Raw genomic sequence first — 142,584 nt, 5'->3', positions numbered from 1 at the left:
ACAGCAGCCTGGAGAAGCACTCACCTGGCAGGAGGTGGGCCCACATCTGTAAACTCAGCAGCTGGTAGGCAGAGGAAAGAGGGTTATGAGATTGAGGCCATTCTCAACTACACAGTACTACACACCAAAGCCTTGTTTCAGTTAAAGAAAAGAATGAATGAACCTGTGTGTTCCGTCTCTATCCTCACAATTTATGCATGCTCTTAGTGATCCTTATTAATCATCCTGTTCTGGGTATGAAGGTAGATTAGTTAAAAGATGGCTGATAATTTTAAAATGGGTCTCTAGATTAACTTGGCTTCTAGTTAAGGTGAAATGGCTTGAAAAAAAATTAGGCCAAAGAAAGAAATGGCCTGGCCATAAGCTAAAATTCTGAAAATTTTGGTGATGGCAAGTTGTAAGAAATGGTTTCAGGTCCTCTCCTCTGAGTTGCAATAGGGCAAATGCCTCTATTGTGGGGGGGAAATCTGGCCTCTCTTAGTACATCCCTATACTTTTGGATCTTTTAAAAATTGTTCATTAAACTTAATTACTGCCAACTTCATTAATGCGTGCAATATATCATGAATGTGTTCACCCTGTTACCATCTCTTTCCCCTCCCACTCTATAGAGCCCAGTGAATGCCTCTCCTACTCACGTCTATTATTTTTTATGTGGGTCTTGTACATGTAGCAGGAGCTGCTGAGTATTCATGAGCACACCAGCTACATTTTCTAGAAGGAAGTGTAGTAGGGGACCCTCTCCATTCTTAACCTTTAAACTGTCTCTTTCCCCATTTCCTATCACGGTCCCTGGGTCTTGGAGGGGGCAGTATAGATGTCCTGATTAGGGCTGAGGACTCTACAGTCAGTCATTCATTCTTAGCATTTTTGCCTAGCGACGGGTCTCTGTATTAACTATTGCAGACTGCAAAAAGAGTCGATAACAGCAGTAGCCTACAGGGATAAATATAAATATTTAGACGGCAGTTAGGCTAATGTCTTAGTCAGGGTCTCTATTGCAGCAATGAAACACCATGACTACAAAGCAAGTTGGGGAGGAAAGGGTTTATTTGGCTTACACTTCAGCATTGCTCTTCATCACTGAAGGAAGTCAGGACAGACACTCCAACAGGGCAGGATACAGGAAGCAGAAGCTGATGCAGAGGCCATGGAAGGGAGCTGTTTACTAGCTTGCTCTATGTGGTTTGCTCAACCTACCTTCTTATAAAACCAAGAACCCGCAGCCCAGGGATGGCACCATTCATGGATCACTAAATGAGAAAATTCCTTCCAGCTGATCTCAAGGAGACATTTCCTCAACTGAGGCTCCTTCCTCTGATGACTCTATATAGCTTGTGTCAAGTTGACACGCAAAACCACCCAGTACAGCTGCGCATCTATTTAGCTTCAATTACTCTGTAGGGCCTGTGACATCCTACCCAGAGACTTTTTCTCAGGTTTACAGTACCAGGTATATGTTTCTTCCCACGAAGCAGGCCACATGGAAGGAAGCAGGACACCTGATAAAAAAAAGTGGTTACCCCAGAAACGGTGGTGCCCCTTGTGCACCAGTGGGAACATAGTACCTGGAAGTAACCTGAGCACGGCAGTCCTCAGGATCCATAGCTGGGGGGACCATCGGCATCTTTCCTAGTCCATCGGCCTGCAGGGAGGATATTCCCGTCTCAGCTGTGACTTGATTTACCCGCGTGCTCTCCCCCAGCTGTGTCATCTTCAGCAGCAGGGTCCTACCTCTTACCCTTTGGCGGGTAATTATGTCCCTATAACTTCAGTATGTGTGGCTAACATAACTTTATTCTAGTTTTTATTTGTCCTTTCTTAAGCATGGGAAAACATGAAAATGAACTCTTTTTAACCTATAGTGAAAAAGAATTTTTAATATTTCTGTCGACAGCTTTTTTTTTTTTTTGCTTTGGTTTTTGTTTTTTGAGTGAAGGTCTGGGAAAGGCTTTGGAGGAATTCAATTGAATGTACACCCAAATATGGAAAATTAGTGTTTTCTGTGATTTTTTTGAACTATTCCACCCTCTTGTCCTAAACAAAAGGAACTCAGCCAAATTACAAAATGGCTAAAGAATAAGCAATTTTTTTTCCTGCTGCATCTGGCAAAATCTTACTTAATTTTCTTCTTTTGGGTCAGGAGACTTGCCAGCATAAAACAGTTATATTCGCACTGTGAAACTCGTGTCCTCTGGCACAGGCAGCTTGTGAATTACAGACACTGAAGGGAGCCCTTGGGTAAGGCATGTCTCCACTGTGAAAGCTCACTAGTTCAAAGCTACTCCGGGCTAGTTCTCAGCTTGACTGTTATTCTTAATATGGTTTCCTACTTTGCATGTCTTCTATGGAGTCTCAAGAGTGCCAAAACAGAAATGACTCAAATCTAGAAGGAAAATAGGCTCTCCTGACCAATTCTGATTTGCCGCCATTGCATTCGGAAGGTTTTCAGATGCTAACTGCAAACACTTGCATCCCGAATTCCTTGCATCTTTCATCGTTTTTTAATGGGAGAAGAATCTGGTTTGGGTTTCTTTACTCTTTGACGGCTAACTTGCATCCAGGAGATGGAAATGGGAACCTTTATTTTCTAACTGAAGGGAGCACTGCCGTTCCAGGAGACATTACACAGCCCACTCTCCAGCGATGCCAAGAGAGAAACATCAGCCTCCGTTTGGTCCTGCAACCAACCAGAGCAGCAAATCATCTCCGAGGCTGGCTTTACTTGAAAACCGCTCGGGACCACAGACTTGTGAGGCAAGATGTGGTCTGAGCCAATGTTATGACCCTCAATCAAATGAAGAAAGCGTTTTCATTTAACCCATTTCCAGACTTCGACATTATGTCTGCATCTTTATTGTTGTCATCAAAGCAAAGCCTTCTATGTTTTAGCGTAAGATGGCCCTGTGCATGGGCTTGGGGAAGAATGAGTGTGAAGTTTCCACTTCCGTTTTCTTGGTAGGCAGGCTTTAGTTGGCCTCCGAAAGCATCTTTGATTAGCCACCCTGGGCTACACGAAATTGATCTAGTCTAAAAGAGAAGCAGAGCCAAGTGGTGACGGCTCACACCTTTAATCCCAGTATTTGGGAGTCCCACGACTTTAATCCCAACACTAAGAAAGTATGGCTGGGTGGAGAGAGGAATATAAGGTGGGAGGAAACAGGAGCTCATTATAGACTGAGGAGGCAGTCCGAGGATAGAATCATCCCTTTGGTCTGAAAATATTTTTTTCCCACATTTTTCTTTTTCAAAGCAGTGATTATATTTTTTAAACTAAGATTTTATGTTTTCATAGTCCAGGGTTTCCATATTTGTTATTATCGCTTACTATGAAGGTATAGCAAACACCTGGCTCTCTTTCCACATCACATAGACAATGAATCACCTGTACCATTCTTCCTTGATTTGGCTTTATCTGTGTTATCTCTTAACAACATGTCGGGTTATTAAGGTTAACAACAGCCTTACTGGCGAGTACCGTGGCGGCCTGCGCGAAAATTTTGAGTTGCGTTCCTCTAGGCTATAAGACCTTAGTTCAGAAGACAGTAGAATCTCTCGACGATACATTTGCTTATTCACCATGAGGTTAGCAAAGCCTAAAGGGGCTATTTCTCGAAGCTCAAACCAAGGCAAAACCTACGAGACCAAGCGTAAGACAGGCCGCCAGCGGCAGAAATGGGGGATGACCATTCGACTCGACTCCGGCTTAAGTCGGCGGAGAAGGAACGTGGATGAGAAGCCCTACAAATGTAGTAGATGTTCGAAGAGTTTCGGTCAGAGCTCCACTCTTTTTCAGCACCAGAAGATCCATACAGGGAAGAAGTCCCATAAATGTGCTGATTGTGGGAAGCGTTTCTTCCAGAGCTCGAACCTCATTCAGCACCGGCGGATCCACACTGGGGAAAAGCCCTATAAGTGTGATGAGTGTGGAGAGAGGTTTAAGCAGAGCTCCAATCTCATTCAGCACCAGAGGGTTCACACTGGAGAGAAGCCCTACTGCTGTGACGAGTGTGGCCGCTGCTTCAGCCAGAGCTCGCACCTCATTCAGCACCAGAGAACCCACACCGGGGAGAAGCCCTACCAGTGCGAGGAGTGTGACAAGTGCTTCAGCCAGAGCTCGCACCTCATTCAGCACCAGAGAACCCACACCGGGGAGAAGCCCTACCAGTGCGAGGAGTGTGGCCGCTGCTTCAGCCAGAGCTCGCACCTGCGGCAGCACATGAAGGTGCACAAAGACAAGAAGCCACGCAAGAGGGGCAAGAACGCCAAGGCCAAAGCTCACCCGGTGTCCTGGAAAGCTGGTAAAGGGAGGAAGGCAGTGGCCGGGCTCCGCCAGGTGAAGGGTACTGCTTCGGGCCTTTTTAAAAAGAAAAAGTGAAAGACAGGCAAATATGCTCTCTTAAGAGCGAGGCTGCTTTATAGTAGAGCTCTTAGATTTCAGATCTAAGAACTGCAATGTCATAGACTGTGCTTTGAATATCTCTGACTGTCTGAAACAGATGTTTGTCCACAAGTTTGTCCAGAACACTGAAGCCCTGTTAGAATTTACCTGTTTTACTTCATAGCACTGTTTAAGACTTACATACGTCCGTCTTCCATCAGAACAATACCAAACTGCATTCCCGATCAGCCTTGAGTTTGAAGTTTTGTTTATTGAATGCTAATTTTTTTTTGATTTTTATAATATCAGTTCTTCCTGTATTAATGACAGTTATCCTTAAAAATAAAGAATGAGCTATTTTTGCATAAAAAAAACAACAGCCTTACTTTTCTGTTCATGTCTCTCTTACAGAAGGTGCAAAACTCTTAACCATCTCCCAAAGAGGCCCAACATAGTGCAGATACTTACGCATGGATCTATCCACACCCACGCAGCTTTCCCTCCCTTATTCCTCTAAGCATCTGCATGACAGTGTGGGGTCAGCCCATGTCAACTGTACTCATAGCTAGTAACACCCTATATATACAATCATGTTTTCTTTTTAAATCTTTGTTTCTACTCTAGCTAGCACTGTGTGTGTGTGTGTGTGTGTGTGTGTGTGTGTGTGTGTGTGTGTGTTCTAGGCAGCATCCTAAGATAACTTTCGGGGATAGCTTTTCTAATTTGTTTCCAAACTTTCTTCCAGGTACTTAAATCAGCTCTTGGATGTCACCTGTTATTTCTTGGGGAGTCACTCCTGGATGCACCCTGTGACTCTTTGATTTGCTTTCGCTGGCCTTCTTGGGTTTCTTTTAGACCTCTTCTGACTAGATCAAGCTTGGTAATTTCTGTCTTCCTCTGTTGACCAGCTCCTTTATTTTGTTGGAACTTAGTCTCTGATAACTTCCCAACCAAAGCCATGTAGATGATAACTATTTGGGAAATGGATATTTTAAAATGTCTTGGGCTGTAAGTATAGCTCAATGTTTGAGTGCTTATCTAGTCGTAAAAGGCCTGTGATCCGATCCCAAGTAATATGCGTGCACACACACACACACACACACACACACACACATTATCCTTGCACTTACAGTGTAAGAGTCAAAGTTATGTTTTAAGTTTTAATTACTTATGCTTAAAAGATCCATAAAACAAACAAACAAAATGCCTCTACCCAGTAAGGTCCTTGCCAAAGGACAGATACTTCCCAAGATGCTGGACACTGTTGTTCAAAAAGATAAGAAGTCGCGTGTTTTCAGTTCCTTAAACAAGTTTGGTTGACCCAACTGCACCACCTGTACTTGGTCACCTGGAAGCCAGAAGTACGTGACCTTCGAGTTTTGCCTTTATAAGCACCTAACCAGCCTAGCTTGTGGCCATTTTCTGGGAACCCCAGAATGCACCTGGCCAGAGTCTACCATCCTGGCCAGTATTTAATTAAAGCTTGCTTCAAACTTGGCTCAAAGTCATGGTAGCGATCTTAGTGACCAGTGGGATTAATAACAGCTGTTTAACAGTTTAGCCTCTTTAGAATTGGCAGTTTAAATGATTTTCCCTCGGAGCTTTTGAAGTTTTAAAAATATCCCCCTAATTGTGTTTTACCAATAGAAGTTAGCTTGGTGGAAATAAAATTACAATGTAAAACAAATGTTTCTGAAATGCATTTTTGCAAATAGAGATTGTTACCTCGATAAAATAATACACAAAATACAATACTGTAAGCAAATTTGTATTTCTAAATATGAGCAACAGAACAAAACTTGATTTTAAAATGTATGTTTCCCATCTCCATAAGTATTTTTGTTTGATGTCAACTTCTACCAAATAATTTGTTTTCTACATGAGAAAAAAAAAATCTCACTATTTCCCCTCATCCCATTGATGGAAAGTAAAGTAGAAATAAACTCACATCTCCCAGTCTTCCTTGAAGACTTACTTAAGAGCGTCTGTTAAGCGAGCACTCTGGACACCAACGCTACCCTGGCATTCTGCAGGGAGACATCTTGAATGAGAGAAGGGAGTCTAAAGCCCGCATTTTGTGCACTGTAAGTGAAAATGGATGGCTTTTGCTTTTGCACATGTTGAGCTGTGCAGCTTCAGCTGATGTTGATTTAAAGCACACTTTATTCTTTGCACGTGGAGGAACGTGTATTACTCTACCAGGAAGGAATGACAATGCATGCCATTCCATCAGAAAACTGTCTGATGAAGGGACAGCTGGGAAGATCTGGCAGGCCTCAAATTTGGCAAAGCCCTTGTTGGCAAATTAAATATGGCAACTCAAATATTTCCTCTTCAGGCAAACCTGTCTAGTGCTATAGCTGAATTTTAAGACATAATTATTTTTGTTTGTGAGTGTTTTGCCTGTGTTGTGGTGGTTTGAAAGAAAATGGCCCCCAAAGGGAGTGGCCCTGATAGGAGGTGTAGCCTTTTGGGAGTAGGTGTGGCCTTGTTGGAGGAAGTGTGCTACTGTGGAGGCAGGCTTTGAGGTCTCATATATGCTCAAGCCACGCTGCGTGAGACAGACTACTTCCTGCTGCCTGCACAAAATGTAGAACGCTCAGCTGCCTCTGCAGCCATGTCCCACCATGAATGATCATGGATTAAACCTCTGAACTGTAAGACGCTCAACTAAATGTTTTCCTTTTTAAGAGTTGTTGTGGTAATGGGGCCTCTTCAGAGCAATAGGAACCCTAAGACAGTGTTCTGCCTGTATGTGTGTATGTATGTGTACCACAAGTATGTCTGGTGACCATGGAAGCCAGAGGGGGTACTGGATCCCCTGGAACTGGAGTTACAGACAGTTGTGAACTGCTATGGGAATGTGTGGATCAAACCCAGGTCCTCCGCAAGAGCAGCAAATTATGTTAATAGTATATGTTGATTTATCTCTGTGATATGGTTTGATCATTATTAATTTTCTAGGAATAACCACTTTACGGAAGAGTGTAAAATAAATACAGCAAATACGTTTGCTGCAATTGGGATTTTAAAATTATTTGATGAAATAATCGAGAGAATGTCTTCAACTTATTCTCTGGTGGCCACTGTTTTTTTTTTAAAGTTATTTAGGTGTGGCTGTATATATATATATATATATATATATATATATATATGTATGTATATGTATATATATATATATATATATATAAAATTTTAAGTGGGACATTGTGCTAACACAGTGCAGTGATCATTGATCTTACCTCAGCTAGCCTTCCTGTATCAGGAGGGAGACATTCCCTGCTCTACAAGTATCATCAGTTAAAAATAAATCTGTCTTTTATCCAAATCCATAGTCCTAATCAATAGTTAGCTGATTAGACTTGCTGACCTCAAAGGAATTTGCTATGAACAATATTTGCTGGAGGCTCAATGAAAATCAATATCCACCAACACACAAAAAGAAAGTGGACATACAAAATTCATAACACCAACAAAAACTGTAGCATGATAGTGCTAACGGCACACTTTAGAATTATAACACATCTAAAGACAAAAGCAAACTTTTGCTGCTGAACTGCTATGTCAGAGTGAATGGATACTTCTCCACCAATCTCATAAAAAAAGTAAACATACACTCCCATCCGGAATGTAACCAAGAGCTATGCAGTAGACTGTAATCCTGGGGGCATCTGTGGAACCCCACTGCTGTGGTTTCAATGAAATTGACCCCCATAGGCTCATGTATGGTCCCCAGTTGTTGAGTTGTCAGGGAAAGATGAGGAGGGTGATCTTGTTGCAGTGGATGTGGCCTGTTTGAAGGAGGTGTGGCTTTTTTTGGAGAAGGAAGTGTGTCACTAGGGGTGGGCTTTAGGATTTCAAAAGTCTACACCAGGCCCAGTGTCTGTCTCTCTCCCTCTACCTGCTGCCTGTGGATCAGGTTGTAGCTCTCAGCTGCAACTCCAGCACCAAGTCTGTCTATGTCTCCACGCTTCCTGCCACGACAGCAGACGACCCCTCTGAAACTATAAGCAAAACCCCAGTTAAGTGCTTTCTTTGATAAGAGTTGTCTTGGTCATGGTGTCTCTTCACAGCAATGAACAGTGACTTAGACACCCACTGACCAACAACTCTGAAGGAGGTGACCCCTACCTGGCCCTGAGTCTGTTATTTGATAGCGTCTAATGACTGAGAAAGGCATTGTCCTTCAGTTATAGAGTAACTCCATTTAAACTCCTTCTTGAGCATGTCTATGTTTATATTTTAGGAAGCTTCTACAGTAGTGTTTCTGTATGACTTCTTCAAAGATCCTTAGTGTTAGATCTCCCTCTTCATACCCATTCCTGTTCTCTGCCCTCCATCCCTCGGCCCATTATCACCACCCCCCATTCTGTTATTCCCCTTTCCCCCTCCACACTGGTTGTGCTCTGCCCTCTCTATCTTGAAATCCCTCCAATGGCCCTTTACTAGTTTCTGTATGACTTTCACAGATACGCCCCCTTAAATATGCATGTCTAAGTATTCAAAGTTAGCATCAATATATGAGACTGTATGTGGCATTTTTCTGAGTCTGTGTTACCTCACTCAGAATGCCAATTTCCAGAATGAAAATTTCCATTTGCCTGAAATTTTTACTATCATTGCTCTTCGTTTCCCTCCAGAACTTGATGGCAAGCTCCCATTGATAGAGATACTGCAACCTGAGACATAGGACATGGAGAAATCAAGCTGGTACTGACCTGGAAGCTTCATCCCTATTGGCTAGCTTTAAGAGTGTTGGAAGGGTCTATGCATTCTATTGGGAGAGAGTTATCAACCATCTTATCCATCTGTAAATCCCATGAGCTATAATAATGATTGGCCTGGCAAGATACACCCACTGGTGCAATAGTGATATAAATGTTATGGGAGTAACCAGTCACTTCCTGGTTAGATTTAAATCCAACTCTAAAAAATGGAACTCATGCCTGGTATTAGCAATTGTGCCAAATACAAGAATGCCTCCTGCTAGAGGGGAGCATGTTTGGTGGCATTCTCTTCAGAGCTGTTGAAGGTGACTTCTATGTCATGCTAACAAGTCACAAGAGATCTGAAGGGCTAAGAAAAGGATGAATATCACGTGATTTTACCAGATGTGAGACAGAGGAACAATTCTAGAATTCAAATAACTGAGAAAGCAACTGTGGCGTGGCTGCAGCTCAGATTTGATGATACGCGATACATCTCATAACAGGGCCAACGAGGGTGATAGCGGACATTTACTGAAAGCGGAGTTGAAGAACTCTGGAATGGAGATGCAAAATTTTTAGTTCCAATACAAATATTTACACATCTTAAGAATAGGCCATGCTTTAAACAAGGCACAAAGAGATCAATAGAAAGGGATCCGTTTCAAAGAATAGAAACAGATGGAAAATATTAAAATTATATGGAATTTATAATCATTCTGTTATAACAAAGATTATTTATAAACAATTTAAAAAGAAATACCTATAGCAAAGCAGCTAATCAAGGAATTAATTTATGCTGGATTGAGAAAGTACATCTGATATGAAATGCTATCAGAACAAATATTTCGTCTGAAGCTGGTTCTGTGCTTCTAAATTGTTTATAACCATATTTTCTGCAGCTTTTTGCCTTGGATATCATATTGAAATCATATTCCAAGAAAATAAATATTAAAAATATTTAAGACTTCTTAGATGATAAATTAAAATCATTTAGTCAGAATGACTCTTAGTATACATATCAAGATATAACTGCACTGGGCAGCGGTGGCATACGCCTTTAATCCCAGCACTCGGGAGGCAGAGGTAGGCAGATCTTTGTGAGTTCAAGGCCAACCTGGTCTACAGGAGCTAGTTCCAGGAGAAGCTCCAAAGCTACAGAGAAACCCTGTCTCGAAAAACCAAAAATAAAAAATTATATATATATATATGCATTGCTATAGAGTCAATATTTTAATATATTCTAAATAATTATGTCTATTTAATATGTATAATGTTTGTTATTACTTACAAGAATATAAATAGGGGTAGTCTATCATAATACACTTGTGATTATAAATATTTCCAAGATATAGTCCCTCTATATCTCTTTTTGTGGTAAGAAGTATGCCAAAACTGCCAAAATTAATATGACACAAAAAGGAAACTATTGTGAGCTGAAGTTTATTTAGCATGAAAGCAATGGAGAGTTGAGCTCACCCACTGAAAGCAGCGCACCAAGAAACAGTGACAGAATCCCTATTTTAGCAAGTATGGCTGTGTTTGAGGTCCTTAATAAAAGTCATTCAATGGTTGGTAACTAATATCAGCATGGCATTCATGAATAATTTTGGTATAGGTTTCACCTCCTGGATGGATGCATGTCAACTCTTTCAACTTTTGACCTCCAGGTCTTTCTGAAGTGCTATCAGAGAGCTCTATACCTGAGCTTCACAGCGTGTCTTCTTCCTGATTCACTGAGTCAGGATCTGTAGCGATGCTCTCTGGTTACATCAGGGATCTGTTGCAGAATGGCCCTAGAGTGACCTGCATTTGCCGTGGAACACTTCATAATCTGCTGCTAATGTTTCATGAACAATAGAATCTAACTTTTAGCTGGTATGGCCACGTTTAGGGTTGAGAGTAGAGGCCATTCAATGGTTAGGCTGTGGTGGATCCGAATCTGAATTTGGGCCCGGTGACTCAGCCCTGCTTCTGAGCTGATGATGCTTTGTTATCTGTCCTCTGGTGCCACGCTGGCGTGCAGCCAGCACGTATGTGCCAAGAATTGTGCTAATCACCTCAAGGTGCATCTAGACATTTAGCTCTGACCCTAGTGCTTTGCAGCCAACCCAGATATTACAGAAGAGACAATGGTGGTCAGTTAAGAGCCGGTCAAGTTTCCCACACCGACGTCCACAGCCTCTTTGCTGCAACCGTGCGAGAAGGTTCTCTCAAGTCTTGGCAGCAGAATTCTGCTGAGGCTCCAGTTTTACCTTAAGGATATTTTGATTTTTGTTGATAACTGCCATTTTTTGTTAATTAATTGACATCTTGGGAAGCGATGAGTCAAGTTGGTGGCCTCTTGTTAAGAAGAAATAGAAATCTATATCTTTCCTTTTTTTTCTTTGAGTGAATTTCATGTCTACCTTTCGTCATTATTCTTCTCTCAATAAACAGGGTGGCCATAGACTATGAGAACAGAGATCATATTTCACTATGTAATAATACAGCATAATGTCCATCTGTCTCTGAGTATTTGTTGCCAGAATTGTATTGATATTCTACTCTGTGTTTATATCTTGGCTTGTCAGGCTAATCAGCAGATGTTTTTGCAGTAAATAGTAAAGACATAAAATCTAGGGCGTCTTTGCATTGGGTACTCAGAAATCTTAAAAACATGTAGCCATTCACCAGAATGATTTTCTTGGCAGTCCTGGGGAGCAAACCAATAGACTCCTGCATGCTAAGCAAGCAGGCTATCACTGTGCTCCAACCCCAACCCAACAGTAAAACTTTGTTTGTGAATCTGCTTAAAGAAAATGTATCATTTGAAGATCAGAGTCTGTTTTAGAATGTTAGTCTTAAAACTTATCTGCACAAAAAAATAAATAATTCATGTATCTAATAATGAAATTGACTATATAAAGTATGATACATCCATAATTCAAGTCTTGAGATGTGTACTATAAAATCTTGATTGACATGAGAATTAATTACTTCCTAACCTTATTTGGCAAACAAATGTTTATTGATACCAACAGTATGTGTTTCAATTAATAAATAGATTTCAATAACAATAATAAGTGAGTTGCTGGGGATGAGGCTCAGTAGCAGACTCTCTTTGGTACTTTCCCCACAGGATCAGGTCTAGTTTCTCATCCCCGGTAGGCTGTGCTCTCTGGCTTGTTTCTAATGCATACTATCTATCATGGGAGTGATGCTTGCAGTATACTTCAAAGAGTAGGTAACGCACACCACACACACACACACACATGAGACAGCCCTTTCTTCCTCCCTTTTTTTTCTCCATCACAATACAATCCTTGGGGTTGTGACATATAAGCTGTCACCTGAGAGCGTGGCTCACCAGGAGCTTCTTTGCTGGAGGTGCATGAAGAAAAACTATATAGAAAGCAAAAAAAGAATGCAGGATCCCAGTTGCTTCAGTCCCAGCTGTTGGATGCCCTAGCCCAGACACCAGGCGCATGGCCAGGGAGCTCAAATATTGTCGCAGTAAGTCTTTCGGCCATGCTACATGAGGCTAAGTGAACCGAATGTAAGCTGTCCCCATCAAGAGCTGCTCAAATTGCAGATTCGTGGACAAAATCAAGTTTGCTTTTAAAGCCGTCAAGTTTTAATGTGATTTCTTATGCAGACTTAGGTAAATACAGCAAATCTTTACCAAATAGACAGGTCGCAAACCATATAGACATGTATATAATCTCTTTGTTGTTTGCACATGATGCTGTTATAAGTGCATAAAGTAGAAACATGTCAGCAGAATTCCTTTAGGCTGGGGAACCATGAGGACGTGGGTTATCACTGTGCTGTGTGGACCACCTGCATCTGTGATACATTCATTATGCCTATAATCAGAGAAGTAAGCGTAGATATTGCTAAATAGGTCAATAGGGAAGGATGAATCACTTCTGAGAATGGTAATAAAGACTTCATTCTAATCAGCTGTTTCCATGGTGACACATATAACCCATCTTGCTCCTGAAATACACATATTAAATATAATTTGAGCCTTCTGTGACTCTGCTCTCTGGTTCATACCCACTGCATTCTCAGCCTAGGAAATAAGACTTGAGGAGGAGAGAACCATGGCTTCAGGTAATTTAATTCATCAGAACTGTTATTAATTAAACCTATTTTCACCAACATTAATTATATTCTTAGAAAATTTGGGATGTATCTGATTATTTATAATCAATTTTTGTCACATACATCACAGAAAAATACATATACACTTTGTCTGCAATGAAACACCAGGACCAAAAAACAAGTTGGGGAGAAAAGGGTTTATTGCTGTTCATCACTGAAGGAAGTCAGAACAGGAACTCAAACAGGGCAGGATCCTGGAGGCAGGAGCTGATACAGAGGCCATGGAGGGGTGCTGCTTACTGGCTTGCTCTCCCTGGCTTGCTCAGCCTGCTTTCTTATGGAACCCTTTACCACCTACCATAGGCTGGGCCCTCTCTCAGAGATCACCAGTTGAGAAAATGCCTTATAGCTGGATCTCAAGGAAGCATTTCACCAACTGAGGCTCCTTGCTCTGATGACTCTAGCTTGTGAGAAGTTGGCACACAAAACCAGCCAGTACACACACATGTGCATATATAATGTCTTATTTATGCCAGCATAAAATGTGGCCTCTTGTTCACTTCATGCCAGAAGATTATTAGTGTTCTCTGCACACACTGCAGATGTTCATTTTGCATAACGCAAGGTAAGATTATGAAAAGAAAATGGGTTTTGTGCTTTGATTATGTAGACTGGCTGGTAACATTTGCTTTATACATCTGCATTAATGAAGACAGCCAAACAAGCTGGGAAAGTTGATTGTGGTGAACAGAATGAACATTTTCCTGCTCGGGGACAGGAGCACAATTGGTTAGATTTGATCTAGAAACATCAGACAGCTCTTGCAGTAACTTATGCAGGTGATTTACATAATTATCACTGCCCATGTACAGGAGCAAAGCAGAACCAAACGAGTTAAGACTTGCACAATTTATCTTTGGTATCAGAAGCCTGGAATAAATCCATTTCAATGTTTTGGGAACTGTGAACTTGTTTCCCAGCCTAGCTATAAATAGCTTGAATCCAAGCTGCAAAATGTCCTTGGGCTCGCTGACCAGCTCTGCCACCCTGGTGCTATTGCCGCAAAGATTTCTCCTCCTTTTATTTCCTTATATTGTAAAAATGTCAGCGGCCGTGTGACATCACGTGCCCTGAGCAGGGCAGCATCGATTTAACTAAGTTAGTGATTGCCATGTGCCAGACTCTAAGTGCTTAGCTTATATGAACTCCCACTGAAGCCTCATGAGAGCCTTATAAGGTTGGGGTTTCCATTATCCCCACTTTACAAATAAAGAACCAAGAAAAGAATGCAGTGACTGAAATCCTCCACTGCGCATGTGTCAAAGCCAGTTGGAAGTTGCCAGTATGGAAATAACAAACAAGTGGCTACCTTCGGAGCCTTGTCATGGAGCGAAATCTGTGCTGAACACTTGATGCCCATTAAGGAAAATGACCTGAAACTCAGAAATAAGGAAAAGTGGTGAGTGCCTGCCTCGACGGAGAAGCATCTGGAAGCTCTACCCGAGGGCCATCCAGTTCCTTATGAAGGTTATTAATGTTTGGTTTCTAATTATTATGGATCTAGGGCCAGATCCTATGAACCATGGTGCTAACTTGTAGCAGACAAATACATTTCTAGTAATATTTGGAAGGTAGAGTATAAACAAATTCTAAAATGATCATCACGCATGTTAAGTTTTATTGCTTCAGAGGACATTACCCACCCTTATAAATACTTTTGATTTTTATTCTTTGCTTTTCTTTCATTTGCTCTGCGTGTCAGCCCCTTTACTCTTCCTTTAACTGGCATTGCCCTCAGAATAGGTTCCCATAGACCTAGATGAGGACTGGATCTTTTAAATAACTCCACGGTGATTCTTATACTCAGAAATCGCTTAGGTAAAATCTCAAAGGCTAGGGTTGTAGTCCTTCATACTGGGGACAAATTTCTGGGCAAATCTAAATGTAAATTCAAAAACCTCTCATTTGGGAGGGGAGCAGAGAAAAATATATAGCTCAATAAAAACAATTTTTAAAAAGCCTCTCATTTTTTTAAGAGTCCAGGTGTAGTTAGATGAAAGAATATTTGTCCAAGATATTTAAGGCACTCTGGGTTTAATCTCTAGCACTATGGAAAAATAAAACAAAATAAAAAGATAAAATAAGAATGTTTGCCTTTGATTCCACCACTCAGGAGGCAGAGGCAGGCAGATCTCCATGAGTTCAAGGCCAGCCTGGTCTAAATAGAGAGTTCCAGGATAGCCAGAGCTGTATAGTGATACTCTGTTGCAAGAAGGAGGAGGAAGAGGAAGAGAAAGAAAAGAGGAGGTAGCAAGAATTCTTCTGAAGATAATAGGAATAAAATGTAAAGTTGTAATAAAAATACAATGATCCTGGCCAATGCACTATAAGAAAAGTAAGATACAGAAATCCCCCAAAGGAATCAATTTGGGGTCAAGATGAGATTATTTTTAGAAGGCAGCATTGGCTAATTTGTTCTAGGGCCTTGTGCATGATTCCCCAGCACTTCTGCACTGAGCTACATGGCTGTATACCAGCACCTGTTTGAACAGGTTCTTGCTATGGAACCCAAGGATGGGCTTAACTTATACCCCTCCTAGCTCCACCTCCCCAGGTCTGGCGCCACCACCCTGTTGTTGTTGTTGTTGTTTTAACTGTGACAAAGTCTTACTGTGTCACCTTGGCTGGCCTCCAACTTCCTATGTAGACTAGGCTGTTCTCAACCACACAGAGATCCACCTGTCTCTGGTCACTTTTGTTTTTTTATAAGTAGGTGGAGTTCTTACTTTTTGGGTTTATATGTAACTTAAATGTATTCTATGAATTAAATCCATCCCTGAATTTTAGAGCAACTTCTATGGATGCGTTTGTATCTTTGAAGGAATGTTCTTGCGGAAGCAGTTTGAGCTCTAACTTGGTCAGGTCTAAAGCGAATTTTGAAGAAAGTCAACTTTAGCATTTTTTTTTTCTGTAAGAATGGAGAAAACTAGGATACAAATTAAGGAAACCACATACTGTTAAAATCTTTTTTATGTCTTATTTTTTTATTTTATCAAATTTTTTAATTAAAAATTTCTGCCTCCTCCCCGCCTCCCTTTTCCCTCCCCCTCCCCCCACTTCCCTCATCCTCCCTCTCTAGTCCAAAGAGCAGTCAGGGTTCCCTGCCCTGTGGGTAATTCTAATGTAATGTTGGTCTTTCGTAGGAAGGAGTTATGCTCTTTTCATAATTCTGTTGCGCCAACTTTCCAGACTAATTCCCGTTAGAAGTGCTATTCATATTCTGGCAAGGTAAAAACCTTCGTTATTAATAACCTTAGTTATTACCTTGTGTCACAGTGTGGCACAGGTCTTTGTGAAGTGCAAAGCAGAATGACAAAATCTAGAGGCTACCTCGGTTAGCCTATTGAACTGTATGCTTTAAAAACGGTTAATATCATATTAAACAGATTTCGTTTTTACCGCCCTCTCTAGGACCAACATATGTGTTTTATGTTGTTAATTCTGCATCTACCACTGATGACCTTCCTGTCCCATTGCCATGCTCATTGCTTCCAAGAGGCTCAGTCCAGACCATTCAGTGCAGGCTGTTCAGTATTCACTGAATTTCCATTCCAATGCTGTTCTATATTTCTGCCTTTTATTCCTCTAATATCTCTATTCCTTTTGCTTAAAAATTCTAATCCTCACGCTCCTACCCTGGAACGTGCGAATCCTGTCAAGGCTGGACCCCTACAAGCCCTTCCTCCCCCTTAGTATGTCTACAGGTGAACTGGCTTTCCAGGGGCTGGACCTGACCAGGTGATTGACAGGCTCAGCTGGATTATCTCTTGAAGGAAGGAGACACTAGTAGGTAAAGCCTGGGGTGGCTTAGAATGTCATATTCCTTACGAGGGCCAGAGGTGAGACTTAAATTCTATTCTTTTGACTGGAGGGAAATTGTTTCTTTGAATGGATGTCAGCAAAACCCAGGGATGTCCTTCTTGCCATTTGGTAACTTAAAGTAATAGGAAAACTGGTGTTTACCTTTCTCGTGTTACCGGGGAAACAGGAGGAAGGGTGCAACGCCAAGCATAAGGAGAGAGCCTCCTCGATAGCCTTCAGGCTGCAAACCCCTGCAACAGATGTGCCCTCCCCAGCTGCAAATATAATTCAGAAAGGAAATTGACTTCTGATGGTATCATCTATTTCTGTCCAGCACCTGTTGTTTGTGGACTAGATTTTTTTTTTTAATATGGCATGCCCTCCAGTTCTACATGAGGGTTCAAGCAATTAGAAAGACCCAGAGGGGGGAAGTGGAGACAATGGCGGTTGTCGCAGACACCAGAGATACCCTCTTTTAGGAAATACAACTGGACTTGCCTATTGAGATGTCGGCTGATCGATTGGGACTGGTTGAGGTGATGTGGAATTACAAGAGGAAATCGACCTTGCTAGAAGCAGGGTGGCCTTTCATCAGAACTATGAAGGGCAGCAGGCTCTCTGTGGGAGAGGAGACTGCACCTACGCGCCAGGGACTTGGATCTTTAAAGAGCAGAAAAGGGAACTTTTAGGGTGGGAGACCCCGTCAGCAAGTCAGTTCCCCGAAAGGAAGGCGATTGGTCTGTTGATCTTATTAGAAGCTTCTTAGAACAACAGCCAAGGGTGTTATCAGTCAAGTCCACTTTCCTGGCCAGTTTCTCAGCCCACCTGAGGCTCGTAGTTCTTTAACCCTTCACCAAGAGTACCACTGTGGAGGGGTCATTAGCCCTTATCAGCGAGAAACTGACCAATAACTGTGTTCCTTCCGGTTTTCACGGCCCGCTTAGCTTCCCGGATGCTATGCGAGAGGGTGCTTCGGAGGGAAAGAGACAAGGATCTGCCTTAGTTTCATTTTAAGGGAAGGACTGAGTTGGTGCATTTTTGCACCGTTGAATGGATGAATGGAGGTTTGACGTCGACAAATGGATAGAAGCGTTGCTCTCTAGGGGAAAGAGTGGGACCTGGCAGTGAGGGAATGGGAAAAGCGGGTGGGTAGACGGCGGAAGCCAGCAAGCATCCCTAAGATGGGTATCCTAGGGTGGCAACTTCTTGTTGACAGAGCAACACTGTGGCAAAGGATGGTGGGAAAGAAAAGCCCAGCAAGGGATGAACACTAACACCGAGGAGAAGGGAAAGGGCCCTGCGTGCGTTATCAAGTTTGATGGTCACAATCTGTACCAAGTGGGGTCTGGCTACACATCCTCAATAAACCAATTAAAGGAACCAAACTAAAAAGTGGAAAGCCGAAAAAAAGATTTGTCCAACGAGATTCTCTCCCTCTCTCCCTTACCCCAGGTCTTACCATGTATCTCTTGCTGCCTAAAACTTGCTATGTAGATCAGGCTGGCCTTCCTCTGCCTCCTTCCTCTGCCTCCCAAGTGCTAAGACTAGAGGTATGTGCCACCATGCCTGGTAGGAAGACTGTAAGAAAATTAGAATGGTGGATTCTGTGGAGGTGGGCTTGGGCACATGCGTGAGATGCTGGCTACACTGTTCAGAGCCATAAGCTCAAAGCGCCAAACCCCTTGTGTTAAGTAGATGCAGCCTTTATTTTCTGAACTCTAGGGGCTTCTGATTGTATCCTTCTGTGGACTCTCCATGGGGTATCCACTGGGAGGAGAGGAGGAAGAGAGAGGAGAGAGATAAGGGATGGGGAAGGAGAGGACCCCAGGGAGGACTCTTCTCTTAGAAGGTCACCCGGTCAGGTTAGGGTGCTGCCCTGCTGTGGTAGTTTGAGTGAGAATGGCCCCATGGGTAAAAGCATTCCTCTGTCTTTGCTTCCTGACTCTGGACACAGCATGACTACCTGGCTCGTGCCTCTGCCACTATACCATAATCTCTGCCACGATGGTCAATATTCCTGTTGTTATAGTCCCGGGGAGGAAGTTACAGATCACAATGCATATAAAGCCAAATTAGAGTCTTTTATTAGCTGGCGACTGATATCTTGGCACCACGCTCAGGAGTACAGTGTTTATAAAGGCAAAAGCCAAAACAGCGTCACAGTCAGGTACAGGTCAGGGGATCAGGTAGCGTGTGTTTTGGCCATGCACTCAGCAGATATTGGTGGCCCATCTGGGCATGGCCAGGGTCCTGGGAAGTCCTGAAGGCATTGACTGTTTGGGAGTTAGAGGCAGATAAGTGGAGTCAGGGTAAGACATGAACGAGATGGTGTTACCTTGGCCACTTGACCCTAAGCCAGCGTAAACCATTCCTTCCCTAAGGTCCTTTTGTTGGACATTTTGTTGCTGCACTGAGACAAAACTAATATAGGATGTAGAATGAGGGGGGAAGAGTCATTCTTAAGCTGCAGCAGAGACAAGGAGACAAGAATAACAGAATTTGTTTCTCTACCCAGTTCCACCTGTAAGCATCGCTGTATAAATACTCTCAAATAACAACAGATACCTGTCTGACATATAATCATTGGACTGAAGAGATAATACAGAACAGTCAAGATGACTGTTTGGAATGCCAGTAGTAAAAATAAGAAGACTTTGGGGTTGGAGAGATGGCTCAGTGGTTTAGTGGTCTTGTTGCAGTGATCCCAGTTCGATTCCCAGCATGCACAGGCTGGCTCACAATCATCTATTACTCCAGTTCCAGAGGACCCAATACCCTCTTCTGCCTTCCTTGGACACCAGGTGTGCATACATATACTATGCAGGCAAAACCTTCATACACATAAAATGAAGTAAATATATATTATATAAAAATATATTTATTTAATCTATGTTATATACAAATAAATATATATTAAAATATTTTTAATAGAAAGGCTTGTGCATCTGAAATGCAGTTCCGGGGCACTTGAACTCAGACACGCCGAGTTACTCATAGGCGCTCGGAAAGGTCCAAGGCATTACTGTACACACCATGCACAATACAGCTCCCCAGCCCTGAGAGTGGTAACTGCTACCTGCCCCAGGAGTGGTCCATCTAACGCTTATCAGATTGGATGCTTTCACTAGTCGTCTCTCTACAGGACACTGTTTGTGTCGGCAGGAATAATTTGCATGTGGGCCACAGATTCATATCTATCGCTGAAGTCATAGAGCTGGCGCTGCGGACTGAGGGCCAGAAGAAGCCTTTGTCTGGTGCCTCTGTGTCAAGGGGTTGCTCTCAGGCTTTCAAAACCAGCCTCCTGAGATTTGACAACCTGAGATGCTGAAGTGTGACCTCCAGTTTAGAGTCTGCTTGTCACTTTCTGCTCTTTTTTAAAATACAACTTTGGATTCGTCGCCTAAGGATTCCCAAGCCACCTCTCATTTCACTTAAAGAGAGATTCACTCATCTGGGTGGGATCCTAGCCAAGCCTGATTGAGGTGAGTTTTGTTGTGGTTGCCCTAAGTGACCCGCGTAGCTTATGTGACATTCAAAGTATAACACCATCCAAGTGCAGATCTTGTAGAATGAGTAAGGAAAGCATATCTTTGTAACTCGGGCTAGAGGCTTCACTATCCTCAATAAATATTTTTCAAGGAGAAAGTGAAACCGTACCCCTGGCAGTCTAATTGTTTCTCCTTGGAGCAGCAGTCACATGACCTTGTCTTTCTTCCCCACCTGGTGGGTTCTGTTTGAGTAGGTGACATTTGCGAGCTTGTTTCTGCCTGGGCAGAGGGCACAGACCAGATGGCACATAATACCTGGATTCGGGTGTTTATCCCCGTCATTCATCTTAGTTAATTGTTAACTTTATACCTGATCCTTTGTTAACTAAACTACATGAACATGTGCTGTAAGTAAACATAACCGTAAGTCCGACCTTATAAATTGTGGTCAGTTTTATGGTTATATGGCTATGTGTGTATGGGGATATGGAGGGGGAAAGTGTGGAGAGGCGTATGGGGGACAGGTATGGGGATGTATATGGGGGTGTGTATGTTCATGTGTGTGTATACTAAAATTCAATGACCAATGGACAATAATTGCAACTCTTACCATCAGTAAAGTCACTGCGAACACTATAAACTTCTGTTGCCACCTTTAGGTCAATCCCTAAACCATGTGAGTCCGTCCCTGTTGAAACCCTAGCACACCCATGTTCTGCTGTCTCCACTTCCCGTCAAGCCTCTTCCCCCATCTACCATGACTCCCACCTGACTTTTTGGGCCTCTGCAGACATTACAAGTAAAAAAAAAAAAAAAACAAAGTTTTAAGTTTGAAGCCATAATCCACATCTGAGAAAGAATATGTGGTGTCTGACTTAATGAAGCGGTTACCTTCCTCTGTATGGTATTCTCCTGTTCCATTGTGTAGATGGACCACACTTGCACTATCTGTTCATCAGTCCATGTGCAGTCGATTGATTTCGTTTCCTAGCTCTGTGGATAGAGCAGCAGGGAACTCGGGTATGCAAAGGTCTGTGCAGCAGGACCCAGTTTTTTGACTATCTGCCCATGAGTGACATTGCTGAACCATACAATAGATCTATTTCTAGTTTTTCTGAGAAACTTCCAGACTGATTCCCATGGCTGAACTATTTTACACTCCCACCAACAACCTATAATAGTTCCATTTTTCATATCAGTTTATTGACATTTGTGTGTCTGATGATGACCATCACAACTGGGATAAGATGAAATCGCAGAGAAATTTTAATCTGCGTTTTCCTGATGGCTAAGGATGTTGAACAGTTATTTAAGAGTTAATCAGTCATTTATTTATATTTCTTCTTTTGAGAATGCTCTGTTCATGACCTACTTTTTAATTGGGTTGTTTATTTTCTTGATATTGAGTTCTTGGTGTTTTTGGTTGTGAGCCTAGCTTTTAATGGCTCAATCTTCTCTCCAAGTCCACTTTTTGAATTCTTTATATATTCTAGGCAGGAATCCTCTGTAAGAAGCATTGCAAAGATTTTTCTCCCACTTTGTGAACTGTTTCTTTATCTGGTTGACAGTTCCTCTGCTTTACATAGTATTTTAGTTTCATGAGGTCCTATTAGACAGCCCTCAATGAGTTGGTGGATTTGTAAAGATGGAAGTTAAGTGTAATGAGTACTGATTCTATACAATTTGTCAAAGCAGTAGAAAAGGCCAATAGAAAAATAGAAAGGCAAATAATAGATTTCAAAATAGTGAAAAATAATTATAAGAGGAGATGTTCAGTCTCTCTCATAATCTCAATGCAACTACTATCTGTGGTCCCTCAGTCAGCACTCCACTGCTCAGGTCATGGTCTGGCAAAATTTCAGGTCCCCCAGACCCCAGCTCTGCCATTGCCACCACATTTAGCTTTTACAATAAATCTTTATTGTTCTACTTATTGAAAAAGACTTAGGAGTCAGATGTTGGGGTGAAAACCAGCTAGCTCAGAAAGACCAAGAAGCAACCAGCTGATCTTCCTTTTTGTCTGGTCATCCAACAAGACAGAATCTCTCCAGCTGTCCCAAACCAAAAAGACCACAGGAAAAACTCCAAGTCCCTCCCTACCACTTCCTTTGTGTCTCTCTGTTTCCCAGGTTCGTCCGTACTCTCTAGGGCTAATTCTTATCAACTATGGCTCCACCCCCTGATCCAATGTTGATTTTATTAACAAAGAGTTGGGTTTTACAGTATAATCAAATACCCCACAACAACAAGATAGATAACTAGATAGATAGATAGATAGATAGATAGATGGATAGATAGATAGATAGATCTATCACTCCATAAGTTCTGTTCCTTTAGAAAACCCTGACTATCACACTGGGTCAGATTCTTTCTACTGGCACCAAGCATACAGCTGAGGTTTGCTACCCTTGACATAATTTATATATGTTCCATCTCTTGACCCTGAGTGTTCTTTCTAACTCCTTCCCTTTGAAGTTGGCTTTATCTCCCTTTCCAACTATCTTTCTGCTTCTGGTTAAGCTTGTAGATCCCCAAGTATTTGGCATCATGAAGGACTATGGGGCATTTAGTCTGCTTCCCAATCTTTGGGAAAAAGCAATGCTAAGCAGTAGCTGATAATTTATTTCCCTCGGTAAAAGCTCTTGGCAAATTTCCAGCAGGGGACTCATCTTACAATAGGATTTAGGAGTATCTTATCAAGTCTAGGCCCGGAAATGGGACACTCACTGGAAGAAAGGGCAGGGCAGAGATTTTTGCCTAGAAGCAATGGTTAACATCTGACGATTACTGAAAATTTTTTCTATGAATTTTCTAACATTTAGAGACAAAACATTTTCTTTTTCTTTTTCTCTCACAGTGAGATCCCTTCTAGCCATCATATGTCATTGTGGCAAAATCGGCCTCGCTTTAAGATCTCTTGTTTTGTTTGGGACTGGAAATTAGGACTTATTCTTTCAAGCCTTTGTAGTTTGGTATTTATGGGTTTCAAAGGAACTGGCAAATAACCAGAAACTTTTTTATATGACGTGAAAGTGGTTGTCATGTATTCCCCTCCTTATTCTGGGATGCTCCCCCCTTCTGTTTCAGAAAAGGGTCCCTGAAATTGTCTTTTGTGAGCTCCACTCTCTTTAGTCACAGAAAGGGACATCTCACACAGTTTGGACTGAAAAAAGAGCCTTATCCCTTGAATGACAAGCCTGGGGTGGAAGGGAGCATGCACTCAGCACCCAGGTGACCCTCAAAACATCAACATGAATCCTTGGCTGAAGCAAGTGAGGAGCATGGGACCATAATACCTGCTAATGGAAAGACTTAGAGAAGAGGGTTTTGAGTTCAATGCCAGCAGAGGCAACAGAACAAAACCCTACTCTCAAAACAAACAACAACAACGAAAGGAATTAAAACCAAACCCAAACCATCCATGCTTGGACTCTGGATCGGCAGGCACGTTTGAAGAATGAAGCTCCTAGCTGAATGGGGTTGCTGAATGGGAGTTGTGTGAATCTAGGCAGCTGCTTCCATCTCACTAGAAAGGAAACTAATTAAAAGGGCATTTAGCAGCATATGGGATCCCTAGGGCCGCTGCCACTGCTGCCCCAGGAATGTGAGCTCACCCGGGCAAGGTCGGAGCTCTTGTGTCAGTTCTGAGCCTGCTTGATAGCGCAGGCAGCTGGTGTGGAGCTCCTCTCCTGGGAGGGTGTGTGCTCCAGAAACTTCGGAGGTGACATGTTTCCTAGGTGCAGAGAGGGCTTCCAGATGCCACAGAACAAAACAATGATCACAGCCCTTACAACAGCCAGAGCCTTGGTTTCTGGGAGAACTGGTCTTCAGAAGCAAGCCTACACAGACATAGAAAAGCCAAACTGTAGCCCAAGTCACGTTATAGGACCTCTGAATCAACCGGGCTTTGGCCTTTGAACCCTAGCCTGTTTATATACGCCGATATGGTTTTCTTGGCTCACAGTCCCCAGTCCCCTTTGAGCTGACTGCCTGTCACTTGTCAACAAGAGAGTTCTACCTTCTTTGGAGCTGCCTTGCCAGTCCTGTGGAGACCTTCTTGCTACTTGCTTGGGGAATTTTTCCCAAATTTTCTTGGCCAGTGCCTTCTGAATACTCTAGAGGTATTGGTACAGACGTGCCTGGGGGAGGAGGGGAAACTGCTGTGCCCATCAGCCAGCCTTGCTGGTCAGCAACTTCTGCCTTGGCCTGTGTAGATCCCAGATTCTCTCCACTGTCGGCCCTTTGGCCTGCATTCCAAAGAACATCACCGTCAGCGATGTTCACACAGAGTTCACACAGGACATCCTCCATGCCAGCTGCAACGCCAAGATAGGCACTTGGTCTCTAAAATGTGTGACCCTGGACAGAGAACCGCAGGTCAGAATGCGGTTTTTAAGGGGTTGGTATGTGGGGTCAGATTAACCCATGATCAGCTTTCTGCTATAGGATGCATCGTGATAACTCATTATGTTCGGGAATGAACATTTTGGAGCTGATCCCTCATTTCAAAAATTTAGGGTAGTCCATAGCTTGTCCCCCTCCACCCAGATATCTCCGTCCTCCTCATTTCTTAGGGTCGCCTGGCTCTGCGGAGCAGGAGCTAGGTCTGGGTGTTTGGTAGTCTTGCTCACCTGCCTCCTAGTCTATGATGGCCCAGGGAACTGCAACGTTTAGGGCTTGTGTCCAGGAAAATAAATGAGATTCGGGGACCTAAGCAAGGAACGAATGAGAACTCTAATTTCTCAGAATCCAAAACTTGTTTCTTTTTCTTTTTTTTTCCTTTTTGGATATTTCGAGACAGGGTTTCTCCGTAGCTTTTTGGTTCCTGTCCTGGAACTAGCTCTTGTAGACCAGGCTGGCCTCGAACGCACAGAGATCCGCCTGCCTCTGCCTCCCGAGTGCTGGGATTAAAGGCGTGCACCACCACTGCCCGGCCACCACCTCCTGGAGACAATGGTTCTCTCTCATTTGGTGTCCTTAAGAAATGTAGTCTGAAGTCTCTGGAGCTTCTTGGGTTTGGAAGATGACCCCTTACACCTTATTTCCCTTTCCTAGGGAACACTAGTAAGTTCCAGGTTACCTAGAAGTGGCAAGGAGCATAAAGGGAAAGACCCGGGGCAGCCAGGTGAATGAAGAACCTAGTTTGGAGGTCGACCTTTGATCCCGGTAGCCCCCAAGGTGGCTGGACACTAACGCACCTGGAATGCCTGTGAACTGGTGACACATTGGTGGTCATTGCATCGTTGGGGTGCAAAAATGTACTGCATTGTGATCGCTGTCTTCAGAGGAACTGAGGCTGAACAATTTACATTCTGGCTGGCTGGCTTTGTGTTGTCAACTTGGCACAAGCTATAGTCATCAGAGAGGAAGGCGCCTCAGTTAAGTAGCAGCCTCCATGAGATCCAGCTGTGAGCCTACAGTGGGTGGAGCCATTCCTGAGTTGGTGGCCCCGGGTTCTATATGAAAGCAGGCTAAATAGGCCAGGGGAAGCAAGTCACTAAGCAGCACCCCCTCAATGGCCTCCGTGTCAGCTCCTGCCTCCAGGTTCCTGCTCTGCTTGAGTGTCTGTCCTAACTTCCTTCAGTGATGAACAGCCATGTTGAAGTGTAAACCAAATAAATCCTTCCCTCCCCAACTTGCGTTTTGGTCATGGTGTTTCATCGTAGCAATAGACACCCTGACTATGACAACCTCTAAGCCGTCTGGTATAAGGTGACAAATTTAGACTCTAGGTCTTCGTTTTGCTCTAGGATTTGAAGAGGAGCTACTGAGTAAATAGGAGAACTTTTCAAACAATGTGGCCAGCATTTAACTTCTCCTGGAGCTTCTGGACTCTGGGTTTTATTACCCTTTCTGAGCCTAGAGCCTAGAGACCCAAGAGGCTAATGGGCCTATGCTGATGAGCTTGTGGGATAGGAACTGAAAGCAGGCTTTAGAACGACCACGCAATTCAAAGTCTCTCTCTCCTTTCCCCATAAACAGATTATGCATTAGCTTGATTAGGAATGTGTAAATAAGTTGTTTCCTTCCCCTTATTTTCAACCCTTGCTCTGCAAAATCCATTTTTTTTTTTTTACTCTGACGGTGGAAGGAACTGATGTAACTGTTCTGTGTGGAAGACAATGAAGAGGCTCTGGGTCTTTGCCAAGTACACTTCTTGCCAGGGCCCCTTTCCTCTACTCAGTTTAATTATGAGTAATTGTTTGGGTTGTGATGGAAGAAATATTAGAGAATGGAAAGAAAGAACAGAGTTCAGAATATTGCTGCGACTGATTCATGCTTTGGCAAGAACCCTTAACTAGATTTTATGCTTAGGTCTTGGGACAGTAAACAGGGGAGCTTTGCCATATAAGCACATAAAGCTCGACTCAACAACCTATTTTGAAAAAGTAGAAGGATTTGAAAAATGTAGTACCAGCACTAGCCGTTGGGTAAATTCCACGTCAATCATGGGGGCCGAAGTTATTTTAAACTGGATGCTAGCTAAGACCACTTATATTTAGCTGGTGCGCCAAATTTTTTTTATGCCTTAGTTTTCATATATTAGATAATTCTTGCGTTTTACAGAAAAGCCCTGATTAGCTTTTACTATATATGCTCAGAGAAGGACGCGAAGCCAAGAGCGTGTGAATCTGTCGAGAAAGCTGGGGAAAGCGGACACGGTTTTCAGACAGGGGTCTGAACTGTGTCAACCACCAGAGTAAGCACAGGAAAGTCAGAAAGCAGGCTCCACAGGAAGGCTGACTTAGGAACTTTCTTTTATTCATTTTTGTTTACTTAGTTATTTACTTATTCGGCCAAAGAATTAAGCCTAGGGCCTTCCGAGTGTTAAGCGCTCTGCACTTGAACTGTGCCTTCAGCTCTTTGGTTTGTCTTTTCAGAACAGCCTCACTGAGCTGCCACAGCTGACCTTGGACTCATTCAGAGGCTCAGGCCGGGCTTGGGTCCGAGATCCCCCTTTCTCAGCCTCTGGAGTAGCTGCGCTCACAGGCCTGTACCATACAGACTGACTCTGTTTCTGAGTCTTAATTAATAAAGTAAGAGACAAATACAGAAAAACATTAAAAAAAATAATAAATAAATAAACCTAAAGGGGGCCAGAGAGATGGCTCAGTCGTTAAGAGCACTTGGTGCTCTTCCAGAGAACCCAGCTTCAATTTCCAGAACCCATGAGGCATCTTAGGTTTGTCTGTAACTACAGTTCCAGAGGATCCAGCGCCCTCTTCTGGCCTCTGCGGGTGCCAGGCATGCAAGTGCACAGACATACTTGCAAGCAAAACTCTCACGCACGCAATATTTTTTAAAAAGTTTAAACCCTTAAAATGGCTTACTACATCACTACCTGAAGATAACACCTGGGAGTTTTTAAGTTTACCTAAATTTTTATTACATAAGGCATTTATTTCTGAATAATAAACATTGTGAGCTGCTTTGCAATTAAAAGCACCTCCCAAGTATTCCCCTTGCTTCTAACTCCAGCGGAGCAGGTGTTAGTGGCTAATGTGATTACATTGGACAGTTGTGTGTTTGTGTAAATGTATATAGGGGCTAATTTGTGTTTGCTTGGATGTCATTACATCCTTGGCGAACCACCTGGTGGGGGAACCCTCTGGTGGGGATGGGTGGTGTTTAGTGACTTCAAATCTGAACGGCATCTCTGTGTTATAAACATATCCGTTCCCTCGGTCACAGCTTGGGAAAGGCTTTAGGGTTGTTTGCCTTTATGTTCGGTTGAGGATTTGTTTTATTTTATTTTGTTTGGCAGGTTCTGATGAAGCATAGGCTGGCCTAGAACTTGATATATAGCCAGGGATGACTTTGAACCTCTGATTCTTCCACCTCTGCCTCCCAAGTACTGGGATTATAGATGCCTTCTACTACACCTGGTATAGGTGGTGCTGGGGGATTTGAACCCAGGACTCGGTGCACTCTTAAAAAAAAGTACTCTAGCCGGGCGGTGGTGGCGCACGCCTTTAATCCCAGCACTCGGGAGGCAGAGGCAGGCGGATCTCTGTGAGTTCGAGACCAGCCTGGTCTACAAGAGCTAGTTCCAGGACAGGCTCCAAAGCCACAGAGAAACCCTGTCTCGAAAAACCAAAAAAAAAAAAAAAAAAAAAGTACTCTATCAACTGAGCCACATTCCCAGTCTAGGAATTATTTTTAATAGTAAAATTTGTAATCATATGTAACCACATACGTTTGTTTTTTTTTCTTTATATTTTTAATTAACTTTTATGCCCAGGGATGTCTTTGGGCCCTGCCTTAGTTAGGATTTTTATTGCTGTGAAGAGACACCGTGACCACAGCAACTCTTAGAAAGAAAACATTTAATTGGGGTGCCTTGCTTACAGTTTCAGCAATTCAGTCCATTATCATCATGACAAAGAACATGGTGGTTTGCAGGCAGATGTGGTGCTGGCTACATCTTGACCAGAAGACAGCAGGAAGTCGACTGAGACACTGGGCAGTGTCCTAAACACAAGGAAACCTCAAAGCCCACCCCCACAGTGACACGCTTCCTCCAGCAAGGCCCTATCCACTCCAACCAAGCTGCATCTCCTAATAGTGCCGCTGCCTCTGAGATTACGGAGTCAGCTAGGCTCAGTAATAACTGCTCAGTTACCAGTATCTGTACCAGGCCTGAATCCAGCCTGCCAGCCAGAGCAGGATATCAAGAAACAACGGTGCTGCTTTCACTAATAAAGAGGGCAGCAGTGCCGTTCTCACTGAGCCTAGCTTGTTTCCCAAGATGGACGAAAATGCTCTGTCAACCACGCTACAGACAGCGTCATCAGAAAGCACATTGGACTTATCCTGGGGAAACCACAGTGACCCATCTCTACCTTAAACGTCACCTGTGAAACCATTCTGGAAAATGAAACATCAGCGACCATCCACATCCTCCGGCTCAGCACTGCTAAGAATGGGAACAGGAAATGCCCCCAAACACCCCTAACAGCACATTAATGGCAGGAAGTGATCTTAAAGTTTAGCCCTCAAGAAATACAAACAACTTTCCCTTGCAGCTGAGGTAGATAATTCTGAAACAAAGGAAGTCTAAATGAATTTTAATAGAGTCAGGAGAAGAAAATGTGCTCTGTGTGTGTGTGTGTGTGTGTGTGTGTGTGTGTGTGTGTGTGTGTGCGCGCGCACACACATGCATTCACACATGATTTCCAGTCATACCAGTTGGAATTCTAACAAATAGCAAAGTGTTTACTGCCCTGTCTATCCAGAACTCCTGTCTTAACCAGTTTCCTTATAGCTATAGGTTAGTCTAGACAACACTTAAATTTTTATCTCCAGCAGTGAATGGGTCTATATATTTCATCATTCGTTAAAAAAAAAAAAACATTTTAAAACAGGCCATTTTAATACTTCATTTCTCCTCATCCAATTCTGATGTGCAAATATATGCAGATATTTAAGTTTAAATTTTTGTCTTGTCCATGAATCATATACGATAGTCAACAAATGAAGGAATGATTCTGAAGAATGTTTCTTTGAGAATAATTTATCTTAAATTTTAGAACCATTTTAAAAATACAAACTCTACCTCTCTCTCTCTCTCTCTCTCTTTCTCTCTCTCTCTTCCTCTCTCTCTGTCTGTCTCTTTGAATCAAGGGAGAGATCGTTGAGGTTTTTCTGTTTAAAGTGTTGAGACTAGCATGAACTAGAAATGTTTTATTTCACTGCGTAGTTATTTAACGAAAGCAGTGGTGTCCTAAATATCTGTGGGCATTTATGATAAACGCTTAAGCAAACCTCACTTCTAAGTTATAGTAAACTATGGGTATTTGCTGTCTTTGTTGTTTATCCACAGCATATTAATTTGTTGGCCAGATCAGCACGCTCCTTCGTGTCACACTCTCAGGGTCTTGGATGATTCTAGTCATGGCCATCGACTGTCACTGTCTCAAAAAAATCTTTGGAAGACACTATATTGTAAGGCAGATGTATCTCTATATAAACCGCCAACATGACCGCTCCATGATATGGGAAGGTGTCATTGTGGATATGAGAGAAAGAACAGCCAGAGGTATCTGGAAAAGTCCAGAGCAGAGAGAGAAAGAAGCAAATGGAACATGGCCAGAAGACTGGACATGGCTAGGGACATCTGTAAGAAAGGGGAGAAGAGCAGGGAATAGGAGAGAGATGGCGGGGGGCGGGGGGAGCGTGCAGTATGGATAGCAAGCGCTGGAGCAGTGACTAATGCAAACAGCTGGGTTATAAGAAGGGTGAGCAGTCGTGGGGAGAGAGCCCCATGCGCTGGAGGGACTTTTGGGTAGAGGAGGAAGTAAGAAGGGCTAGGATGCTAATTGGGGAGACAAACGTTCCTTTTGCTGGAGATAAGGAAAATGACTTCTTTCAGTATCCCGAGGAATGCTGGCTTTTATCTAACTGCTTGCTTTTAGCTAATCTTCCTTTAGTCCAGGCTGAGCTCATTTCTGGATATTTGGACTGCCGTTTTTAGTTTGGGGAATTGGAGTTTCCTTTGGGCCTGATAATCTCTCGCATTTGAGAGAAAGCAAGAACACCCATAGACTTCCTCTTGGGCCTCATTGCCCTGCTCTGGACCGTGAGTCTGAAACTAATTCGCGACCAAGATAATCAAACAACTGTGGTTCACTCCGCTAACCAGGGCTCTCAGTGGGAGCCACACGGGAAAGGCATAAGCATGCAAAACATACGGAAGTTCTACCAGCAATTAAGAAAGGGGTGCACAGGCAAGCACCATTAACATCCCTTTCTTAATTGCCAGGCATGGTGATACATGGCTGTAATCCTCACACTCGGGAGGCAGAGGCAGGCAGATTTCTATACATTTGAGGCCAGCCTGGTCTACATACAGAATTCCAAGGCTACATAGTGAGACTCTAAAAAGGCAGTGAGTGTATGTTGTGGGGAGCCAATCATGCTTAATTTGAAAAGATTGTATTTCTTTAGCTGGGTGGTGGCCGTGGCGGCAGCGATGGTGCATGCCTTTAATCCCAGCAGAGGCAGGCAGAGCTCAATGAGTTTGAGGCCACCTGGTCTATAGAGCAAGTTCTAGGATAAGCGCAACACAAGAAGCCATCTCAAAAAAAAAAAAAAAATCCAAAAACCAAACCAAAACAAAAAAAATTGTATTTCTTTGTTAAACAAATTAAGGTGAAGTTTATACACATATGCTTTGACTGTCACAAAGAACAATAAAGAATAAAAATACCATTAGGCCTGTTCTCTAAGCATATACACCGGTCCACTGGGACTAAATCCAGTTTAGAAGCTATTTCTTCCAACGCTGTTGGAAGTGCTTTGGCATTTTCTTACCATGAAACAATTTTCCACTCACAGAATGGTGAAAACCATTATCTGGAAAAAACTTACCTCTGTCCTTTTAAGAGGTGTTAGCACTGGGTTCTGAACAAATGCCATCCACGAAATTGCTCCCGCCACATACTCGGGTAGAGGATTCACCCTCTGTTTTCAATCTGACATAGGCATGGGGGTGGGTTCCTCAAGAAAAGAGAAATATGACTTCATATGACACCCTCCTTCTGCGGGCTCACCCCCGCTTGGGTGTACGTGGGGGATGTTTCTGTAATCTCATTCCTTATTCTCAGATTCTGAGAATTTACACGCGCTCAGCCAGACACTGGTCAGGTTTTCCTGATCTCGGATTTGGTCATCAAGGTTCCATGGTCTCTGCAGCTGATGGGGTTGGAAGTCCCAGGAGGAATGTGAGTACCACACAGGCTCTGCTGTGGCCATCCAAGAGTTTGCAGGTTGAGTCAGATTATCTCACCGTCTGGTCTTTTTGCATTTCCACCCTCCCTCCTGCTGGGTTTTCCCTATTTGTCTCTTGTCTGTCCTGTCCCTTCGATCAAAGGCAGGATCAGAAGGGAATGAGACAGGCTCACCAACACATGACATGCTGTGTGTGTGTGCGCACACACGCACACAGGACTGCACGCTTGGTGTGCTAGTCCTCCCTTTGAAAGCTGATGCAAAGGGTATGTATCTAATTATGATGTTTGAGTTTTCAGTAGATGCCCATAAGGTTTGCTGTTGTTGAATTCAGGGTTTTGTTTGATGGTTTTATTTTTCTTTTGCTGGGGATTAGAATTCATCCTGAGAGCATTCACAATCTTCTTTCTGGCCTCTACTCTGTGAGAGGGGATCTACTGAAAACTGAAAATGGAATTAGAGGAAGAGACTGCTAATCCCGAAGATGGGAGGAGAGAGACCACTGACCCCAATAATCAATGCCAATAAAAGCAAACAGTTAATTAAAGCAAACACAGGCTACATCCCTCTAAGGCAGGGTTCAAGAGGTCAGCAGCGGACATGTGCAAGATAAGGGTTTTTACAAAAAGCTCAAGGATGGGGGTTTACAAATATGGAGTTTGGGGACACATAGGCGGGGTCACAGAAGCAGAACATAAGATGCTCTTAACAACAGGAGGGCATAGTTATTACGAGCAAAGGTAAGGTTGCAAGGTGGGCCTAACAGCTTTTTGAAACAAAGGCATGATTGTCATCTCCTTGAAGAGGCAGTACAGAACCATTTGTAGTTAAGATTACAAGTGGAACAAAGGCCAGTCTTGGAGAAAGGGAGATTTAATCATAGACAGGAATGAGCCTAGTTTGCCTTTATTGAAAGATGGCTTTCAAGCCCAAGATGAAGGCAGGCTGGTTCGCCAGTAACAACTCAGATGACCTAAAGATCTAAAGGGGACTGGAAGACGGCATGGTAGTTAATAAGAGCATGTTTGCTCTTACAGAGGATCCAGACTTGGTTCCCAGAACGCACAGCCATCTGTAACTCCGAGGGATCTGGCAGTCTTTTCTGATCCCTGTGGACACTGGGCATGCATGTGTTACTACATACGTGTGGACAAAACATAAAACATACAAATCTAAAAAAAATACGCATAAAATAAAAGGCATGCCTCTAAACATTTTTTTTAAAAAACAAACAAGCTAAAACAAAAACTAGATGATGTAACAGTCAGGAGGCAAACCCACCAGATTAATGAATTATGAGAAGAGCTGGCTGCTGTGCTGAGACCCACAGTCTTACGTCCTAGGCAGTCTTCTGGCTTTAGGAAGCTAGAATATTAGGAATACATTTGAAATTAAGACTGTATGCATGTCTTATCTACAGCCCTGCATTTGGGAGGCAGAGGCAGGAGGATGGCAAGTTGGCCAGCTTGACCAGAGAGAGCCTGTCTTAAGAAAACAAGCAAACAAACAAATACACTAAAAACAAAAGAAAAAAATCAAGAAACAAGAAATTCAAGGGTAAATTTGCACCAGAAAATAAACTATGCTGTGCTTCAGGAAGTAAACTTAGCACTGGCTTAGAATCCAGGATTTACCAGGGGAGAAAGGAAACAACCCTAGCTCAGCCGAGGACTCCAGCGTATAAGTTTTTATCTGAGGAAAAGTGAACAAAAAATAAGGCTTATTTCTGATTAATTGTCTAGATCAAGCATAGACCTCACTTGAAGACTGATACTCAAAAAGACCAGGGAGAGACTGGTGGGGGGCACTCATTGCTTTTTCCCTGGTTAGTCTAATATCTGCTGATTTGGGAGTCTCAGGAGGCAGCTGCCTTGATTTTAGACACCTTGAGAACCGCGAAGCACAATTCTGGAGAAGCTGTGAGCTCTCAGTGTCCTCTGCTGGAGAAAAGACTTTACATAGCTCTATGAGGTTGAGGTTCCTCCAGAGTTCAGTTCACCAGTCTCGGGAACAAAAACAGAAATCAGAACACTTTCTTTTTTTTTTTTTTTTTTTTTTTTTTGGTTTTTCGAGACAGGGTTTCTCTGTGGTTTTGGAGCCTGTCCTGGAACTAGCTCTTGTAGACCAGGCTGGCCTCGAACTCACAGAAATCCGCCTGTCTCTGCCTCCCAAGTGCTGGGATTAAAGGCGTGCGCAACTACCGCCCGGCTCAGAACACTTTCTAGAAACTTCTATTACCCCCCTTTACAAGCCTCCAGAGGAAAAGAGACTATGTTCTCTGCATGAGGGAAGAGATCACCTCCATGTCTGAATACCTTCTTGCTGGGCTCTTTAGAAAAGATCACATCTAACAGACTGGGGAGAATCTGAACCGCTCCTGCTATGTTGTTTTTACTCAGAGGAAAGCAAACTGCACCCTGACGGCAGCCGCCGGGGGAAGCCAAGGGGACCAAGCTCTGCTGTGAGACCAGGCCAGGACTTGCGATGGGAAAGCCGCTGCTCAAAGCCCTGTTCGCCGGTGTCTGTGTCCTGCAGATGGCTGACCAAGGATGGAGATAAGTAGGATTTATGGGAGGGGTCTCCCCAAAAGGTCCGGCACACAGTCCTCTTTCTAGTCAAACAGAAAAACCTCATTTATCTGTTAACAGCATCCAGGAGAAAATGGCCCTTGAAGATGCTATCTGTGGAAAGTCTTTGTGTGCTGTAACAGAAGCTGTTTGTGTCGGTGGAGGTGAAGGAGCCATTGTGGCTTTGAATTCTCAGTCAGCCTTTGCTGTGAAGTTGCTGCCTAGGACTTCTCATTTACAGCACCTGACACTGCCGTAGCTGCCAGGACCCATTAGTACCGTCTGGATGGCTGCCTCTGCCAATTAGAAAGAATTTAGCATTAATGAGGGTCTGGACAACTAAACGGCTCCCCGTTGCTAACTCAAGAGACAACCGGGAGAGATGCATATGCCTTCAGAGATGTAGATATTTGTTTTTCCATTCTAGCGTAAGCACACCACATTCATTATGCTCATAATGCATTTATCTTGGCAGCCGACCTATTTACTGTTGCTGATTACGTCAACGCTCAGGTCTGCTGCCCAGTTCAAGCTCTGAGTCAGTCCAGGACGGTCCAGTTCAAATTATCTCCCCTCCCCCCAGAGTTACCTTCCAATTGCTCTCCCTGTTCTGAGTTGTCACTTAATAGCAACACAGACATTTCTGTGTTTCAGTCAGAGGTTGTCAGGGGCGTGGAGTGATTGTTTCAGGATGGGTGGGAGACTTTCCTGAAAGCATGTTGGATTGTCTTAATTGGACTTTTAGTAGGCAAGAATCGGGCCTTCTAAGCTTCAGGAAACACATTAGGATTGATCTGTCCCATAAAACATTGCCCCACCCCAAACGTCCTAAGGGAGTCCAAGCCAGGGAATGTTTCCAAATGTCTAACGCGCAGGCCTGGTTGGCCCCTCCTAGGAATTCCACATATTCCCCTCTGACAACAGACCTCCTGAGACATTCAGACATTCACAGAGTAATGTGGTTGTGCCACAGAGTAATGGGCAGCAAAACGGCTCCCACAGCAAATTACGGTACAAGCTAGAGTCGCTTGTATTAGAGAGGGAACTGTAAAGAAACTGCCAAAGTGGCTGCTCCATTAGAGAGGATTGTATTGTGAACAGGGAGAGAGCAGCCAGAGGCATCTGGGAGAGTAGCCTGAAAGAAACAGACTGGACCGGGCCAGAGCTAGCCAAGCAGAGAAAGGAGAGTTCCTGGAGTAGCGAGAACTAGCAAGAGGGAGAACAGTAGAGAATCCTAAGGAGGATGCCCGTGAGCTGGAGCATGCCTGGGAGCTTGAGGTAGAGGCAGGGGGTGAGAGGGGCCAGGATGCTAGTGTGGGGGCTTTGAAATATAGAACATGTGCTTGTAAGTAGGTACTGAGGGGGCATGGGCTTTGGGGAGCAGTCACAGGTTTATGTCAATGGAAAGTCCATGTCCCTCCTGCCAGAGGCAAGGGAAACGATTCCTTCTGGCAGATGGAAAAGCTGACTCGCAAATTCCTGCTGTGTTCTGGCTTTTATCTAACCAGATATCTTTCTATAGTCCAGCTTGAATTGGGCCAAAAGTGTCATTTCTGGATAGACGCACTATCCCTTTGGAGTCTGGGAAACTGGAGTTTCCTTTGGACCTGATACTGCCTGCCTGAGTTAAAAAACAAAACAAAACAAACAAACAAACAAAAAAACAACCTGGATTTAAGAGTCAGTCTCCTGTCTCCTAGTGGTATGACCTTTGCTGAATGGTTTAAGCTTAGTAATTCGTTTCCATGACAGCAAAAGGAAGCTGGTGTCTTAGTCACTGCTCTATTGCTGTGAAGAGACACCATGACCAACTCTTATAAAGGAAAACATTTAATCAGGCTGGCTTACAGTGTCAGAGGTTTAATTCATTTCAGCATGTCTGGAACCATGGTAGTGTGCAGGCAGACATGGTGCTGGAGAAGGAGCCGAGAGTTCTATGTCCAGATCCACAGGCAGCAGGAAGAGAGAGAGAGAGAGAGAGAGAGAGAGAGAGAGAGAGAGATCCACTGGGCCTGGCTGGGGTTTCTGAAACCCCAAAGCCCACCCTCAGTGACAGCCTTCCTCCAGCAAGTCCACACCTACTCCAACAAGGAAACACCCCTAATAATAACATTCTCTGGTGACCTGCGCACCTATGGGGGCCGTTCTTATTCAGGAAGCCTTACTCATTCTGACAATAGTGCTGTTCATCTGTCATGCCACATACAGGATGCAGGCTGCCCCCCTCCCAGTGCAATGCCAGCCTATGCTACATAGCTAGGCCCTCACTCAAGAAACTAAAGCCAAACCAGTCTGTCTCTACCAGCAAGGGGCACCCGGTGAGTTGTGGGCCAGATCACTTTGCAAATAAGGAAGCAGTGCACACACAATACCTGTCAGGTCAGCATGACTGCACACACAATACCTGTCAGGCCAGCATGGCTGCACACACAATACCTGTCAGGTCAGCATGACTGCACACACAATACCTGTCAGGCCAGCATGGCTACACACACAATACCTGTCAGGTCAACATGACTGCACACACAATACCTGTCATGTTAACATGGCTGCACACACAATACCTGTCAGGCCAGCATGGCTGCACACACAATACCTGTCAGGTCAACATGACTGCACACACAATACCTGTCAGGTCAGCATGGCTGCACACACAATACCTGTCAGGCCAGCATGGCTACACACACAATACCTGTCAGGTCAACATGACTGCACACACAATACCTGTCAGGTCAACATGACTGCACACACAATACCTGTCATGTTAACATGGCTGCACACACAATACCTGTCAGGTCAGCATGACTGCACACACAATACCTGTCAGGCCAGCATGGCTACACACACAATACCTGTCAGGTCAACATGACTGCACACACAATACCTGTCATGTTAACATGGCTGCGCACACAATACCTGTCAGGCCAGCATGGCTGCACACACAATACCTGTCAGGTCAACATGACTGCACACACAATACCTGTCATGTTAACATGGCTGCACACACAATACCTGTCAGGCCAGCATGGCCTGCTGCTCCTACTGTTGAGGATACTAGGGAAGAGGGGAGGCCAAAAATCCAGTCTCCAGAGAGTGAAAAAGCTGAGATTTGGTCTTTAAGTCACTCTCCTGAAGTTGATTTAGAAAGGGTACTTCTCACTCACGTCATGGCCATGGAGTGTGGCAAGACAGCAGGGACTAGAGAGTGAAACACTAAGGGTCCCATGTAAAAGTTGCCACTTTTCAGAGGAAGACTGGGTGCCCTTCCTCACCTGGGCTTCATCTGAGGAACAAAGCCTGTGTGAAAACAAGCCCAGAAACATACAAAGAGAAGGGTGGGACCACAAAGATCTTCCAGGGGACCCACATGGCCCAGTTCTCCTTGGCTCTGTTCCCTGCTCATTAGCCCACTCTCAAAAATGTGTTTTCTTTCTTAATAAAACATGAGGCTACACAGAGAAACCCTGTTTTGAAAACCCAAGTTAAGGGGGCTGGAGAGATGGCTCAGAGGTTCTGCTCTTCCAGAGGTTCTGAGTTCAATTCCCAGCAATCACATGGTGGCTTTTGCAACCATCTATAAAGATATCTGGTGCCCTCTTCTGGTTTATAGGCATGCATGCAGACAGAACATTGTACACTTAATAAATAAATGTTAATAATATAATTATATATAAATATAATAATTATATAAATTCTTGTATATTATATAATTATTATATAAATATAATAATAATCTTAATAAATCTTTTTTTTTCTTAAAAAAAGAAAAGAAATGCTAAATGAGAGTTGGGAATTGCAATTCATTTCTGTAATCTCAACATTCTAGAGCCTGAAACATGAAGACTGCTTTGAGTTTGGGGCTAGCTTTGAAACTAGCCTAGTGAGACTCTTTCTCAAACAGCAAAAATAAAAATAATAAGTTAAATGAAGATGGTTATGTTTTTCATTTATCTACAAATACATATCATTTTCATATACCAATATGTATTAACTAATTATGCTATTGGGGCCTCTCTAGTTTGACTGAATTTGCCATCAGGGATTCAGAGGTGGTGGATGGGTTTTAGAAATAAGCCGGGGAACAGTACCAGGAGTAAGTGCCCCTTATTGACCTGGAGACCTGGTTCATATCCGCTCAGGGACCAGGAAGGTAGGGTCAAAGGAAAAGGTTCCATCTGTCTGCAAACAATGCTTGGTACTCCGGTGGCTGGAAATGGAGCTATGCTTCCTTGCTGTCTTCGGTAACCTCAATTCTCACCTCAGAAGGGAAAGGAGAGTTGATTCTGGAGCCAAGTAGAGTGACCATGGCCCAGGAACACAGAAGTAAGCTACCCAAATTCCATGTTCCAATGTGGCAATGGTTTGATGACGTTTGGCTTTGTTTTTATGAGGTGGGATAATATTTTTTTTTTTTTTTTTTTTTAGTTTTTCGAGACAGGGTTTCTCTGTAGCTTTGGAGCCTGTCCTGGCACTCTTGTAGACCAGGCTGGCCTCGAACTCACAGAGATCCGCCTGCCTCTGCCTCCCGAGTGCTGGGATTAAAGGCGTGCACCACCACCGCCCGGCGGGATAATATTTTTAATTAGAATGATATTACAGCATTTCCCCATTCCCCGACCTCCCTCACTCCCTTTCAAATGCATGGCCTCTTTTATTATTATGTGAACACACGTACAAATATATAAATACAACCCGCTGAGTCCATTTAGTGTGTTTTGTGTGTCTATGATTTCAGGACTGACCACTTTGTATTAAATGACCCATTAGGGGGCTCATCCTTGGAATGATTAGTATGGCAAGATATCTCTAAAAGTGCAATTATCACAGTTATCTAAGTAGACTTAAGGCTCACCCAATAAGAGGGAAATTCATGCTTGATACTAGAAACCTAGCCAACTACCCAGGCAGGGCTCCTGGGGCCCTGGATCTTAGAAGAGCATCTACCTCTGCCACTTTAAACTTATCCTTGTTCCCACAGATAAGGGTAGGTACCACTCCTCTGAAGAAGCCTGTCTACAGTAAATGGAGACCATCACAGAAAATCACAACTGGACATAATGCAGAAACCAGCTGTTTGTGGGGAGCCAACCCCAATGGATACATCGACAACAGGGCCCCTGCACCTAAGTTTCAGAGAACATCCTGGAAAAGGGAGAAGAGAGACTGTAAGAGCCAGAGGACCAGGAAGTCCGCTGTGAGAGTGTGTCTCTTAGACACGACAAGGAAGTTACATCCATGGTGGCCTAAACAAGACCTGAACAAAGATGGTATCAAAAGACACACTAACTCAGAAGGTGGAGAACCTATGGGAACTCACCTCAGACAAAGAATTACGGGCTCATAATGACTGCCAAAAGAGGGAGAATTAGCCTCTCCCAGGGACAGGAACAGAACAAAGAAAGTCATAGCTCAAAGCACTTTTCCCCTACATTGGAGGACACCTTAGGCAGGTGGGTTAGAGCAAGCAGGGGAACCGGTGACAGCCTTTATGTGACCTGAGCATTCTCAGCCCTTTGGTTGGTTGGAAACCAGTGCTCTGCACATTCTCAAGGATTTGCCTGACATTCACGAAGATGTTAGACGGGGGTTCAGAAGAGAGCATTAATGCGTGGCTGGAAAGGGGCTAAAGATGTCCCAAGACAATTTAGCTCCGTACTTGCAAAATCCAAACTCTTCATGATTGCTGACTTAAATGACATCACTTTGCTATGTAATCACATAAGATATAAGCACAAAACCAAACCCTTAACACTATGATTTTAGTTGAACGGTGCCAGAAATAAGTGTTGTGGGACTTTGCTGCCCTCTAGTGGTTTATCTTCTCAACCACGGACACACGGCCTAGGGCTACTCTTTTTTTTTTTTTTTTTTTGAGACAGGGTTTCTTATAGCTTTGGAGCCTGTCCTTTTAAAGGGGTTTTGATGACCCACAGTGGGAGCTCCATAGAGAAGCAAACTCAGCTCTGGACTTCCAGGATTTGATGGAGTACTAGGGAATATTAACATATAGAGAGTTGATTTTAAGCATTCTTAATAAGGCTACTGGGTGAGTATATATTCATAAATTTGAAGTCACTCACTGCTAATTACATACTTTGCTTTCTTGGTGTTTAGGTTTTTGTTTGTTTGTTTTAGGGTTTTCCTTTAAGTTTTTTTTTTATATATATCTTATACACTAAGTCTCTGTCGGATGAATACCTCACAAAAAAAATCTCTCCAATTCTGTGGGCTGCCTCTTCACTCAATTTCCTTTGCTGTACAAAAGTGTTTGAGTCTCTTGGGGTGCCGCTTGTCGATTGTTAGGTCTCATTTCCTAGACAACTAGAGTTCTAGCCAGAAAATCTGTACCTATTTATATGTTGCAGTGCATCCTCTACTTTCCGACATGGTTTCTTATTATCGGGCTTTATGTTTGAGGTCCTTGATCCATTTAGAGTTGAGTTTTGAGCCGGGCGAGAGATCCTGTCTCATTCTTCTTCATCTTGAATTTCATTTTCCCCAGCACCATTTGTTAAAGATGCTGCCTTTTCTCCAATGTTTATTTTTAGCATCTTTGTCAAAAAAAATCAAGTGACTGAAGAATTCTATGGACTTAGGTTTGTGTCCTCAATTCTATTTCCTCCAATTCTGTTCTAGCGCCATGCTGTTTTTATGATTATGGCTCAGTGGTATAATCTGAAATAAGCTAAGATGATACCTCCTGTAGTATTCTTTTTGTTCAGAGTTGTTTTGGATATTCTTGGTCTTTTGTTCTTCCAAATACATTTTAATTTTCTTTCTGTGTGAAGAATGAAATTTTTGTTGTTGTTTGTTTGTTGCTTTTATGAGACAGGGTTTCTCTTTGTAGCCCTGACTGTCCTGGAACTCACTCTGTAGACCAGACTGACACTGAACTCACAGAGATCCTCCAGCCTCTGCCTCCCATGAGCTAGGATTAAAGACATGTGCCACCATGCCTGGTAGGGGGTTTTAAAGACAAAAGAAAGAGGAAAACTCAAACAAACAAAATTGGAAATGAATAAGGAACTATTAAAACACATGTCATTGAAACTCAGAAAATCCTAAGTTATAAACATCTACACTCCACTAAACCGGGAACTCTAAAAGAAATGGATTCATTTCTATACACATATACCAAAACAAAAAAGAACACTTAAAGTTGGGAGGGAGATATTGTGGGGAAGACCTTGGGAGCAGGAGAAGGAATAGGGAGTAGGTATGGTTAAGATATATTTTATACATGTGTGAAATTTTCAGAGAACAAATAAATAAGGACATAAAAGATTTTTTTAAAGAAAGCGAATGTGTTCATTTTGGAAATAAGGGTAATCTACAGTAACTAACTTCGGTGGTTGTGATAAGAAAGCACGACTCTAATCTGTCTCCAAGCAAGCCTTCACACCCAGTAAACACTGCAGAGGATCACTATGCAGGGCTGGAGGGACGCTCAGTGGTTAAGAGCATGTACTGCTCTTCCAGAGGACCTGCGTCGGTCTCCTATACCCTCCTCAGGCGGATTACAAATGCCCGGAACTCCTACTCCACGGAATCTGGCCTCTGAGGGCACCTGTGCGTGCGCGTGCGCGCACACACTGGAAATAAGTATTTTTTTAAAAGAAGGAATCACAGTGAGGGGAGGCCAGGAGAAATGATATCATATTGATAGTGTGCATGCCCTAGGACCAGAGTATGGGTCCCCAACACCCACATAAACGCTAGCTAATGTCAAAATTTGAGAGGTGAAGACAGGAGTTCCCCAGAGCAAACACGCTAGAGTAGCTGAGCCAGCGAGCTCTCCTGCTTGACAGGGCTCTTGTGAGGCCTGGTGGTTATGACACACAAACACAGTACAGGCAGCCTTGTGTGTTCACAAAGGGCCTGGAGTGCTGAAACCTACATGGCTTTGGACTCGACCTGGCAGGGTAGACGGGCATCAAGGGCGAGGGTGAATTATTGTAGGTGTCAGTCTTCATGCCTTCCACATAGATGACTTAAAATCACTTGCGTTATGAACCAATATATAGCAATATACAACCAGCATAAGACGGAACAATCTGACTTCCTCGAGGCCCATTTCTAGAGCAGTAGCCCCAGATTCCTGCATCCGTGTGACTCGTCTGCCCTCTGAGCACCCACAATTTAGATACAATTTGCTTTTCCAGTGTCAAAAACAACACTGATGACTGAAAAACTTGCTGTCATCTGTGCTTCATAGTTCAGTAAGTTACTCCAGGCTGCCACTATAGGGGCCACTGTTGGCGTGTCCGCTGAAGCTCCTCTCAACACCAGGGTGTGTAGACACAGTGGTGGTCGTCTGTCGTCTGTCATCTGAGCCCAGTGCAGTGGTGCACATCTGTAATCAGGAAACAAGGCAGGATAGGGAGTTAAAGGCCGGGCTAGGATACCTACAGGGAACCCGTCTCAGACGAAGAACGTTTGAAGTCAGTCCCGTACTGGAGGGAGGAATCATGCCCAGCACACTCAGCTGAGAAGGAAAGAACCCTGGCCGACAGATAAGACAGACAAACCTCATCAAGGAAGACGCTAGTTTGCAATTGCCGCTCGCAACCCCGCACATCTTACTTGCTGGAGGATGCGGCGTCTGCCCCCACCCCTACCCCTGCTTTCTGCTCCGTTCCCAGAACGCCTCTTTACTAGTTCTACCCCACATTTCTCTTCTTCTCAAGGCCAGGAAATACGGAAGGGGTCGGCAGAAGGAACTTCCGTATCCACACCCCACAGTGTTATTTTGAAAAATTAAATATTACTTTTAACTTCAATATCTATAGTTTTGCATTTGGATTGATAATATCTGATATAAGCAGTTATCGCGGGGCAAAATAAGTAGTTAGTATTGTGATGAATGCTGAAGTCAATTCATAGACTGATAAAAGCCATCCGTGCAGTGTCCTGAGCCTTCTGCACTCCATTACTATCTTGTGAGGTGTTAAGAGCCGCAAAGATGACGAGAATAGCAGCGAACTACTTTTTTAGGACAAAAATAGCACCTCGTTCCCATACCGGGAGTCGAACCCGGGCCGCCTGGGTGAAAACCAGGAATCCTAACCGCTAGACCATATGGGAGCTGCCGGCAGGTGTCTCTGCTTTGTCTACTATGATATCTACGTCAGCGGGGACGCTTGCCCAAACCCCACCCCCTAAGTTTTTCACCATCTTTACTTCCTGGGGATCCTCCGGCTGTCTCAGTCGTGTGACCAGGAGGATGGAACCTTCCTTCTCTGTGAGTGGAAATGGAGCGGAAGTCAGCAGCTAAACACTTTGCGGAGCTGTCTTCACCCTGTCCCAGCGGCAGCGGCAGGAGTGTCGCGCTTACCGGAGCCTGTCACACCCGGAGCCCAGCTGCGCAGTAAATACCTTTGTGGGCTCGACGTAGATTCAGTCCCGTGAACAGTGGCGTGATCAACGGTCCACGAGAGTCCCTCCCGCAGGAAGAATTTAGGGTCATTACGACTGTGTTCGGTCCTTTCTGCCTGCGGAGATGTCGCTTTATTGACAGTAGAATGTTAAGAAACTCATGGTGGATGCCTTTAATGCTTCCAAAACTCGGAAGGCAAAAAACTGGTTATAATCCTGTAAGGTCCCACCCCTCCTGGTTTACACACTGTGCCCTTCTCAAACGAAAAACTAAAGGGCTGTTCTCTTTAGTCTCAATAGTCCCAAGCATACAGGCACCAGGGAATCTGGAAGGGAAGTGCTCGCTTCTCTCACAGGCTTGTAATCTTAAGCTAGTCTTTTTGCTGCTTATCATCAAAAATTGGTAACAACCTGATGAAAAATTTTCAGATACTCAGCCAGAAAAACTTACAGCCTGAACTTTGATAGAAAAGCTGGGTGCACGATTCACTGAACAACTCAGCGAAACCACAGCAATTACAATTCCCTTATTATTGCATTAATACAATCCCAAATCCAAAAATCATATAGACTCAACTTTCCTTAAAGCTAATCCCAGCACTCGGGAGGCAGAGGCAGGCGGATCTCTGTGAGTTCAAGACCAGCCTGGTCTACAGAGCTAGTTCCAGGACAGGCTCCAAAGCCATAGTGAAACCCTGTCTCGAAAAACAAAAAACAAAAACAAAAACAAAACAAAAAAAAAAAACTGATTGAAGAGAGTCTGGAGGGATGGTTCAGTGGTTAAGAACAGTCCCTGGCGGCTCTTCAGGAGGCCCAGGGTTTCCCAGCACCCATGAGGCTGCTCAACCATCTGTAACTTACGTTTCGGGAGATCCATTCCCCTCTTCTTGGAGGGTATAAGGCAACCCACATGGTGCATAGGCTCACACGCAAAACACTCATAAATAAAATACAATCGACTAAGAAACCAAAGAGCTTGGTGACAGTTACTGTAGCTTTCACTTTCTTTATTCACGTTTTCTGTAGTTTTACATATTTTTACAATTAAGAAGTAGAAAAACAATATAAGCAAAATTGACAAATTGGGAAGAAATATTTACACCCCATAAACAGTGAACCTCCCTCCCCAACATCAAGTCTCCAGACACTGCTCAAGTTAGCTCAGTAGAAAAGTGCAGTTGGGTACAGTTCCAGATGGAGGAATACAAGTTCAGCAAGCAAAGAGGCTGGACTTCAATCCTATATAAACACGAGTGGGAAGGTCCCTTCAATTCCCCTGAAAGAATGTCAAAGTTTTTTGGTTCTTTTCCTTTCATAATAGAATACTTCCTCCTCCCTGACAGTCTACTCTGGTGTGTGTGGTGTGTGTGTGTGTGTATGTGTGTGCATTGTCCTATACTATTTTAAAGAAAAGGTCTGTTGCCCAGGCTAGTCTCTAACTGCAGGGCGTAAGTGATCCTCCTGCCTCAGCCTCTAGAGTTGCTGGGACTAGTAGTGGGCATGCACTACCATGCCCAGCCAGAGGTATTTCTATTGAATGACATTGTCCTGATCTGGCCTAAGTTCCCAGACTCCTTTTCTCCCATTACCATGCATGCAGTGTTCCCTTATCCCACTTGGCCCATGCGAGGTTATTCACTTGTTCCCTAACTTGCCCAAAGGGTGGGAGGCTCTATGAGAACGTGGACCTAGAAGTGGTTTCCTACAAGCCACTTTCAACACTGCTCCACTTGCCTCAGCAAACTTCAGAACTCAACTTCCTAATTCACAGAGCTGGAAACGACGCAGACTAAGGACATTTTGAGGAGGGGCATTAGCTAAGGCAGGGGTTATTATGAAAGAAAGAGTAAGGCAGGGCATCCAAGAAGACTATGCTCAGTGCCTCCGAAGTAGTTTCAGGTCAGGCAGGCCCAGGGTCCAACTCCTTCAGTCTTTTCTGGAGGCCCCGGAGCTGATCCCGACCCCAGGTGATTCGAGTCTGGAGGCTGGCTATATCTGCAGCCAGCTGAAGGCCTGGGGAGAGAAGAAGAATGTCACCACGGTCTGACACATGGACCCCGTCCCCAATCCCCCCAGGGACTGTGTGAGTCTCAGACAGCTCTGGCCTCTAGAGTCTAAACGTTCCAGGTGTGACATCACTTGACCCACACCCTCACCTCCTCAGCACCTCACCTGTGCTAAACCAGCATGCCCTCCAAAACAAAGACACTTCTCTGATCTACCATGCTGGCCAGGGATGAGGACCTCACAGACCACAAACCTCACGGCCCCATTTCCTCCATCCAGCAAACTCCACCACTGCTCTGAGCTGCTCTCTCTCCGCCCTCCCTTTGCACCTGATCCTGAACCACCCTCGATCCACCTCTAGGCTGCACCCCCCTCTGCTCTCTGTTACTTGACCTCACCCAGTAGGCCAGACAGTCCTGTCTTTATCCTCAGGGCAGCAGGATTCTCCCTAATCCTCTAGGAAATGCTTTCTCAGAATTCCTAGATTCTAAGATCCCCCGGTCTGTGAGCCCTACTCTCCAGTGTCTTCTTAGGTACTCCCTGGCCCTCAAATGATCTCACCTCAAGGTGTCTGTGCATCGTTGTCAACAGCCTGGAAAATTAAACATCAGCACTCTACACTTCCAAACCTCTCTCCAGTGCAGATGCAGGTGCTAAACCACAAGAACTAACACATAATCGCCTCTCAGCTTTCCCTCAGCGGCCGCCTGGAAGCCTGCCCACCACCACAGGTGAAACAGCTCTCGCCTCCCAACGTTCTGAGAGGACTCTTCTTTCCCTCACTCCTGCGTCTAAGCTGTTAGCAAACACTGGGAACTTCCATTCCCAAAACATGTTCCCACTGTTTACCCCACTTCCAAGGCCTCTACCTACAACCCGTGACTGGCCCATCCTGGCACCTGCTTCCACTCTTTGCTCTCCAGTCTGTCCCCACTCAGCATCCCAAGGATTCTTGTTACTCTGTTGGCCCTACTGACTCATCCTGATTCTGCACCCACCCATAGAACCTCACTAACTCTGGCTCCCTGGTCCCAGCTCCTGGTATTCCTGCTCTGCTGACTCCATCCCAGCCCTCTGGCCATCTCTGCCAGATACCCCACCCACCCACCCACCCACGTACCCAGGGCTTCTGCCCTAGTAACTAGACCAGTTGGGGCCTAGTTGGTCTCTTTAGCTAAAACATAGTTCCTCCAGATCCCTCACTAAGTTCTTCCCTCGTCTCCTCAGAGAGGCCCTTCCTTCATAAACCAGCTCCCCAGCCACTCCCTCCCACGTCACTTTTCTCATAACTTTCAGAGCCTGGAACTACAATAAAAGTCTATTTGTGTGCCAGGATAAATATTCCGTTTGATCCCTGCTGCTATTATATCCCTTAGCAGTTGACAAACATGAACCTAGAATGCTGAGAACAGCAGTGGGTGCTTTGGGGGAAAACCCCCAGCAGACATGCAACACAGTTTGCTAGTGAAAACCTGCAGAGTCCTCCCGCGGTGCTAGCATACAAGGGCTCCCTATTGATAGTGGGCTGGAATTCAATACATGACTACAAAGCCAAAAGGGTTCACTTACCATCCCGGAAGCTGGCCTGGGCTTGCCGAAGACTGTGAGGAACCAAAATCCCAAACCAGTTCAAGGGATCTTGAGGGACCACTGAGGCCCCTGACTCTTGGGTCTTAGTAGGGCCCTTGCGCCTACGCAGAGCTGAAGACAGAAAAGTTAGAGACCATACAATCCTCGTGACCACAAAGAACTCATTAATCTAGTTCATGGTTCTGGAAAATACTGAAAGTTTGAAAATTCTCCCAACAAATAGGGTGGTGGTGGGTACATCCTTAATCCCAGCACTCGGGAAGCAGAGGCAGGAGGATCGCTGTAAATTCAAGGCCAACCTGGTCTACAGAGTAAGTCCTAGGACAGCTAGGGTTCTTGAAAAACCAAAAAAAAAAAAAAAAAAAAAAAAAGAAAAGATAAAAGAACAAAGAAAAGAAATTTTCCCCCAACCTTTATGTGTGTCTGGGTTTGGAAACAGTACTAGCCTTCCCTTTGTAATCAGGTGACTTGTCTACTGACTCCAGAATAGAGGATTCTGTTTGCCGGTAACTGACCTTGCCCGTTTTCCCTAAACGTTCTGGAAGACCCTGAAATTCCCCATTCTTTGTCTCAGGAATGATTAACTAAGATTAGAGGTTTATTTCCAAGGAACACGTAGATACAGAGATGCACATTTTCCGTTCAGCTGATGAGACTTCCTCTGACTGCAAAATCTCTTTCACTATAAAACGTCCCATCCAGCAACTCCCTATCAAAGAATAAGGAAAAGCTCCTCAAACAGCCCAGTCTCCAGCTTAGACGCGCTCCATTAACCAGATCCCAAACTAAGTCATCTTAGTTCAGTGAGTCTGGGCTGACAGGAGGAAAGAGAACTCACATGCTTCGCGGGGCCCCAATTCCTCGGGGGTCTGGGAGTCAGCTTTGATCACCCTGAAGGTCTGGGGTCCATCCTGGGCCTCGCTGAAGGAGAAGGGAAGATGGATCTCTCTGGCCACGAAGGCCTACGTCCCGCCCACGCACACTCCATGGAGGGTGCCTCACCTGGCGCGCACGCGGACCTGAGGCTCCATACGCGAGGCATACTGCAGGGGCCCTACCGACTTGGCGCCCATGGCATAGCGAGCCTTGGCAAGCGAGAGCCAACCCTAGGGGAGGCAGGAGAGACTCGAGACTCGGTTTCCCCCCCTGTGCCCGCCGTCTGCCCCTCCCTCCATTCCCCGTGGTCCACCTCCTCCACCCGAGCGTTCAGCGCCGCCCGTTTCGCCTCTAGCTCCTCCAGGTCGCTGAGCAGCTGCAGGAACATCGAGTCCAGCTCCTCTCGCAGGGCCGAGACCTCCATGGCTCAGCCCCTCTCTGGGCACGGAGGAGCTAAGCCACCTCCTTCCGCCTAGTCACCGCCCACTTGCATAGCAGCCAATCGGCGTCTGAGATCCGCCTTTAGGGGGCGTTCCTAGTCGTGACCCGGAAGCCAAAGGCGACGATCTCCGGGTGGCCCGCCTCAACGGCTAAGGGGCTCCGGGAACCGGGACGCGGACTATTTCCCGAGTCAGACGGCTATGAAGAGTCGGGCCGTAAGCTTAGTTCCAGGAAGCCACCAGCCTAGTTTTCCGCTTCTTGTCTTCGCGAGCCGACTGTTTGATCGCTAAGTGAGGCCGCGGGCAGACTCGTCTTTCTGGGCTGTCTTAAAGCACGTGACATTCCGAATTCAGGAACTTGATTGGCTGCCTTGCGATGCCCTCCGCCGTTCGCCATCTTAACGTGGGGCACTCCGGACGACAGCCCATTCGAGTGAAGCCTCTAGGCCTTCCTGGTTGAGGGCGGAAGTGAGCGATGCGTGGTGCCGGCGGCGCCTAAAGATCAGAGACTCGTGTGGGAGCGGCGTTCATCATGGTAGGATGTTTGGAGTTCGGGATTTGTCTTAATGGTGGTGGTGGAGGGGGACTCGTGGAGGGCTGGGTTGGGGTCCTCGGTGGTCGGGAGTGGAAAGTGATCCCGTCTGTTCTCTAGCTCCGTCGGGAGGCTCGCCTGCGCCGGGAGTACCTGTACCGCAAAGCCCGGGAGGACGCGCAGCGGTCGGTTCAGGAGAAGAAAGAGCGAGTCAAGCGTGCTCTTGAAGGTGAGCCTTCCTCCCTATCCTGGCGGGGTACCAGTCCTTGATAGAGCATACTATGCACTGCTGTAAACGCGTTTGAACTTGGCGTATTTGTGTTAGTGTGGCCGAACATCTCTTCGTTCTTTGCCTGTTAGGTACGACCTCACTGGTTTCGGAAGGGTCGGTATGGCCATTTGTACTTGCAGTCTCGCATGTTTACAAGTTGGTTGTTACTTTCGCTTACAGAATATCTCGTTTTTCGAGTTAGGAGTTTAAAACTTTGCCTTGCTTTTATCCACGTTTCCATTTTTGTCCCATTAAATGAAATTCCTCTATCACAGAGCTTAATTAGAAATGTCATATTTATCCCTATTTCATTGGTTCTGTATCCAGGGAGGTTTAAGTCTCCTATCTATTGTTCATCACCCGTGGTACGTTTTATGACTATAAAGTATTTATGTGTTACGTAAAGCTTGCTTGAGTTAGGAAGCATAATGTCAGGGCCAGGATTGTACCTCAGTTGTTAGACTGCCTGCCTAACATGATAACAGCCTAACTAAACTGGGCCTAGTAGCCTATGCCTGTAATCCCAAACTGGGGACGCAGAGGGAGTGCTTTCTCCAACTGCATGAGGTCCAGATCAGCTTGGCCTGCATGAGCGTGGTGCTAAGTGTCTGTGACCCATCTTCAGAACTTAAAAAAAAAAAAAAAAAAAAAAAAACGAGGTGAAGAAAAGATGACTCAAGGGTTAAGAACAGTTACTGCTCTTACAGAGAACCCAAATTCATTTCCCAGTACCCACATGGAGTGGCTCACAACTGCCTATAACCCCAGCGCCAGGGGATCCAGTGTGTTCTGGCCTCAGCAGCCACCCTCACATGTGTTCATGTAAACTCAGACAGACACACAAACACAAAAATATAAAAGGGAAAATGATCGATATATTAACATTTATAGTAATCACTATATTAAATATTGCATTAAAAGAAACCATTTTGTTGTTTGATTTGGTTTTGCTGGGCGGTGGTGGTACACGCCTTTAATTCCAGCACTAGGGAGGCAGAGGCAGGTGGATCTCTGAGTTCAAGGCCTGCCTGGTCTACAGGAGCAAATTCTGGAACAGCCTTGGCTACACAAAGAAATCCTGTCTCAAAAAAAAAAAAAAAAGAAAGAAACCATTTTTTAATCTATTATTTGTGCTTACATTATACCTTTAGTTTTAAGTCTAAAGATTTTAGAGTATATGTGTTTGGCCGCTTTGTTTGGGTGAGAGTGCTCAGTGGATAGACATTCCTTCTTGTGAGTGACTGGGGAATTCTTTTCCTGTGGCAGATGGGGCCTGTTTGTAATTGGTAGCTGGAAGGATTGTTGTTGCTGTGGTCCTCCCCTCCATTCCACATGCTGGAGAGCAGAACTGGGCCTGGGGATGGGATGCTCAAATGTGTTTTATTTTCCAGAGTGTCACATCACAGCTTAGCCCCCGACTACCCCACTTTATCCCCAGAAGAAACATCTGACCCACAACCAGCATAGGCCACTCACCTTGAAGTATTCTGTGCATCAAGCCTAGCAGTGTTCTTTTTATACTGTTTTGCAGTTGTTTTTGGAACAAGGTCTTACTTTGTAGCCTTGGCTGACCTGTATTCACTGTGTAGACCAGGCTAGCCTCAAACTCACAGAGATCCATCTGCCTCTGTCTCCTAAGCCCTGGAATCAAAGGCATGAACCTCCACACCCAGCTTAGTGTCCTTGTGTGAAGACTTTGGGATCATGATTCTTTCTTCCTACATTAAGAACAGTCTTTTTTTGTTTGTTTGTTTTATAATGTTCCTCAGGACCAGGGTCCTGGACCTGCAAACAGAATGCCCATCGTTGAGTTACCAAAACTTCTTTAAATTTTTGTTATAAAAATAATACATAAAAATGAGCTCTGCAGGTGCCATAAGCTGACAATTAGGTAAGAAGTTGGTAACTAGTGTGGTGGCATACTTTGTAATTGCAACAGTTAAAAGCGAAAGCCGTGCACATCTCCAGAGCATTTCTCAAGTGAAGTAAGTAACATAACTGGTTTATTGCTTCTCTGCTCCTCTATTTCTGTATTGACTCCGTTAAGAAAGAAGTAGAGTGCTTTCCCATCAACTTTGTGCAGGCTAGTAAACCACAGTGTCTTATAAATTTATGGGCCCTGTTTGTGTCTCACTCAGCTCTCTGTCTTTTTCTTGCAGAAAACCAGCTGATTCCCTCTGACCTGCGCCGGGAGGCTCTAGCCTTACAGGGGTCCCTGGAGTTCGATGATGCTGGCGGCGAAGGTAGAACTGTGCTGTGCAGCCCTCTTCCACACTGAACCAACTTCTCTGCGGACTGGGCTCCTTGTCCTCTTCAGCCACACTGGGCAGTTTCCCACCTGATGGTTGGAAGTGTCCGGGTGTTTCTGTGCCCATCCCCTGCTCCCTCCTGTTCGCCTGTGTTGCGACATTGCAGGGCTCTCCCTAAATGGGGGCTTTTAGTTTTGTTTACAAAATGATGAACACAGTAGCTTTTGCTCTTTGCTCACTCCCCCTCACGGGAGTGTCTGCTGGGGCAGAGTGCTGTCCTTAGCTCACACCCCCTCATGGGAGCTAAGGACAGGGCTCTGCACCCTCATGTCTCGTCACAGCATTATTTAATAAGCAGGGAAGGAACCACAGAGATTATAGGTATTTGTTGTGAAGAAGGGAAGACTCCCACCTCTTGTTCTAGCAGTTCAGAACTGTGCCACCACAGACACTTCCTTGCTCAGCTGTGCTGGGTAACCAAGGGTAGCTGTCCTGGCCACTGGAGGTGCATTTCCATCCGTGAAGATTCTCTTGAGTAGACTCGGCATTTTCTTGTCTCTTGCTGTCCCGACAGGTGTGACCAGCCATGTAGATGATGAATATCGATGGGCTGGAGTTGAGGATCCTAAAATCATGATCACTACCTCCCGAGACCCCAGTTCTCGCCTGAAGATGTTTGCAAAGGTACTAGGGGGTGGGGAGTAGGGGATGCCCACGGTCAGTGGCCCCAATTCTAATTCGACATTGGTCTATGGCAGGAACTGAAACTGGTGTTCCCAGGTGCCCAGCGCATGAACCGCGGTCGGCATGAGGTTGGAGCGCTGGTGCGGGCTTGCAAAGCCAATGGGGTCACCGACCTGTTGGTTGTCCATGAGCACCGAGGCACACCTGGTAAGGCCTGCCACAGGGGAAGGGAGCTGGGGTTGTTCTCGTGGCAGAGTGTCTGACAGCCTGTACCCTACAGTGGGGCTCATTGTCAGCCATCTGCCCTTCGGTCCTACGGCGTACTTCACACTGTGCAATGTGGTTATGCGGCATGACATCCCTGACCTGGGCACCATGTCAGAGGCCAAGCCTCACCTCATCACTCACGGCTTCACCTCACGGTTGGGCAAGCGGGTAAGTACGGGAGCCTTGGGGTAGTGGTGGAGGTGGGGAGTAAGGATCAGGCCAGCCACTTGTGACTGTCCCTTCCTGTGCCCCAGGTGTCTGATATCCTTCGTTACCTGTTCCCTGTGCCCAAAGACGACAGCCATCGGGTCATCACCTTTGCAAACCAGGATGACTACATTTCCTTCCGGTGCGTCTCTGGGCTGCATCTGGGACCCCATGACCTTCGTAGCCTTTTGGCTGACCCACAGCCCTTCTGAGGCACGTCCCTATCTCTGCTTGCTCTCTCCCCAGGCACCATGTCTACAAGAAGACAGACCACCGCAATGTGGAGCTGACTGAGGTTGGGCCTCGGTTCGAGCTGAAGTGTGAGTTTGGAGCTTTAGTTTATGCCTGGGGGGTGGTTAAGGAGGGGCTTGGTTGTGCGTTGGATGACATCTTTTTCCCCTGACGCTAGTATACATGATTCGCCTGGGCACACTGGAGCAGGAGGCCACGGCAGACGTAGAGTGGCGCTGGCACCCCTATACCAACACTGCCCGCAAGAGGGTCTTCCTGAGCGCTGAGTGACCTGTGAGCTACTGGCCAGTCAGGATGCGGACTTGGACTTCTGGGACAGGGACTTGTCACAGACAGATTTACTAATCCCAAGTGGGGGCTGGAAGGATCCAAAATAAACCCTCTGTCGTCATGCTACCCAAGTGCCTCTCACTGGTCACAGTTGGCCTACTCTCTTGTCAGGCCAAATCTGAAAGATGAAGCCCACAGAGTGTCCATGAGTTGAAGACCTAATGACTGTGGAGTGTCCTCGGGCCTCGTTTTGTGTGGAATATAAACAGCCCCTCTGAGGCTGGGGGTGGTAGAGACTCCCCACTTGGAAATGAGTGATTGTGTTGGAAGTTGGGCCCTGTGATCAGTTTTCTAGGTGGTTTAGGGTTAGTCTTTTTCACCAGCAGCAAGCTGACCCCATTCCAGTGCCAGCCTAACTTGTCAGTTTAACAGGGTCCCTCTGCCAAGCAGGTGCATCCTCCCTCTTTCCCAGGAGACACGGTGACACCAACAACCTGCCTGCCCTTCCTCTAACTCTTGCAGATGGGCCTATCCAACAGCACACGGGGAGGTGCCTCAAGATTCTAAGTCTGTGCCCCGGTTTCTCCCAACTTACGCCTTCTCTGTACCCACATTTCTGTTCATGCCTGGGGACCCTGGGTTTATGTAGAGTGGTTGTCAAGACCCTGCAAATGCACTAGAGTTTACAAGGAGAGCTGCGATGCGATCCATCATGCAGTTAGGAGGAGACCTCTGAGGAAGCGCGTCAGGACAGCATAAGACATGTCTGCATGGAATCCCGAGAGCCGAATTAGTGTGAGGTAACAGAAACCATCTGAATGGCATGAGACCCAGTAGACGCGTAGGAGCCACGGAGGCCACTGTGTTGGAAAGTCTGGGATGAAACCACCATTACAGCTCATGGTCCAGTTCCTCTGCAAAGCCTTGGGGATTTTGCTTCTTTCTTGGAAGAATGAATCTTTGTGTGTGTGTGTGTGTGTTGTGTGTACTGTTGAAATTTTAAAACAAGTAAAATCAAAATTGTGTCCTGTGTTTATTTCTTATAGCTGCCATAGGAATTACTGGGACCAGGTAATTTAACAGAAATTGTTAGTTTTAGAGTCATGGTGCAAGGTCAGGGTGTTCACTCCCTCCTAAGTCTATATGTGTAGGGTGGGGATCTGTTGCTCTTTTGCTTGTGATGACTGCCAGCAACCCTGGGCATTCATTGTTGTCGACTCGAGCGCATCAGTGCCAGCCTTTGTCTTCCATGCTTCCTCTGCCTATCAAATTTCTTGAATGCTTCTCTTAGAAGGACCTTTGTCAGAGGGTTTACAGCCCATGATCTGGGATGATCTTATTTACACAGTTCTGAACTCAGTTATATTTGCAGAGACCCTTCTTTCTCTTTCCTTTTATTGAATTTTATTGAGCTCTATATTTTTCTCTGCCCCGCTCCCTGCCTCTCTCCTCCCCTTCAACCCTCTCCCATGGTCCGGAGATCTTGTCTTTTTCTACTTTCCATGTGGATTAGATCCATGTATTCTCTCTTAGTGTCCTCATTGTTGTCTAGGTTCTCTGAAATTGTGATTTGTAGGCTGTTTTTGTTGTTGCTTTTGCTTTATGTTTAAAAACCACTTGATAATTGTCATTCTGGGTCTGGGATTACCTCACTCAAAACGATATTTTCTAGCTCCATCCATTTGCCTGCAAAATTCAAGATGTTATTTTTTTCTGCTGTGTAGTACTTCATTGTGTAAATGTATCACATTTTCCTTATCCATTCTTCGGTCGAGGGGAGAGACCCTTCAAATGCACTCGCAGTTACAGTTTCTAAGGATTAGAATGTCTTTTTCTTTTTAAATTTTATGGGTAAAAGTGTTTTGCCTGCATACACGTCTGTTCACTTGCAGGTCTGGTGCCCGAGGAGGCCAGAAGAGGGTGTAGGATCCCCTAGGTCTGGAGTTAGACAGTTTTTAGCCATCATATGGATGCTGGAAATTGAACCTTGGTCTTAAAGAGCATCCTAGTATTCTTTTTCTCCTTTTGGTTTTTCAAGATGGTTTCTCTGTATGGTTCTTGGCTGTCCCAGAACTAGCTCTGTAGACCAGGCTGGCTTAGAATCTAGAGATCTACCTCCTTCTTCCTCCTGAGTGCTGGGATTGAAGGTGTGCACCACCACTGCAGCAGCAGCATCTAGTGTTCTTAAGCACTAAGCATGCTTGTATATGAGTTTGTTCTTTGTTGTAACTTTCTCCGCACTCTGTTCTGTGTGTTTGGTTTTTTAAATTATTTTGATATGACACACAGAGTTTCTTTTCTGGTCCTGCCCATTTGGTGTTCTGTGGGCCTCTTGTATCTCCTTGGGCATCACTTCATCTAGAGTTGGGAGATTTTTCTTCCATAATTTTATTGAAAATATTTCCTGTTCATTTGACATGCAATTCCTATTCTTGTATGCCTATAAATTTTGCCTTTTTGTGATGTCCCAAAGATCTTTAAAGTGGAGTGTTAGTTGATTGCAAAACACACATTTCCTTAAATACTAGTTTGGGGGTACCTGAAGGGCCACCAATTGCATTTTGTGTGCTAGTTAGTGTATTAGTTCCTGTGGGTGTGAGTGGAGAGAGAAAAACCACAGCGGCATTGGTAATTACTATTAGGTCACTGTAAAGTGGAGGAGGGGCTCGTGTAAAAGAAGCAATGGTGGGAACACAAGGGAGGTGAGACTTGGGAGATTGGGTTATAAATTTACTGTGGTGACCAGACTAGCTTTGAACTCTTCTGCCTTTGCCTCCCAAATGCTGAGTTGAAAGGTATGTTCTACCATGCCTGATCTGATTGTTCACTTATAAATAAAGTACCAGAGGAAGTGTGCTGAGGCCGGGTTAACATCAGATGGGAGCTACAGGTCAGTGATGCAGGTTTCTGACCAGATCCATCATTAAGAGGCCCCTGGTGCTGCCAGCAACATGTGTGAGCACTCGTCTGAGTACATTTCCTCCATGGGAATGGCAGGTAGGTGAGGTCGCCTTGGAGAGGTGACAGTCTAGGGGAAAAGTTAATATGTAGATTTTAAGGTTGTCAATTTCTGCATCAGCAAATGTCTCAGGTAAAAGTACTTACTGCCAACCCTGACAAGCTGAGTTCAGTCCCCAAGTCCCCATGAAGGAAGGGGAGAACCCAAACCCACAAGTTGTTCTCCCCACATATGCCTCCATGCACAAAAAAATAAATAAAAATATAATAAAGACTTTTGCAGGGCAGTGGTGGCGCATGCCATTAATCCCAGAACATGGGAGCAGAGGGAATTCCAGGGTAGCCATGGCTACACAGAGAAACCTTGTCTTAAAACTGAACAAATAAAAAGAATGTCATTTTAGTCTGATCGTTTGCTATTTCAAGACAGGGCTTCTTTGTGTAGCCCTGTCTATCCTGGAACTCACTCTAGACTAGGTTGACCTTGAACTCACAGAGATCCACCAGTCTCTGCCTCCTGAGTGCTGGGATTACAGGCGTGCACCAACACCACTGGAAAGATACCATTTTCAAATCTGGGAACAGCATTAATCTCATGGTCCTGGTAGCTCCAGTATCCTGGGATCTCTGCTACAATTTAGGCTTTACCTTCACAGCTTCATGCAGTGACCCCATACCTACCCTGCCACACATTGCCTGGCTTTATCTGTTCTTTGAAACCATCGATATGACTCCTTGAACCCCTCAATCTTGCATCTTTCATGGCTGAAAATCTAGGACCCACATAGATGGTGCTGTCAAGTTCTGCTGCTAAAATACAACATAGCCTGGTGTCCTTGGACCACAGCTACACCAAATTGGTGCTAGCCTGGGGAGACACTGTGATCCAGTGCTTTGACAGGTGCTTCTCAGTGGTGCTGATTGCTCTAACAGTACGGCTGCATCCTCATCACCAGCCTGACAGCTCCCCTGTCTTTGTCCACTGACTTTACATCCAGTTTCACCGCAGTTCTCAGGGCATGGCGGAATGAAGTCATTTTCGTAGACTAGCACACAGATGTAAGCCCTTTGGGCTCTACTGGCGGTTCTCAATTGCTTTTCCTGTCCACAGTTCTAAATTCCTTCCCTTCCTACAATCAAACAAGTTCCCATGATCTACAAACCACAGGGTCTGAAAGCAGTGGCCCCATTTCTCAGTCTCAGTTTATGTCAAAACACCCCGAGAAGTCTCTTGAGGAAGGAAGGATTAATTTTGGCTCTCAGTTCAAATACAATCCCTTGGGACAGGGAAGTTATGGCAGCAAGAACTTGAATTAACGTAGGAAGCATAGTGTGGGGAATGCTGCTTGTCAGCTAGCTTCCTTTTTATTCAGTGCAGAATTTTAAGCCCAGGGAATGGTGCCGCCTATTTTAGGATGGTTCTTGCCTCAGCTTAATCTATATTAATGCCTCACACACTTGGCTAGAGCAGTGCTTCTCAACCTTCCTAATGATGTGACCCTTTGATACAGTTCCTTATGTTGTAGTGACCCCCAACCATAAAGTTATTTTTGTTGCCACTTTATATATACTTTTATATAGCTGTAATTTTGCTGCTGTTTTGAATCGTAATATAAATATTGTTAGAGACAGAGGTTTGTCAAGGAGTTGCAACCCACAGGTTGAGGATGACTGGTCTAGAGGGCTCTCACTGGTCTAGAGATTTCTCAGGGGTGTGCCTGAAGGCTTACCTCATAGGTAGTTCTAGATCCTGTTAATAGTCAGCTGTACTACCACTATATAGCCTCCAGAGAGCGCTAAAGTGTAGTGTGGCGTTCTCTTTATGATGTGTACCTGTAGCCTCGAGATGCTGATGTTGTTCCAAGGAAGGAACCATTGATTCAGAATACCGAAACCTCTGAGGAGATTGGGGAACCCCAGAGGAGCTCTCCAGGAAGCCCTGGTACTGCTGGTCTCAAACTCCTGCTTGCAGATGGAGAGGGTTGTGCATTCTGTTTGCCGAAGGTCAAGCTTGCAGATGGCTAGGGTGTCAGCCTGTGGAGCCTGAGCGTTTTTAACAGTGAAGCAGTGAAGTGTGTGTGGGGGAAGGGTGTTTGACAATATCTTCTGTCCATTCGGTTTGTTGAATTTTTTTGGTTCAGTGGAAAAGAGAGCTTGAGAATAATTGGGTATTAGGGGTTATCATCAAGAATCTCCCCACAAGCCTCCTGAGTTAAAGCACTGTCTCCCAGGCTTTCCACTGTTGTTTCTTTTTCCCTTTGAAACAACAGTTCAGGCTGGGCCCCTCAGAGCACCCATCAACTCAATCCTCAGCTCTTGAGTGGCCAGTGGACCAAGGGCTCTGAGTGTTATAACTATATAAAGCATCAGATCCAGTTAGAGTCAAACATTCCTGCCCTCTTTGCCAGCAACCAGTCAGACCAGTTTTACCTAGACAGAGTTCTGCTCCAGTTTGCTTTTGGTTGCTGTGACAAGCACCGTGACCAAAAGCAGCTTGAGGAGGGAAGGGTTTACTTGGCTTACAAGTTACTATCGTTTACAATGGGTAGAACATGTTAATACTTTCTTATTGCACAAGGGCAGAGCCAGGGAACAGTTATAATCAGATCAAAGCAAACCCCAAGCCCAACATCATTGCTCAAATTTTGCAGCTCAGTGTTTGACAGTTGGCATTCATTCACACACAATCTTCTGAGCTCCAAAGGATGGGCAGCCTGTGATGCTGTGAATGAGAATGACTCCCAGTATTTAAATGTTTGATTCCCTTGGTGGACTGCTTAAGTGTTAGGAGGTGTAGCCTTGCTGAAGAAGGTGTGACAGTGGGTGGGCTTTGAGGTCTCAAAAGCCCTTACCAGGCCCAGTCTTGCTTTCTCTGTTTGCTGCTTATTGATATGTAAGCTCTCAGTTTTTGCTCCAGCACCATGCCTGTCGGCCTGCTGCCATATGCCCCGGCCATGATGGTCATGGATGCAATCCCTGAAGCAGTAAGCAATTCCCGAATTAAATGCTTTCTTTTATAAACTGCCTCTGTCATGGTGTCTCTTCACAGCAACAGAACAGTAAGACACAGTCCCACTCTCTGCCTCTGCTATCTGCAGCACACACAGCTTGTCTCGTAAGCTTAGGCTGGCTCTTCTCTGTTAATTGTCCTTGACTGATATCCAGTAGTCTCCAGTATGCTGGGGTCTTCGCTGCAGCTAGGAAGGCTGTGCCTTCACCAGTGGCTTCTCTTGACCTCCTCATGAACTCTGGCACTTTTACATGGGGCCAGACTTCAGCTTCTCTCCGTGACCCCTTCTGATTTTTCACTAAAACTGAGACTGTGCCTTTACCAGTGGCAGCTCTGCAGAGAGTCTGCCACTCAGCCACAGTACCAAATCTGCTGCGCTTGATGACCCCTTCATGCCTACAAACCAGTTCCATGTGGGAGGCTTTCATCCATTACCAAGTTCAGCTATCAGCTAGAGATGCATCCAGCCCAGACCACAGCTTCTGTATACTGACCCAGTGTCCACCTCAGTGATACTGGCCTCTTAATAATTGCCGCTGCACTCTCGGCATCCATCACCCCAGTAAAACAAAGAAGGCTTCACTTCCAGATTCTGGATTCAAATATACCACACAAATAGAACTGAGAAAGATTCTCAAACTTCCCTCAGAAACATTGTAAGCCATTGTTATCTTCTCTTCCAAGGTCCTACAGAACAGTTCGCTAACACTTAGTGGCTTTCCCAGTCCAAAGATCCAAAATCCTCCACAGTCCTCCCCCAAATCAACACTGTCAGGTTCAGCACAGCAAAAACCCACTCCTAGTATCAATTTCTGATCTAGTTTGTTTGCAGTAGCAGTTACAAACATCGTGACCAAAAGCACCTTGAGGCGTGTGCTGGCTAGTTTATCTCAGCCTGACACAAACCAAAGTCATTTGGGAAAACAAAACCTCAACTGATGAGTGCCCCCACCAGATTTGCCTGTGGCCTAAAGATTGATTGATGTGGGAGGATCCAAGCTCACCGTGCTCCTAGTACCAGCCCTGCGCTGGTGGTCCTGAGTGCTCTAGGAAGGCAGTTAAGCAAAGCCAGTAAGAACACGCCATGGCCTCTGCCTCAGTTCCTGCCTACCAGGTTCCTGCCTTGAGTTCCTGCTTTGACTTCATTTGATGATAAACTGTGATTTGGAAGGGTAGGTGAAATAAATCCTTTCCTCCCCTAGCTGTTTTTGGTCATGGTGATCATGGTAATAGAAACCCTATCTAAGGGAAGAAAGAGTTGATTTGACTTACAGATCACAGCCCATCACTGAGAGAACTCAAGTGGGAACCTGGGGGCAGGAACAGAGGCAGAGTCCCCTGAGGACTGCTGCATCGCTAGCTTGCTTTCTCCTTGTGCAGTCAGCTTTCTTCAAATAATATATATTTTTCTGCTAGTTTTCTTATATAGCCCAGGACCACCTACCTGCCTGGGGTAGCCCCACCCACAATGAACTGGACCCCCTACATCAGTTAGCAATTTAAAACAGTATGTCCGCATTCACGTCCACAAGCAACCTGACGTAATGGAGTTCAATGGAGGTTCCCTCTTCTCAGCTGTGTCAAGCTGACAGTCAAGATTAACCATCAAGATAGACAGAATCCCAAGAGAACAGACTCCCATCTGGATAGCCAGATAGAATTTTAGACAGACGAGAAGACAGACATCTAGACAGAGCAGTGGTCCCAAAGAAATAGAGCCCCCCTTCCTTGCCGACTAAAATTAATCCCAGCCAAGCAGAAGACAAAACATCCCCACCAATTAAGTTACCCCAGTGGAGACCCGTCACCCTCCCAGTCAGTATTCAGATGGACAGGCTTACTTAGTGGCCAAACTTGAGCCTATGGGAGAAACAAACTTTTTCTGCAGAAAGGATACCTCCTTCTGGAGAAATAGACTCCACTGGACCTCCCAGCTGGATTCTCATTCCCTGCTTGCACAGATCTCCAGATCCCAAAGCAGAGATTCTCCATGCACTGGTCAGCTTTCCTGTCCCCCTGTCCATTACCATAGCTGACCATTGACCTCTCAGTGCTGCCACTGCTCCTGGGTACCACCAGTATCCAGTGGCCACTGCCCATCAGTGATATCTACTGCTGCTCCATGGAGACCTTTCACGATCCCTTAGTGACACTCCTCCATTTGTTCTGGAGTCACCTGGCTTAGAATGACTGCCATTAGTCATCTCGGAGACTCAGACTTTGGTTTGTGTCAGGCTGAGATAAACTAGCCAGCACACGCCTCAAGGTGCTTTTGGTCACGATGTTTGTAACTGCTACTGCAAACACACTAGATCAGAAATTGATACTAGGAGTGGGTTTTTGCTGTGCTGAACCTGACAGTGTTGATTTGGGGGAGGACTGTGGAGGATTTTGGATCTTTGGACTGGGAAAGCCACTAAGTGTTATTTTCACGGAGTTCATAGACCTATGTACTGCCTGCCTGAGTCACCCGCCACCCATGTCTGTCCATCCAACAGACATCAGCAGTCCCACTGGCATTTACGGCTCACCTGCTTCCTTGGGAATCAATCCTCCAAGTCTCTGAGGCCCCTCAATTAATGAATTGACCTTCACCCTGCCCCAGGTGACACCAACCTCCAATCACTGTTGGTCACATAACTGCCCTCCAGTGAGCCCACAATTACTGTCCCTTCTCAGTGATCCCTGCTGACCCCCTTAGAACACACAAACATGAATAACTCACAATAGTCTAGATCCCCACTTTTTAAGGCTTAAAATAATTCCTCCGTAGCTCCGTACATATGCGATGTGCTTTGATCATATTCCTCCCACTGCCCTCTCTAATCCCCTTCCTCTTCCTGCAGACCCCCTTCGTGACAAGCCCTCTCCTACTTGCTTGTCCTTGGTGTGTATGTGCCCCACTGCAGTGAACTGGGGTTTTCTGAATAGGCATGGGTAGGGCGGGTTCACTTACTTGAGTGAGGGAAACTTACCAGTGGCTGCACTATTGAGGAATGTGACCCCCCCATGACTATTAACTGCCTATAGCTTCTTAGAGAGGGATGAGGCCTGCTGAGTCCCTCTCATTCATGATGGCACTTTGATAAGCCCAGAGTTATGGGTTCATGGGTGCAACCGCTACGCCATATCCAGAAGACAATGTTTCATGGCACCCCTCACCTTCTGGCTCTTATGTTCTTCCTGCCCCCATCCCCACCCTGCAACGTTCCCTGAGCCTTGGAGAGTGTGGTACAGATATCCCTTTTAGGACTGAACACCCAACAGCCACTCACCCTCAGCACGTTAAACAGTCTGATTTTACCCTCATCTCTCAATATTTAAGCTTAGGTCCAGCAAACTACAATATGCAAACCACAAAATAGAAAAAATGTAACGAAATTAAAGGATTGTTGCCAACACAGTGTATAAAATATTTTAAAAACTTTGGCTAGGCAGTGGTGGCACACACCTTTAATCCCAGCATTCAGGGGGCAGAGGCAGCAGATCTCTGTGAGTTTGAGGCCAGCCTGGTCTACAGAGCTAGTCCCAGGACAGCCAGGGCTACACAGAGGAACTCTGTCTTAAAAAAACAAAAACAAGAAAATTATCTTATGTATATGAGTATTACTTGCCTGTATATCTGTGCCATGTGCATGCCCGGTGCTTGTGGAGGCCAGAAGGGGGCATTGGGTCCCCAGAACTAGAGTTTCTGATGGTTGAGAGTCACCATGTGGGTGGTGGGAACTAAACCCAGGTCCTCTGGAAGAGCAACCAGTGCTCTTAACTGCCGAATAATTGTTCCAGCCTCTCTAAGTTTTTTTTTTAAATTACATTTATTTGTGTGTTTATGCACAAGGCTGTGCACGAGGAGGTCAGGCTAACTCATGGAAGTGTTGTTTTCTTTTTTTCTCCCACCATGAGTGTACCAGGAATGGAACTCAACTTCTTGACAGGCTTGGCAGCAAGGCCTTTAGCTTCTGAGCCATCTTATTGCCCGCTGCCCCCTTTCAATGAAAAAAAAAAATTGGATACAGCCATCCCCTCCCCCATTACCTGGCTGTTTTCATGTTGACAAAGTGAAAGTTCATAGGATAGAGGTCAAGTAATCAAGCCCAAACCAGTTCTTGTCTGGCTTTTCAAGATGCTCTCCATTCTTTCATGTAAACACTGTGATGACCACTAAGTTGACAGCCTGTTACCAACGACCCCATTGATCTTTCAGTGACTTAAAGCACTTCCAGTCCTCAGCCCTATCCTTCCACACTCAACCCCAAATGATTTCCTCTGAGCCCTCCCTCAGTAGAGGGCTGGCAACCCCTGAAATTCTTTGGTTACCCTGCAGGTGTTGCTAGCCCATCTACTGAAGCTTGTGTTTTGGCAGCCCCCTTTCTATTTTATTTTGTATGTACGTGGTGGTGGTGGTGGGGGGGGGATGTACCGTTCATCTGCCTCTGCCTCCTGAGTGCTGGGATTAAAGGCGTGCGCCACCACCGCTCAGTTTTCCCATGAACTCTTTTCCAGTACCTTAATTCTCTTCCTCTCAGAGAGGTGTGGGATTAATAGCCTTACATTAGGACTTGATCCTGGTATCCTCGCTTTTCCAGCAGATCCCAGAAAGAGAAACACTCTCAGGAATAGGCCTTTTCCAAAAGCACAGTGGCAGGACTGCCTTTCCCCGACCTCTTTCATATTCAGCTGTGGCACAGCTGTGGATGTCTGCGTGCTGCGTGCAGGCTGGGTGGCCTCGCTACCCTGGTGCAACCTTGGGAACCTGGCCTGAGACACTGAGGGCGCAGCCATCCACCGGGAAAGGGACGTGATGGTGAGTCCGGGCTAGGGACTGGTTCAAGCGGGTTCGAGCGTTCCACGAGAACTCAACTGCTGCTGCACCGCAGTCTAAGCAACTGAGGCGCCATCGGGGAACTGCGGGTCAGACAGCCACACGACGTCCAGTTCGACAGCACTAGCTGCCCGCGCCCGTGGGTGGGGCGAAGTGGAGTGAGCTCCTAATGCAATTGGCCAAGGGGCGTGGCTTGCCATCCACTGGCAGCCTTCATTGGCTTCTGGGACAGAGGCTCCGCCCCACACTGTCTAAACTCTCTCGCGGGGTGGGAGCGCGGCGTGCACAGACCTCGGCGGCGGGTCGCAGCATGAGTCGCCACTTGGACCTGGTGCGAAGCTTCCTGGAGCAGCTGGAGGCTCGGGACCGCCGGGAGGGAGAAATCCTTGGCCGCGAGTTCAGAGTGAGTGACACTCCAGCGGTCAAACTTCGCAGCTAGGCTGTCCCCACCGCTGTCCATCTGTGCAATGTCAAAGTTCTGCCTGTTTCTCTCGGTTCCCGGGGCGTCTGTCTCCTGTCTCCGGCTCTCTGGTTTCCTCTTCCAGCACCTCCGTCACGCTCTCACACTCTCCTTCAGCCTTTCCTACTCTGCCCGCAGGTGCCCAGAGGGTGAAGTACACCGCTGTCTGGGAGGAGTCGGGCACACTCAGGGTCAGTGTATCCCGGAGCGACCCTTCTCCCTAGCAGGGCGGTGGCTGCAGCTGGGGAGGAAGGCAGCACACCTGCGCTGGACTCCCAGTCCCCAAGCCGGGCCACTCCTAGGTCACCTTGTAATCCCTGGGAGGAAGTGGCTTGGGGCAGCAGAAAGAGGAACAGGGAAACTTTGTCGCTTAGCCTTTGAGCTCTGCAGAGTTTAGAATTTCGAGTCCTTGCCCGTGGCCTGGGGAAGTCTGACTTCAGTTTCAACTGTTTTGAAAATGTGAATGTTAAAAGTTGGTCTGAGAAATTAGATAGTTTTGGTAGAAACACTTAGCACGTATTGGGTGCTCACTGGATAGGTGCCCTCAACATACATTACAAAACTTCTAAACGTTACATCAGGTAGTGCCAATTAAGCCTGTGAAGAAAGAATACCACTCAACAGGTAACGAAGTATTTTAAATATAGCTACAAGATCACACTGTATCAAACACAAATATGCATTATAAATATATAAAAACAAATATGACATTAAATAACCACTTACAGCCTGGCATGGTAGCACACACCTGTAATTCCAGCACTTGGTAGCCTAAAACAGGAGGATCGCCGTGAGGTCAAGGCCAGCCTGAGTTACATAATTTGAGGCCACTCTGAAATACAGAGTTAGATTGTCTCACAGAAAGAAAAAGATAGTTTACACAAAGATCATTGTGTAACCCAATAACAATACATCGTGATGGCGCACACCTTTAATCCCAGTACTCCCGCTGGGAAGGCAGGGCCAGGTGGATCTCTGTAAGGTTGAGTCCAGCCTGGTTAACAAAGAGAGCTCCAGGATAGCCAGGACTATGCTGAAAGACCCTGTCTCAAAACAAATGTCAATACCACCATACACAACAAACAACAATACCACAATACATACAACAAACATTAATAAGAACCAAATTTATTAAATTCATAGATAAATACACAGACTAAACATGTATAGATGCAAATATAAATAATTTGCACATATAAAATACTGTAACATAAGAAATATCTAAGTAATACATATTAATATAGTTTTTTTTTTGAGACAAAGTTTCTCTGTTGTAGCCTTGGCTGTCTTGGAACTTGCTTTGTAGACCAGGCTGGCCTCCAACTCACAGAGATCTGCCTACCTCTGCCTCCCCAGAGCTGGGATTAAAGGTGTGGGCCATCACCACCGGCCCTGAAATATGTAATTTATAAACATGAAAATGTGCATAAATATACACGTGGTGTATTGTTCAGGCTGATGAAGAGAGCAGTTCTGAGGGCAGAATCTTGCACACACTCCCTCCCTCCAGGGCTTTGGTTTTTCCGCCTCTGGGACTGAAATTCCAACAGTGGCACCACTGTAGGAAGGTGTCTCTGGGGGCTGGAATAAAACCCTTTGCAGTGGTGGCCCAAACACAAGGGCAACTTGATAGGTGTTTATTATCATTGCAATTATGAACACCGGATAATAAGAGTAATATCTTCGCTAATTATAATAATGTACTAGTTATAAAGCACCTATAGCATCTTCTTATATGTTATATGGTATAACATATATGACATCTTGTCATGTTGTATCTAGTATAAAGCATTTATTTTAAAGTTTTATTTGGTATGTATGCATATGCATGCACATGCACGCATGTGCTCGCAGTATTCTTGGAGACCGGAAGAAGGTGTTGGATTCCTTGAAGCTGGAATTGCAGGTAGTTGTGAGCTGGCCAGTGCTGGTGCTAGGAACCGAACTTGGGTCCTCTGCAAGAGCAGAAAGCACTCGACCACCATCTTTCCAATCACCATTTAATTTTTTTTGAGACAGTATTTTATGTACCTCAGGCAGATCTTGAACTCAGTATGTAGCCAAGGGTGATTCTGAGCTTCTTATAAAATTGTGCGTGCATGCGTGCCTGCGTGTGTGCACACGAGTATGTGGAACCGTGAGAGTTGGTTCTTATAAAATTGTGCGTGCATGCGTGCCTGCGTGTGTGCGCACGAGTATGTGTAACCGTAAGAGTTGGTTCTTATAAAATTGTGCGTGCATGCGTGCCTGCGTGTGTGCGCACGAGTATGTGTAACCGTAAGAGTTGGTTCTCTCCTTCTACCTTAGGAATTCTGGTGGTCAATCTCAGATCATCAGGCTTGGTGGCAAGTACCTCTACCCTCTGAGCCATCTCCCCAGCCCATTTCATTTGTTCGGGGGTAGGAGTCTTGTGCATGCCACAAGTACCCATGTAGAGGTCAGAGAACAACTTTCTGGTGTTGCTTCTCACTCCTTATTAAGGTGTGCGATCTGGGGATTGAGCACAAATCTTCAGGTCCGAATACCAAATGCTCTTACCCACTGAGCAATCGTTTGGGTCTAGATATTGCATGTTTTATAATTTATAGTACATTATAATGCGGATCGAGGGTGCAGGCCTGAGAAGTCAACCTCCTTGTGGGACCTTTGGCAAGCTGCTCAGCCACTTCCTCCGTCAGCTTCATCTACACAATGGACAGTGGGTAGTTTCTACTTAGGACGACTGAATCACCTAGGCGTGTTTTTCACTTGCTGTTGCTGGATATTATTAAACAGATTCTTATGCCATGGGTTTGCACGAGTCTTTCGTAGTCTGTTTGGATAACTCTTGGAATGTTTCAGCGTCCCAACACTCTGACCTGGCTTCTTTCTTCTTCTCTCTTGCCTCTTCTCTTCTTTTGGCTCGTGGTGCCTTCTACCAGGATATTAAGGCCCACTCGGTGGCCTGGAAGACTGGAGGTGTGTGCTCCACTAAGGTCGGCAATCGACCTGGGAACACGAAGAAGAACCGCTATAAAGACGTGGTGCCATGTAAGTCACTGGGTATCTTTAGGGAGTCAGGGCCACTTGCACAATCGCTAGGTGGCAGTGCCCGAGTGGCAGCAGCTACCCACTGCCCGGCCCCAACGCTCCGCTCTGCAAAGAGTTCTGCCTCCCATACGTGAGGCAGCTGCATTACTCCTTGAAGCCACAAGGGGCAGAGTCCTACCAGTGTTCCGTTACCTGGCTTGCTTTCGCATTGGAAGCCATCAGATAATTGCACACCCCTCTCCATATGTCTTACCCACTGGCAGATGACGAGACCCGCGTCATCCTTTCCCTGCTGCAGGAGGAAGGACATGGAGATTACATCAATGCCAACTTCATCCGGGTCAGGCTAGTGACCAGGGAAGAGGTGGCTTGGGGGTGGGGAGGGTGGGCTTCAGAATTTTGTTAATGAATGGCGAATGGGCCTTTTCCAGGGCACAGATGGAAGTCATGCCTACATTGCGACCCAAGGACCCCTGCCTCACACTCTGTTGGACTTTTGGCGCCTGGTTTGGGAGTTCGGGATCATGGTCAGCATTGGGGGACCTTGGGCATGGTTCTGAGTCACCCTCCTTCCTGTTTCCTCACCAGTGACCTCCCTCTTCCCTGCTCCTCTTGTCTAGGTGATCCTGATGGCCTGTCAAGAGACAGAGAATGGACGGGTGTGTATCCTCAGCCTCCCAGAGTGCAAAGAAGGCTTCTGTAGGGAGGGGAGAAGGATTCTTAGGGTCTCCTTTTGTCTCTAGGACCCTGGGTTAATAAGTCCTTGGCTGACTCCATTGTCGTTCTGTAAAAGCAGCTAGTCCTAATTTTGCTTTGATCTTTTTCCTTTTGTCCCCTTGGCGCTGGCAACCAGGGCTTTCCACCAGTCCATGACATGTCCAAGGACCTGTACTGCTCTGTTTCCTCTCTGATCTTTCTTTCTGTACCCCTCCCTGCTTTTCACACTCCCTCTACTTGCGCTTGCCTGTTCCTCAGATGAGACAGAAAGGACTCTCCTCCAGGGCCTGTGCCTCGGCCATCCCCCTGCCTTAGACTTTTCAATTGCCCATTCTGTTACCTGGACCTTCAACTGGCTTCCCACTCTCCAGCATGCCCACCTGTAACTCCTTCCTGTTATTTTCCCATTTCTAATCTATCCCAATAGTTCGTATCCACCTCAACACACTGGCTAATTCTACATGCGAAATACACTCACAATAGTGTGGTTACACCCCACATGCTATTGGTTTCGCCTTTCTGCCGGAATACAATCTGTTCAGTCGGGTATAGCAGCTCCCTCCCATGCTGCTGGTACTTGGGAGGCCAAAGTGAGAGGATAAAAAGTTTGAGGGCAGTCTGGGCAACTCAGGGAGACGGGCCAACATTTCCATCATCCCGTTAGCAGTCACATGCCGCGTTGAGCAGTCACAGACAACCCCGAGTCCACTTTTGATCACTGCAGGTTTGCCTACTCTGCATGATTGACACGCGATGGAATTGTGCAGCGAGTGTCTTTTGTGGCTGGCGTCTTTCTCTTTGTGTTTTTGGTGCTTGCACATGGTAGTGAGTTCACAGTTTGCTCCTGTTGCCGATTCATACCACACAGAATGTTTCTGCATTCACTCCTTTAAGCAGTTTGTAGATGCTGGGTTGTTTCCATATGTTGGCTTCGGTGAAATCACACTGCTGTGAACACTCATATACAAACCTCGAGTGGACATGAACTTTCGTTTCTCGAGCTGTTGGAACTGCTGGGTCATGGAGGAACTCTGCTTTTAACTCTATTTTAAGGAAGTGACAAACTGGTTTCTGTAGGAGCTGCACCGAGTTACGTTTTCATCCATCGTGCATGACAACTCTGGTTTCGTCAGAGCCTCACCAACATTTGTTATTCTCTTTTTAGAAAGTTCCTTTATTGGGGGGAGGGGCGTGTCCATGAGTGCAAGTGCCTACTGTGGAATGGGGTGGAAGTTAGAGTCAGCTTTGGGAATTGGTTCTCTTCTCCACCATGTGGGTTCCTGGGATTGAACTCAGGTCCTGGCAACAAGTATGTTTACCCAATGAGCCATTTTGCCTGCTCCCTGCTCGTCTGTCTGTATAGCCATTGTTGGGAATATGAAGGAATCTCTGACTGGGTCTTTTAAAACATATAAAATGTATGTAAACATAAAATTTGCCTCTTAAGGAACTGAAAAATATTTGGAGGTTAAGAGCACTTATTGCTTTTATAGAGGACCAGAACTCAGCTTAAAACTGCCTGCAACTTCAGCCCTAGAGGGCTCTGACACCCTCTTCTGGGCTCCTTGGGCACCAAAACACATTTGACATTCATTCTCACACAAGAGAGACATGCACATATGCATATGCATGCGTGTGCGTGCACACACACACACACACACACACACACACACACACACACAAATAAAAGGCATAAACTCCCCCTTTCCCCCTGGTGCTAGCCACCTGTCTTCTGTCTCCGCTGAATTGCCCATTCTAGTTGTCCTCCTATTTCTGGTTTATTTCAATTGATGTTTTCAAGGTGTGTCCATGCTGTCACATCAGAATTTCATTCTTTTTAAGACTACTATGCCATTGCTTTGTGCCATGTTTTCTTTACCCATTCATGTGTTGACAGATGTTTGGGTTGTTTCTATCTTTTAGGCTACTATGGATAATGCTGTTCGCACACACTGGTAAACAGTTATCTGTTTGAATCTGGGTTTTGTTTTACTCCATTTACGTATCTGTGTGCATACTTGTGTCTGTGTGTGAACAACACATGTATAGTTATGGATGTGTACACCTGTGTGCATACATCTCCAATCTCACTAAGTCACCCTGGCTGGCCTGGAACTCAGAATGTAGACAAGGTTGGTATTAAGCTTACAGAGACCCACCTTTCTCTGCCCTCTGTTCCTGCCACATTGCTAGGTTTAAAGGCTAGGCTCTGGCTCTGCCTGGCTCTCTTATTCCTTCTGAGGCAGAATCTCTCCCCAAACTCAGTGATTGAATTTTCTCAGCTAGCCTAGAAGCTAGCAACCCCAGAGAGCATCCAGTCTCTGGCCACCTGAGCTGGGGCTGTAGGTATACAGACGATGCCTGGCTTGTTATATGGGTGCAGGGATCTGAACTTTAGTGCTCATGGTTGTGCAACAAGCACTCGTAATTGCTGAGCTATCTCTCTAGCGCACCCTCTATTTTTTTCAATTCATTGAATATAAATCTGCAGTAGAATCACTGTTTAATTTTTATTTTACAGTGTCTAAACCTTTTACGATTCCACCAGCTAGGGGGTTCGGTTTCTCCATATGTTCGCTAACACTTGCTATTTTGTGTGCGTACATGTGTATGCACACGTGTGTGCACATGTATGTGTGTCTGGGTGTATATGTGTTTGTGTGCACACCAAGTGTGTGTGTGTGTGTGTGTGTGTGTGTGTGTGTGTGTGTGTGGTGTGCTCTTGCACATATGGAGGCCAGAGGAGGAATTGGACATCCTCCTTTATTAACTTTCTGCCGTTTTCCACAGAGGCTGGCAACCAAGCCCTAGGCATCCTCCTGCCTCTGCCCCTACAGTATTGTGGTTACAGGTGCAACCCAGACTTTTCATGTGGGTGCTGGGTATTTGAATTCAGATCCGCATTCTTGTTCAGCAACCGCTCTTACGCGTGAGCCATCTCTCCAGCTCAACAGTTGTTATTTACTTCCCACTCATTAAGAAAACGGCTCCCGGGATAGAGAGATGGCTCAGTGGTCAAGAGTGCATCCTGCTATTGCAGAGGACCCGAATTTGTTCTTAGCACCGGCATCAAGCGCTCACAACTACTTGTAACTCAGCTCCAGGATCCTACAATTCTGCCCTCTGCAGGCACTGCGTTCACCAGCACATTACCTCCTCAATTAAAAATAATAAAAATAAATCTTTTTTTTTTTTGAGGCAGGGTTTCTCTGCATAGCCCTTACTATCCTGGAACTCACTCTATAGACCAGAGAGCCACCTGCCCCCTACTTCCTTAGTGCTGGGATTGAAGGCATGTGCCACCATCACCAGGCAAAAACAAATATTAAAAAAGAAACATTCATTTTGGTTTTGTTTTTCAAATGTTTTTGTATGTCCTCTCCGGACAAGCATATATTTGAGTCCCATTTTAAAACTGGTCTGTTGTCTTTGTTACTGAGCTGAAAGAGCTCTGGGTACAAGTGCTTATCAGCAGATGACTGAGCTCCCATCCCGTGGACTGTCATTCCCTTTCTCAGTAGGAACCCTTTGCACACACATACGCTTTGATCGTTGTGTTCTAACCTATCATTCTGTATTTTTTTTTTTTTTTTGATTTTTCGAGACAGGGTTTCTCCGTAGCTTTTGGTTCCTGCCCTGGAACTAGCTCTTGTAGACCAGGCTGGCCTCGAACTCACAGAGATCCGCCTGCCTCTGCCTCCCGAGTGCTGGGATTAAAGGCGTGCGCCACCACTGCCTGGCGTATTTATTTATTATTATGTATACAGTATTCTCGGTATTCTGCCTGCTTGTGTGCTTGCAGGCCAGAAGAGGGCACCAGACCTCATTACAGATGGTTGTGAGCTACCATGCAGCTGCTGGGAATTGAACTCAGGACCTTTGGAAGAGCAGGCAGTGCTCTTAACCACTGAGCCATCTCTCCAGCCCCTAACCTATCATTCTGCTGGTGTTTTTTTGCATTTACATCTAGGAAGTCACTGTCTAAAGAAGAATCTACTTCTGTGCTTTCTAAGTTTTCCACAACTTCATATCTTGCATTTCTTATTCTTTTGAATTAACTTTTATGTATACAGGATGAGAAAGGAATCTAAAGTTCTTTTGTATGTATTCAATTGATGCCATGCCTTTGGTGAAGACCACGCCTTATCCATTTAATTGGTCACCCACTGGGCCTTCTCCATTAATTCCATGCCATCTTTATTGAAAAAAGTAATTGTAAAGGCTTATTTCTGAGCTCTCAAATTTTTCCATTGATCTATAAATCTGTCTTTGCATTAGCAAGACAAGGTTGTACCCCGGAAGCTTTCAGTAAGGAAGTGAGTCCTCTAATTTGTCCTTTCTCTGTGTGCTTGTATGGATGTGCTGTGTGGTATGTGTGCATGTGTGTGAGTGGGAGGGTACGTGTACATATGTGTGAGCATGTGCGTGGAAGCCGGGGGTAACTGCAGGTATATTCCTCTATTGCTCTCCACCTTACTTTGAGAAAGGGTCTCTCGTGGAATCTGAAGCTCCCTGATTCAACTGAATGGTTAGACTGTGAGCCTAGGGATCCTATTGGCACTTTCCCGCCTGAACCAGCTCCCTAGCACTGAATTTGTCCCTTCTGGAAGACGGCTTGGTTATGCACCTTGTGCAAAAAGGCGAACAAGGTCAGCATGCTGCTCATGTTTAGAAAGGCCTTCCTATGATCTGGCTCTCAGATGAATTGTGAGGGTTTTCTATAAGGATGGGCCATTATGCCTAACATATATATGAGACTGAAAAGTACCCAGCAAAATTCCCAGCGAGCCGACTTCCTAACAAGCTTCACTGTGGTTGACATTCCGTCACTTCTGCCCCACAACTCATCGCTGGGCTACTGAAGCACGTCCTTTGAAACTCTACTGGGCAAGCAGCTTTGGAAGCTTGTGTTCTGCAACCGTTGAGCCACACACCTTTTCCCTGTGCTGAATTTATTCTGTGTCTTTTCACTGGACCAAGTCATGGCCATGAGGACGACGATATGCCGAGTCCTGTCTGTCCTAGTATACTATCAACGCCAGGCTGGTCTTCCCTAGCCCCCACTTCTGCACTTCTATATTCATCCTAAGATTACATTTTTGGCAATACCAAAAAAAACCTGCCCACCAATCCATTTTCCCAGCTCTGACACTGATATTGCATTGTCAACACACCTTGCATCCCTAGGATTAATCCTGTTTATTCTTGGGGTATAATACTTGGCCGGTATTTTCTTGAGAATTTGGGCTTTAAGTTTGTGAGATATTGGTGGGTACTTTGTGATCCCTGGTTTGGATAGGACCATATTTGGTTTTAGTGTGCTAGGTCATGTTTATGCTCCTTCAGGTTTGGCTGGTTGGTTAGTTTTTTTTTTTTTTTTGGATGTATGAAGGGTTATTATTAATTCTGCCTTACTTGCTCAGTAAATATAACTCGATTATTTTTTTTATGGGAGGCAAAAATGTGAAAAATGTTTTAATGTAACGACATGCCTGCTTTTGTCTTTGTTCTTTATGGTTTTCTGTAGCTTCAAGTTTCCATCTGGTGTTGTTCTATGTATACGAAAAGCTTCTCCTTATAGATTTGCTTGCAATGAACTTGCCAAGTTTTTGTGTGACAAGGTTTCTAGTTTATTAATTTATTGAGGGGCGGAGTCTGAGTGAGCCATAGCACCTGTGTGCAAGTCAGAGAACAACTGCCCGAGAGTCCCCTCTTTCCTTCAGCTGTGTGGGGACCTGGGGCTAAACAACTGCCCGAGAGTCCCCTCTTTCCTTCAGCTGTGTGGGGACCTGGGGCTAAACAACTGCCCGAGAGTCCCCTCTTTCCTTCAGCTGTGTGGGGACCTGGGGCTAAACAACTGCCCGAGAGTCCCCTCTTTCCTTCAGCTGTGTGGGGACCTGGGGCTAAACAACTGCCCGAGAGTCTCCTCTTTCCTTCGGCCGTGGGGACCTGGGGCTAAAACTACGGTGGTCAGGTTTGGTGACAAACAACTTTACCCCCTGAACCAACAATCTAACCCAAGTTTTTTTTTTTTTCCAGTATTCTTAGGATGTCACATGATTATCTTCTTTACGTATTTACCCCCTCAATACAGATTATTGACTTTATTAATTTCATCAGCTTTGGGAAACTTTCAGCTTTTATTTCTTCAAGTATGATTTCTGTTCTCTCTGGGACCAGAGAGATGGTTCAGTGGCTAAGAGCGCTGGCTGTTCTTCAAGAGGATGTGAGTTCAATTCCCAGAACCCACATGGGGACTCACAACAATTTCTAACTCTAGGTCCAAGATATCCACTGCCCTCTTCTGGCCTCAGGCACCAGGCATGCACCCAATGTCCAGACAGACATGTAGGCAAAACACCCATACACATAAAATAATTTCTGTTCTCTCCATCTCTCCTCTTCTGAACTCCGGGTACCACTTCATGTGTCCCACAAAGGACTGAGTCTCCTCCTCCTCCTCCTCCTCCTCCTCCTCCTCCTCCTCCTCCTCCTCTTCTCCCTCTTCCTCCTCCTCTTCTTCTTCTTTCTCCTCTTCCTCTTCCTCCTCCTCCTCCTCCTCTTCTACTTCTTCCTCCTCCTCCTCCTTCTCCTCCTCCTCCTCCTCCTCCTCCTCCTCCTCCTCCTCCTCCTTCTCTTTGTTTATGTTGCAGTATCTTCATGCTCACTGCTTTTCTTTCCTTTGGGGTTTAACCTGCTATTTGTTAACTTCAAGTGTTTTAGAATTCCCTTTAGGGCTGGTTTTGCACCTTACACTTCAGCCTTTGTTATATTCATGTTTTCATTTTGACTATTTATATTGCTATTTTAAGGTCTTTGCCGCTTTCTTCTGTCGCTTCTGAATCTTTTTCTACTTGCTGACTATTTCCCTGGTAACAAGTCACATGTTACTGCGTCATTGTTTATCAAGGACATTTTTATTAGGTGCTGGATGGTTGAAGTGTCTCCTAGTTCAATGCTAGGTTGTGTTGACTTTTGTTAAAGAGTATTTCAAGTGCTTTACTTTTCTAGGAAGGTGGCCAAGTCTCTTTTGAATGTTTTATTGTCTGGCCCTTTCTATTTCCTTGGTTTCTGTTTGCATAGCTCTCTCTTCTCTGAAAATTCAGTGTTGCCCTCTCTGAGCCGCGATCTGTGTTTCTGTAGCATGTTGGAATAATGAGGCTCCTTAGTTCCTACATGTCAAGGCAGTAGGCCAGTTAGTCCACTTAGTGCCTACACCCCTGCAGTGCATGTGTCTTTGATGGGAAGCATTGGTTCATGTACTTAGTTCTAGCTCCATGCAGCAGGAGGATACCCTGAACTGCCTTCCTCCAGAATAATCAAAACATTGCCCCTCAGAGTCAGGTAGATCTCTGTGAGTTCGAGGCCAGCTTGGTCTACAGAGCGGGTTCCAGGATACCCAGAGCTACATAGAGAAACCCTGTCTCAAAAAACCAAAATAAATAAATACATAAATAATCTTGCCCCTATGGAGTGTGCGGAGTGTGCGTGTGTTTAACACCATACTCTACAGCTGGCCTCTATCACAGCCACAGCTGCTGGCCCTTCCACGTGTCTCACTTGGGTGTCTTGTCACTCTGAAAGTGACCTTCCCACTTACTCTTGCCTTTCCTTCCTCCCTCTGCAGAAGAAGTGTGAACGTTACTGGGCCCAGGAGCAGGGGCCACTGCAGACAGGGCCTTTCTGTATCACCCTGGTAAGCCGGAACAGGGGTGGGAACAAGGTGGGCTCTGCAAGCCTTGGGTAGTGGGGAGATCTCCATCCAGGAAGATATAGAGAAGGAGAAACCTTAGACTGGATGTGCAAGGATGAGCCGTTTTCTCACAGCTCCCTGACACCACGGGAGACTCAGAACACTCTGGGGTCGTCATACAAACCATCAGAACACAGTTTAAAATTTTTAAAATTTATTTTTACTTTATTATTATTTTATTGTTATTATTATTGGTGTGTGTGTGTGTGTGTGTGTGTGTGTGTGTGTGTGTGTGTGTGATTTTTTGCTGGTGAGAGAATCAAGGCTTCACACATGCTCGGTAAGTGTTCTTCTCAGGCTCTAGCACTTTTGACTATGATTACTGTAACCTCTGTAACCAAAATGTACCTGTTCAGGTTTCTGCAATTCATATTTCTTTACCATGTGCAGAGAACTGCATACAGATACAATGAGACCGATGTATTTCAGAACAATGGACCTCTCGTGTTCACTGGACAGGGATTCATTTTGTTTGTATAATCATTCCTCTTTTCCTGTTCTGAGAAAAGTTTCCTTGAAAACTTTGGGAGAAGTTTAGACCAAAGGAAAATTTATAAATATTATCAGTATAGAAATTTATTTGAATTAAAAAATATATGGCTGAATTTACAATAACATAATACTTACCTAAAGGAAATAACATCATTGGCTGTGAAACCACTTTTTGTTTGTTTGTTTGTTTGCTGAGAGGGTTTCTCTATAGCCTTGGCTGTCCTGAAACTCTCTGTAGACCAGGCTGATCTCAGATTCACAGAGATCCTCCTGCCTCTTCCTCCCGAGTACTGGGATTAAAGGCATGCACCACCAGTGCCCAGCTGACTGTGAAACCATTTAAAGATATTCTTTTGAAATTAAAAGAAATACGTGGCAGACAATGAGGGCTGACTGAGAAGCCAAGGACAATGGCACTGGGTTTTGATTCTACTGCATGTACTGGCTGTGTGGGAACCTAGTCTGTTTGGATCCTCACCTTCCTAGATCTGGATAAAGGGGGGAGGACCTTGGACTTCCCACAGGGCAGGGAACCCTGACTGCTCTTTGGACTGGAGAGGGAGGGAGAGTGGGGGAAGGGGGAGGGAAATGGGAGGAGGTGGAAAATTTTAATAATAATAATAATAATAATAAAGCTAAACAAAAAAAGAAATACGTAATGAGAATGGACAAGAAAGCAAAGAGAAAATATAAGTCCTCTGAGGATTGGGAATTCTAACAAGGACACACTACGTAAGCTAGCCCAACAGAGTCTGAATTGGAAGCCATGCTCAGAAAGCTCTCTCGTCTCTCAGCAACATGGGAAATAAGTCTGTGGTCCCAGAAATGTAAGAACAGCACTGCAGGCTAGAGACTTTTTTTTTTTTTTTTTTTTTGGTTTTTTGAGACAGGGTTTCTCTGTGGTTTTGGAGCCTGTCCTGGAACTAGCTCTTGTAGACCAGGCTGGTCTCGAACTCACAGAGGCCTGCCTCTGCCTCCCGAGTGCTGGGATTAAAGGCGTGCGCCACCACGGCCCGGCCAGAGACTTTTTAAAAATGTTTTAGTATTTGACTTTTACTCAAGAATGCTTTGCTTTCATCAGGCATGGTGGTATACACATGTCATCCCAGCACATATACACATGGTAGTATACACATGTATATACACATGTAGTATACACATGTCATCCCAGCACATATACACATGGTAGTATACACATGTATATACACATGTAGTATACACATGTCATCCCAGCACATATACACATGGTAGTATACACATGTATATACACATGTATTATACACATGTCATCCCAGCACGTATACACATGTAGTATATACATGTATACACATGTATATACACGTGGTAGTATACACAAGTATATACACATGTAGTATACACATGTCATCCCAGCACATGGGAATCTGAAGCAGGAGGCTCTCATATTTGAGGGCAGCCTAGGACTCTACAGCAAGACCGGTCTCAAAACCAAAATCAAAACGCAAAGCTTTGCTTTCTAGAAGTATGAAATGTGCCCCTACAGGTCTGTGTTCCCCTTTTGTTCTCTCTCTTCTTCTCACATGCTCAGATAAAGGAGATGCCAGTGAATGCAGACATCATTCTCAGGACCCTCCGGGTTACATTCCAGAAGGTACTGAACAGGCCAAAGATGAAGGGGCTCTTGCACGGGTGGAGCTGTTTCCACCGCCATCAACTGGGCTCTCTTGATGGTTTTCATCACCTTCAGTGATTATGCAGTGGGTTGGTTTTCCTTCGCGGAGCTGGGGATGGAGCACACAGCCTCATGCATGCTGTACAAGTGCTCTTCCCCCAGCCTTATCTGGTGGATTTCAATGGAATACGCTTATGGCCGTAGTAGGTGCTCTATAAATGTATGCTTTTCTATTCTCTGTTCCCCGTCCCAGGAATCCCGCTCTGTGCACCAGCTGCAGTTTATGTCCTGGCCAGACCACGGGGTTCCCAGCAATCCCGACCACATTCTCACCATGGTGGAGGAGGCCCGTTGCCTCCATGGAGCTGGCCCCGGACCCCTCCTTGTCCACTGCAGGTTTCGAGAACAGGCTTTCTGGGCTCTGTAGAAGCAGAAGGTAGAGGGTGAGGCAGAAAAGCAAGGAAGAGAGTTTTTGGCTCGAAAGCAGCCTTTCCCTTTCAGTTGCCCCTTTTTGAGAAACTTCTGTCCCTATATTTATGATATAATGAGCTGGAATCTTTAGCATTTGCTAAGCACAGACTGCCTACTGGGGAGTAAGCATATAGCTGATACTTCATAAGCCCAAGTGAATAAAAAATGGTTTTTCTGTGCTGAAAAATTAGCTCAGTGGGGAAGGTACTTGCTGTACATGGACTTGAGCTCAGATCTCTAGCACCCAGGGAAAGCCAGGACGGGCGGCTTGTCTCTGTGACCCCATGGCTGGGTGAGGGGTAGACGCGTGGATCCATGGGGCTTGCTGGTCAGCCAATCAAGCCAGTTTGTGAGCACCCCATTTAATAAGAGACCCTGTCTCAAATATAATGTTGATCTCCACACACACATACACACACCAAATTGGCACACACTAGTGTACATATAAAAACCAAAGTGCTTTATTTGAAATTATAATCTAGGGATCCTGCAATTTAAGAGGTACTGCAGGGGATCTGATTCAGCTCAGCCCCAAATTCTCCATGTAGAAGAGGTAGTGGCGTCTGCATGATAGACAGGCTGGCCATCCCAGCACTTAGGAAGTTGAGGTCAGAGGATCAAGAGGTCCAAGCCAGACTGGGCAACACGGCAAAACCTATGGGAAGTGGAGGGGGTTGAGAGAAGAATGGAAAAATGGGGAAAAGGTCGTTGTGGGCCGGCTGTAATGGAGTCTGCTCCGATTCTTGCTTGTCAGCGCTGGCTGCGGACGAACAGGTGTCCTGTGTGCTGTGGATTACGTGAGGCAGTTGCTGCTGACCCAGGTACGATGCCATCTTCTTCTGTGTGCAGTGTGTCCCACACCTGCCTACCAGGGCCTGTTCACACTCCCTCTCTCTGTCCCAGACAATCCCACCCAATTTCAACCTCTTTGATGTGGTCCTCGAGATGAGGAAACAGCGTCCTGCGGCCGTGCAGACAGAGGTGTGTGCTTGCCCTGCCTTCCTATTCCCCCGGACACGGGGAGGCTTCTGTGTTTTCTCTTCTCAATGACCACTCACCCCAACAGGAGCAGTACAGGTTCCTGTACCACACCGTGGCCCAGCTATTCTCCCGTACTCTCCAGAACACCAGCTCCCACCACCAGAAACTAAAAGAGGTACAGAGCCCCCAATTCCACTCCGTCAGCCACCAGCACTCTAACACTCCTGAGAACAACAATGGACTTACTGTGCCAGGGCCCTTGCCTCCTCAGGACTACTTCCTCAGTCTGTCCCCTCATAAGCTTATCTCAGCACCCACAGTGACCCCCATAAGGGGCATGGCCTCACGACCCTCCCCTCCTGTTCTCCTGTAGAACTGTGCCCCAATTGGAAAGGATTCCTTGTCCCTCAGGATCTCACCAGAGCCATCTGCCACATCCCGCCCACCAGGTGGTGTTCTCAGGTACTGGTACTGGCTGACCCATCCACAGTTCACTCTGCGTCTGGACGCCTACCCCTGCATTCTGAGTTAGCCTTTCCCTTGCTCTTGCAGATGGTAATTAATTAGGCAAATGTTTTTAGACTCTCTCTCTGTATGTGTGTGTCTCTGTGTCTCTGTCTCTCTCTGTTTCTCTGTCTCTGTCTCTGTCTCTCTTTCTCTCTGTGTGTGTGTGTACACGCACTGAGAGGTCAGAGGATGTAGAAGGAGTTGCTGGCAGGCCTGTGGCTCCCACACAGCTAGCTTAGTCCCGGAAATAATTACAAGGAAACTGTATTCATTTAAACACTGCCTGGCCCGTTAGTTCTAGCCTCTTATTGGCTAACTCTCACATCTTGCTTATCTGTATAGCACCATGAGGTGGTGGCTTACCTGACCTGGCAGCTGGCTCCAAGGCAGTTTCTTTATTAACCAATGAAAGTCAGCAGATAGATAGAAGACCCTCCTACATCAAGAGGACAATCTTGGGTATGGGTCCTCACCTTCCATATGTTTTGAGACAGTCTAGTCTCACTCGGTACATCAGGTGTTTGGGGATTCACCTGTTCCTCTCTCCCCTCTCAAGTAGGAGTTCTGGAGTTACAGCCACACTCCACCAAGTCGGCCTTTACATGGGTCTTACTTGTCAATCTGTCCCTGTCCCCCCTTACTGTAGGGATACTAGAGACGCGGAACCCCGCTTTCAACCCTCGGGTGGCCCGCCCCTTCCCTCCTTTGCTGCCCTGGGGACTGGGGCCGGCAGGCAGGAAGGAAGCCCGCAGCCTGGGGTGAGCTTGCTCCCTCCCCTGCTCTCCTTGTACTTTGCGCTTTCACTTCCTCTGCTTGTTGCCAGCAGCAGGAGCATCTCCGTACCCGGATCCCAGACCCGGACCATGGCCGACACGTACGCTGTGGTTCAGAAGCGTGGCGCCCCCGCGGGCGCAGGGCGGGGCACGCGGGTGCCCAGCAGCACCGACACCATAATCTACAGCCAGGTGACTCCGCGTTCCCAGCGGCCGGTGGCACACACCGAAGACGCGACGGGGACGACGCCACCGGGCCGTGGTGAGTTGGGGCCGGCCCGCTCGGAAAGCGGGGCTGAGGGCCACCCGCGCGCACCTGTTCTCATGTTTGCACCTGCTAAGGCTCCGGGTGGTGGTGGGAGATCTAAGCAACCACGCGGGGGTCAGCTCTCGATCCCAGTCTGGCCACGTTCTGGGCTCCTGATTATCGGGTTTCAAGCTCCAAAATGAATCGCAGGTCAGGTCTCAGTTGAGAGGTTGGGTCTAAGACGAACCCCAAAGATAGACCTCCGGACTTGGCCACACCCGTGGCTCCGCCTCCAACTGTTTACCTCTGCGAGGGAAGTCTGTGACTGCGCCCTCGGTCGAGTCCCCTGGGACTCGAGAAGGCTGCTTGAACTGATCGGTAGGGGTTCTTCTGCCCGCAGTTCCTGTGGATCTAAATCCTCCCGGGCCTGATGCCTATGAAGAAGTAACAAATGGACCGCAGACTGGTGGTCTAGGTAAGTCAGAGCCTACGGTGCAGCTTTGGAGAGCCCCAGGAATTTGGCAGTTCTGGCTGGAGCTTGGGATTCAGGCTGTCCTTCATATACCAGGGCCTGGGGGCATGCGAGGGTGTTTTGGGAGAGGTTACCCTTTCACACCCCCAACTTCTCTCCCTTCTCTCAGGCTTCAACTTGCGCATTGGAAGACCCAAAGGACCACGGGATCCTCCAGCGGAGTGGACGCGGGTGTGAGTGCTATCGCTCAATAGTGGCTGGACTTCTGCAGCCTTGCTGCTGTGCGCTGTGTTGGAAATGGGACTCGTGGGTCTGCATCAAAATAAAAGTTTCTCAGGGCGGAAAAAATAAGGGCTTTGCCCCAGTGTTTATAGCAATCAAAGCCCGAGGCTTGGAGAGGTAAGTGGGAGATCACTGGTGGTGGGTCTACCCTGAGGAAATTTAAGAAAGAATATCAGGAGTGGGTGTTGCGACCCCCTCCCCATATACCCGAGGATATAATCTATTGGTAAGCTTCCAGATACATCCCCTCACCACAGAATGAGAGGTGTATCCTCAGTACCGGGGCTTCCTTTGCCCAGACACTCAGGTGACCCCAAGGGGATGAGGTAGACGACCCTGAAGATGGGTAGAAGACCCTGAGGATGGGTAGGATGGACCTCCCAATATTCAGACAGATCCAGACCAAGCCTAGCTATGGCCAAGTGGACTGACCCCAGACAGGAAGATTTAAAAAAAAGAAAAAGAAAAGAAAAAAGTTTCCAGATAGGAAAACATAGCTCACCAAATCTGGACATAGAGCTAGATCGCTAAATATCCACACCTTCAGAGTTGTCTGTGGCAAAACAGATGGACCTCAGCCAGAGAGAAATAAACCAACCAATAGCCTTTAAGACCAGTCCCAGCCAGTGATCACTAATCCCCCCAAATCAGGCCCTCACTCTGCCTTGCTAGCCAAATGGACTTCTAGCCAGACAGAACCCCAGACATAAACAGATTCCTGATGAACGGATACCCACAGACATCCCAGCTAGACTGGGCAGACTGGCTGACCTACCAGCCATAGATGTACAGACATCACAGATCATCCACTAAACTCCCAGATATCCAGACAGACAGAGCTCTTCTGACATAGAATTCCTGTTCGGGTGGACACATGGATATCGCTCATCCCAACAAAGAGAAACAAACCAAAGTTCTCTCCTGGAGGCCAGAATCCGGGGTGGTTTGCAGTTGATAGGGTCAGTGCTGAGCTCAGGAAACGCTGTTTAGGTCTTAGCTTCCCTGTCTGAATGGGAAGAGTGGCCATGCTGAAGTCCAGGAGCACGTCTCTAGGATGGGGAGACTTAGGGTAACTGTTGGCAGGTCTTGGCAGGTCTGTCTTGGAAATCTGCCCTAAGCCAGACTGCAGCTCCCTCCTCACTGGACTCCGCAGCCACCTTCCTAACCTTCCTCTTAGTCCCTGTTTGCTCGGGATAAATGCCAGCCTGCTAGTTTTTGTTGCCTTTAATCGTTTATGACAATTACATTGATTGTCAACTTGAGAGAGTCTTGAACCACCTAGGAGACACACATCTTTGTGAGAGTCTATAAATCAGGCTAAGAGAAGTGGGAGGACTCACGCTCAGTGTGGACAGCACCAGACCCAAGGCCAGGGTCCTAGACTGAATGAGAAGAAAGCGATCTGAGCACCTGAACTCTTCACTGCTTCCTGACTGTAGATGTAATGTGACCAGTTGCCTCAGGCTCCCGCCGTGACTTCCTTACCATGCTCTGGAACTGTGACCCCAAATAAAACCGTCTTTCCTTAAGTGGCCTGAATCCGGTCTTTTGTCACGTCACAATAGAAACATCATGGGTACAGGAAGTGAAGTCTGGTCTACAGGAAAGTCTTAGGCATTCTTTGATCTTGTTCCAAAGAAATGGGGGTCTTGTCGCTGTTGTTGTCTGCATTAAACCTCAGGCTTCATGTATGGTAGTCTGGTTCTTCATGACTGAGTTATATCCGCAACCATCTTTTAGCTATTTATTTATTTTTAAAGTTGAAAACAATTATATGTATGGGTGTTTTGCCAGCTTCTACGTCTGCACCACGTCTTCAAGAAACTGGAAGTGAGCATCAGATCCCCTAGAACTGGAGTTGAAACTGGAGATGGCTCTTAACTTCCAACTGGGTACTGGGATTCAAATTCAAGTCTTCTAGAAGAGTAGCCAGTGCTTTTACCCACAGAGCTATTTCTGCAGCCCTTATTTGTTTATTTATTTATTTACTTATTGTGGTGGTTTGAAAGGGAAAGGGAGTGGCCCTACTAGGAGCTGTGACCTTGTTGGAGTAGGTGTGGTCTTGTTGGAGAAAGTGTGTCACCAAGCGGAGGCAGGTTTTGAGACCTCTTATCGTCTCAGGATTGTACTCAGCTTCTCAGACTGCTTTGTGTGTGTTGCCTGCGCAAGATGTAGAATTCTCAGCTACCTCTCCGGCGACTTGTTTGCTTGCACACTGTCATATCCCACCATGGTGATAATGGACCAAACCTCCGAAGCTGTTAGCTGCCACCTCAGTTAAATGTTTTCCTTTGTAAGAGTTGCTGCGGTCATGGTGTCTCTTCACAGCAATAGAAACCCTAACTAAGACAGCTGTTTTGAATCACTTTCTAGGCTAACGCTGGCCTTCAACTCCTAATTCTGCCTCCACCTCCCAAATTCTGAGACTATTTACACCTGTAATCATGCCTGATTCATCTTTTACTTTTTATTTTGAGATGTAGTCTCAGTAAGATTTCTCAAGTCAGTCTGGAACTCACTCTTTAGGTATATTATATATCTTGAGGTTCTTTTGTTTGTTTGGTTGTTTATCAGACAGGGTTTCTCTGTGTAACCCTGGCTGTTCTGGAGCTTCCTTTGCAGATCAGGCTGGCCTTGAACTCAGAGATCTGCCTGCCTCTGCCTCCTGAGTCCTGGAAGTAGAGGTGTGTGCCACCACACTTGGCTATTTTCAGTTTATAATCCTTCTGCCTCACCTCCAAAGGAACTAATTACAAGTCTGTGCCACCAGGCCCAGCTGTTTTTTCTTCTTCCTCTTCTTCCTCCTCTCTCTCCTCCTCTTCCTCCTCTTTCTCCTCGTCCTCCTCCTCCTCCTCTTCTTCATCTTCTGGAAATAGACACATTTTTCCTTTCCTTGATAACATAAGGCTTACCATGTTTGCTTCCTTGCTTCACTAAGCAACTATTAATCTACAGTGATATTTTAACAAATAAAGCTTGCCCGAAGATCAGAAGGTAAAACTAAAAACCTAGAGGCCAAGTAGTGGTGTCATACACCTTTAATCCCAGAATTTGGGAGACAGACAGACGTGTCTCTGTGAGTTCAAGACCACCCTGGGCTACACAAGGTCAATGCAGAAACAAATCCAGGTGGTAGTTGCTCACACCTTTAATCCCAGTACTAGGGAGTCACATGTCTTTAACCTCAGCACTAAAGGGTAATATAAGACGGGCGGAGACAGAGGCTCAGCGTGCAGTCGCCCAGCCTTGGTAGAGGTGAGACTTCTCTAGTAGCTTGGCTGTTTTGCTTTTCTGATCTTCAGCTTGATCCCCAATATCTGTCTCTGGGTTCTTATTATTCTGTGCTACATTAATCCACCTTTTGAGACCTGGTAGAAGAGGATGTTTGTTGACTTCATGACTAGTCAGGCATATAGGGAGGAGAATTTTTATGACAATCAAAGTGAATGCAAAGTTTAACAGTGACACCCGAGTCTGAGATAACCTGCTAGCTGGTGAGGGTGGCTATCAGAGCATCTCTGGGTGGTGAAGGAAGATGGCCAAAGACATCCGTGCATTTCTTGGTTGGCAATGGCAGGTCTCAGGTTGATGATATGGGTGTCACCCACCAAGCCCTGGCTATTTCTTGGAGCTGAGGTGGGATACACACCTGTTTTACAGAACTTCCTTCGGAGTTCTGATGGGAACCTGGAAAGACAGGTTCTTGTCTCCAACTCTCGGAGACCCCAAGTCAGGAAAGCATGAGAAAAGTGGAACCAGTTTGGGGACTTATAAGAAAATATCAGGAGAAAACAGAGGGGTGTTGACAAGGATTTAAAATGTGCAAAGCAGAAAATAATTGGTTTACAGAGAGGCAGAAAACAGAACCAAGACCACAAACAGGTTTCGGGTGGGATCAGTGAACAGGCTGTGCTCTTCTGTTGAAATATCAGATTTGCCAGTACACCCACTGTGTGGTGTGACCCCTGACTAGAACATTTGTCTGACACGTTACATTTGCTTTGATTATTTATATTTATTTTCAGCAAGGAGTACATGACTGCATTTTTGGTCTTTTCTGTCTTCTTCCGCTGGCGTTTTTCTGCAAAGAATCTTATTAAATTTCTAAGTATGTGTTAGCTGCAAAGCCAAGTTGTTATACACTTTGCATCAGAGGCAGAGATTCAAATGCAGCATTTATTTGGAGCAAAGGGAGGCCCCATGAAAGTGTTGGGGGAAAAACCCAGGCAGAGTCTCTGAATAGAGGTGCCACCTGCTTCCTTCCGTCCCTCAGCTGGAGGTACAGCTTGTCCTTGCTGTCTCAGACAGAGGAGGGACAATGCAACACCTGCCTGCACCTCACCCTTCCTTGTCTCCAGCAAGCATGGGTGCTTTCCTGTGATAACAAAGCAAAGGTTATTTCTGCCAAGGGTTCCTTTTGTGCCATTGCTCTAATCTTTTGCCTTTAGCAATCAGTGATTGACACACTCTGCTCCAGCGGTTCCTGTCGGGGAAACTCTTCCTTCCAAACCCTGTCCCCTACATCTTTGCCCCTTGGCGCTTATCACAGTGACAACGTAAGGGCTCACCTTCAGTACCACACTAACTACTGGAATCCCATTTTCCTCTTCCCTTGAGATTATCAGGGGCTCCTGGGCTGAGTAAGAGACCACCCATTCTCATCCCGAGGCTTGAGACGTGGTATTTCAGTTTTAAAGCTGGATTTACCACAGGCTGTGTAAAGTCCACTAAGGGCCCTCAACTCTGTTCAGAGCTTAGTTCTACAAACATATATTAGTTACTTTTCTGTTGCTTTGATAAAATACCCTAAGAGAGACAAGGGAGAAAGACTTTTTTGGCCAACAGTGTGAGTGTCCTGTCCACCATGGCAGGGATGTCCTGGAAGCAGCTGGTCACACTGCCCCTGCGTCAGCATTCAGGAAACAGGGAACAATGAACGCTGGTACTTAGCATCCTTTCTCCTTTTCATTCAGTTCAGGACTCCAGACTGTGAAATGGTGCTGCCCACTGTTGGGCACTGTTCTCACCTTAGCTAACCTCCCTCACAGACATAGCCAGAGGCCACCTTCATCTAGATAATCCCTCGTAGGCATGCCCCAGCTGATGACTGGTCTCTAAGGTAAATCTGCATATTGTCATACTGATAATCAGCATTAATGATCACAACATCATTCTCAGCTGAGAATTTTCAAAGTCTGAACACCATAACCAGTGTTTCTCACGATGTCTGCTAAAGAAGGAGAAAGAAAGTTCGTGGAACTTATGCAAATCATAAATCATAATGGAATCAAGAATCCTCTGTAAGCCTTTCTACATTCTGGAGGGAAATGTAGGGAGAAAAGATGAAATGTTTCAACGGTGTTTACAGCAGTGCCCTTTACCAAATCATTCCTCATTCAAGATGACTCACAGACAAAGGCTACGTACTTTTCCTGTACCAGAAGCTGAAACACGAAAGAACCAGTGATATACCAGGTACCACCATAAAATTATTTGTAGCACTTCATTCAAATACATGTTTATTATTCTTCCCTTAGAAATTGCATTAGGAACAGGGCCAGTGGTAAGCAAACCTTTAATCCCAGCATTTGGGAGACAAAAGCAGGAGGATCTCTGAGGTCAGGCTGGTTTACAGAGTGAGTTTCAGGACAGCTAGGGCTACACAGAGAAACCCTGTCTTGAAAAAAAAAATTTACATTAGGATACTCGTGAATCTATCAGTCTTAGCATTCAACTTTGGGAATTTCTGAGTTACTCCAGTGGTGTCGTCTCTCTCTGTGTCTGTCTCTATCTATCTATCTATCTATCTATCTATCTATCTATCTATCATCTATCGTGTGTGATTGTGCATGTGCCGTGCACCCATGTGGAAATCAGAGGTCACTTTGTGGGAGTTGGTTCTCTCCTTCCATCATGTGGGTCCTGAGGAACTGAACTAAGGTTGTAGGCTTTGAAGTAATCACCTTTACCTGCTCCGTCATCTCACCAGACACCATTTTTAAAAATATGTGTATTAGTAATACTTATCTCTATAAAGATATACCCATGGGAGACTCTGCATTTTTTAAGTGATGATGCATATCACACTCTAATGTAAACAAATTAAGAAGAAACACAAATAGCCAAAATAATACTTGAAAAAGGTGTCCAACATATTTAGCTGTCAGGGAAACACAAATTAAAACTACTTTGAGGGCTGGAGAGATGGCTCAGCTGTTAAAGGCTAGGCTCACAACCAAAAAATATAAAACTACTTTGAGAGTTTATCTTGTCTAGGGCATCAAGAAAACAAATGACAAGTGCCCGTGTGGATGTGGTGAGAGAGGGACTCTTTGTCCACTGTGGTGGGGATGTAAACTTGTGTGGCTGCTATGGAAATTAGTGCAGAGGCACCTCAGCAAGTTGGAACTAGAACTACCAAATGACCCGGCTATACCACTCTTGACATACCTGATGGACTTTTAGTCGACATACCATGGATGCTTGAGCATCCGTGTTTGTAACCAGACTGTGTACTCTAGCCAGGAACTAGAGCAGTTGCCATGTCGAATGTATTTTTAAAATGTGGTACCCATGCATAATAGAATTCAATGCGGTCAAGAAGAAAAATGGAGGTATGATTTTTGCAGGGTATTATTGCGACTGGAACTTATTATGTTATTAAAATGATGCCAGACTCAGAAGGACAGTAGCCACATGTATCTCAAATGTGGAGCCTACATTTAAAATGGTGCACACGTGTGTGTGTGTGTGTGTGTGTGTGTGTGTGTGTGTGTGTGTGTAGGTCATGAAGCCAAAAAGGTGATCATGAGAGAGTGATCTTACGGGAGGCAGAAATAGATAGGTAACAGGAAAGTAAAGTGGAGTTAGGGTTAGGGTTAAAGGGAAGTAGCATTTGGATCAACTGCATGGCTCCTTCAATCTTCTACCTTCTTCAACCCCCTACTTTTCCAATATCAAATATGTCTACATTTCTCCTCTAGTAATAATTTTGCTAACACATGCTATTTTGCAGAGTCCCGTGTCATTGTTTTATTGAGCAAGTGTCCTCTTAGTTTAGTTCTTTTTTTTTTTTTTGTATTTTTGAGTATCTTAGTTCTTTTTTTTTTTTATTTATTTATTTATTTATTTATTAAGTATACAATATTCTGTCTGTGTGTATGTCTGCAGGCCAGAAGAGGGCACCAGACCTCTTTACAGATGGTTGTGAGCCACCATGTGGTTGCCGGGAATTGAACTCAGGACCTTTGGAAGAGCAGGCAATGCTCTTAACCACTGAGCCATCTCTCCAGCCCCCTATCTTAGTTCTAATATGGACTTGAGGACATGGTATTTGGGTTAGTGGAATGCTTTAAAAGTTATGGGTTTGTGCATGTGCATGTGTGCATGTGTGTGTGTGTGTGTGTGTGTGTGTGTGTGTGTGCACGTGGATTTGAGACATGGTTTCACTATGTAACCCTGGATGGCCTGGAGCTTACTATGTGTAGAACAAACTGGCTTTGATCTACCCACCTGCGCCTCCCAGTGCTAGACTTAAAGGCATGTATCACCACACCCAGCACAATGAATGGGTCTTTAAAACTTGAAAAATACCATGTTTTCTCAACCCTGAGGACAGGAAGTGGAAACAGTAAGTGGTTACTGAAGAGTTCAAGAGAAAAAGACAGGAGGGCAAAGGGTGGAAAGAAAACCAAGGATTTTCTCAGGACTGACCCGCCCCAAGGAGAGGCATGGGAGAGGCATGTACCCCAGACCTTAGCGCAACTGACTCCATGAGGGAAATACCATTCAGGCTGTAAAGTACAGTATGCATGTAACACCTGCTAAAATAAAAACCTAGGCCTAATCCATCAAAGTCCATATAGTTCTAGAAAAATCTCTAAATGTACTAACTTGGCTATTGGCTTCTGCTTCTGGCTAACTGTTCTTGTTGACTGGAGTACGTCAACCCAGGGCATGGGTTTTATGCTTAAAAGCTCACCCTGAGAAAGACTGGGATCCTGAGCATCCTGTATAGCCTTTCTATTGACTTAAACCCTTGTCAGAGGAGTTCCAAGTGCCAGCAGCAAGCAGGTGCCTCCCACAGGGCGCCTGCTCCTCAGGGCCACAGAATCAGAGCTGCTGGGTCTAGGCAGGTGCACAAGGTGTCGCAGTCCTGTTGATGTCAGGGAGGAGCTTAAGCAGTGAGGATTCACTTGGGTTCAGGGGCCATGGTCCATCATGGGGGAAAGGCACAGCAGCAGGAGCATCGAGGCAGCTGACCTTGTTATGTCCACAGTCAGGAAGCTGGGAGAGATGGATGCCGGTGCTCAGTGCACTTTCTCCATTGCTCGAGTTCAGGACTTCATCCCACGTGATGGTACTGCCCACATTCAAGGTCTTTCTGGAGACCTCCTCACACACACCCTGAGAGTGTTTTCCATGGTGTTTCTGAACTAAGGACGTCATCAATTGGAGTTCTTAGCTCCATTCTGAGCAAGTTCACACATTCAGATATATGTCCACATTCATGCGGTGACTTTTCTTTTCGCCTAGAACTATACAGGCATGTTTTTACTGCATAGCCAAGTACAAGGTTAAAGCCCTGGATTGATCTGGTGTGTATGTGTGTGTGTGTTGTTTAATACAGTTGGAAGGAGCAGACAAATGGCCTGCCTCTGATAGGTCTGACAACTGTAGAGGCCCCAAAGACAGGCATAAAAATGTTCTCGGGTGACTCTGAGTGCATCCTCACACAGGCCCAGGTACTGCCGCTGACTTCCTGAGACAGTTGCAGACACTAGAGGTGCTGCTTATTCTTTCCCCCCCCCTTTTGGTCACATGTCAAAAACAGACACCTTTGGCTTTCTGAGTCAAGGTTTTGCTACATAGTCCAGGCTGCCCTTGAATTTTCAGTGCTTCTGCCTCTGTCTGCCTCCACTTGCTGGAACTTGCTGGTGTGTGCCTCCATGATGGGTGTGCTCCTTGCTTCCTGTTGCGCACATACTTCTCCAACAGGTGGTTTGCTACACAATTATCCACTGCAGCATCTGTCTGGGATGTCAGAGCCTCCCTGTCATAGGGTACTGGTCTTCTTTATGTCCAGCGTCTACAGAGCCGCTTTCCACTACAGGAACTGCTGGGGTGATGTGGGTATCTGAATTAATTAGAATGAAGTCAAATGAAACGAACCCAGTCTCTCAGTTGGACTGAGATGGAGCTGCTTAGTGAAAATTTAATGAGAGGAACAGTTTTGATTTTCTGATAATTTCCCTAGACTATCCCAAAGGACTCCTAAAGAGAACAGCAAAGCTGGATAAGAAAGAAACCACTAGGGTCCTTTTAGCATAATTTGCCATGTGACTCTTTCTTGATACTCTTGAAAACATGTTAATAGTTGTTCTTCATATTGGGCTTTCTCTCTCTCGGTTTTTTGGGGGGGCAGGGTTTTTCTGTGTAGCCCTGGCTATTGTAGAACTTGCTCTGTAGAAAAGGCTGGCCTTGAACTCACAGAGATGCACCTGCCTCTGCTTCCACCAGTGCTGGGATTAAAAGCATAAGCCACCACCATCTGCTTGGCTCTCTTCTTAGTGTTTAAAACATAATATAAAATTTTGGTCCAAATTTCGGATCCTGTGACATAAAACGAAGAGTCACTGATGTCTTCCCCTATCATTTAAACACGAGCAGACCCATCGCACCCCTTCCCTACAGATCCACACAGCCGTTCCCTTATCTTTACTTATCTTCATAAAGAAATCTGGGGAACGAAGTCATGGGTGTGAAATGCCTGGGCAAGGCATGTACAGGGCTGAGGTAATGACTCAGCGGTTAAAGGTCTCACGGCACCATCATGAGGACTGAAGTCTGGGTCTCCAGAACCCATGTGGAAGCTGAGCGTGTGTGGTACCACACCTGCAATTCCAGCACTTGAAAGGAGGAAATGGGGGCTCCCCAGTGCAAGCCGAGTAGACAGACTAGTCATAGCAGCAAGGTCTGGATTCCACTGAGGAACCCCACTTCCATGACTGAGAAGGAGCATAAGAAGACATTGGCCGTCAACCCCTTGGCATCCACTCCTGTACCTGCTCGCACGGGCACACACCACATGTACACACATGTGAAAGAGAGACGTGTACCTCCAGGGTGTAGGGGTGCACAGTGATAATGGAACCCTCAGGATGATGAGGCAGGAGGATCTAGAGTCTGAAGCCAAGCTGCCTGGGCTGTATAGAAGGATTTTTGAGTGCAGAAACAAAGTAAAGGCATGTAACTTTGTTTTGTTTTGTTTTCTGAGACAGGGTTTCTCTGTGTAGCCTGGGCTGTCCTGGAACTGTAGACCAGGCTGGCCTCGAACTCAGAGCTCCATCTGCCTCTGCCTTTGAAGTGCTGATATTTGGCTGCGTGTAACTTTTTTTAAGCTGGGGGTTTAACCCAGGGTCTCCCACATGACAAACAAGTACTCAAACGAAGAATAACACTTCCAAAACACATAACAGGCACGGGCAAGTTTCAAATTTGACACCAGTTTCTAAGTTACCCTCCCCTAACTCTTGATAACCCCACTTCAAAGAGCACAGACAGATGGGGCTATTCCTCCACCCTTGCCTTGCTGTGAGGTGTGTGCCAAACTTGTGATCCTCGGTTTTAAGGTGGGTTCTTTATTTGCAAGGGGTTTCCAAGCCTCTAATTCTAAGAGAAATTGAACAGGTTTCAACGTTTATGATGACATTCATATCTCTTGTTATTTTTCCACTGGTTCTTCATCTTTTTCTTTGCATATTAAGAACAAAGGTCACCACTATCTTTATGCGTAGGGAGTGTCTTAGACATGGTGGGCATCTGCGTGCCTTGAGCCACTACCCGATCACTGACTCTCTGAAAAGAGCTAAGCCTTCAACAGAAGGGGACAGCTGTCTACAAAAAATGGAAACAGTATGGAAAGCAAAACTGTTTTGAGACCGCATGGGATGCAGAATGCTTCTGAGTGCAGCAAGCCGCATGCAAAGCAGCTCCACAAGAACAATGGCTGAAGTACAATATGCCAATAGCCTCATGAAAATGACCCGTTCCTGGAAGGGAATATGGAAAATTGAGAACAATGGTGGGTGTGAGATGGAACAGCAGGAGACACTTCTAGCGATAAGCAGTAAAGTCTCAGGAGGTGGAGAAGGGGAGTAGGGGCGGGCGGCGAGAAAAGGTGCAGCCCTTCTGGAAAGATACATGTGCAACAAACACATCAAGCTTAGAAGGTCCCCTTGCACCTGCCACTTCTCCAGCCTCAGCCTGTATTAATTACATCACTGTTTGGCCCATTAGCTCTAGCTTCTATTAAATTAACCCATTTCTATTCATCTGTAGATCACCATGAGGTAGTGGCCTACCAGCAAAGTTTCAGCACGTCTATCTCTGGCAGCAGCTTCATGGAGTCTCTCTGACTCCGCCCTTCTTCCTCCCACCATTCAGCTTAGTTTTCTCTGCCTACTTAAGTTCTGCCCTGCTATCGGTCCAAAGCAGTTTCTTTATTCGTTAATGGTAATCACGGCACACAGAGGGGACTCCCACATCATCAGCCACAGCTGCACAACTTTGTGCTGGTTGTCTTGGGTCTCCTCATCTATTTTCTGCGACTATAATTGAATATGGTCAGAATAAACCCTGAACAGGTGGTGTCAATCCTGACCAGGGCCGTGTTGAAACTTTAGCTCCTTTGCCTTCACTGCCCTTGCCTACCTCAGTCTCCCGCTACTGCCTGCATCAATACAGCCCAGGGCAAGGCGGTTTCTAAAGACAAAACAGCCTCCTCTCAACAAACAACTCCAAGAAGGAGAAACTGCAGGCTTTCACTTCGCCCCAGCAGCTGAGTCTAATTTCCCATTCCCCAAAGCTCTTCTATTAACCCCAGGCATCCCCTTCAGCTTTGGCAGACACCCCTTTCTTGCTGTGTTTGCCTCTTGCTCTGCTGACATCAGATGCGTCCCCTCTCTGCCTCCTGACCTTTAAGCAGCCTCAGAAATCTAACAAATACCCTAGCTGGAAATTTCTTGGGAATAAAGGTTTCTTTGGGTCACTTAGTTTTTGGAGGCAGAAAAGGGCCAAGGTCCAGGGGTGGCGTTTTAGTAAGGCCTTTGCCGCTTGTGTGGTCTCTGCAGAACTCTGAGGTGAGGCAAGACATGGCAGGGTGAATGGGACACAAAGGAGAGACCAGAGTCAAACAGGCTTCTTCAGCCATGCATTCTTGAGAGAGCCTGTTAGCTCCTTAGTCAATGAATGAGTAATCTCACGAATAAACTCTTAAAAGTCCCACCTGGGGATAGGGAGGTGGCTCAGATGTTGAGAGTACTTGCTGTTCTTGCAGAGGACCCAGGGTTGGTTTCCAGCACCCACAGGGTGCTTTACTTCCTTCTAGCTCCAGGGCCAGGGGATCTGATACCCTCTTCTGGCCTCTGAAGGCACCAGACACCCACGCAGTACATAGTCAAAACACATAAAACAAACAAATAGATCTGAGCCATTATTTTAAAAGTCCCACCTAGCTCCAACCCCTCGCTACCTGTGGTAGTTTGACTGTAACTGGCCCCCATAAACTCATAGGGAGTGGCACTATTGGGAGGTGTGGCCTTGTTGGAGGAAGTGTGTTACCAAGAGGGCGGGCTTTGAGGTCTCCTGGGCTCAAGCTACGCTCAGTGTAGACTTGGTTCACTTCTTGTTGGGGGTGGGAAGCCTCCAGCAGCACACGGCTTTGACAAGAATCCATGGATTTGGTGAGGCTAGACTTTTCTATCTGAGGGGGTTAGGAAGAAAGGCCCTCACAAACTCTCCTGATGTTTTCTTTCTTTATTCCACCTTCCCTCATGTTTTTCCCCAGATTTTATACCCCAAGGGAATCTTCCAGGCAGTACAGGAGTCCAAACAGTTGCATTCCATTTCTCAAGGGAATTGTTATAGGGGGAAAACCATTTCCCTCATATGACTAAACATTATGTAGTGCGGGTAAAAAACAAATTATCCCAAGAACCCACACACATTCATACCCAAACAATTTGTTATAGATTAACTGTGTGGACAAACAAGGTGTTCTTGTCAGGTCTTTTACTGGCAGGCTGCATTTTGCAGTTACAAAGAAAAGGCCAGTTACTTTATTACTTATCTTGGAAGGTAATCTTATAAGGAATCTTAAAGAAATCACAAGGCTAGCAGGGCGGTGGTGGCGCACGCCTTTAATCCCAGCACTCGGGAGACAGAGACAGGCAGATCTCTGTGAGTTCGAGGCCAGCCTGGTCTACAAGAGCTAGTTCCAAGACAGGAACCAAAAGTTACAGAGAAACCCTGTCTTGAAAAAAAAAAAAAAGAAATCACAGACTAAACTTTTATATATTAAAAAGAATCAGTCAGCTCCTACTTTAAATCCTTAGGGTACATATCCATTCACTAAATAGTTTTCTTTTTTAAATATTGGGTTTTTGAGGTCAGAAATGGGTATAAGGAATTAATCATTACCTTTGGTCATCAACCAAACCTAGCAAGGAGAGCACATCAGCCAGTAATAATTGGGTTGCTTTGTTCTTGTTCCCTGACCTTAAAGAGTTCCGCATTCATCTATGTGCCTTTCTAAAACTTTAGATTGTCTTCTTGGGTTTTTCACCTCAAAGTAAAAAAATCTTACTCTAACTTCATTATTTTAAAAACTTTCTTTCAGCTGTGATGCACTCTGAGACCCGTGAACACATCTCCCTACATTAAGATGGAAAGAATTTAAACTAGCTGGGCTATTGGGACTCAATTGTTAGTCATTAACTTGAACTACAATCCAAGCAGCTCCTTATATGAGACTCACAGACCCTGGCTGTGAAACATATCCTTGTATTTGTTTTTATTTATCAAAACTCTGCATAGGCTATCATTATTATTATCAAATTAGACAGTACAGCTTAGGGAGGGGTCATCTTCTCGACAACCCACAGGTAAAAATGTCCAGTAGAATAGGATGTTTCCAAGAGATAAACACACTATATTACGGGCAGTGGAGATCTCCCCACGTCCACTCACACCATGCTAGATGAGAGAGAGAGCTGCAGCAAATATGTAAAGGCACAGCAGAAGCAAAAGACATCCCAGGGTCTGCAGTCCCGTGGCCTTGCCTAAATGAGATTGGCCCCATCGGAGGATGCCCTTTTGGCGGGCTGACACCTGGAACTTCCATTGCAACTCGGGGCTCCTCTGGCATGGCCAATTCTGGTTCTGCAAGGCAGCCCCAGGAAGTCCTTATTAGTTCAGGGAACAAACTGGCTCTTAGGACATGTGTCTTGCCATCAAGGATAACTGACTTCATCCAGAGGGTGGTCTGGCCTTGGATGATTCACTGTTTCTGACGTCTAAAGTAACTGCAGATTGAGGATGATGGCGGAGCGCCGTAGATGCCGTTTGGAAGTCTGGAGCAGAGCGTGCAGGGTGAGACGCTGACAGAAAGATGATGCTTATCTTATCTTTGAACTTCAGCTTTGAAGGCGTAGGAGTTCGGTGAGTTCTCACCAGTTTCCAAGCAGAAGTTCCTAAGGCATGAGCAATGCCTATACACAGGTAAGCAGGAAGCCCTGCTGCTGAATAGAAAGACAGTAGAAACTATGGGCCCATGAGAAGGGGAAGAACCCCTTACCCAGGAAGTTGAAGCTGGTGAGACTGCGCTCTGACCACTCAGAGAAAGGTATAGGACTGCTTTGTACTAGGAATTAAGACTCAGTCAGACCCCATCTGGATATGGTTGCCTGATTGATTGGGCATGGCTACATACCCTTCTGCAGAAATAAAACTTTCTTCTTCTTCTTCTTCTTCTTCTTCTTCTTCTTCTTCTTCTTCTTCTTCTTCTTCTTCTATATTGCTCTCTCATACATTACATCTGGACTACAGCCTCCCCTCCCTCCAACCCTCCCAGCCCCCACTCCAATTCCACCATTCCCTTCTCTCCCAGATCCACTGCTCCTTCATTTTCCTTCAGAAAAAGAGCAGGTCTTCCAGGGATATCAACAGACGACAGCATAACAAGCATACTAAGACTAGGCACTAACCTCATATCCAGGCTGGGTGAGATAACCCAGGAGGAGGAAAAGGGTCCCGAGAGTGGGCAAAATAGTTAGAGACAGACCTCACTCTATCAAGTGAGTACATACTATGTTTGTTTTTCTGGGTCTGAGTTATCTCAGGATGATTTTTTTTTCTTGTTCCATCCATTTGCCTGCAAATTTCCTGATGTCGTGTTTAACAGCTGAGTAATACTCCATTGTGTAAATGTACCATATTTTTGTTATCCATTCTTCAGCTGATTAGTGCCTACAGTATTGGTGTTTTGTTCAAGAAGTTGTCTCCTATGTCAATGATTCAAGGCTATTACACACTTTCTCTTCTACCAGATTCAGTGTATCTAATTTTATATTAAGGTCTTTGATCAGCTTGGATTTAAGTTTTATACAGGGTGATTGATACAGGTCTATGTAAATATTTCTACATGCTGAAATACAGTTAGAGCAGTACCATTTGTTGAAGATGCTTTCTTTTTTCAATGTGTGTGTGTGTGTCTTTTTCTAGTCTTTTTTTCTGGCTTTTTTAAATATAAAAAAACAGGTGTCAGGCTGAAGAGATGGCTCAGTGGTTAAGAGCATTGCCTGCTCTTCCAAATGTCCTGAGTTCAATTCCTGGCAACTACATGGTGGCTTACAACCATCTGTTATAAGGTCTGGTGCCCTCTTCTGGCCTGAAGACAGACACACAGGCAGAATATAGTGTACATAATAAAAATAAATAAATAAATATTTAAAAAAACAACAACAACAACAAAAAGGTGTCCATAGGTGTGTAGATTTGCATCTGGGTCTTCAAGTCTGTTGATAGATAAACCTGTTGTTTTTATGTCAATACTATGAAGTTTTTAGTACTGTAGCTCTGTAGTGTATCTTGAAATTGGGATGTTGAAACCTCTGGAAGGTCTTTTATTGTTCAGGATTGTTTTAGTCATCCTGGGATTTTTGTTTTCCCAAGTGAAGTTGACTATTGTCCTTTCAAGATCTGTAAAGAACTGTGTTGGAATTTTGATGGGGACTGAATTGAATCTGTAGATTGTTTTTGGTAGGATAGTCATTTTTGTAGTAGGAGGGGCGGGCTGCTTCCCGCCACCCAGTTTCCGGCTGCAGGCTAGCTTTTCCCAAAATAATTACACGGAAACTGTATTCTTTTAAGCACTGCTTGGCCCATTAGCTCTAGCCTCTTATTGGCTAACTCTCACATCTTGATTAGTCCATTTCTAATAATCTGTGTAGCACCGCGAGGTGGTAGCTTACCAGGAAGGATCTTAACCTGCGTCCATCTTGGAGAGGAGAGCTATGGCGTCTGACTGACTCGGCTTCTTTCTCCCAGCATTCTGTTCTGTCTACTCCGCCTACCTAATTTTCTGTCCTATTAAAGGGCCAAGGCAGTTTCTTTATTTAACCAATGAAATCAACACAAAACAGAAGACTCTCCCATATCAATTTTTACTGTGTTAATCCTACTGATCTATGAACATGAGAAACCTTTCCATCTTTGCATGTCTTCTTCAATTTCTTTCTTCAAATACTTGAAGTTTTTGTCATACAAGTTTTTCACTTGCTTGGTGAGAGTTATATTCTGTGCGGCTGTTGTGAAAGGTGTTATGTCCCTGATTCTTTCTCAGACCTCTTGTCATTTGAGTCTAAGAGGGTATGGTTATTTGAATGTAATTGGCCCCCAATCTCAGGGAGTAGTCCTACTAGGAGGTGTGGCTTTGTCGGAGTGGTTATGGCCCTGTTGGAGGAAGTGTGATGCTGTGGGAACAGACTTTGAGGTTTCTTATGCTCAAAATACTGCCCAGTGAGTCATGCAACTTCCTGTTGCCTGCAAAATATAGGACTCAGCTATTTCTTCAATACCACTTCTGCCTGCACACTGCCATGTTCCCACCATGATGATAGTGGACTGAACCTCAAGATTGTAAGCAAGCTACCTAATTTAAATATTTGCCTTTATAAGAGTTGTGAGGGCTGGAGAGATGGCTCAGAGGACAATAGTACTGACTGCTCTTCTAGAGCTCTTGAGTTCACTTGTCAGCAAGCACATGGTAGGTAGTTCACAACAATCTATAATGAGATCTGGTGCCTTCTTCCAGAATGCAGGCATACATGCAGGCAGAACACTGTATACAGAATAAATAATATTATTATACATAATAAATAAATAATTATTTTAAAATTTTTAAGATTTATTTATTATGTTTACAGTGTTCTGTCTACATGTATCTCTGCATGCTGGAAGAGGGAACCAGATCTCATTACGGATGGTTGTGAGCCTATAATAACAATAAAAACCCTAACCAAGACAGAAGTTGGTGCTACGGACTGGGGTATTATTGTGATAAGCCTGACCATGTGTGTGTTTGGAGGAATGTGGACTTTGGTACTTTGGTTTATGAAAGCAGTGGAATGCTTTAAGTACCCCTTAATGGGCAGCATGGTAGACAGACGTGTATGGGGACTCACTCAAGAGGTTTCAGAGGGGAAGAGTTTTAGAATGTTGCCTAGAGATATTTTGCTAAAGAAAGTGTCTGCCTTTTGCCCTTGTGCAAAGGATCTGCCTAAGGCTGAAGTAAATAATTTTGATTGATTCCATTGGCAGAAGAAATCTCAAAACACCCTAGTATAGTTTCTGTCGTGTGTATACTAGTGTTCATGTTTATAAAGATTTATAATGAGGGGGCTGGTGAGGTGGCTCAGAGATTAAGAGCACTGGCTACTCTTCCAAAGGTTTTGTGTTCAATTCCCAGAAACCGCATGGTGGCCCACAACCATCTATAATGAGATTTGGTGCCCTCTTCTGGCATGTAGGTATATATGTGGTAGTTTTTTGTTTTTGTATTTTTGGTTTTTCGAGACAGGGTTTCTCTGTGTATCTCGGACTGTCCTGGAACTCATTCTGTCGACCAGGCTGGCCTCAAACTCACAGAGATTCACCTGCCTCTGCCTCCCTGAGTGCTGGAATTAAAGGTGTGCACCACCATTGCCTGGCTTCCTGAATGTGGTAGTTTTAATGTCTCTTCACAGAAATAAAAACCGTAACTAAGACAGAAGACTACTGATCTTTTTGAATTAATCTTGAATCCAGTCATTTTGCTAAAGGTGTTTATCAGTTGTAGGAGGTCCCTGGTAGAAATTTTGGGTCACTTAAGTATACCATCCTTAAAAAGTTTGACTTCTTTCCAATTTGTATCCCCTTGATCCCCTCCAGTTGTCTTATTGCTCTAGCTAGAACTTCAAGTACTATGTAGAATAGATATGGAGAATGGACAGCCTTGTCTGGTTGCTGATTTTAGTGGAATTGCTTTGAGTTTCTCTCCATTTAACTTGATGGTGGCTATAGGCTTGTTGTAAATTGCCTTTATTATGTTTAGGTATGTCCCCTTTATCCCCCCTTTATCCCTAGTCTGTCTAAGTCTTTTTTAATATTTATTTATTTATTATGTATATAATATTTTGTCTGTGTGTATGCCTGCAGGCCAGAAGAGGGCACCAGACCCCATTACAAATGGTTGTGAGCCACCATGTGGTTGCTGGGAATTGAACTCAGGACCTTTGGAAGAGCAGGCAATGCTCTTAACCTCTGAGCCATCTCCCCAGCCCCATGTCTGAGTCTTTTATCATGAAGAGGTGTTGGATTTTGTGGAAGGCATTTTCAGCATCTAATGAGATGATCATGTGGATTACATTGACTGATTTTCAAATGTTGAACCATCCCTGCATTCCTGGGATGAAGCCTACTTCATCACGGTGAATGATCTTTTTGATATGTTCTTAGATTTGGTTTCTGGGTACTTTGTTGAATATCTTTGCATTTATATCCATAAGGAAAATTGGTATGTAATTCTTTATCTGTTGAATTTTTGTGTGCTATGGGTATCAGGGTAACTGTAGCCTTATAAATTGAATTTGGCATTGTTCCTTCTGTTTCTATTTTGTGGAATAATTTGAGGAGTATTGGTGTTAACTCTTCTTTGAAAGTCTGGTAGAATTCTGTGCTTAAAAAGTCCAGTCTGGCCCTGGGCTTTTCTTTTTTGGTTGGGAGATTTAATGACTGCTTCTATTTCCCTAGGAGTTAAGGTCTATTTCAATTGCTTATCTGATCTTGATTTAACTTTGGTAATTGGTATCTATCAGGGAAATGATCCATTTCTTTTAGAATTTCTAATTTGTGGAGTACAGGTTTTTGAAGTATGACCTAATGATTCTTTGGATTTCCTCCATTCTGTTGTTATATCTCACCTTTTCATTTCTGAGTTTGTTAATTTGGATGGTCTCCCTCTGTCTATTAGTTATTTTGGATAAGGATTTGTCTATTTTGCTGATTTTCTCAAAGAACCAAGGAAATAAACCATTTTACCTTTGGATTGTGTGGTTATTTTCATGAGACTCCCCACCCAGACCTGTTTCTAACACCCACCCACACACACACCATTCCTGTATAGTTTATAACTGTTTACGGATTTTCTCCTTTCTTAGATATAAACCTGCATTTCTAGGAATGTCACCAGAAACCCCAATTTTCAAGGAAAAGACATATGCTAAACCCCAAGTGTCACCCTAGTGTTTTCTGATTTCATTTGATCAGGTTGTAATCCCACCCAAGGCCTTTTAAAGCCACCCGAAGATCTCATTCACCAAACGAGAAAGAAAGGGAATAAAAAGGCCTCTTACAACCTTTTAAAACATAACAGAGCCATCCAGCCGGGATACATGGCTGGTGCCTAATGACAGCTCTCTCTCCTGGACCCCAGAGCCATACTTGAGAGTACAGCTTACCTTCTTTCTCTCATCACCTCTCTTTATCCTAAACCTTCCGCTTCGAGTTTATGTTATGATATTACTAGTGAAATATCCAACCGTATGCCAGCGGTGGTGGTGGCACATTCTTTTAATTCCAGCACTTGGAAGACAGAGGATCTCTGTGAGTTCGAGGCCAGCCTGGTCTATAGAGTAAGTTCCAGGGCAGCCAGGGCTACACAGTGAAACCCTGTCTCAGCGTCTAGTCTAGAAACGTTTCCAGAGGGTGAATGCTCCTCATGGGCAGGTCTCGGTCAGAGCCAAGGGCACTCGCCCCCCTTTGGTCTCTTCAGGTAGCCAAGGCAGAGGAGGAAGTGTTTTATACAAATAAAGCCGCATGAAGCACACGCAATCACCATGAAGTGCCTAAGACAGCCATGCTACAAAATCTGCCCCAGCAAGCAAGGCTGGGGGCACAGAAAGTGCATCCTGTTCCAATCCGCCTTGACTGTTATGGCGGGGAGCTTAGAGAAGTGCGCGCAGGCAAATGTGTGCTGTTTTCCGATTTAAAAATAAAAAAAACCACAATAAGACGTTAAAAAGAAAAACTGGCTGAGAATCCCAAGGGCAGAGCTCTGAGTCCCAGGGAAAGCTTTCCCCAGGCCTTGGACTCTTAACAAGAGCATAAAACAGGGCATAAAACCGACTCTAAACCAGCTCCTTCCTTGTATTTTCTTCATTGCCCTACCTACCTTTAGCAAGTGACCCCCACTCACCCTCTACTAGTCCCAGCAGGCACGTTGGGACCGTTTAGTTTCTAGAACTGTGCTGAAGGGCAGTACTCGCTGGTTACTGGTGGGGACTCTTACCCACACATAGCCCCACCAGAGGAGGTAGCTGATGGCATTGTGGACTTTGATGAGATGGTGACGTGTCAGTCTCGATGATAAGACTTCGTGTTTTTGCGTGTGCACTGCAACAGAACGAACCTGGAAAATTCTGGGATGCGGTGAATGTTCCTTGGCCCCACTCCCCCAAGAGCGTACTTCTGCCGAAGCCCGAGAAGAGGGTCTGAGGAGAAAACTTTCTCCAGGGCGGACTGCCTCCCATGGACCTAGGTTTTCAGCACACTTGCTCAGCTCCGCGAGGTCAGGATGGGCGAGGGATGGAGTTCCCTAGAGGCAGTTTGCCAGTGTAGGCGGTTGTCTGCACGTGCTTTCTGTTCTGTCTGGAACCCAGAGGCAGGCCGGCCAGATGCGGGGCACCAGGGCCCAGCAATTGGGTCTGGGCTGGAGCGGAGCCTGCCTTCTGGCTGTTCTTCTCTGTTTCAGCTTCTTGCCACTCCATGCCCAGGACTACACGCCCCTGCAAAGAGCACCACTCACTGTGGGTGTCTGGCCCATCCCCAAAGGCCCCCAAGCCCAGCAGAATGGTAAGTGTCCAGAAGAGGAGACAGATGGGGGGGGCATGTCTCCTCCCTTTCCCTCGGAACATAGGCGGTTGGGAGGCTTTGCAGGCCTTTACACTGAAGGTGAAAATTTGGAGGTGGGGGGGTCTATACCGGATACCCACAGCCTCTGCTGATTCTTTCCCATTGATCTCTGGACCCCTCAGTTCAGGGTCAAGGCCATGCACGAGGCTATACTATGCTCTTCCTTGGGTTGAGACGGGAGGGCACACCCATCCAAAGACAATAATGGCCTCTGTCAGCCACGGTTTCTGCCTCTTCAGAGCTGTGCTCCTCACATTAGTAAAGTCTGAGGAGAGAGCCTGGCGTCATGCTCCTCTTTGCCAGCACCTCTCTTCTGTTGACCCTTCTTGACTCTCAGCCTGACACCTCCCACCCCCATCCCTGCCATCCAAGAGGCTCTTTGTTAGCATGAACTATGCCATTCCACTCTTGACCTTGGCTATGGCCACCTGAAAATGGAGAAGAGAGGCCATCGTGTCCCCTGAGTCCCGCTGATGCTGACATTTGGGGCACCAAGCACATGCATCCTGAATGCAGGTGCCTGGCGGCTGGGATTGTCTCCACAGTATGTGGCAGGACCAATTTCCAAGGGAAGATCTATGGCGGTCAGATGGCCAGTTCTGAGCGGTGGCCGTGGCAGGCCAGTCTGCTCTTTCACGGCAGTCATATCTGTGGAGCCGTTCTCATCGACAAAAACTGGGTAGCCGGTGCTGCCCACTGCTTCCAAAGGTGCGTGTTCCCTCCCCGGGGCCCTTCTGCTGGGAAGGGGGTGCAGGAGAGAGTCACTAGGAGGGAAGGAGAGGGGTGAAGGACGCAGAGCTGACAGTCCTTCTAGGCTGGGTTCTGGAATAGCTTGCTGCCAATGGGAGTCCTCTGCACTGTTGCCCTGCCCTTGCATGGTGCCCGCCACCTGCCTTGCCATCCCTCAATAAGGAGAGGCCCAGAGCTAGGAAACATATTTTTCCTTTTAGGTATTCCTAGAAGCTCTGAGAAAAACAATTCTCACGCAGCCCTGAGAGGGATCTGGTCAGGGCTGGAAGTGAGCAGTCTTTCTGCCTCCAAGATGAAGCAGTTGGATGCACCTCAAATAGTTTTTAACGGGAATGAAATCCACAGCTCCTTGGATACTAGGGTATGCTGGAGAAGTGATTGGAAGCCTCCAAAAGGACCAAAGTCCTCAGGCTGCTGGAGGTCATCTGCCCTTCAAGAGAAGGACCATCCCAGTATCAGGAGGGGAGGACCATGATGGGACATGCAACATGGCTGCCTGTAGGGTGGGTAATTCACGTGACACTGTCAACTGTCAGCAGCTGTCACACTCAGAGGTGCTGCCCTCCAATAGGTCCCGAAAACCATCTGACTACCGGATTCTGCTAGGGTACAACCAGCTGGGCAGTCCCACCAACTCCAGCCGGCAGATGACGGTGAATAAGCTCATCTTGCACGAGAACTATAACAAGTTCCACCATCAGGGGAATGACATTGCTCTGATCCAGCTGCACAGGCCTGTGGCGTACAGCTCCTCCATCTTCCCGGCCTGCGTCCCAGAGAATACCACGAAGGTGTTTCAAGCTAGGTCCTGCTGGATAAGCGGCTGGGGGATGCTCAGAGAGGATAGTGAGTACACAGGGCAGGTGAAGAGGGTGAGGGGCAAGAGACCGTGGAGGCCTTTCCTGTGGTTCAGATCAGAAGTGCGGGCTCTTTGATTCCAGAGCTCTAAGTGCGGTTGACTCTGTGCACTGCAAGGCACAGAGAACCAAACAGTGGTTGTTCTACCCTGGCCAGGAAAGACATGAGGTATCCTTAAGAGGATGAGAGTGGCCAGGCATGGGGTAGGTTTTAGTGTTTAACTGGGAGCCATTCAACTCTGAGAACCTTACTGTCCAACCCTTAAGGCCAGAGCAGACTGGTTCTGATGCACAGATCTGGTCACTTGGGGACCAAAAGCCTGAGTGTTGGGGACTGACATTCTCCTTGTCCTTATTCCCTAAACAATACAGTATTGCTAGTCTCTATATTGCATTTGCCTTGTGTCAGATAGTGTTTCAGATAGAGATGATTTCAAGTGTATGGGTTTTCTGCATACAAGGGAATTCAGTGTCTTTGGAGTTTGGTATGCTGGACCACAGGAAGAGCCTACTATCAGCAAGGGAAGCTGTTGATGTTTAGATTGGGAATACAGAGTTCCTAGGCAGTGATTTTACACAGGATGCTGTAGATGGAAGTTTCTGTCCCTCCTGGTCCCACAACCATTCATTCCCATAGAAACACACAAAGACTTATATTAATTATAATATTAATATAAACCTATTGCTCGGGCTTATTATTAAATAGCTCTTACATAATTCTTGTCCATGTTTAGCCACGAGACTTGGTACCTTTTCTCAGTAAGGCATTCTCATCTTACGTTCTCTGCATTTGGCTGGTAACTCTCTGCCTTTCTACTTCCTAGCATCCTCTTAGTCTGGTCACCTGCTTGGCTACTGGCCAATCTGTATTTTATTAAACTAATATGAGTGACAAATCTTACCGTATACAAGAGCATTATCCCATAGCAGAATGCTTTTTTTTTTAAAAAAAAAAAAGATTTATTTATTTATTTATTTCTTATGTATACAACATTCTGCCTCCATGTATGCCGGCATGCCAGAAGAGGGCGCCAGATCTCATTACAGATGGTGGTAAGCCTCCATGTTGTTGCTGGGAATTGAACTCAGGACCTCTGAAAGAGCAGCTAGTGCTCTTAACCACCGAGCCATCTCTCCAGCCCAGCAGAATGCTTTTAATTTAAGACAATATAATGACAAGTTAAATAAATATAAATTTGACATGAAACTTAGGGTCACAATCTGGCAAAGCAGCTCCAAGGAGGTTTACAGTCAGATGTTTCTCTGGGATTGGGATCAGTTTCACAGTCTGTCCCGAGAACAGTGGCTTAGCAGAACTAGAAGGGACAGACTTTCACTCTCTAAGGGCCCATGTCAGGGTAGGTAGGGTCTTCAGTCCTGGCCAAGCGATGGGAGTAAGAGCACAGAAGGAAGGTGTGGGCTGGGGCAGCTCTCAGAGCAGAGAACCTGGCCTCCCTAAGAGACCAAACTGTCAGCCATCTTCTGTCATGTCCCTGCTGATCACGGTTGCTGGGCCTCTGGGCAGGTTTGGGTTTGCTACACACAGGCAGCCCCTGACCAACCTTGAGGGATGTGCACGGTGACCTACGCAAGAAGTGAGCCGTGCTGTTGTCGGTCTGCACCTATGAGGCGACCCCAGGCCAGATCTGTGAGAGCACTTGGAAGCAGAGTTCACATCTCCAGGTCCAGTTGCTCCTTGTGATTGGCCAGTCTTCTTGTCGTGGTCCTAAACATTTCTGCTCTGAGTCCTATGCCAGGGTTGCACTTGGGCTCCAGCATCCCTGCATCAGACTCCAGCATCCCTGCCCTCAGGCTCCAGCATCCCTGCACCAGACTCCAGCATCCCTGCCCTCAGGCTCCAGCATCCCTGCACCAGACTCCAGCATCCCTGCACTCAGACTTCAGCATCCCTGCACCAGACTCCAGCATCCCTGCACTCAGACTCTAGCATCCCTGCACCAGACTCCAGCATCCCTGCACCCAGCTTGGGCTCCACAGAGCAGCCAGAGCTGTTGGAAAGCTAAATTGCCCTTTCCTTGACTTCTGTGCCCTTGGGTACAGTCTCAGTTCCCTAACCTGCTGAGGAAGCTCTGCCTGAGGTCCTCATGCTGAGACCTTTGCAGTCACTCTGACTTCCAGCTTGTCCCTGTCTTCCATAGCCCCACTGCTTGCTCTGGAATGCCACTTCCACTGGTCATCACATGCCTGTCATGAGCCCTTCCCTGCCACTGTGGCCTAGAGTGACTGCCTCAGGAAAGGGAGCTGACATCTTCCCTCAGCTGCCTCTTACAGCTGAACCCTTCTCCCACAGAGTTCCTGCCATCACCTTTCCCTCTGCAGGAAGCAGAGGTCTCCCTCATTGATAACAAGGAATGCGAAACCTTCTTCCATACTTCAGAAATCATCGGTCAATATAATGTTATAAAAGATGATATGATATGTGCTGGGGACGTGAAGAACGGAAAATCCATCTGCCTAGTAAGCGACCATGGCGCCAACACTGCAGCTGAGCTCAGCCATCTCTCTAACCCCGGCCAGCAGGCCACCGCGTGTGTTTTTAGTGGCTTCCTCTCCCGTGTGGGTGGTGGGACAGATGCCAGATGTTCAGCTGTTCTAGTTGCCATCCACATACTAAAAATCTGTGGTTGCCCCAGGTAGGTGCTGTACAAGGTCCCTCTGCAACTGTATTAAGTAGAATTCTATGATCCTGCCTCAAAGATACCGACTAGAGAGGACTCCTATGCTTTAAATAAAAGCAAACAAACAAAAATATGCCTCCATGGACCCAAAGGGCACCACTCAAGATAGCTGTAGAGACCTCTGGTCCCCAGCAAGTCCTTTCTAGCTTGGGCAATGTGTGTTCCTTCCTTCCTGAACCTATCAGCTATGTCTTCTCTCTCCTCAGGGAGATACTGGTGGTCCCCTTGTCTGCTCACTGAATGGCTCCTGGTATGTGGTAGGCCTGGGCAGCTGGAGAGCAGCATGTCTAGAGCCAATTTCCAGCCCCAACATCTTCACCAAAGTCTCCTACTATTCCAACTGGATCAAGAAGAAAAAGGAAGAGACACCGGACGCCGACCCCTTCTCGGCACCCGCTGACGAGAACGCACCCACTCTGGTCGGCTGGAGGAGTTACAACACTGTCATTATTCTCAAACCCAGTGTCTGCAGAGCCCTCCTCTCTTCTCAAGTCCTCCTCCTGCAGTCGATCTGGTTCCAGATTCCGTGATGGCGCTACAGAGCCATGCCGGCTCTCAAGATCTAGCAATCTTTTCACTGATACCACTTTCAATGTTTCCATCTGTGGGCTCATCTGCCTAGCTGAGGCTATCCCTGCTCCAGGCCTGACAGAATAAAACAGCTGAAGAAATTTCTGGATTCTTCTTCTTTTGTCTCATTAGCACAACCCCCCCCCCAGTGTCCCACCAGGCTTCCAGTTTTTCAATATCATAAGGCTACGTCCTCTCTGGGTGGGAACAGTAGTTGAGACAGCCAGGGAGCTGGCCTACCAGTGTAGGAACTGACTGTCTCCCAGCTGGCTTCCAGAGGTACAGTCCACCCCTGCCCCTAAGGCTGTGTGTTATTTCAGAAGAATGAGCCACTGTATTGGGCCAAGCCCTCACTATGTTGCCTTGTGTTCCTGGAGCAAGCCCCAGCTCAGGCATGAGGGGCGTCTTGCAAGCCCAAAGTCAAACAGTGCTTCTAGAGAGTTTGACAGCGAGCAGTGAGGGTCTCCGAGGTCTGACATCTCAATAGTAACCCTCAAAGTTCTTCTGCAAGGGCAGCAATCTCCCTAATAGTCTACCTCCAAACTCCACCCCTTGTCTGATAAGCCCCGCCCATAGTCCTTGCTTCAGCCTGCATTGGTGGCAGACCTGGGAATGACTGGCTTAGCCCTGAGCTGCCCTGCAGACCTCTGAGTCACCACATCCTACTCAGTCTGTCTGGGAGCTCACTAGGGCTCCACAGCACAGTCTCCACCCTCCAACATGAACTGGAGACAAGGGAGCCACTGGGCTCTTTGCAGACCCATGATGCCCTGGGAGAAATCCAGGGGCTTTGAGAAATCCTTCCCAAGCCTGTTAGAATACCCCAGGCCCTTCCCAGCAGGTGGGAACAAAACAGCTCTTGTGTGCACCACCAGCATGCTATGCCCACTTGCAGACCCTCTGCTGCAATGCCAAGATTCCCAGTGTGCACCCTGCCCCTTCCTCCCTCTCTGCAGGTCCATCCCTCCTTCCCTCCTTCCTTCCTTTTCTTCTGTGCCTAGCGTGGGCTCTGGCTCTCTTCCTGGGTTTCCATCACTGGGACAAGACAGCTGAGGAATCCGTGTGTAAAGCAGCAAGGCAGCTAATTTGGATCATAGTTTCTAAAGTCTCCGCCCTTGGTGTGTTGGCCTGTTGCTCTGCCCATAGTGACATAGCATGTCACGGGTGGTGTGAGAGCCAAAGCTTCATTTTAAGTTTTAGTTACTAGGCCTAAGAGACCCATGAAGCAAAAATACCCCTGATCGGCAAGCCGCTTGCCCAAGGACAGATACTTCCACGATGCTGGTGGCTATTGTTTATGGGACATAGCAAGCCATATGTGTTCATTCCCCTAACAAGTGTGTTTGACCCATTGGCACTGGATATGCTTTGTCACGCGTAGGCAGGAGGTTCACAGGCAGGGAATGTGTCAGGATGTACGCTTGCCCCTGTTTGGGCCTGATGAGCAATGGGGATTGTGGGTTTGGCATTCTTAAGCCCCTACAAAACTTGATTCGGGGACATTTTTCTTTTTTTTTGAAAAACTGGAGATGGACCTGGCTAGAGCCCATCTCCCTAGGCAGTGTTATTATTCGTGATGCACGGACCCTGGCAGGTCCCCTGGTGGGTGGGAGACCATGGCAGGTGAGAGACAGATAGATCTGCCATGCAGAGAGAGTGCTTGGGTACAGAGTTTATTTAGTGGGTATTGGAAAGGGTATAAGGTGGGGAGAGAGAAAGGAAGAGAGAGACATAGAAGGATAGAGAAAGAGAAGAAAGAGGAGGAAAGAGAAGAGAGATGCAGAGACCACCTTTTCAGAAGAAGGACAGACAGAGAAAGAAAGAGAGATGGAGAGGAGGCGCGGCTTATTTCTTAAAGGGACAGGGTACCCGGGTGACAGGGCAGGCCCACATTCCTACCTTTCTCTTATAATAAAAAGGTAAGGAGCTAGGCATGGCAGGTTAAGGAGATGAGGGGATTGGGTTCTCAAGACTGCTTCCTGCTTATTTGTGGGTGTCAGAGTCTTGGGGGACCTGAGAAAGCTGGGTGCTGGTCACATCCTGGAGTATCTGGTTGCTTCACTCCTATCCAGGATTTGTGGTGTGAAACTGTCTGGTGTCTCTTGGACCTGGTGAGGTGTTAGCAGAGCAGAAAACAAGGTTAAGTTTAGGAAGAAAAAAAATTTTTTTTTAGGTCCTGGTAATTGAGGAGGAGGCTATCAGGACCAGGGAATTAAGAGGGGGTATATCTGATCTGTTTAAGCTGAGTCCTTAAATTCAGCTCCCTAGAACTCACAAGAATTCTTTGAGTTTGTAAAACATAAGTTTTAGACACATACATTGTATAAACAGCAGTATATTTATGCCAGAATGATTGTGACAAATGTTTTTGCATAAATAAAAGTATCTTTAGAAAATGACCAAGAGAATTTAAAATCTTGATCTTGCAGTAGAGTCCTCTGCCAGAGTTAGAGTAATAGCTTATCAGCATTTTATTGATAATGTTAAAACTATGAAAGGCAGCGTGAGAAAGAAATTTGGTAACTTTCATTTGTTCTCAGACCTTTATAACTTACAGGTACACACCTTAATAACCCATATTTGCATATCTTAAACACCTTTTATTTAGAACATGTGAAATTTGTTTGGTGAGGTTGTCCTTTTTAAACTGGCAAAACCTCTCAGCTACCAAACTGCATCAGAGATCTTGGAGAAGGATAAAATTTCACATGAGTTATTGATTTAAAAATGACGGAGAACTCACTCGATTGGCTACCTTGAGCCACTCTCTTCAGGGTCCTCCATGGTCACTGAGGGCAGGGACTTTGAGGACTGTATTTGCCTTCTGTTGTTAGAAGCAGAGCCTGGCAGGTTTTAGAAGATCCTGTGGGTTAGGAAATCTGTAGGAAGACAAGCCTGCCTTGGCCTGAGCAGCTAAGCTGTCGATTCTACTTTTCCTTTATCCACTGTCTGGAGATTTTCAGTTTAGATGAAAGGCAGTTTTCCCCAGTGGTTAGCACTTTCACTTGATGAAGCTAATTGTGGATGGAGGTTGTTCTGTGCCCACCTGCCTTCTGTCTTCTTTGGAGGAAATAGGGTGCTGCTGCTAGGAACCAATCTGTCTCTCTGTTATGAAAAGCCCTTTATTTTTTTAAAATATTTATTTTACAATATTCTGTCTGTGTGTATGACTGCAGGCCAGAAGAGGTCACCAGACCTCATTACAGATGGTTGTGAGCCACCATGTAGTTGCTGGGAATTGAACTCAGGACCTTTGAAAGAGCAGGCAGTGCTCTTAACCACTGAGCCATCTCTCCAGCCCCTAAAGCCCTTTAATAATTAAACATTTAAATGCCATATTCCTCAGATCTCTGAACACTTGAGGGCTGTTTATCGGGTATAGATAAGTTATGACTATGATATAGGATCTGCCTGGAGAGCTGGATCCAGGCTTAACCGTACTGGCTTTTAACTTAACAGGAGAGATTTATATTTGTGAAAGACAAAGAAGAAAACACTGTTTGCAGTAGAAGCTTAGCAGTAAAACTGACAATAGTGGAAAAAGAGCTTACAGGAAAGGCTGTAGGTTAGCCTTTGTTAATCTGAAATAGATATTTATAACCTTAAATTTATCATTAGATAAAATATATTTTAAAGCAGAGTTGGATTACATATATGGTGTGTCGTAACAGATTTAAAAGTACATATCAATTTACAATATTTGAGACATTGCTTTCTTAGTCTGGAGTGAGATACAATGAACAGAGCTCATTAGGACTGGGACTACTTAAAACATTTTTTCAACAGTAAGTACATGTACAGATATACACAGTCAAATTTAGGTTTCATACACAAATACACAGAATTAAAGCTAACTTATATTCACACATAAAGTTAAATTAAAAGTCACATGCGTACACACACACATATATTAAACAGGAGTTGGGTGAGGTGGACGCTCTCATGGGCCTTACCAAAAGCATTCCACTGTGCAAAACACACACGTAACGGAGTCGGTGAGAGAGATGTAGAGACAAAAACACAAGTAAATGGTGAGACGAGGCAAGAAGTTCCTCAGCGAAGATGGTGACTTGGTTACCTGACCTGCCCTTAGTCAAGATGGCAGTGGGGTCATCAGACCTGCCCTCATTGCCCTTAGTTAAGATGCCGGTGGCCATGTGTTGCACAGAGAAACCATGTTTTCAGAAGGGGAAGTTGGGAGTGGGCAGGGCTTGTCTCTTTAAGGGACAGGGTACCCAGTGACAGGACAAACAAGCAGATTCATTACAACAGGCAGTATTTATTTAAAGGTTGCTTTAAATTTGGCTTTCAGTTGTGGTAGTGGTCTTGACTGGTAGGATTAACATCAAGTCACGCAGCAGATGAGGCCTGTTCACTGAATTGTAGCTGAGAAGCAAGGGTGAAGAGGAGCAAGATGGGGTTCTAAGGCTCCTAAGACCTCCTTTGAGGGTTGACACCACTCTCCCCTACAATGACCCCAATTTCTCCTACCAGGTCCTATCTCCTACAGGCTGCGACCAAACCAGTTCTTTGTGAGGCCACACCACATGCAAGTCTTTGTCTTCATCTTACCGACACAGGAAATTTCCAGCAGAGTCTTTCTCAGCTCTTGACAAGTTTAGCCTGAGGACTAGGGTCTACACAAACTTTTACAGTCACTAAAACCACCCGAAACAGTTTTAGCTTTGATGGGCAGAAGCTAGTGATCTTTTAGGTTACTAGATCCTAGGGGTTTCTATCTGTCAGTCACAAGATATGAATTTCAACACAGAGAAGGACAAGGAATAGCTATTCAGGGGAGTTACATAGGCAACTGGTCTCTTGGTTGGCCTGTGTTATGCCCTGACTGCAAAGTCCCCCCAAAACCAACTAGGAAACTGAGTCCCATACACAAAAGCAAAGGGGCTTTATTCTTATTCAAGTTCGAACTCAGACTCTCCGTGTGTCCAACATATTGGCAGGATCAGAGAGCCCTGAGCTCAGTTGGGATGAGTTTTTATAATAGCAGAGATTGGGGTTGTAATACCTGTGTTACTCTCGATGGTACAGTTCACGCTACTGTACCATTCGCGAGCCGGGCAAGGGCCTGGAGATTAAAGAAACACACAAGAAACATGGGTCATTTGTGAAGAGAGAATGCTGAATGCCATTTATTCAAGCTTAGAAAAACCTTATATACCTATCTGCTGCTCAATGAGAACCCCCCCTCCCCAGGCAGGTGGGAAATTACCAGGCTCAAGAGTAAACAAAATCCCTAAGCTAACCACCAGTGGGGGCAGAGGGAGCACAGGAACAAACAGGATGTGTGGCTAGAAACTGCAAGCCATCTTCAAAATGAACCCCAGGAGAAGGGGTAGATCTGTGGACCCTACAGGGGTGAGGGATTTCTAAGGTTCAGGACCACTGACTGGCCAACATTTGTCTTGGGGTGTCTTGGTGAAGGCTGATAAGTATGCTGGGCTAAGGGACATCAGGTGATCCTATCTACAATAGTTGGAGCGTTAGGAATTTCCTTTGACGGGTCTGTTCCTGGGTGGTGCTTGCATGATCTCAGTTTCTGGTCTTTCTTGGAACCGGGTATTGCCTTAGGGTCAGGCCTACTTTCTGGTGGGTCTCTGTAGAGTCTGTCTTGGCAGGTGTGTACCAAACTGTCCTGGGTCCTACACCATCCCAGCCAGAGCACTGAAACTGTGATCAGCTAGTATCTGCAGGCACAGCGTCTTTGCAGGAATTCTCCAGCTCCCCCTGCTGGACAAGCATCGCATTTTGTTCCCTGGGAGACTACATGTTATATGTTCAATGTTGTAAGATCTTTGTAGCTGGGAAGATTCCTTACTAGGATCTGGTGTAAGTGAGGCAGAGTACTGGGCAAGACAGCAGTCTTCAGGTGGGAGGAATAGCTGGTAAAAGCCGTTAATAAAAAAACTCTTGGATCAAATCAAAACTGTTAGCCATCATCATCTGGATCTGATTTTCTTTTTTAAAAATCCTCTGAAACTGACATAATGTTTGTGCATGATATAGAATTAGTATAAAATTAAGTAATCAAGAGCACAGTTTGACACCAGGTGGTGGTGGTGCACGCCTTTAATCCAACACTCGGGAAGCAAAGGCAGGCGGATCTCTGAGTTCAAGAGCAATATAGAAGCGGTTCCAGGACAACCAGGGCTACACAGAGAAACCCTATCTCAAACAGAAAGAGAGAGAGACAGAGACAGAGACAGAGAGAGACACAGAGAGAGAGACACACAGAGAGAGATACAGAGAGACAGAGAGAGAGAAACAGAGAGAGACAGAGAGACAGAGAGAGGCAGAGAGAGAGACACAGAGAGAGGCAGACAGAGAGACAGAGAGAGACACAGAGAGACACAGAGAGAGACAGACAGAGAGACAGAAAGAGAGAGAGAACAGTTTGGCCTAGTGGAGTAAAAGTAATATATGAAATAAACATGTCTAAAATAACCAAAATTTACACATTTTGAAATCTGTAGATTGACTACATATTCCCTTCTGTATTTACAGTTATTTGCACCTATAAACTAACATGTATTTAAATAGTTAGGAATGGAACTTTGGAATGAGTTACTATATTATTGTCTCCCTTTTTTATTAGTAAATCACAAATATTATTTAATTTTTCATTCTGATGAGTTGTACTATAGGACATTTTAGATGCTATTTAAATAAAAAGAATCCATCAGTACTTCAGGTATAAAACATCATGGATGTTATTATTAGAGATTATATTTTTCATATAATTTGAATATGAAGAGTTAATCCAAATCTTTGAGTATGACTAGGTAGAGTAAATGGGGTTGAAATTTAACTTAAAAACTGAATTTTTTTATTGTAATCAAATTATGCCGAATAAGGAGAATATATATTTATGAAAGCAGTGAAAAACCTTAGCTCTTAGAAGATTAATTTTTGAATAAGGTAGGGTTTAGGGTAAGCAAACAGGCACATCAAATGAAAGAACGTAGCATTTTCATTTATAGCTCCATGAAAACCAAGATTAGAATCATTTTATCACTTGGAACTAAACCAGATAGACTATCACACATCATAAACAATTTAAGAAGTCTAATTACAAAGGTATTTAAGAAACATAGTGAAAGAAACGATTAGAAGCTAAATCCCCCTCCCCCACCGTCAATGGCAACAAAGTCACACTTTTCTAAAGCCTACATGAATGTCTCAGAATATGGCTTGTGTTTTTTTTTTCCTTTAGTTAATAAAATTGCCTGATTTTCTTTATCCTTTGAGGAAGACTAAAAACTAATTTTAAATTTTAGTTATCATAGTTAAGATTTTTACAATACTGTATTCTTTGTTCTTTATCTAACATCAAATTTTATATACAGACTTAAATATTTGTCTGTTAAAACAACTATTGCTGGGCGGTGGTGGCGCACGCTTTTAATCCCAGCACTCAGGAGGCAGAGGCAGGCGGATCTCTGGAAGTTCGAGGCCAGCCTGGTCTACAAGAGCTAGTTCTGGGACAGGCACCAAAGCTACAGAGAAACCCTGTCTCGAAAAACCAAAAAAAAAAAAACAAAAACAAAAACCAAACAAAAAAAACACAACTTTTACAGGGCTGGAGAGATGGCTTAGCGGTTAATAGCGCTGACTGTTCTTTCAGAGGACCCAGGTTCAATTCCCAGAACCCACTTGGCAGCTCACAGCTGTCTGTAACTTCAAGATTCAACATCCTTCCATGGACATACATATGCAGGCAAAACACCAATGCACATTAAAACAGATAAAAGGCTTACAAACACTATGTAATTTATTAAAATTTCTAAGGAGGTACCACTCTCCAAAAAGAAGATTTCTCTTTTTTGTGGTTAAAGCAATGACTGACAATTCAAAAAGCAAAGGCTTTGCCCAAAGGGAAAAATACAAAAAAAACTAAAATCTAATCATAGGTTTTAAGTGTCCATTTAGTAAAAGGATACTAAGAACTAATCAACAAGTTGCTGGGGGCCAGTGTCAGCAGAGAAGTGGTCTCAAAGCTGGGAAGTCTGGAAGGTGAAATGAGCACATGAACACAGGGTTCTGATGCAAGCTAACAGGCTATCAGCTGCTGGGCAGATTCTTCTTCTTCTTCTTCTTCTTCTTCTTCTTCTTCCTCTTCCTCTTCTTCTTCCTCTTCCTCTTCTTCTCCTTCTCCTCCTCTTCCTTCTCCTTCTTCTTCTTCCTCTTCTTCCTCCTCCTCCTTTCTTCTTCTGCCTTGAGCTTCAAACCTCAGTATTTTATTGTGAATTTTTACACAAGGAAAATGATTCTTTTTTTTTCTTGCCACAGGTTAATCATTCCCTGGGCAGAGCAGTTCACAAGAAATATAAAGATTCTTTGGAATCAGAACGTCATCATTCATCATCACATTTTCCCAGTTCCCAAGTCCCGTGCCAGCCACTATATTCTTAATTCTTATATTGTTTTTAACTTAGTTGCAACCATATTCATTTTAACAGCAGTTTACAATATGCTTTATTATTATTACAAAATTTAGAAAAAGTTTTGAGACAGTGTTTCTCTGTGTCTTTGGAGCCTGTCTTGGAACTAGTTCTTGTATACCAGGCTGGCCTTAAACAAAAAATTGAAGGCGTAAGTCACAAACAATGCCACACCAATTCGGGGTTATGATTATTAGGGTGGTATTTATTTAAAGGGGAAAAAACTTACAGATCACTGTCCCAGGCAACAGCCCTCTTCGCAACCAGGAAAGGAGTCTAGTCGCAGGCGGAGCAGGAAGTGAAGAGAGAGAGGAGAGGGAAGTGGCCGCTTTTTTAAAGGGAGAGAAACCACGCCCCAATGGGCTGGTACCTCAGCGGTGATAGGCTGGAGGAGTGGGAGGACCTCCCGCAACACCTCCCCCTTTTGTTTAAATAAGAGAGTTCTAAACCTACTATGAAATTATATACAATGAGTACAAATATCCTATTCTAACTAGCTTAGGTCTTGTATAATAAATAACTTGGCCAAGTCATGAGAGAAAGTAACTACATTTATATAGTCTTCAACCCCATCGAAGATCTGAGAAGGGAAATAATGTTACCTGGGTAATTAGGAAGTTCAGTAGAACAACTTCCAAAACATGCAACAAATTACAGAGACACCTAGCTACCTGGGCAATCACCCAAAGTCACATTAGCAGCGTTGAAGCAACCAACTTTGGCTAAGGCCTAACATAACTGACATACCATTTTCTAAGGCAAGCAACTTTTCAAAACTATCTTACCCTGTCTTGGCAGGATATGACAGTCCTGTTTTATCCATTGATGCATGCTCTGTATCTTTGTCAGTTGTTGAGGTATGGGCATTTCTTTGCCCAAACACCAGTTCTGCCAAAAAGAAAGGCTCCAGGTGGAGTGTCTTTGGTGCTCAACATTCTCTCGGGAATAGAGTGGTGTTGCCAGGAGCAATTGTGTCTCACTACCACAAAACTCTGAGTTAGATTAAAGGCCATTTTCTACAGCTCTTTGAAGAAGTTGAAGATTATCTATCTATACTGAGTATAATCTCTATATATCTAAAGAACCTGATTAGTCTATTATAAATGACAAACTTAGATGACTATTAGTCTATATAATTCTCAATATCTATCTAACTTAAAGACTAAGACAATAAACGACTGTGAAACAAATGAGGACAATGACCTCCAAATATAAACAATGTACAAATATACATTGCAGTAGGCAAATATATATCAATACACAATCATTATATAAGTATCTTAATCAGAGGTAGAAATGTACACTGCAATATGGTAAATATATACAATATATATATATATATCAATACAATATATGTCAATACATAAAAAAATGTTTTAAACAGAGGTAGAAACATGAATGCGTACAATAGTCAATATAATTTAACTTTGTATCAATATACAAGAATCTATACCAATGTATTTGTCTAAAAACAGTAACTCACAATTACAAATCTATTATCCCATCATCCCTCTTTTTTTTTTTTTTTTTCAAAATGATCCCTGAGCGTATAAAATTCCTCCCCCAACCCTCAATCGTGTACTAATTATAATCAACCCCTAAATGATGTCCCTAAACCCAAGGGCAAGTTTTACTGGGAAAGGGGACGTCGTCCTCTAGAATTACTTCCAGCTGTCATGGGGGCGACGTTCTTTCTGGGGGATCCTGTGAAAGTGAAATGATGGTTAAATTTCAAGATCAATGTCTTTTAAAATTGCCAATAGTCTCTGAGTATTTTGTGCAGGTCTGGCCAAAATGTTGTATAAGATGTGCACCATTTCAGCTAACCAAGTTGGAACTGTCTTGTGCAGCTGGTACCAAAAGCAGGTCTTGTAGTAGCGCTATCAGTATCATGACGTCATATCAACCAGGTGGAGTTGTTGTTATGGGGCCCCATCTTCTTCCTGGAAACTTCAAATGTCACTTCAGGAAAAACTCATTGTTCATTATGAAAAACTTAAACATTAATCATATAGACATATATAAACATATATATATATATATATTCAATGAAAGACATGATAGATATATTCAATGAAAAGTATGATAGATATGAAGAAAAGCAAAGATGTTTTCTAAACTCATATTTCTTTCTGTCCCATATCATGGCTCTTGACATGAGACAGAAACTCCAGAAACTCTGGGTTTTTCTCTTACTAACAGGCTTGGAATTGGAGAGGGACTGAGCCAAAGTCCAACTTCAAAACCAGCTTTATAAATTTAGAAATATGGTTTAATATTACTTACACAATCCATTCAGTTGTCTTCATATTTCCTATTGGGCAGGTATTTTTCCATCTGTCAGTATCCAAACATCCAGGGTCCCTTGAATTTCTCAAAGATGAGTGTTTTCCTGTGGAGATAAGAACAGAACCCTGCCCCCATTCTATATGTTTTTCTTACCACCTGTATGAATATCATCGTTGTGGATGAGTTGTCATTTCTCCTTTCCAAGAGGTTTCTCCTCTTCAAATCGAAACTTTATTAATTTTGATGGTATCCACAATTTTTCTTCTCCTGTGGAAACAAGAGCAAAACCCCTTCCCCAACGTAGCACATCTCCTGGCTTCCACTGAGAGGTCAGCACATCTTTGAAATAAATCGGTTGATTTAGTTCAGCAGACTTTTCCATTATCCAATGTCTTTCTGCTGCTGTCGTTCCTTTCTCATTAGCGTTAAGAAAATTCAAGGTTAATAAAGCATTATGTAATCTATTTCTGGGGGTATTTTCAGTCCCTTTCTGTTTGTTCAGCATATCCTTTATAGTACGATTTGATCTTTCTATAACTGCCTGACCTGTAGGATTATTTGGTATACCTGTAATGTGTTTTATATTATAATAATCAAAAAAGCGTTTCATTTTCTTAGATACATATGCTGGACCATTATCTGTCTTTATTTGCGCAGGTATACCCATGATGGCCATAACTTCCAATAAATGTGTGATTACTGAATCAGCCTTTTCTGAGCTCAGGGCAGTAGCCCATTGAAAACCTGAATACGTGTCTATGGTGTGGTGTACATATTTTAATTTACCAAATTCCATAAAGTGGAACACATCCATCTGCCAGATTTCATTTCTCTTAGTACCCTTTGGGTTACTCCCTGCAGGCAACGGTGTTTGATTATAGAAAGAACAAGTAGGACATCTCTTTATAATGTCCTTAGCTTGTCGCCAAGTAATGGAAAATTCTTTCTTTAGGCCTTTACTATTGACATGATGCTTCTTATGAAATTCCGAGGCCTGCAACACACTTCCAATCAATAATTGATCAATCTCAGCATTGCCTTGGGCTAGAGGACCAGGCAGGCCTGTATGGGACCGGATGTGTGTTATGTACATCGGACAAAGCCTGTTCCTGATTATGTCTTGTACCTGGATAAACAATGAAGTCAACTCTGTGTCATCTGGTATAAATTCAGCGGTTTCAATATGCAAGATAACTCTTTCTGCATATTGTGAATCTGTAACTATATTAAGAGGTTCTTTAAAATCCCTTAGCACCATAAGAATGGCATATAATTCTGCCTTCTGGACAGAATTATAAGGGCTTTGTTCCACCTTACTCAATTCATCTGACTTGTAACCTGCTTTCCCTGATTTATTTGCATCAGTATAGAATGTACGGGCTCCAGTTATTGGAGCATCACGTACAATTCTAGGAAGAATCCAAGAAGTTCTTTTTATGAGATTAAGTCTATCACTTTTGGGATAGTTGCTATTAATTTCTCCCAAAAAGTTAGCACAAGCTCTTTGCCACGGTTCATTGTCTTCCCATAACTTTTTTATTTCTTCAGTAGTAAAAGGCACTATAATTTCTGCTGGGTCTATACCTGCTAGTTGACGAAGTCTCAGCTTACCTTTTATAATTAATTCAGAGACCTTTTCCACATAAGTTTTTAATTTTTTACTTGGTTTATTAGGTATAAATATCCACTCTAAAATAATATCTTCCCTCTGCATTAGAATCCCTGTAGGAGAAATTCTGGAAGGCAATATGACTAGGATGCAGCTAAGATTTGGGTTCACCCTATCCACATGTGCCTCCTGTAATTTTTCCTCAATCATTGTCAGTTCCTTTTCTGCTTCAGCTGTCAGTTCTCTTGGACTATTCAAATCTTTATCACCATCTAAGGTTTTGTTTAAATGAACTATTAAATCAGGTGTTATCCCAACAGCTGGTCGTAGACTGGAAATGTCTCCTAACAATCTTTGGAAGTCATTAAGAGTCTTTAACCGGTCTCTCCTAATTTGTGCCTTTTGCGTTTTAATTTTCTCTAACCCTATTCTGTAACCTAAGTAATTAATAGAATTTCCTCTTTGAATCTTTTCAGGGGCAATTTGTAATCCCCACCTAGGCAAGACTTTCTTTACTTCTTCAAACATCCTTTCTAAAGTATCTTTATTTGAATCAGATAATAAGATGTCATCCATGTAATGATAAATGATGGACTTGGGGAATTGTTTACGAATTATTTCCAATGGCTTACTTACAAAATATTGGCACAGTGTAGGACTATTGAGCATACCCTGTGGGAGGACAGTCCACTGATATCTCCTATTAGGCTGAGAATTATTATAAGTAGGCACTGTGAAGGCAAATTTTTCTCTATCCTTTTCTTGTAACGGTATAGTGAAAAAACAATCTTTCAAATCAATAACTATAAGAGGCCATCCTTTTGGTAACAGAGAAGGCAAAGGAATTCCAGATTGTAGTGGGCCCATAGGTTGAATTACTTTGTTGACAGCTCTTAGATCTGTCACCATTCTCCATTTACCAGATTTCTTTTTTACAACAAACACAGGAGAATTCCAAGGGCTGGTTGATTCTTCAATATGGTGAGCATCTAGTTGCTCTTGCACCAGCTGTTCCAATGCCTGTAGTTTATCTTCAGCTAGAAGCCATTGTTTGGTCCATATTGGCTTCTCAGTTAGCCATTTTAAAGGTAGGGCCGTTGGTACCTCTAAAGGTTTGGTATTTGCTGTATGTTCTTGTACAGCCTGAATGGCTGGTGACCTTTTTCCATAATACCTCATCATATCCTTCCCAGAATTATGAGTTCCTGGAAATACAGGAATGTTAATCTGGGTATTCCATTGCTGTAGCAGGTCACGGCCCCATAAATTTATGGCAATATTGGCTATATATGGCCTTAGTCTTCCTATTTGCCCTTCGGGCCCTATGCATTCAACCCATCTTGTGCTTTGTTTTACACGAGATAGGGTTCCAATTCCCAGGAACTGAACATCTACCTCTTGAAGAGGCCAATTCGGATGCCAAGATTCTGGGGTAATGATACTTACATCCGCACCTGTGTCTAATAAGCCTTCAATAAAAGTGCCATTTATACAGACTCTTAGCTTTGGTCTTTGATCATTAATAGAAGTCTGCCAAAATATACGTTTACTCTGTCCTATTGGGTTTTTTGACTCATCCTCCACACGTAATTCTTCATTTAGACCAGTATTACTTTTTACAGCAGAAATTGGAGCTTTTAATTTTCTTGGTGAGGCACGTTCTCCACTGTGACTGGGAATGACTGGGCCACTGTTGGCTTGGGGGCCTGCGAGAGGCCCCCCAAGGAGTTTCCCGATGATATCGGATTGCCCCGTCTGTCTGTTGTTGACCTACATTCGTTGGACCAATGCCTGCCTTTACCGCATCTCCTACATATACCTGAAGGCCGAGGTCTCCTATTTTTGTCATTCCCAGAAGAGATATTATTCCTAGAAATTCTTTGCCTGCAATTCCTTTGCAAATGTCCTAATTTACCACAATTAAAACACCTGGCAGTTTGATGTCTCCTCATTGCTTTGGAAATCGCTTCTCCTACCCAAGATTCATCATTATAGCTAAACGTCTCAACATTCATCGTATGCTGAATCCATTCATCCATAGGTGCTGATCTAGACTTTAAAGGCCCAATTATCTTTTTGCATTCTATGTTTGCATTCTCAAAAGCTAGAGATTCAAGAAGTATTCGTCTAGCTTCTGGGTCTGTTACCCCTATGTCCAGAGCCTTAATTAATCTTTGCAAAAAGTCAATAAAGGGTTCTCTCTGTCCCTGCCTAATTCTGGTATATGATTCAACCCTTTTTGCTGGATCTTGTATCCTATTCCAAGCATTTAAAGCTGCTTGGTGACATAGACACAGTACTTCATCGTCATAAAGAGCTTGGACCTGTGGATCAGCATATTCTCCTGCACCAAGAATTTGATCTTGGGAAACCTCAATACCTTTTGCTCTTCCTTGCTGTTCCATATGTTTGGATTCTTCTCTGAAATAAATTCCAAACATCAAGGAAGGTCCATTATCTAAAACTGCAGACACTAACTGATGGAAATCATGGGGAGTAGCTCTAGCATTAGAAGCCCAAGTCCTTATCATTTCCTTTACATATGCATTGTGCAAGCCAAAATTAACAACAGCTTGCTTAATTTCTTTCAGATCATTCATTGCTATTGGCATCCATCTAGCTTCTCTGACTCCCTTTGAGCCTTTAGAAGTTGATGCTTTTTCAGAATTAAGTATAGGGTATGTCGCTAGAACCCTGGGTAAGCCAGTTCTAATAGCTGGTGGAGGCCTTGTATCCTGTCCTTGTGCCTCCTTACTCTGTTCACCAGCTGCAATAATTTCCCCAATCTTTTCAAATCTTTTTATCATTGTCTCTCTTAAATCCTGAATCTCCTGACCTGTATATATTTCCAGTGATTTCACTGAGGTATCAATTTTTTGGTCCCCATTCTGCACCTGTGATTCCAAAGCTTTAATTTTTTCCTTCAAAGATAACATGTCCTCCTTAAACTTTTCTTGTATATCATGTAGATTCCCATCTTGGAGGTACATTCTGTCTGTTACCTTATCAAAACTTTGTGATAAAGTCTGAACGTCAAATTCAACAGCCTGAACCCTTTCAGGTAACTTTCTAATACCCTTGGATATGGAATCAATTTTGTCTGTCATAGTATCCACTTGTTCAGATAACCTCTGATTTTCAATAATTTTAATCCTGTCAATTAGTTGTTCATTATTAGTTCGTAAAGATTCTATCATTCTTAGGAGTGCCATATTCTTCTGTTCATTATTAGTACGTAAAGATTCAATCGTTCTTAGGAGTGCCATATTCTTCCTTAATGATAGAATATGGAAAAGAAAACTGAAGGCTAGTAACAAGCAAATTAAGGTATCCCCATAATCATATAAACCTTGTATGATGTAATTCATTGTATTAGTAAATATAAATTTACTAATCCATTGTATTAGTGAAAACAAAGCAGTAAAATTTGCATTAGAAACAAAAACTGCAATATTACCTATTATCCAGCAGGTGGCGCTGTTGCAGAGTCGCGGTGAAAACATGGTCCTGTTTCAGTGCCTTAGTAGATGTTGAAAACTGGAAAATTCAAGTTTCTCAACAAAATAAATCTAATTAAATCAATTCCTGAGACGGAACAAGTCACCCTGAGGGGTTGCAGCTTTCAGCAACCACGTGCTCTGGTTCGTGCCACTTAAGAGTTGTACTTGCAAGGGAGATTTAAAAATGACTCAGAAAAGAGCAAACCACGCGGCCAGAGACTACGAGGGCCTGTGGAGTTTAAATCCACGTGGGGAGTCCAAGGCCGCTGGCGGCTGAGGAAGGGGAGGGCTCCCGCCAAGCCGAACTAGAGCCCGCCAAGCCCGCGGCCGCCAAGCTGAACTTGCGCCCGCCAAGCCCGCAGCCGCCAAGCCGAACTTGGGGCCGCCAAGCCGAACTCGTGGCTGCGAGTGGGGAAAGGAGAGGTTCTAAAACCTAGTTGGGCGCCAAAATGAAGGCGTAAGTCACAAACAATGCCACACCAATTCGGGGTTATGATTATTAGGGTGGTATTTATTTAAAGGGGAAAAAACTTACAGATCACTGTCCCAGGCAACAGCCCTCTTCGCAACCAGGAAAGGAGTCTAGTCGCAGGCGGAGCAGGAAGTGAAGAGAGAGAGGAGAGGGAAGTGGCTGCTTTTTTAAAGGGAGAGAAACCACGCCCCAATGGGCTGGTACCTCAGCGGTGATAGGCTGGAGGAGTGGGAGGACCTCCCGCAACAAAAAATGGTGGCAATATAACTCAGCTGACTTAATCATAAAACAACTTCTGAGGCTTTCACCTCAGAGGCTAACTATGTGGTTACAGAAGCATGGTTCAGTGGGCTTTACTCCATTGTCGTACCTTTCCCATTGTTGGTTCTCACAATTCCAATACATATCATATTGATTTATAAGGCCATAGGCAGTCAGCCCTAAAGCCCTACGTTCTTCAGAAACTTTATTCATCATAGCCAAGCTCCTTTCTGTTTCAGTATAATTCTTTTACCAAGTTTTAAAATCAGGCAAAGAACAACTTCTGCGTTTTCCCCAATTCTCTCATCAGCCAGGTTTCCCCCCATAACCTGCTTTACAGCTTCAATGCCTGCCCGCGATATCAGATCAGGAGGACTCATATTATCGTACAGCACATCCATATTTTCAGAAGCCACTGGTGTGGAAGGAGAAAAAAAAACCATGAAAGACAAGTACACTATGCTATAACCAGAATGAGCTGTAACATTGCCAAATGCATATGCAGACGCCATAGAAGTGGTCCTGGAGCACGTAGGTATTTTCTCCTTGGCCCTCAAGTAACACGCTCATTTAGCTGCCACTGGGTTGCCTGGAGGGAACTGCTTCCTGCATCTCAGGAACTGCACATGGAGGGGGCTATGCTTTGCTGTCTCCGGCGATAAATAAGAAAATATTGTTGTAGGAAATAAAGCATTCACTTTATCTCAGGATATTAACCTTAAAAATTTGTATAACCCTTATATTGTTTTTAACTTAGTTGCAACCATATTCATTTTAACAGTATTTTACAATATGCATTATTATTATTATTATTACAAAATTTAGAAAAAGTTTTGAGACAGGGTTTCTCTGTGGCTTTGGAGCCTGCCTTGGAACTAGTTCTTGTAGACCAGGCTGGCCTTAAACAAAAAATGGTGGCAATATAACTCAGTTGATAGAGTACTCGCCTGGTGTGCAAGATGCCTTGAGGTGGGTCCCCTGTACTGCACAAACCGGGCATTGATGTGCACTCCTGCAATCCTAGCACTCAGTAGTAGAGGCAAGAGGAGCAGAGTTTCAAAGTCATTCTCTCATCCTTGGCTACAAAGTGAATATACAATCCTGGTGATACCAGAATCTGACTAAATCAAACAAACAAACCCAAATCATAGCCAGACTTTAGGAGACAAGCATTTAGGAGCCGAGAAAGATTTACATTACATTCAAGTAATCCAGGGCTACATAATGGTGATAATGCACTAACCCCCTGAACTGTAGCAAGCACCCAATTAGATATTTCCTTTTATAACAGTTACCGTGGCCATGGGATCTCTTCACAGCAATAGAGCAGTAACTGATACACATCCCAGGGAAAGAAATAAGACCACCCAAACAAATCAAATCAAATCAAATCCAAACCAAAACTGTCAGCCACGGTGAGGTATACCTATAATCTCAGTACTAGGGAGGTGGAAGCAAGAAGATCAGGTCAGAGTCTTTCTTGGTTACATGACAAGTTAAAGGCCATCAGAGTACACAAGAGACTTTGTCGTAAGACAAAGACCAGGAGGAGTAAAGGAAAGCAGAAGCATAATTAATTCAGGCTTTTTAAATGGCAAAGGATAGAAAGCACAAATTCTTCATTTCGGGCTCCTCCTAACTAACGAATGACCACAAAGCTACTGGTGATGAGTGTCTTTCTGTACAGTTCTCCAGACACACTGCCAGAGAAATGAAACAGCAATTAAAATTCAAATTAAAGATTTGAAAATGACTACGAGAGCAGACAAGTGAAGAGTATTTCAAAAAACCTTTTAGTGGGTTGGTGATATAACTCCCACCTGCTTTGTGCTCACCAGGGCCCATGTTCACTCCCCAGCACACCAGAAAATAGAAACTTCACACTTCTTGACTGTAGAACAGAAACCTTCCATCCTATAGCAGTGGCTATTCAAAAACATGTATGCTGTACCGTGAACCTATCCCTCCATATCCCTCATCTCCACTCCCAGTGACCTTTTCTATTTCTTTCTTTCTTTTTTTTTTTTTTTTGGTTTAGTTTTTCAAGACAGGGTTTCTCTGTAGCTTTGGAGACTGTCCTGGAACTAGCTCTTGTAGACTAGGCTGAACTTAACTCATAGAGATCCACCTGCCTCTGCCTCCCGAGTGCTGGGATTAAAGGTGTGTGCCACCACTGCCCGGCTCTCCATGACCTTTTCTAAGGGTGCCTCTCTCCAGCTCTTATGCTGCTACTACGTCCTGATACCAGAGGAGGCCTCTGCCTGCCTGTTCACCTGATCTGTGTGCCAGCACCTTGACCTCACATAAACTTCTGTTCTCTATAAACTACCCTGCCACAGTTACTATGCTACAGCATTGTGACAAGCTAGTGACCAGCTAATGACAAGCTCGTGGTTGGTGATGTAGCTCAGGAGTCCTAATTGCTCAAGGACTTGAGTTTTGTCTTGGTTCTGCGTTAAGGAGGAAGACAAGGAGTGTCAAGGAAGAAGAGAAGTGGGTAGAAAAGAGAGAGACAGAAAGAGAGAGACTCGGGCTGGGGGGTGGACAGAGCGTGGAGAGCTCATAGAATCCTGGACTTCCCTGACCTGGTCAAACAGTGGGGGCTGCTCTATGGGGTCCCATGAAACAATAGGGCAGACAGATGACCTTCAGTCACCCGAGTTACACTATTGATCTGTTCTATTGGCAGCCTCGGGCAGTGGGGACCTCAGCTCTGCCATCTGACTTGCTCTAACCCTCAATGCAGGGAGAGCACACATTGTCACCAGGTAATGTAAGACTTATGTCTAGGAGAAAGCAGCAAGACTCTGTGGAGGTTAATAGACGAGATTATACAGGGGAAATTAAGGTCTGGCTATATTAAAAATAGCTCAGTTAGTGGTATCGTTATAGAGTTTGTGACCCCTGGGAAAAGACCATAGGCGCAATCCAATTCTAATTAAAAAGTTTATTGATTAGCTGCTAGCGGAACAAACCATCTCTGAGACAAATTTGAGATTGCCTTAAAGGAGGGGTATGGCGAAGGATTTTAAAAGGGGGAAACAAAACCCACAAGAAGACCTTCAGTATCTACATAGGCAAGTAAAACCTGTTCTGTCAAGTTAAGTGGTTAAGACAGGTCAAAATGACCTTTGGGTCTCTGCACAAGCAAGTTACAACAGCAAAAGCAAAGCGAAACAAATAAAACCGAAAAACAAAAAAGCAGTCAAATCATAGCAAGTAGATAGTCACTGACAGCTGTACATTTTGGGGTGGGGGTCACTGAGTTGGGGTTACTGGAAGCTTATCTTCCAGGGACTGGTGGCAGACACAGAGAGCTAGTGGGCACAAAGTTGGATGCCGAGCATGAAATGGGGTTCCTTCCGTCCTCACGGTATTCCCCAGTGATAAATGAGAAAATGCTAGTGGATTAGTCCCATGAAGACGAGCTTTCAGGTCATCAACTCATGCTTACTGGGTACAAGTAGTGTGGTTTGAATGTCACTGCCTCCGATGATCTCATAGGGAGTGGCACTATTAGGAGTTGTGGCTTTGTGGGAGCAGATGTGACCTTGTTGGAGGAAGTGTGTCACTGTGGGGGTGGGCTTTGAGGTTTCCTCTGCTCACGATACTGCTGCCTGGTGTCTCCATTGCCTGCAAGATGTAGGACTCTTGGCTACTCCTCCAGTGCCATGTCTCTACCATGCTACCTACCACGATGATAATGGGCCCAACCTCTGAACCTGTAAGCCAGCCACCCAGTTAAATGTTTTCTTGTAGGAGTTGCCGTGGTTACGGTGCCTCTTCACAACAATAGAAACATCAGCGAAGACAAAGAGTAACGGAAAATTACCCAGAAATGAAGCTGTACTTAAGTGGTGTAGCTTTTCCGGGGCTTCTTTACACCAGGACTAATGTGTTTGTAATTGTAGGGTGCCACTGGCCCCCCAGCATGGCCACTTCAGCTGTGTGGGCCTACATTGTGGGGTAACACCGGCCTCTAGCATGATCACTTCAGCTGCTGTGGGCCTACACTGTGGGGTGACACCAGCTCCAGCGTGGCCACTTCAGCTGCTGTGGGCCTACATTGTGGGGTGACACCAGCTCCAGCGTGGCCACTTCAGCTGCTGTGGGCCTACATTGTGGGGTAACACCAGCCCCAGCATGATCACTTCAGCTGCTGTGGGCCTACATTGTGGGGTGACACCGGCCTCTAGCCTGATCACTTCAGCTGCTGTGGGCCTACAGGAGGGGGCAGCATAGCTCCCCTGCCCTGGGCTCCACCGGGTCCGCTGCTGGAAAAGATATCCTTTTACAGACTCGGTGGGAGAGCCCTAGTCAGTGCAGTACAGGGCTCTAGACTCAAAACGTTCCTTTCTCTGCAGTCAGGCACACCTGGACTTTTGTGGACTACTGGAGCTGAAGGAGAATGGTTGTGTGCTTTAAAGACTAACGAAGGAGAGCCCTCAGGAACTCTCATGCAGCTGTGAGCAGCTGTGAGTAGCTGTGAGGGTCGTACGTGACTCAGTCAGGCAAATAGAAGGGATTTAATGAACAATAAAATTACAGTATTTGTCTGTGTGTGTACATTTGTATACACATGTGAGTCTGTGTCTGCATGTGTGTATGTGTGTGTGTGCATACCTGTGTATTTGGATTGTGCGTGTGTCCGCATTTGTCTTATATACATGGGTAGGTGTGTCTGTGTGTTTATATGTGTGTCTGTACATGTGTTTGTTTTTCTATGGACAGGTGTGTATATGTGTGTTTGTAGATGTGTATATATGTATATGAGTGTCTGTGCACGTGTGTAATATACATGCATGTGTGTGCATTTGTATACACTGGCCTGTGAACATGCGTGTGCGCATGTACATGTGTGTACATGTTTGTGTGTCCATATGTATGTATACGAATGTGTATGTTTGTGTGCATACATGCGTGCACTTGTGCGTACATGTATGTACATGTTTCTATATGTGTGTGTGTTTGTGTGTGCATGTATGCGTGCACATTTGTGTATGTGTATGTATGTGTGTGTGTGTGTGTAGGTCAGAGGTTGCCTTAGTTGTCATTCCTCAGACACTGTCCACATTGTTCTTTTAATAGGTGTTCAGATTAGACTAGGCTGGTAGGCCAGAGAGGTGCTGGCTGGCTGAGCTCCTGTGGGTTCTGCCTTCTCAGCCTTGGATTGATTTGGGAATGGAGAACGAACTTGGACAGAGTTTAAGATGGGAGGGGGAGTGATGTGGATAAAGAACTCATACAAAGGTATCAAAAATTAAAAACAAAACAAAACGATACCCCTCATACTCCACAACGGAACCTACATGCCTGTGTGGGTTCTGAGGACCAGCATCAGGTCCTGACGTTCATGTAGTAAACACTTTACCCACCGAACCTTCTGCCCAGTTACTAGTGCTTTGACTTAGGGTAGCATATTCACCAGTAGGGCGCAGCCGTTACTGTGACCACAACTGAGCCACCATTCATTGAGCAGTTCAGAGGTGCAGAGTCTGGTCCTCATGATGAGACACGATGATGTCTAGCCTCATGCACAGTGCACCAACTTAAAAAACAAATCTCTTATCCCTGAGTAAAAGCATACTTAGTGTGTGTTTCCTATCCCATGATGGAGACAGCTGAGCATGTCCAAACTGCACCCTACTTGCTCTTTCTTTTTCATGAGGCACAACACCGATGGATGTGATAAAGATCTCAGATTCATCTCAAGTCTAAAGAGCATTTGATAAATGTACCATAAAATCCTCAGGTCACTGTCAGTAGCAGAGTTCCAACTGGTGTGATGCCAAACCCACAGAGGACAAGGCCTCAGGACTTCAGGGAGACACAAAAATGCATTTTTCAATGTAATGTTTGTTGTTCTTTTGCTGAACTACAGTTCCCAGCGTTCTCCTGGATACGGACATTTCCCAGAAGCCTTTGTATTCCTCGTTAAAAAGTGAGGGTCCTAGGACCCCGCTCTCTCTCTCTTCTTCTCTCTTCTCCTTTCTCCCCCCCCCCCCGCCTTTCCTACTGTGTTGGCACACCCTCACCTGCCTGTTAGCCCTCCCCCATTAAAGTGCACCCACGTGGGACCGCCGCGTGTCTGTGTCTTTTCCTCACGTAACCGTCTTTGCCCTCTAACCTGCAGCCAGACAGAAATTAAGAACAACAATGTTTATCACTAGTAACGAACACAGTTCAGCTGGATGTGTAGAACAAGAACATGTTATTGTTTCAAATCAATATAAACTTCTACATGAAGAAAATCATCCATATGCGAAGTAGGTGAGTGTATGTCTTTACAAGCAATGCAAAGAAATTTTTAAAAATGATTCATTGTGCTGAGTTCTGAATTCCAGCACTCAGGAGGCAGAGCAGGCAGAACTCAGTCGGTTCTACAGAGTGAGTTCCAGGACAGCCAGGGTTGTACAGAGAAACCCTATGTAAACAAACAAACAAACAAGCACAAAGAAATAAAATTGTCCATTGTACAGCGTGGTCCAGGGAACTTCCTGAGAATACTCACATTGTGAGGAGCTATCTAGAATCTAATCTCTTCACATGATTTCTTCCTGAGAATACTCACTCTGTAAGGAGCTATTTCGAATCTAATCTCTCCTCCACACAATTTCTTTCACTAAGATTTCCACAAAGTGCATTCCAGTGCTTATGTGAGAGATGAGAAATTGATCCAGTAAATTCAGAATCACTATGTCAGTGTGAGCCTGGCCAATCCTATTTCCCCCTGGCCTTAGTTTTTTATTTTATTTTATATTTATTTATTTACTTAAACAGTATCCTGCCTGTAGACCAGAAGAGGACACCAGATCTCGTTACAGGTGTTTGTGAGCCACCATGTGGTTCCTGAGAATTGAACTCAGAACCTCTGGAAGAGCAGTCAGTGCTGTTAACTGCTGAGCCATCTCTCCAGGGCCCCCCCCCCCCCCCCCCCCCCCCCCCCCCCCCCCCCCCCCCCGTGCCTTAGTTTTCAGAGTTACAAACAGCAGCTCCCACAGCTCCCAGACACTGTGCTTATCTGTTTTGATGTTCTTTTCCTGTGGTTATTTGCTTGCTAGGCAGGAGCTAAACCACCTGAGCCACATCCAGCTGCTCAAATGAGGTTGGAAGATCTGCACTTTATTGATGGATACTAGATGAAGGGAAGGAAAGGCCTTACCTGCCAGACAGGAGTGAGAGGCCAGGAGCAGCATGGGATGCCCCAGCTCTAGGGTTTGCTTAGGGCCTGGGGGCCTGAGGAGCATCAGGGGGAGGCCCTGGGTGACAGATCTGGTGATAAACTTCCTCACCATACTGTCACTTGCTCCCAGCAGGCCTTTGTGGTCTAGGCTGAGCCATTTACTCCCCATCAAAGGAGTTTGGCATGTCACCCTAGACAGAGCTGCTGAATGTCTGCCACCAAGGAGAGCCAGCAGGCAGAACTGCCTGGCATTGGCTGCCTGGGAGAAGGGGAGAGGACTTGTCTCTGGTTATCAGTTGTAAAGAGATAAGGCTGGAGCCACCAATCTCACCTCCTGGGGAGCATTGTAACTTCCAGGGTGTGGGAACTGGGACCTCCCTGGCCCAGGACAGGATTGCATGCTGTCCCCTGTCCCCTCTCTCAGCACCTAAAACTATCCCTGAGGAAATGACCTGACAGAGAATAGGTGAGAAGGATTCTCTGAGTATGGCTTAGAGCTCCTTGGGGACAGGAGACATGAAAAAAACTTGTACTAAAAGACCTTACAGTGGAAACTTTAGGACGCTGGAAAAAATAAATTGAAGAAGATACCAGAAGATGGAAGGATGTCCCAAGATCATAAATTGGTAGGATTAACACTATGAAAAATGTTTATTCTACCAAAAGCAGTCTACTGATTTAGTACACTCCCCATCAAACTCCCAATGCTAGTCTTCACAGAAACTGAAAAAAAAAAAATATCTCAGAATTCATATAGAAACGCAAAAGACCCTGGATAGTTTAAACAATCCTGAGCAATCAAACACTAATAAAGAAGGAAAGGAGGGCCTTCAGAACCCAGGCTGTAAGGCAAAAGCTTACAGGGGCAATCAGTAGAGCAAAGTTAAGAAGGATCCCTGGAACCTCAAGAAATCCCAGAGGAATTATCAGAACCCTGACAATATGGCAAAGCCCAGAGGGATCACTAGCCTAAAACAGGAGGAAATGTAAGGTTGGTGAGAGAGAGAAAAGAATTCGCGGGGGTGGAGGTGGGGTGCAGGGCGGGGCCAGGCGGGGCCTGGAGGGGCCGGGCCGGGCGGGGCAGGGACCACACAGCTGTCGGTGGGCTGGACCCGAGTGAGCAGCCATGAGGGGCAGAGGGTAAACAGAAGAATTGCTGACCAAACAAACTATAAAGGGAGAGAGTGTCTGCAAGATTTCAGTTTTTTTTAAAAAAATTATTTTAGAAGGTCTGTAGAGAAAGCATCAGAGAGTAAAAATATGTTTAAAAGGGTTGTCAAGATTTTTTTTTTGAGGTCTGCTGTGGTGGTACATGCTTTCATCCCAGTACTCAGGGGGCAATGGATTTCTGTGAGTTTGATGTCAGCCTGATCTTCACAGAGCGTTCTAGACCAGCCAGGGCTACTTAGTCTCACAACAATTTTTTTTTTCTTCTTCTTAAAATTAATCCCCTTAAATAACTTTTTATTTTTGGTTCGAAAATTTTGTTACATATCCAGGAAAGCAATAGAGTGGATATCAAAAAGGCTAAGATAGTCCAAGATAGTGTTGGCTGTGAACTTATAACATTTAAAATTTTTTACATTTATGGTTGAGTTTGAATAACATAGATATAGCTGGTTGATGCTTTAACATAGATGCAACACGATAGTATTATATTTAGTTTGAAAAATAATGAAAAAAACTGTTTGTTGCCAGGCGATGGTGGCACAATCCTTTAATCCCAGCAGAGGCAGGCGGATCTCTGTGAGACAGGCTCTCTCTGTGTAGCTCTGACAAGATCTACACCTTTAATCTCAACACTTGGGAGGCAGAGACAGACAAATCTTTCTGTGTTTGAGGCCAGCCTGATCTACACAGTAAGTTCCAGGGCGGCAGCCTTGCTACCTGTGTTATACATCTTTCTCTAGGGCGGGTTCCACTCTGTGTTTGTGGCTATCCCTTAGCAGACATGTTATAGCATCACACACAGCTGTGAGCTGCCGTATCTGGTGCTGGGAATGGAGCACAGGTCCTCTGGAAAAGCAGCCAGTGTTCTCAGAGTGTCTAATGCACCCAGGCTTTAACTGCACAGTTTCATGCAATGGTTTTTCAGGGCCTCCACACAGGGACTCTCCTGTCATACACTTCCTGGTCTCAGGGTTCTCTGAAACTGAAGAGGAGGAATAGACAACCCCTTCCTTCATTCTTCACCAGCATCACATGGACCGCACCACCAAATTGTTCTGCTCCCTGTACGCAGGTTTCCTTGTCAGACATCACACGGCTCTGCCATCTCCTGGGCCATCTCTACAATCCCCTTTCTTTTTTCTTTCTTCCTACTTTTTTTTTTTCCAATTTGAGAGCTTGTTTCTAGATAATCAAAAGCCTAAAAACATCAACAGGAAATGTTCACAATTACATTAAAAAAAAAAACAAGTTTGTGTCTTCTAAGCAAATTATTTTTCATAAATATTACTAAGAGTAGAATATTTGTAGGAAAATCATTTTTGCTTTAAACATTCTAGTTTTATATTGTTGTATTAAATTTTGACCTTACAGAAGTCCTTAAATTTTATTCCGCTTTGTAAAATGTATACATTTAGTTTGTGTGTGTGCATTCACATGTGTGTATGTGTGTGGGTGTTCATGCTTGCATACATGCATGGCACAGTGCACATGTAGAGTCAGGAAATCAGTTCTCTCCTTCCACCGTATGAATTCCTGGGAACTGAACTCAGGTGATCCAGCAGGCTTGGTAGCAAGAACCTTTACCTACCGAGCCAACTCACAGGCCCAAATTTATATTTTGAAATCTTTCATTTTACAAGTATTAAAAGTCTTCTGGCTATTAGCAGACTTTGTTATGCGTGCATCATCAGCCCCCTCCCCCAGAGACCCCCCCAGGAGTCTGAGTTTGTAAATTTCTTATTGCAAGCTGGAGCTTGGCTCTCTGTCCATTCCATCACTGCATTTGGATCAGGGAGAGCACTGAGCTCAGCGATGGCAGGGTTCTTAAGGAGCAAAGGATGGGGAAGAATTCTAGATTCAGATGGGGGTTGAACTCCTGACTGGGCAAGAGTAGGGCAACAGAAGTCTTGTCAAACAGGGTTTGATACTGGCATTGTTGCAAGGAAATTGGCAATAGACAAGTAATGTAAGCTATCCTTAATGTTCTGGCGTCTAGTCTTGTTTGTCTCAGTTTTGATCGGTGCCCCACAGGGTATAGTTTGTGGCATTTTCTGGTTATTATATGAATGAGGCTGAGTTCTAGTATTGTTAGTTTGTAGCCTATCATGGCTGCACTAATGTCAAGTAAGACCTCTTCAACTTTATCCTAAACAAAGTTTAAATGAGCCCCAATCCTGTCGAAAACATACAAAATATGTAGAAATCATAAATGATTTTCCTTTTTTGTTGTTGTTTTGAGTTTTTTGTGTAGCCGTAGCTGTTCTAGTCTGTTTATGACCAGGCTGGCCTTGAACATCAGAGATCCACCTTTCTTTGCCTCCTGAATGCTGGGATTAAAGATGTATAAATTAATCTCTTTTTTTTTTCTGTTGCTTGTTTTTTGTTTGTTTCTTTGATTGATTGATTGATTGAGACAGAGCCCTGGTTATCCTGGAATTCACTCTGTAGACCAGATTGGCCTTGAACTAAGAAATCCACCTGCCTCTGCTTCCTGAGTGCTGGTATTAAAGGCATATACCACCAAGCCTGGACATAAAGTAATTTCTTTTTTTTCTTTTTTTTTTCTCTTTTTTTTTTTGGTTTTTCGAGACAGGGTTTCTCTGTGGTATTGGAGCCTGTCCTGGAACTAGCTCTATAGACCAGGCTGGTCTCGAACTCACAGAGATCTGCCTGCCTCTGCCTCCCGAGTGCTGGGATTAAAGGCGTGCGCCACCATCGTCCGGCTAGTAATTTCTTAATAAAAATTGAAATCTTGTTTCCTAAGGTAATACCTTTTCAGATTTTACTGCCAGTGGTTCAACATTCTTAGAAGGTTCAATTACTTTGACTATAAAGTGTAGGGGCCGAATTATGCAGGCCCATATTCCTACATTGTCTGGAGGTCAGAGAATTCTGAGGACCTACAAGGCACAATTTGCACTTGACACACAGAAGGTGGTCGCCTGGCTTTTGATAGTAAAACAACCTGAGGCCAACCTAAAAAGTGATCAGGATATGCTAATGTCATTTTCCTCCTTCTGCTGTAAATTAGGAGGTTGACTGGGGAAAAGGTGTTTTTTAGTCTACCTGACAAACTAGGTGACAATAAGTATAGACATCACTGAAATCATTCCCCTGCTACCTAGGAAACCATGCTAAGGAAGGTGTGTTACCTGCCCCCTCAGTTTGCCTTTATATAAAAGCTGTTTGAAAAATATATGTGGGTGATTTTCAGGATGTGAATTCAGGATTTGGATGATCCTTGAAATCTCCCTCCCGATGCTGTTGTGTGAAATGGGCCTCATTTATTCTCATATCTCCACTCTGATATGAGAAATGATATGAGAAATGTTTTATGTCTGGGCTGGTCCCTGACAATAAAGCATTAAGAGAACGCTTATAAGCAGCATTTTGATTATGGTCAAACTAATTACATATATTTTCTTATAAGATTTATTTTTATAAGCCTTGTATAAATTGTATTTATATTTTAGACAGATGATGCGTATCATTTATAGACATTGTATATTTATTAAGGATATCTGAAGACCACAAATTTAGCACAAATTTTAATGTCATTTTTATTGTGTTAACTATACCAGAGACTTATTTATATGATGTTATATTGCTTACACCATTAGAACATTTTTTCAGGAGTGATGGTACACACTGCACTAAGGAAACAGAGGTAGGCAGGAGAATCATTCATGAGTTCAAGGCCAATCTGATTCACCTGGTGAGTTTTAGGCCAGGCAGGTCTGCATAGTGAGGCTATTTCAAGTAAACAGATAAATAATAAAAACTAAAACATTTTTGTTTAAATTTATTTATTTATGCACATTTTTTATTTGTTTATTTTTGTTCAGCACTTTCCTATGAGTTTAAAAACATTCCATCTTGGAAGCAAGCTCATGAAGACTCAGACTGTTCTTAAGAAAGACTCCCAGGAAATAAGCCACTGAGAAGCTGCAGAGGTCCCCCAAAACTGAGCAGATGCACTAGGCTCCTCCCTCCCCAAGGACTGCTGGGAGACACTCAAAGACCAGAGGAGCTGCTTGAAAAAACTGCTCTCCTAGCTGCTCAGCTGTCTGCAAGTTATACCCGTGCTGGGGTGGGCTTTGTGTGATGTGGCTTCTTTGTTATCATTCTTGCTGTTGTTCATGACCTCTCACCTGGACTCCTTTAAATAACGCCATGACACTCACGGGTTCACTAAGTTGGACACTGACAATAGCCTTGCTTCGTTTGGACTGTAGCCAAGTCCATATCTGAGGTGAGTAGACATTTGTTCTTGTCATTCTAGGAATAGTGACAAACAACAATTGTGTGTGTGTGTGTGTGTGTGTGTCCGCTTGCGGAGTTCTTGCCTTCCATCATGTAGGTTCTAGGGATTGAACTCAGATTGTCAGGCTTGGTGGAAGGTGCCTTTCCTGACTGAGCCATCACCTTGGCCCATCACTTTCTATTGCAAACTTAAACATTGAGTCTAATGAATTCAATAAACATTGAGTTTCTAAGTTTAACGTTGCAGTTTTCATGAACAAAGCTTGCTTTATCTTGACAGCTTTATAATGTACATGCAAGCTGATTTAGATATTAAGGTACCTTGATAATGAGAAGAAATTACTGACTTTTTATAAAATAATCAAACTAGGAACAAAATGGATTTACTAACAAGCACTTACTTAGGGGACATAGGAATGAGAACACAGAGGAAGGAACCCCCACCCCGATTTGAGACCAGAGCTAAAACAACGCTGTTGACTTCCGCTTGTGTGCACCTGCTTGCCCCTTCCTCTTTTTCTGGAAAAGAATATCGACAGCAAATTCTGCTTGCTAAAGATAAAACTGTTTTAACCAGAAACCTCCAGAGAAAATCTCCTTTGGGTTGTGGGTAAAAAGACCACCCTAATCATGTAGACAAGATTTTGACCATACTGCTTGTCATGGTGGAACCTCCTTGGCAGAAGCCGTAGGCTTCAGTAGGGCCAGTGATAGAGTTTGTCCTTTTATATCTCTCAGTGAGCGCCTGGAACAATCCCATAGCATTAATTATAACAGCATTGTTACCTATTACATTGTTGCATTACATTGTTAATGTTCTAACAATCCTATAGCATTGTTTATAACAGCATTGTTACCTATTACATTGTTGCATTAGATTAATTGTTAATGTTCTAACAATCCCATAGCATTATTTATAACAGAGTTGCTATCTGTTACATTAGATTAATTGTTAATATTGAGCAGCACCTTTACCATTCTAAGAGCAACAACGGCCTGTCTCAACACTGACAAAACATGTGTTTCAGAAGGAGCAAAGCTTGTAAAAAAAAAAAAAAGTTTCTCAATAGTTAGGCCAGTTCTTTAATTATCTTATCATTTATCTTTTAAATTTGTAGAGTTTATTTATTTATTACCTATTTATTTTAGAACCCAGCTTTGACCTTTATTCAAGAGACCAGATGGATTGTCTCAGGACCTAGCTATCATCCCTGAAGCCATGCAATCCTCAGCTCAGCAATCTGTCCTGTCAGGGGCCCAAAACACAGTTTTAAGTGCCAGGATCCTGTTTATAGTGACTGTAGGGATGGGTGGTAGGGAGCCGTGGTGAAATGTATGTTATTGCTGATTCATTAGAAAAACTAAAAGACAGCACCATTCCATGTCCCTGATGATGTGCAGGCTTGAGGGGGCTGTGAGACCCACAACAGTGTGAGATTTGTACAATTATCCATTCGTTACATGGGGTAGAGGACTGGGTACCTAGAGGCCATCTCTTGGCTTTGTCAAGGTTGCATGGTGAGGTGAGAGAGTGGGCTCTAGGATCAGGCCACTGAGCCATCTGTGCCTCAACCTCTTGTCAGTGGACTGGTGTGTCTGAAAGGAGTCCACGAGGCTCTTGTCCTTGCTCACTTTGGCACCAGCAGACACACTACAGTAGTGGAAGTGAGAAACTGTCCAATAGTCACTCAGCAAGGAATACATCGCTGTCTCCCACCATCTGATGTGCTGGCAGCTAGGGTCTGAGTCAAGTTTGTGCAGGAATTGGGCCTCCAACTCAGCCCCGGAGGAGACTCTACTTGATAGTCACTCTTGACTGAAACCTGCACATCCTTGGCAGAGTCAGGCCAAAGCTGGTCACACAGAGGGAACTCTGCAGCCACATCTGTGGGTCACAGCACATCTGTGGGTCACAGCATGTGCTGAATCTGCTCCATGAATTGCAGGTCCAGGGATAGGTGTCATGGCACAAAACCAGCTCATCTCCCCTGGCCACAGTAGGGCAGGCTTGCAGTGGGTGGGGATTTTCCACAATTGCCCCGTACCTCTTGCACTCACTGTAAAAGCTGTAGATATGGTTGAAGCTGCCCCATTCCTCATGGTGCTCAGGATGCAGAAGGATGTTCTCAGGAGGTATTTGGTCTTATAGGGTAACAGCAGGCAGTCGGTCTCCACAAAGTCCCCCAAGAGAAAGTAGTTGCTCTCTGGACGGAAGTCACCAGACCAAACAGCCACAGAAGGCCATAGAGCTGGCTATAAAAGGCACTGCAGATTTTGAAGGGAACCCCAGCAACAGCGTGGCTCAGTTCAGCAAACCCTCCTAGGACCTGACTCTGAGAACACTGTTGTTCTATGTTTATGCTGCATATCCTTTCCAGGACATGAGGCAGGCGTGCCCTTCAGTAGGTACCTGATGAGAGTCCAGATGGAGCTTCTTGCTGCCATATTGGTAGTGTGGCCAGTGTTGTGCTGTCTGGCCCCAGGCTTGCAGTCTAAATCTGCCTTGCAAAAAAGCAGCTTATATATTTTTCTGAGCATTTTTACAAAATATATTTTAGCAACTTTACCATACTTTAAATTCAAGACGTTAGTTCTGGCTCTTCTGAGTAAGATTTGATGATGTAGCTCCCCCACTTTACCACATGTGGAGTGCGCTTGCTCAGTTCCTGGATCTTGTTGTTTGCTTTCTGCTAGTTCCAATGCAGAAAAAGAATTAAACAAACAAAAAAATCTTTATTACACATTATTTTATGTCCATTGCAGCCTTGAGAAAAACTTCACATTTATCAACTGCATATGTGTCTATTCTTGGAAAAGAAGCCCACAGCAATAATAAAATAAAAGAACTTTCATGTATCTTAGAGGTATTTTGATTAACACAAAACATTTTTATGTTCTCTTTTTTTGTTAGCCTTGATTGCTTTAAAAGTACTTATTTATTTGTCTGTTAGTTTATTTTGAGGCAGGGTCTCACTATGTAGTCCTGGCTTACCTGAACCTCATTGTGGGAATCACGCTGGCCTGAAATTAAAGGTCTGATTGCTGTTGCCTCCCAAATGTTGGGATGAAAGGCAGGTGGACACCTTTCATCCCAACACTCAGGAGGCAGAGGCATGGGGATCCCTGAGTTTGAAGCTAGCCTGGTCTATAGAGTGAGTTTCAGGACAACCAGGGCTGTTAGGAGCTGCAGACCCTCAGACCCTGAACTTTCTATGACCTTTTGCCTGCTGGAGTAAATAACTTGTTTTTCTATGCTTGGAGCTACTCTGAGCATGGAGTGTTTTGAGCCTCATGAGTTCCTGAAAACAAGGAGGTACTTTAGTCATCTGATAGCTGGTGGGCTTGCAGTGGAAAATCCCCAGAGCTAGGGCTTGGGCATTAGTCAAGAAGAGCACTATATAAGCTGAGAACATAATAAAATTAGCATTCTTGCTTCAAGAATAAACCACATTTTTGTGTGTTCTTTACTCCCCAGACCCTTGCCTGACCATGGTTCCAAGTGGTGCAGGTGTCACACAGTGCTATACACACACACACACACACACACAGAGAGAGAGAGAGAGAGAGAGAGAGAGAGAGAGAGAGAGAGAGAGAGAATGAGGTACCATCCTTGACCATATTTAACTTTTTTAGAACCTGTTTGTTTCATGGGAGCATCATGTATGGAGTCAGAGGACAACTTGTAGAAGGCTTTAGAGACTGAGAGGTCATCATCTTGACAGTAAGTATGCTTTTCTGGAGAACCATAGTGCTGGCCCCTGTTTTGGAAAAACAATCTTTTTTCAAATCTATGTATACAATATAAATTTTATAATTTAGCAAAACTTGGTTTACGACTAAACAAATGCTATTTTATATAAATAATATGCTTTTAGTAAAGTATGTGAAACACTGTTGTTTCTAAAGAACTTTGAGAATCAGATATGTCTTCATATTGTATCTAAAGCATTTGACTGTTTTATAAGTCATATTAACAGAGTCAGATAACATTTTACTGGACTTATGAAGTTTCAGTTACTTACGTTTGCAATCAGTATAGATTGATCAGGCTTTTGAACACTATATAACTGATAGAACAATTAAATGACAAATTAAGATTATCTGGGTTTTTTTTGTTGTTTTTGTTGTTGCTTGGTTTTGGTATGTTTGTTTTCATTTTTTGAGACAGGGTTTCTTTGTGTAGCCCTGGCTGTCCTGGAACTCCCTCTGCAGACCAGGCTGGCCTTGAACTCAGAGATCCATCTGACTGTCCCCCAAGTGCTGGGATTAAAGGCATTCGCAACCACTGTCCGGCAAGATGATCTGTTTTTAAGTCTTGATTGCAAGTGATTTAAAATCTCTCTTGTGAACCCATAGCAAGATTATCTTTTCAAACAAAGTTTTTGAATTAATATTTAGTAGCACTATATCCAAAATATTTGAATAAGAAGCTCAAACTTCAGATTTCAATATCTACATTTTTGTTAAATCTGACTGAAATAAAGTCCTTATATCACCAGCTTTCTTTTTACAGTACCAAATTCTACAATTAACTCTTGAATGCCTGCATTTCAGCTCAGCCTGGCTAAGACAAGGTCCTGGAATAGCTGTCTTTTCCAGAGGCAGTGGTAAAAAGGAGACGAAAAAGAAAGAACAAAACTAGAGACAACAACGCCAAACGTTCCCGTTCATAGAAATACATACAGTCAGGCTGGAGAGACGGCTCAGCGGTTAAGATCACTGCCTGCTCTTCCAGAGGATCTGAGT

At 44.8% G+C, this 142,584-nt stretch overlaps 5 protein-coding genes and 1 non-coding gene across 7 annotated transcripts; 4 read left to right on the top strand and 2 right to left on the bottom strand.

The window, feature by feature from the left end:
• Positions 1 to 3,491: 3,491 nt before the first annotated feature.
• LOC121450398 (zinc finger protein 22-like) lies at positions 3,492 to 4,378 on the top strand. Its single transcript, XM_041655238.1, has 2 exons — positions 3,492 to 4,119; positions 4,201 to 4,378. Exons 1-2 carry the CDS (start codon positions 3,581 to 3,583, stop codon positions 4,376 to 4,378), a joined length of 717 nt encoding a protein of 238 aa, XP_041511172.1. The 5' UTR covers positions 3,492 to 3,580.
• Positions 4,379 to 43,834: 39,456 nt separating this feature from the next.
• Positions 43,835 to 43,906, bottom strand: Trnae-uuc. The gene has a single exon. It is a non-coding gene; the product is annotated as a tRNA-Glu (tRNA).
• A 1,280-nt stretch (positions 43,907 to 45,186) lies between these two features.
• Ccdc115 (coiled-coil domain containing 115) lies at positions 45,187 to 49,167 on the bottom strand. The gene is made up of 5 exons (XM_041656182.1): positions 48,984 to 49,167; positions 48,797 to 48,900; positions 48,633 to 48,715; positions 47,774 to 47,905; positions 45,187 to 46,210 (listed from the first exon to the last, which is right to left on the bottom strand). Exons 1-5 carry the CDS (start codon positions 49,092 to 49,094, stop codon positions 46,098 to 46,100), a joined length of 543 nt encoding a protein of 180 aa, XP_041512116.1. The 5' UTR covers positions 49,095 to 49,167; the 3' UTR covers positions 45,187 to 46,097.
• An 80-nt stretch (positions 49,168 to 49,247) lies between these two features.
• Positions 49,248 to 54,867, top strand: Imp4 (IMP U3 small nucleolar ribonucleoprotein 4). Its single transcript, XM_041656181.1, has 9 exons — positions 49,248 to 49,645; positions 49,763 to 49,871; positions 52,073 to 52,156; positions 52,737 to 52,846; positions 52,921 to 53,053; positions 53,127 to 53,281; positions 53,368 to 53,462; positions 53,567 to 53,640; positions 53,730 to 54,867. The coding sequence occupies exons 1-9, from the start codon at positions 49,643 to 49,645 to the stop codon at positions 53,840 to 53,842; spliced, it is 876 nt and encodes a 291-aa protein (XP_041512115.1). The 5' UTR covers positions 49,248 to 49,642; the 3' UTR covers positions 53,843 to 54,867.
• Positions 54,868 to 64,789: 9,922 nt separating this feature from the next.
• Positions 64,790 to 83,978, top strand: Ptpn18 (protein tyrosine phosphatase non-receptor type 18). Of its 2 annotated transcripts, none has more exons than XM_041655984.1 (15): positions 64,790 to 65,035; positions 68,014 to 68,122; positions 68,386 to 68,462; positions 68,554 to 68,649; positions 68,743 to 68,781; positions 76,467 to 76,535; positions 78,652 to 78,714; positions 78,989 to 79,131; positions 79,961 to 80,027; positions 80,110 to 80,187; positions 80,273 to 80,362; positions 80,561 to 80,649; positions 81,524 to 81,729; positions 82,115 to 82,189; positions 82,356 to 83,978. In XM_041655984.1, the coding sequence occupies exons 1-15, from the start codon at positions 64,802 to 64,804 to the stop codon at positions 82,421 to 82,423; spliced, it is 1,503 nt and encodes a 500-aa protein (XP_041511918.1). In that variant the 5' UTR covers positions 64,790 to 64,801; the 3' UTR covers positions 82,424 to 83,978. The 2 variants fall into 2 exon arrangements, with proteins under 2 accessions (XP_041511918.1, XP_041511917.1); XM_041655983.1 differs by having other exon boundaries at positions 64,792 to 65,035; positions 81,521 to 81,729.
• A 19,540-nt stretch (positions 83,979 to 103,518) lies between these two features.
• LOC121450700 (serine protease 40-like) lies at positions 103,519 to 108,592 on the top strand. The gene is made up of 5 exons (XM_041655923.1): positions 103,519 to 103,696; positions 104,302 to 104,464; positions 105,078 to 105,352; positions 107,675 to 107,841; positions 108,269 to 108,592. Exons 1-5 carry the CDS (start codon positions 103,519 to 103,521, stop codon positions 108,590 to 108,592), a joined length of 1,107 nt encoding a protein of 368 aa, XP_041511857.1.
• The last annotated feature ends 33,992 nt before the right edge of the window (positions 108,593 to 142,584 follow it).

The sequence above is a fragment of the Microtus oregoni genome, unplaced genomic scaffold, assembly GCF_018167655.1.
Source record: "Microtus oregoni isolate MIOR12 unplaced genomic scaffold, Mior012 000007F_ref0000211, whole genome shotgun sequence".
Classification (NCBI taxonomy): domain Eukaryota; kingdom Metazoa; phylum Chordata; class Mammalia; order Rodentia; family Cricetidae; genus Microtus; species Microtus oregoni.
This window is presented reverse-complemented; position numbering and strand designations above follow the sequence as displayed.

What these genes read in the sequence shown, in the direction of transcription:
- LOC121450398 (XM_041655238.1), top strand. Translation starts at nt 3,581, where the DNA reads ATGAGGTTAGCAAAGCCTAAAGGGGCTATTTCTCGAAGCTCAAACCAA. An exon ending in AAGTGCTTCAGCCAGAGCTC is followed by an intron (nt 4,120 to 4,200) that starts GCACCTCATTCA and finishes CTTCAGCCAGAG; the next exon opens with CTCGCACCTGCGGCAGCACA.
- Ccdc115 (XM_041656182.1), bottom strand. Translation starts at nt 49,094, where the DNA reads ATGGAGGTCTCGGCCCTGCGAGAGGAGCTGGACTCGATGTTCCTGCAG. An exon ending in TGAACGCTCGGGTGGAGGAG is followed by an intron (nt 48,901 to 48,983) that starts GTGGACCACGGG and finishes TGCCTCCCCTAG; the next exon opens with GGTTGGCTCTCGCTTGCCAA. An exon ending in ATTGGGGCCCCGCGAAGCAT is followed by an intron (nt 47,906 to 48,632) that starts GTGAGTTCTCTT and finishes TTCTGTCTTCAG; the next exon opens with CTCTGCGTAGGCGCAAGGGC.
- Imp4 (XM_041656181.1), top strand. An exon ending in GCCTGAAGATGTTTGCAAAG is followed by an intron (nt 52,847 to 52,920) that starts GTACTAGGGGGT and finishes GGTCTATGGCAG; the next exon opens with GAACTGAAACTGGTGTTCCC. An exon ending in GCCTCGGTTCGAGCTGAAGT is followed by an intron (nt 53,641 to 53,729) that starts GTGAGTTTGGAG and finishes CCCTGACGCTAG; the next exon opens with TATACATGATTCGCCTGGGC.
- Ptpn18 (XM_041655983.1), top strand. Translation starts at nt 64,802, where the DNA reads ATGCAATTGGCCAAGGGGCGTGGCTTGCCATCCACTGGCAGCCTTCAT. An exon ending in TCCGGGTTACATTCCAGAAG is followed by an intron (nt 78,715 to 78,988) that starts GTACTGAACAGG and finishes TCCCCGTCCCAG; the next exon opens with GAATCCCGCTCTGTGCACCA. An exon ending in CTGCGGCCGTGCAGACAGAG is followed by an intron (nt 80,188 to 80,272) that starts GTGTGTGCTTGC and finishes TCACCCCAACAG; the next exon opens with GAGCAGTACAGGTTCCTGTA.
- LOC121450700 (XM_041655923.1), top strand. Translation starts at nt 103,519, where the DNA reads ATGCGGGGCACCAGGGCCCAGCAATTGGGTCTGGGCTGGAGCGGAGCC. An exon ending in GGGGATGCTCAGAGAGGATA is followed by an intron (nt 105,353 to 107,674) that starts GTGAGTACACAG and finishes CTTCTCCCACAG; the next exon opens with AGTTCCTGCCATCACCTTTC. An exon ending in ACGGAAAATCCATCTGCCTA is followed by an intron (nt 107,842 to 108,268) that starts GTAAGCGACCAT and finishes CTCTCTCCTCAG; the next exon opens with GGAGATACTGGTGGTCCCCT.